General features: G+C 41.6%; 1 protein-coding gene across 1 annotated transcript; it reads right to left on the bottom strand.

The window, feature by feature from the left end:
* Positions 1-8,623: 8,623 nt before the first annotated feature.
* Positions 8,624-121,307, bottom strand: DNER (delta/notch like EGF repeat containing). The gene is made up of 13 exons (XM_028731156.2): positions 120,896-121,307; positions 60,686-60,982; positions 57,744-57,838; positions 54,317-54,483; positions 47,801-47,946; positions 41,349-41,502; positions 37,860-37,973; positions 28,947-29,171; positions 19,388-19,510; positions 17,517-17,630; positions 13,570-13,701; positions 10,815-11,061; positions 8,624-9,699 (listed from the first exon to the last, which is right to left on the bottom strand). The coding sequence occupies exons 1-13, from the start codon at positions 121,160-121,162 to the stop codon at positions 9,588-9,590; spliced, it is 2,193 nt and encodes a 730-aa protein (XP_028586989.2). The 5' UTR covers positions 121,163-121,307; the 3' UTR covers positions 8,624-9,587.
* Positions 121,308-125,483: the final 4,176 nt, after the last annotated feature.

Genomic DNA, 125,483 nt, shown 5'->3' with positions numbered 1-125,483 from the left:
TGTTTTATTTCTAGTCCATTGAGTGTAGTAAATTGAATGGGTGAAATTTCATTATGTCCCACAACTACTGGTGAAAAATGTAAGACATTTCAGTGTTGTGAGCCATCTTGAGCATAGCTTAGTATGGAAAGACAGCATGCAGATAAATGATGGTGATGATGAGTGTACTGTTTAAATTGGGTCAGAGTCCTTAAAATGGAAAAGTAGCTTTCTCATGCATGAAGAACACATTGCTAAGGACTTGTGAAACGGAAGCAGAGGTGCACCTCTCAAAACACCTAGAGACCCTCAGCCTTCTGTGTAGTTTGTACAGCACTTACATTAGGGCTGTGGAATATAACTCACAGAACCCTTGTGCTCTCTTATTTCCCATGATCATAGGCTGAGTTGCTACGGCAACCAGGTATCCCTCAGTGACCCATCTTTGTGCCAAAAGAGTTTATGTTTCAAGTATCCATTCAGCTGGAATCCTGTTTTATTCAGGAATGCCACAGGGCCTACTAATTTCTATCTTTCCCTGTGAAGTATCCTTCAGAAGCGTGAATTTGAAAGCTGACCAGAGATGCAAAATAAGCCAATTAAGGTTGTAGTCCTATTCACACTTAGGAACAAATGTCATAGAAGTTGATGCACGTACACACACACACAGAGAGAGAGAGAGAGAGAGAGAGAGAGAGAGAGAGAGAGCGCTGTGGCAGTGATTAAATAAACACACAAAATTTTGCATGTTTGATATTCTGTTTATCTTCATGCTTGTGAAGGATCCCAATCTGCATTTACAAAATGTCAAATGATCTCTGTCCTTTGCTGGTGTGGGGGAGGGGGAGAACCCAGGATTGTGTAAGTAAAGCAAATGAGTATTAACACAGTGCTGAGATAGAGACTCACTCTAGGGGCAATGTCCAGCATGTACCTGAGTCAACAGTAGATACAAAATCTGGGAACATGGAAATTATCAAACTATTTCCTTTCAAAGCATGAAAAATAGACAAGTGCATATTATTTGATTCTGTTTTAGTTTGTTATGTGATGCTTCTTTAATGCTACTACTGTATTCTGGAGGGGCTTTAGTGCAACAAAAGTGGGACAAAAGCAAACGTTTTGTGCTATAAACAAGTTATGGGATTTCAGCAGGATAGGCACTGATTGGAAATGAAGCGGTGTGACTTCTCCCAAACTTTTGCAGACACAAATAGTATTGAAAGTGGAATCGCGTATCACCATCCTTTGGCATCATGAACACAAATAATTGTGAATGTAGAATAAAAAGGGCAGCTGGAAGGGTCCTCAGAGTCAGTTGTATATAGAAGTTGTTTGCTTGATGCAAAATAATTTTGCGCTTAATCTTTGACACTTTAATAGTTTGCACCTTTTCTAATTTGCGGCAAGAAATTGCAAAGCCTTCAAAATGATGCACTATTTATGGGGGCTATTTCTAAGGAAACCTTTCCAAAATAAATGACGTGGAGTTCTCAGTGCAAGTAATTTAGCTGCAGCGAGCTGCTGGAAGACATTTTGATTGAAAGCTCAATCAACAACTAGCTCATCACAAAATTTAAATCCTGCACATGCCAAAAAGAAAAACAAACAAACAAAAGCCTTCAAAACATCAGGGGTGTGTCATCTCAGTGCATGCATTAAGTATTCTGTGTGTGAAAATTAAACAGATGCTTTTGAATGGTGAAGGCAAAGCTGATAAACAGCACAGTTATTGTCGCCTTTGAAAACATCTCATCCAAGCTTTATCTTTCTCTAATAATTCATTTATCTTGTTTGGTAGGAAAGCTAAGATGTGAAAGGCTAAGACATATTTGCTAACCACCACGATTTCAGTGCTCTAACAATTTAAATATAGAATACCGAACGAGAAGAAACCAGAAAGTCAGCCTACTGTAGCCTCAGAGTTGTGTCCCTAATTTGTAAGATGTTTTCAATTGTTTGTGCCAGATTTATTTCACGGCATGCAGCCCACAAGGTAGAGTAATCAGGACCTTGCATGTACATGCTTAAATCATTCCAGTTCTAAAAATATATCTGTGTGTGCGTGTGTGTAAATAAAGACAGCTGAAGACAAATAGCACTGGGGATACTACACCATCTGGGGGCAAGTCTTAAGAGGTTATGATTCTGCAACATGATTCGTGCTTGCTGCTGGCTGAATCCTGCAGATGACAGAAGGAAGGCAACAAAGTTGAAAAGCTGCCATGTGTTATAAATGTTGGTGGCATACAGATGGCTGTGTCAAAAGGCACACAGGCTTGGCTGCCTTAGTAATGCCTCCGATTCCTAAAGAGTACTTTGAGATATTCCACTTGGTACTAACCATTAGCCCCAACCTATGCATAACCAAGGGTTATAGTAGGATGGGCAAATCAGTGAGTTTCTGACCTGTCTCTCTTTCCATCCTGCATCTGTTTTGAATGTTTTAGCCACCATTCCGATTCATTTGCCCATTAATCTGTGTTGTTGGCATCTGTCTGTCTTGAGACAATGGAGTGTGCCTCTGGGGGTGAAGCCAAACCATGGCACTAGCAGCACCAAATGACCTTCCATGGTGTGCAAGCCAGGGCAGTGTGTATGAAGGTCCTGGGTTGTCCAGATGGAGAGATTCCCCTTTGGCCTCACTGATGTAGCACCAACTTGGCAGCAGGAGTTGCTGGAAGGAGGCATACAAGGCACATCCAATCACCTTAGGGACTCCACTCTGGATTTGTGTAGGGTTTACTCCTTAGCCTTATCTTCTCCTGAAAATATCCCACAAGGCAGCAGAGTTTTATGGCCAGAGTTTTCCTTCTCCTAAATGGGCTACCTTCCCAGGTTGATGAGCCCCGTCTGCCCCTTTAATTGCATATTGCAATAAGCTGCATCACAACATGTGGATCATGTCATTTTGGTTTAGAATTCACAGATATCAAATTACTCAGTTCAGGCACGTTCATTAAGCATGCTAAGCAAAGGAGAGTGAGTATGAACTACATCGTCCAGCTTCTAGTAATGTGCTGTTGTTGTTGTTTAGTCATTTAGTCGTGTCTGACTCTTCGTGACCCCATGGACCAGAGCACGCCAGGCACTCCTGTCTTCCACTGCCTCCCGCAGTTTGGTCAAATTCATGCTGGTAACCTCGAAAACACTATCCAACCATCTCATCCTCTGTCGTCCCCTTCTCCTTGTGCCCTCCATCTTTCCCAACATCAGGGTCTTTTCCAGGGAGTCTTCTCTTCTCATGAGGTGGCCAAAGTATTGGAGCCTCAGCTTCATGATCTGTCCTTCTAGTAATGTACTCAAGTTTAAAGTTTAAAATACAGCAGAAAAGTTGTCCAAATATAAACCCTTATTAAACCTCACAATAATTTCATAATTAAAGTTTAAAAACTGAGCCCGGAATAGCTGCAGAAATATTTCACTTAATGTAGACCAGTAACAGGGAAACCTATGATACTCCAGATGTTGTTGAGAGTACTACTTCCAGAATCCAAGACCAATGACTAGGCTGGCTGTGTTCGACATCTGGAAGGCCACAAATTCTTCATCCTTGACGTGGCCCATCTTGATTTTTGATGTTTGCTGAGGAGGCTTTGTTCTAGCCACTTTCAAGAAAGGGCAGAGCTTCTCAGTGGAATCACTGTTGCTGCAGCGCCGTCTTCCTAAAGAGGTCTTGCAGGTTTCCTTTACACAGTTTCAGAAATGCATTTTAACTGAACATTCCTCATGGCTGCTATGGATGTTCTCTGTTTCTTTCTCTCCACTATTTTCTTCAGAGTTGTCTTGTTCATTCTTTCCATTTGTATTGTTTTAATATGCATGTTTCATTTTTAGTACTTTTTTTTAATAGAAAGGCAACTTGTAGGTTGCATCAATTAACAGAACGGCTTGTCAATATGTTTTAAAAAGCATTAAGGACCACCTGTGAATGGCAGGCTGAAATGAGATTATCTTGAACAGCAGAGACAAGACGACACAATCATGACTCAGGCATTCCACAGAAAGAGAAGATCCAATCCCAGTAAGTAATAATTTATTTTCCAGCAAACTAATGGTTTCAATCACAGGTAGGCAGAAATATGAAATTTAATAGAAGCAATACTATAGGAGTAATTATTTATACTAAATTAACAATGTATGCGGCATGTTCATCAGCAGCAGATGCAGAAATTAACAGCACAGGTGAAAAGCTATTTTAGAAGGACACAACTGATTTAATTTCAGTTTCCTAACTTTGATCTTTCCAAACCTTCTCACATCACAGCTGGTGTACAGACAGGAATAGCCAAACTATATAAAGACGGTTTCAGTTATTGAGGAGGGTGGTTTATTGGGGTGTTGTTGTTGTTGTTGCTGTTTCCATTGCATATTTTATGTTTTTATCTTGTAATTTTATGTTGTGACCTGCCCTGAGATTTACAGACAAAGGGCGATATACAGATTTAATAAATAAAAGAATAAAAGAAGGGCACATTTCAGAAGGGTGCTTTGCATCTGATGCCTCTGAGTAAATGTACCTTCCTGGAGCAAGAACTTGGCAATCTTATTAATAGAAGTAGTACACTTGCTTCTTCCCATAATGGCACCTCTTTGCTTAGTTTCAGAGTGGCAATTAAGTTAACAAAACAACAACAACTCAGGCATTTTTATTGAAGTTAACTAATGGGTAGAATGGTGGTTTCCTCCCTCTATCTCTACTGTCTCCTTACAAGGTATCTTGTTCCTTAATTGAATATTGTGTATGTGTTTCTCTCTCTGTGTGTGTGTAATGCACACATACATCTATAATACCCCCACACACTTTGTGATGGGTTCAGGACTTGGCTCTGCAACCTGTTTATAATTCTAGGCTTCAGCCCTGGCAATGTAATAAAAACACCAACTAATAAATCCCTCAGTCAGTTACGAAGGTCCTAGGTCCTTACTTTTTTACTCTTGAATAAGTACAGTAAGCTCCCAGTCATTTTGGAAGAGGAGAAAAGATTTCAAGGGCAAACAGCTTGAGCCTGGCTATCTCTCTTGATTTAAGTGATTAATAAACACCATGTGAATTGCATATGGCAGCAGTATTAATGAATGGGGAAACGACTGAATAGAGAAGATGCAGGGCTGCCAATGATCTTCACCTAAGCTTTGTCTGTATCTTGAATGCTGAATTGCCTGCTGAACAGCTAGGTTTTAAATCATTTGGGGGAAATGTCATAATTCTATCAGCAGTCAGAACGAGCAGCTGTAATATCTGGTTTTTAAGTGACAGCCCTTTGTAAATATAGCAAGTGACAGCCCTGCAACAACCACCTTTATAAATATAGCAAGTTACTCACATATTTTGTTAAACTTAGGCAGTTCAGTTTGCAAATTTGGGGCAGAATTATCTAGAAATATAGCAAACTGATTTATTTCAACCCAGACCACTGGCCTCTCCAGCAGTTTTGTCTACCGACTGGCAGTGGCTCTCTTGAGTTTTGGACAGGGGCCTCTCCCAGCCCTTGCTGGTGTTGCCAGAGGGTGAACCTGAAAATTACTGTATGCAATACGTGTGTTCTACCAGTGAGATTCATATGAGGGCATAGGTCAGTTTAGGACATAACTATGGCTACGGAGAATTCTAAAACAAGGCAACCATTGTCACTGTGCAGCTCTCGCCCACAAAGTACTTGTGATATGGAGACTCTGAACCAGAAGCGACACATCTACAGATCAGCTGTGTGGTGCTGCAAACACAGCCTGTTCCCAGTCAGGCACCTTTTCCCATGGTGAAAGGGGGCTGGGAAGCCGGAAGGAAAATAAGAATGCCAGCTCCAGTGCTTGCGTATTTCCCTCCATTCTGGTGGCACGGCAGAATAGGGAGGCTGCAGATCCAAGGGTTCTCCCAATGTGCCCTCAGAATGCCCCCTTTTTGTTATTACTACACATTGGAGTATTGACAACAGATTGGAACTGGCAGAGATTTCTGCACCTGCTTGCGAGGGAACAGTTGCTGGTACAGATTGCCCCCAAAATGCTGTATCCAGAGAGCATTGTGGGTGGCACAAAACATCTGAGACGGCATGTTTTCAAAAGGAAGGAAAGAACCACTGTTCTGTTCACAGGAATCTCCTAACAAATATGGCAGTGGAATTTGCCATACCCACTTGAAAAATAAAGCAACTGAACACAAATGCCCTGGCTGAGATCATGCAAGATAGAAACCATTTATTGTTTTTAAAAATTGCACTGAAGGAGATGTAGGCTTACAGTAGTAGCGGGAAACTGGTGGCCCTCCAGATGTTACTGAACTACAACTCCCATCCATCATCCCTGGCTACTGACCATGCTTCCTGGGGCCTGATGGGAGTTCAGCAAAATCTGGAGGGTCCTGGAGGGTCAAAGGCTTCCCATACCTTAATCTGGGGAACAACAGTACAAAAGAGCAGAAGGGGAACGGTAAGTATTTTTACATCAACTTTTGCAGTGAAAATGGAACTTTATGAAAATTCAGTGCAGCACTAGATCACCTGTGTCTTCGCAATGAGGGGTGTGGGTGGGTGTCCTTTGATAACCCGAAGGCTATGCTTCACATATTTTGGAGGAACATATATGAAAAGAACAAGGAAGAAGAAAGGCAGAGAGTGGGATTTCAGGGCTTGTTTGTTCTGCTACAGAATTCACATGCTATTTGGCTGCTGTGATATCAAGCATCCTGTTCATGCTGTGAAAAGAAAAACACACAAAGCAGAAGCCACACGTTGCTTTCAGGCTCAGCAAACCAAGGGGATGAAATGGCATCGCTGTGAATGGCTTTGGGGCTCATCAAAAGGAAGTCTCAGAACATCTCTGTCCAAGGTCAGAAAGGAACAAGATGCTTTCCCACAGAATAATCACTGCTCTGTTTTTGAAGCAGAGTGGCTGCTCGGCTCAGCTTCTCAAACATGGAAATGCAACAGCAGGATTAACATAAGGATTCTTGGTATTCATAGCAGAATTAAAAGCTTGGAAGCTGGGGCTACCTGGAGTTACCCAGTCCCACCGCCACTCTTTCTGTCTCATTCACACACCGCTAGCATAATTTATAAGAGTAAAACAAAAAAACAGTTGGTCTCCATGGTAAAGGAAGATGTATGAAGATATTATGAAGAGCTTCTTCATATCTACAAGGATTCTAACCGATTCTAAGCTAGTTCTCATAGCTGCCTCAAGCAGGAGAGAGGGAAGAGGGCGAAGGGAATGAAGGTGTAGGGATGGAACTTTGGGCTTTGGCAGGAAAACACAAAGTGTGTTTCCCCCTATTAGTCTCAACCCTGCCCTCTGCTGACTGGAGGCATGCAAAGTTGCTTAAACCCAACATATTTCCCATCTCCCTTTCCAGAGGGAGGCTCATGCAGACTTTTTTTGTGCCACACTTTCCAGGGACAGGTCCATCCGCACTTTAAAGCTCCATGTCTGAGTCCGTTCTCCAGGAAAACTTGAATTTTACTGCCGAATCAGAGAAAATGGCTATCCGCAGACAACCCAATAGTTCTTGGCTCTGATTCAGAGGTATAACATGGGTTTTCGCAGGGAAAACCCTAGGACAAAAATAATAAAATAAGAATAAATGTTCAGATATGGAGCGTTAAAGAGCAGAGCTGTGCCGAGAAATATGGCACAAAAGGAAGTCTGGATGAGCCCCAAGTCTCTTGCACCAGGGAACAAGCCCAATGCTGCTTGTTTTTCCATATTAATTTCCTGTAAGCTTTATTTTTCACTTTAGGTGAAATATGGATTGGTTTTGTTTCAAAATCCTTCCTGAAAAGCAATGAACCTCCAGCCCCCTACATCATCCCTATCCATTGGCCATGCTGGCTGGGGCTGATGGGAGTTGGACTCCCATCACTATCCCTGGTGTGCATGATGCACTGAACTGTGGTGATAGTATTTTTTAAGTGTCACATATAGCTAGGCTCTGGAAGACAGAGTCAATGACTAGGTGAAAGCCATCACATGAACTTGATTCTGAACTCAGGTCCTCCTATTCCAACACTTTCACATTCTTTCAACCTCAGCAGACTGAAAGTGCACCGCAGAAAGTGCTGTTGCCTAGCATTCCCACGGTTCACCCTGAGAAGGTTTCATCTAATCAAGTGGCCATTGTTGATGCTGCTTGTTTTCCCCTTCAGAGAGCAGGAAAGTATAAATCTGAAGCAATAAAGGCAGTAGGAGGGTGGGAACAAGCCTTCAGCTACCCCCAAGGTCTTCCATGACAAACCTGAGCCCAACTACTTTTAATATATGAAGACGGCGAATGGTACATATATTGGTGCCCTTACAAAAAACTATGCCCACAGTTCAGCGCATCCTGTACAAGGAGGAAAGCTAGACACTATGGCAGAAAATGATAGTTGTCCATCTGTAATGAATGCCTTTGAGAAGATAGGATTTGTGTCATGTGGCTGCTGTCATACAATAAGCCACACCAACCGCATCAACACCATACAAATGCGTTCTTAGTGTCACATGTGAAAGCACTCCAAGGGTGTAAATAAAGCACTGCAGATTCTAGAAATGCCACAGCAGGTTTATATTATGGTCATGGCTCAGATTCAAGGGCACTCCTCCGAAAGTGGTTAAAAGAACTCCATCCTTTAACATCAGCTGAAGGCAAAACAAGATCAGCTGCACCTTGAATTGATCACATTTATTCAATATTCTTCAAAATAAGCAAGAATTTTGTAGCACATCAGCAATCAAATAGAGCCACAAAAACACGCACACGTATAAATAAGATACACTATGTGAAATGCACAATATTGAAACAAAAATAATACTGTACAGTAACAACATTTGAGAGACAAACAGTTCAAATTAGGGTTTGCTTACTCGCACTATAAAAAACTTGACTTTTTAAAGAAAAATATAGATCCAATATAAAGGCCTGATCCTGAACACTGTGAAATCAATGGAAATTATATTATCCGCTCACTTCAAAGGCAGCTGGATCAATCCTTTGTTTGCCTTAATAGGCACTTCAATTGATCGTTTTTACAAAGCTTACCTTGAATACTATTACAAAAAATGACAAACATCAACTCAAGAGAATGTTTCAGCAAAAGTTTCAGGAACATAATGCAGAAATAGGTTAGTTATCCATGCACAAAACAGGGAGAAAGCTAATTCATTCAGTTTAAGAATAATATTTTTTACTAGATTCCTTTTCACAAACACAAACATTTTAGACTTCATTTTTTTTCAGTAATGGATATATCAAGTTTTACATTTTTCCTAAGTCTACTGAGAATGCTGGCACTGTTATGTCATTGCTTAACATATTGCATTCTGTCTGTAAATAACCACAGAGGTTCATCATCTGAGTTTGGTAAAAGCACACACTATTGTTAAGATTAGAGTTTTCTAAAGCTGAAAGTACATTAAAAGGAAAACCATGAACTTCACAAATTCAGTTTTAAAATATTTTTCCCCAACTAAAAGCTGCAGAAAACTTGTTCTTAAATAATCTACAGAAAATTCTGGAGCCGCTAAACATTTTAAATTTCTTACACTTTCTTCGTCTTAAAAATATTTGAATTAATTCGGTAGCCCATCCTTTTGAAAAATAATCCAAAAAAGAAGAAAAGACCTGAAGTAGATTACAAATCTTTTGTTTTAATCAGTGTGACCAAGGGTTTGTCGTCAGGACTGTAGTCTTCATAAGCAATTGGAGTTGCATCATACATCGCAGGTCGAGATTTCTTTCCAAACCTAACCCCACCGCAAAAAAAGGAAAAGAAGGATTTAGTGGAATTGCAGATTGGTTGAACATTTACACTTGTAGCAGTAACCCACTGTCCCAAGAGAATATCAAAGAGACGTCAAGCTTCATTTGAAATATGTAGTCAAGTGCCAAGCATTCATGAAATAAGGACCTAAATCTAGTGAACTGGTAGAATGCAAACTTAGGCAATCAACAGAACCACCAGATGGTGACGTTTTTCCTAGATGGTAACACTTCTGGTCACAGGTAGGACTGGGAATTACTGAATGTCTGAATACCCTTCTTATAGTCCCTATGCATACAAAAAAAAGCACCACATTTTTTGCTCAATAAGACTCACTTTTTCCCTCCTAAAAAGTAAGGGGAAATGTGTGTGCATCTTATGGAGCGAATGCAGGCTGCGCAGCTAACCCAGAAGCCAGAACAGCAAGAGGGATTGCTGCTTTCACTGCGCAGTGATCCCTCTTGCTGTTCTGGCTTCTGAGATTAAAAATATTTTTTTTCTTGTTTTCCTCCTCCAAATACTAGGTGCATCTTGTGCGTCTTATAGAGCGAAAAATACGGTGCATTAAAGATGAGGTTTCAGCTTCGCCTGCTCCTTGGTAAGGCATTTTCCTATGGATAGGGGGGGGCAATCCTTCTTTGTGGGAGACCATTCTAATGCACAACTCTCCATCTGCAGTCTGATATGGTACAATCCAGGAACAGGTTTTGCTATTAGGCTACTGTTGACTATATAAACTAAGGTTACCAGACGTCCCCGTTTCCCAGGGACAGTCCCCGGATTTACAAATCAGTCCCCATACAAAATCCTTTGAAATTGAAAAGTGTCCCCGGATTATTTGAAAAAAATCTGGTAACCTTCCTATAAACTGGCAACATACAGCTAAGCTCCTATGTTCCTACATTGCAGAAAGGAAGGAAGGAAGGAAGGAAGGAAGGAAGGAAGGAAGGAAGGAAGGAAGGAAGGAAGGAAGGAAGGAAACTGGCACAGCGGAAGCAGTGCTGCATGCAATAAACACAGGTCAGATTGGAAATCAATGGCTTATTACATCTCTAGGTTACAACCAGGGCTGTATTTCCCCCTTTACTCCAAACCAACCTGGCATGCCTGATGGAGGCAATAGCACTGCTGAATTCACTGTCAATGCTCCTGCAATTGTAGAATTCCTCGTACGCTGGCCTGGATGAGCCTTGATATTCAATCCGGCTGATGCGACAAATCCCCACAATTAGGATGATCAGCATCAGGACAAACGCAACGCATAGGGCTCCAATTATTATGTAGAGAGAGTGCCGTGGCATGTTTGTCAGGCTCTCTGCCATGTGCCCAGACTTCCACTGTAAATCTAAAAGCAAGGAATATAATGGACATTGTTGATGAATTGTACAGTAAGTGGGTAATGGCACATTCACTCCCACCATATATATTTGTACTTTTAATGGAGTTGCATGAAGATTGAAGTTAGAAGGTGTGAAACTATTGCAAAACAGATCCTTTCAACCATTAATCCCACACTTGATTCCCACTGCCAATGGTTATTCCTGACAGAGCAGACACAGAAAGTTGCAGAGATATAGAAGCAAGGTGCCTGCCTCTTTTAACTCGCTGGTAGCAGAGGCAGAACGGGAAGCTGAAGGAAAGTTAGCTCCCCTTCTTGCTGGCCACAAAAGATTTCATTTTCAAAAGTTCCTTCTGCCTCTGCCTCCACGTGTTTCCTGTATTCTTTACTGATCAAGAAAGATGGCACTTTCTTCATTCTGCATTTCACATGCTCAAACGTTTCTATTTGCTGCCAATCTTGAGAGGTTCCTAGCTTATTTTCCTTCCACAGTTGGAAATTTCAGCCACCCCTCCAAGTTAAACCTTTTGTCTTCTATTCCAAAAGCTAATGAAGGTGTTTTGGGTGTTAAAACATGCTGACAACAGTTCTAGGTTTCCAAACAGATGTTAATTATATAGCAATCACTCCCCCCCCCCCATATAACTTTTTTCCTGACTCCCTTACGCATCCATTGAAAGTTAATATTCGCCTTTACAATGCTCTTCCATTGGCCTGCTATAGCTTTGTTTTATATCAAACCATGCGCTAAATTATTCCCAATGTTTCAATGTAACAACGTATATCTGGAATACCCAGGCCTCACTTGGGATACTCATGGATTCTTTCCTTGCCAAAGAAAAGTATCTATTTTCTTTTGCAATTATGCCACCACCACTTTGGCACTAACAAATTCTGAAATACAAATAAAACCCTGAAGAGCACGTTAATTTTTATAATACTTATTCTCCCAAGCAGTGAACTGGAAGCACTCTCCCATCTCTTGGTTTTGCATTTGTTTCTGTAAAGTAACATGACCAATCTTACATGAGTCTTGCAAGCCCAAATGTTTAACACTAGAATGGCATCTTATATTTTTAAACCAGTTCCCACCCTAAATTTTATCAACATTTGTTTAGTTTATGTGATTTGTTATTAGCTCATACTGTCCATTACATTAAGGTTACCAGATTTTTTTCAATGAATCTGGGGACACTTTTCAACTTCAATGGATTTTGTATGGGGACAGATTTGTAAATCCGGGGACTGTCCCCAGGAAACGGGGATGTCTGGTAACCTTACATTACATTAATCCATAAAGAGGTCCCATGCTATCCTTTGGTACCAGTCAATGGTTTCCTCTGTTTTTGGGTCCCTCAGGACGGTGAACACATTTCCTTAATCCAGGGATGAGGAACCTGTGCTAGACTACAACTCCCAACATCTCTGGCTAGGGCTGATGGAAGCTGGAGTTCACCAACATCTGGAGGGCCACAAGTTCCCCATTCCTGGCACAGATGTGGGTTTCTTCAAACAAGCATAAACTGAATTATATTTTGCTCAAATCTCACTTGTTCTTTCTGTGTGCCAGAACTAAGGTGACAGCTTGGTGCTAGGAGTGCTATATTCCACCATTGTTCATAACCTACACCTGCAGCCAAGCTCCTTTACAATTCTGGAATCAAAGTATCATTCTGAGATATTTGTTATCATACCACATAATCGACAGCAAGTAATAAAAGCATATGGTTCCAACAATCTAGGCCTTTCATAGAAAGCCATTAAATTACATATTATTAGAATATGTAGGCACTGCACGGAATGCATTTCTAAAGGATTACTGCATGTCTCAGGATATTAAATCCATCTGCCAGACAGCCTATTGTCTACCACCTAAAGAGGCTGTCACTCACACATGGATTGTTCCCTCAATTAAGTATGCATGCCTATTTTAGTCATTACTATTTTCTCCTTTCAGCAGACCTCATGCCTTTATTTTATTTAGATATTTAGCATCCTGTTTTTCAACTAAAAAAAATTAATATCCTCTTGATTGCTTCCAGTACATATTAAAATAATGGCTTGTATTCTAAGACTGTTAAGGCTGTAATCCTATATGCTCTTACGTGGGAGTAAATCCCACTGAATTTAATAGGACCCACTTTGAACAGACATGCACAGGATTATGGTGTTGAGGAAATTGATAGAATGGAAGTTTCCCATTCCTTTGTTTTTCTTTCAGTCACCTGTGAACCCTGAAGATCTTTTGGAGGGTTATAGGGCTTTCCAGAGTAATGTGGGATAGGTGTATGGGCTGCTTCAGGGAGGAGCAGATGTGGAGAATACTTTTGTTCTGTTAACTGCTTTAACTTACCTTAGGACCCAAGCCAATATAATTCAAAAATTGCAAAAACCTGCAAAGGCCATTTGACCAGAGACTATATTGGAAAAGAAAATAATTAACATGTCCTGTGGTGAACAGTGACCATCTTAGACTTGGTTAATTAATAAAACCAAATGGTAATAAATACTTACGTATTTCGCAATTTGCCCCAACCCATCCACGTGGACAATGGCAAGTATACCCATTGGGTTGGTCTATGCACATTCCACCATGATGACAGGGGTTACTCTCACAGTCATTTATATTAATGTCACACTCTTCACCTTAAAACAAGGAAGGAAATATAGTTATGTGTTGCAGATATGAAAGCAAAATGGAATGCCTTCATCCCTTTCGACTGCAGACACTCAATAATCAACATGTTAGTGTAACTTACTCTCAAAAGATTAATTTAAGCAGTCATATTATCTATGATGCAACAGATAATGGGCTCTTTGTAAGGAGAAAATTACATTTTTCTGCAAGGAGTTCTTAACTGCAACCACACTCACGGCATGCTACTTATTATTAAAACAATGGAATGAGGTCTCTTCAGGGTTGCACAGGAATGAACAGTATTTAAAAAGCAATCAAAACACAGACTGATGCAGGGCAGCAATCAAACTTCAGCAAGAAGTGGCTGGAATATACAATGGAATTAGATCATTGCAACCACATGAATCAAAGAAATGCCTTGCTTTGCTACTGGAACTCTGAACATGGAGTTGAAGATGCTCATGTTTTCTTAAGATTAGAAACACCTGGGACTTCAAAAATGCTCTTACACGTCTATAGAATAAAATCCTAGAGAATAATATCTAACAAGTAGGGCCACTTTAAAGCTGGTGATCCCTGGGTGAAGTATGAACTAGTAGTGGGTAAACCTTTTGTTTACTCTTGCTTTTATGAAAACACAATTTGATACTATAGACTTCTTAGTGATGAAAAACAGGGCTGTTGAAAAAGGAAAGTATCAGACTCATGGGGTGACTTAGGGAGAAGGGGTGAAGTGTGGGGCTTCTATCTGCAGAAACAATTTAAGCACCGAAGGGCTGGAGTAATTGGGAACTCACAATGGGGCATGGGATATTTGACCTTTACAGGATGTCCAGCTTGTCACTTGTAAGGAAAAGAAAAGGTTTTGCAAAAAGCAATGCAGAAGAGAGGTATTCCACACTGCTCTTTGGGTTTTGCATGTAATGTCTTCATTCATTTTTGGGTTTTGAATGTAATGCCCCAGCTGTCCTTGACAGCCTATCTTTATATACCACTCTTTGTGCAGCAGAATACATTTCTGGCCCCCAAACCACTTCTGGAGAATAAATTGGCTTGCAAGAATCCCAAAGCTGGCTATCCCTTCAAGGCATTCATACAACTATCAGAAAAAGCAAGGAGAGTGAAATGTCTTCACTTTACTGGTATAATAATAATAATAATAATTTATTATTTATACCCCGCCCATCTGGCTGAGTTTCCCCAGCCACTCTGGGCGGCTCCCAATCAAGTATTAAAAACAATACAGTGTTAAATATTAAAAACTTCCCTGAACAGGGCTGCTTTCAGGTGTCTTTTAAAGATAGGATAGCTACTTATTTCCTTCACATCTGAAGAGAAGGTGTTCCACAGGGTGGGTGCCACTACCGAGAAGGCCCTCTGTCTGGTTCCCTGTAACCTTACTCCTCGCAATGAGGGAAACCGGTACAGATTACATGACGCTAACCTGGTTTATTTAGCACCATTCAATTAGCATGCTGCCTTTTCAAATATTGTTTTCAAATGCCATATTGTTTCAGAAAGATATTGATTAAGTAATGGTTTAGCAGCTGTTTACCTTGCCAAGTTCTAATTAGCTACACATTTTACTTCTGAAAGTCGCAATATCAAATCACTTCTAACCAATATTAACAGCTCTTCTGTCAAAGCTAAATTCAACAGCACCCAAGTTAATTGGGGCATACTCTCTTGCTATACATTCGTGCTCACAAGATTATCTTAAACTGCTTGCCTACTAAATGGACCATTTTCAAAGCTCTCTTTTAACTCATGTTCACCTTCTCATTCCCTCTTGGATGAGTCTATCCCAAGTCTCTTTCAGCAAATTCTCCCCCACTAATGGCAGGAATGCCGTCCTGTAAAAGTAACAGAGGGGTCTGAGAAACCTGTTTCTTTTGCTTTGTTACTGAGATTGTGAAAAACACGCAAGGCCACTAATCTAATGTAAAATTTATGGATTAAGACAGGATTGCAAGAATAAATAGCTAAAAAGAGCTATTCCACTGTGGAAAATATTCTATTTTATCATGCTTTAGATACTTGTGAACAAATGAGAACATTTGCAGTATACATTAAGACTCCCTATTTTGTAGTAAGAGATCATGGAATGTGTTTTCTAGACATAGAGCACTTCTAATTCATTGTAGTGATAACAGAATCACAGTATGGCATTTATTCCAGATTGCAGTAGTGTTATACATTTTTCACCTTGAATGAAGGGGATACAGCCTGCAAGGGAGATATAATATATGAGAAACAAACTGTGTTAAGTGGTGCATTATATATGCGGCCTTAAAATTAGAATGAATACATGGCATTATCCTCCCCCATCCTCTTCCATATGATTCCTGTATCTGTTTCAAATCCTGCAGGTCTTGTTCTCAGCTTGCTACAGTGCAGAGCTGGAACTTGCTATCTTATCATACATTGGTCCTTATCTTTGTGTTTTTAAAGAGAGCGCATATTAAAAGGAAGCCTGAAGTCGAGAAAAAACAACAGCAACCTGTAAACTGTTTGAAATACGTAGTCTCTGTTAGGTTGTCACCAATCAGCATATACATTTCAGCAGTCGGTTTTCAGACACTACTTTCCGGGCTTGAGCTAAGGAAATAGTACAGCAGCTCTGTGAACTCAGGTCATGCTTTAGGGCACCTGATCTTAATATGTCTTTCTAGCTGGAAAGAGATTCACACACTGTGGAACAGCAATAGCCAGCACCTCAAGCTTCACAGGCTCCTCGTGATCAAGCTGTTGAGAGTCTGAAGAAGCCTCTCTTTTCACCAACATGGCCAGGGAGATATAAGAAACCCTCTCCTGTTGTTCAAGTTTCAAGATGTTGATTGTCATTTCTGCCTCCATGAAATGATTACTGGTCCCAGCAGCTTCCAGGGCAGGGCTTTTTCCCCAGATGGAACGCAGTTACAGCACCTTTCAGGTGGGCGGGCACCATTGCCATTATAAGAGAACGAGGGAGGTTTTCATGGTGAGTTCTGGCACCTCTTTTTCTAGAAAAATAGCACTGTTCCAGGGTATATTTCCATTACCAGAAGCACAGGTGAGCTACCAGCAGCCACGACAAACACCTCCTGAAGCTGCCACATTCTTCCATACTCCCCAGACGTCCTCCCTTCCTTGTTCATTTCCTCCATCCCCACCCCCAGTTTTTAAATGTTTTTATATGTGTTAAATGTTTTATATATTTTTAAATGTGTTTTTATATTCTGGTTTTACTCTGTCAACTGCCCTGAGACCTGCGGGTATATAAATTCAATAAATAAAAATAACCATTCTACTCCCCTCCCCCTTTCTATGTAATTTCAGAACAAACTGGAAGGGCAACTGTTTTATTTGCTAAAAATAAATTTACGCTTTCATTCTGGGTTAGTTTATTTCGATTTGTCTTTATTCAGGAGTTGTTAGTCCAGAACATTTGTCTGTGGCTCCACCCAACATTGGTTCTGGCTCTGCCTACCACCAGAACGCAGCCCCTGACAGCTCATCCCTGAAGAATGCAGCCCTCGATGGGGGGAAAGGGGACAGGCACGTAAGCCTGCAAGCCTAGGAAGAAAGACATGTATAAAGAGAGCCAGGTTCATTTTTATAGAATACCTTCTCTGCTTCTCCTGCTTTGTCAGAAAGGCAATGAATATCATTAGTGATAATTATTTATTTTTTTAAAAAAGTGGAGTAAAATATCTGGTATCTAAACTGGGCATCAGCAGAATAAGATGAAAAGCAGGTGCAAATGCATTCAAGTTGACATTTGTCTTCTTCTGTATAGTCTGATTAATAATTATGCATATTATGTAATTTCAAAGTAACTTGCCTGTAAATCCAGGTGCACAGATACACGTAGCATTTAGCCCTTCACTGTCACAAGTACCACCATTCTGGCAGCTGATGTTAACACAAGGATCTTTGTATAATTCACAGTGCCTTCCTGGGAATATTAAGTGATAAGAGATGATGTTAGAATTGTACATTGTTTAAGGGCTGGAGGATGTGGAAGCAGAATATAAAGAATACTAGCAGCCTCATACTCAGCGTTGCTTGGGAATTCTAAGGAAACAAAATGGCAGCCAAGTCCTATAATTTTAACCTGCTTATTAGAAGATGGGATATACAAAAAAAAAAAGGAAATTTCATTGGCGCCAAGTAATTAATTTGTATCCTGAATCACCACCCTGGGATCTTTGGATAAAGGCTGGCATCAAAATTGAATAAATAATAATAATCACCCATCCCCTACTGACAATTTTGAGCCATTTTGAAGGTGTGGTGATTAGTGCCCCTCATTTCTTCATGATTGATGATGCTCAATGCAAGTTAAAGAAAGCATTAGCTTTGTTTAACTTGAATTATCCATGAACTAAATCTAGATGGGACCACTGAACCTTTTTGTACCACCAAGGCCTGTTCACAGCCAGGTAGACCCTTCTCAGAGCTTAATAAAGGGTTAGCTAAAAGACAAGACAAATGGAGGTGGTCTGTACCTTGATCTAGCTAAAGCACTCAGCACCTAAACCTTGTGTTATAGGATACATGAACCTGGGACTGGCAGCCCACAGCAGAATGATATTTACTTTGATATCCCCATGAGCACAACCAACAGTTCTTTAATAAAAACATGTACAAGTACTGCAGGCATCTATTGGATACCCACTGTGACTTCATGGGTGACACACCCTCCCTCCTTAAAGTTGTTGTTCTTTTTTCGTGGGTAAATGCATACATATGTATATCCTCTTTTTATCGTGCTGCCCCAAATAACAATGTTAACCACTCCAACCATTTCTTTTTTTCAATACATATTTTAATAGCATACCCTGCTTCTTCTGCACCTTCGAATAACCAATTAACTCTTTCCATTTGGAGTAAAATTCTCTAGCTCTGACAATAATTCTTGTCGGACATCACGACTTCACTGACTTTTATTAATTGAGGTTGGGCGACTATAATTGGGAGAAAAAGCTTTTTTTTTTCTTCCCTGAAGCAAGATAGTTCTCTGTGTCCTACTCTGTGTCCTACTGCCATGATAGTGCAAGGGGGGAAACTGTAAATCCAAAGTAAGATTCAGCTGCACTTTTTAGAAATTCAGAAAAGTAGCATGTCACACTACAGATGAGCTTTATAATGTTGGTTCCAAAAGGCTTGCCTCAAAGATAATGAAACTTAAATGATGCAGATCACGTTTATTAGGCAGATTTACAGTAACCCCACCTATGTTAAAGCAAAGCATCTCTTACCCTCATATTCTTTTGGCTCGGGTGGTAGTTAGGCATTGGAATATGTTTGTGTATTGGAGGGCAGGGCGTGGCCATCGCCTACCGCTCCACTTTATGGGTAAAGGAATCCGGCGGTTGTGGATCCTGCCCGATGCCCTTGCTGGTGGCTAGGGCCATGGCACGACCCCTGGTGACATCAGGGGGAGCTTTCAGTTGTATTTGCATCAACAGGCTCCTCCCACTGGTGGTTAACCCTTGTTAGACTCACCCCTCCCTGAGGGGGTGGAGTCACGCTCTGTTGTTTTCTCCAATGCCTAAGCCAATACCTCTCACATGCTGTAATCAATAAAGTTGTGGCCTTTTTTTAGCCCATTAACCTAATATACTGTGTCCATGTGTCTTTTTTATCCCCAAGCGGGTGGAGGGTCCTTGAATCATAACCCCACCTATGTTAAAGCAAAGCATGTCTTACCTTCATATTCAGCAAGACATACACAGTCGTAGCTATTGACAAGGTCTCTGCAGGTAGCTCCATTCTGACAGGGGGCTGAAAGGCACTCATTATATTCCTCCTCACAATAGAGTCCGTGGTAACCTGAAAACATGTAACAAAGAAAACACAACATACCCTGAAAATGTGTCTCAGCATATGGCAAAAGCTTCACAATCGTGGATGGGACAGAGATGACTAGTAGCTGAAAATAACAATGTGAGGATGCACCTTTAAAGCTATTTTGCCACATAATGTACATGAAAGGATTTGGAGCTCAGTTTACGCTGGAATCAAGACCTCCTTATACATTTCATACGTTGAACAATCAGAAGGCAGCCAAATGACCTCATTAGAAATCTAAGCAAGCCAGGAGCACGATAGAAGTACTGAAGCGAATGGACTGTATTTTCAGAATTCATTTTTTGCACGGCTGTAGATCACATTTATTAGGTGGGTTTACTGGGCTAAAACGAGCAGAAATCTTGGTGATGTATAATGCCACTTTATATAATGAAACTAGATCTCGCTCCAGCACAACTCTGAAGTGTAACTCAAATAGCAAACTGCAGGATGTAGAGTAGCTGTCACTTGTCTGAAGTGGGTAAAGATATGGCAGTCTGAAGACAGAGAAGCATACTTGGTTGATTCAAGCTGGTAAAACAGGGACGGAACACCATTTCACATGTAAATGAACGCTAAGTGCTACCAATCTGCCCAGCAAAATTTTGGCACAGCTTACATTGTGCCCTTTTATTATTAAACAAAGCAACAGTTTCATAGAATACAGCATGGATTAAGCATTATCAGTTATTCTACTGTGTTCTACAGAGCTGCAGTCCGATGCATATGTAAATAAATGAGGAATTATGTATTCTTTACTTCTACTGCTATGCTTCTAGCAAACTTTTATTATACATGGAAGCCACTGAGTAATCACTACAGCTGCCCCACCTTCATTTAACTGCATCAGATTAGCATACAATATCCTTTTAAACCTTATTCGTTCAAATCAGAAGGTGCAGCGACTATGACTGGTGAATTGTAGCCATTATTTTCCTTATTAGAACACTAGGCATCCACTACTACTCTTATTAAACCAGGGAGACCTTTCACCTTCCATATATTTGCATCATTCAAAAACATCCTAAGCTTGTCCATCAGGTTCTAATTCACTAATTCAGGCAAACAGAAATCTTGGCTTGGATTCAAAGGTTGCACATTTTGGTGTGGACTTTTAGATAACAGGGAAGCCAAAATATAAAATAAAGGTAAAGGTAAAGGGACTCCTGACCATTAGGTCCAGTCGTGGCTGACTCTGGGGTTGCGGCGCTCATCTCGCTTTATTGGCCGAGGGAGCTGGTGTACAGCTTCCGGGTCATGTGGCCAGCATGACTAAGCCGCTTCTGGCGAACCAGAGCAGCGCATGGAAATGCCGCTTACCTTCCCGCTGGAGCGGTACCTATTTATCTACTTGCACTTTGACTTGCTTTCGAACTGCTAGGTTGGCAGGAGCAGGGACCGAGCAACGGGAGCTCACCCGGTTATGGGGATTTGAACTGCCGACCTTCTGATCGGCAAGCCCTAGGCTCTGTGGTTTAACCCACAGTGCCACCCGCGTCCCTAAAATATAAAATAACCAGCAGCAAATATATATGTGCTATTATTGTTTTTATTATTCTTCAGTAACAGTGGCTTGGATCCAAAGGTCCCTTAGTGCAAGTATCACCACATGCGCACAGCAAGGCTCGCTGATTACACACGCGCGCACACACACACACACACACACACACACACACATGTTTCTCATGTCTATGAAGATCAGGGGACCCTCCAGAGCTGCTTTTTGGGGAAATCCGGGGGGGTGGGGACTTCCCCATCAGCAGAAGTGTCTCCCACTGACACAGCAACATCGTTGGGTCCAAGCTGCTGTTAGTCACTAACCGTTAATTTATCTATTATAATCATCATTATGTATTTGCTTTATTTGTCATTGTTTTTTATTCCAGTCTTTGCCTGTTCAGAATAAAACCTATTTCCTTTCAACTTCAAACTGCTTGAAGTTGGAATTGATACTATTGAAAGAGCAGAACAGGCTTTTCTAGAAATTGTTTTCATTTTAATGTTATTTTTTTACTATCTTGTTCTCATTTCCTCTGAGGAAAATATAAATGGGGCGGCCCATTTATTTAATTAAAAAAATAAACAGCAGCACAGGCTTTTTCACTGTGTGAAAGCTCAAGTAAAACTTTGAATGGCAAACATGCTCTGTGAACGCTGTATATATTACTCATGAGAAAACCAAGTGAGTTTTTTTAGGGATCTGGTCAAATAATAAGCAAGACTTAGTCATACTCAAGAGCAAACCTATTGAAATTGGTCATTAATCATAACTAATTGACTCCCAGTGTGTTTACTCCAAGTATGACTGAGGCTGGATCCAGCCCTTTGTGCCATAGAAACAAAAGGCTTACTCATTTCACTAGAGACCTGAAATCAATTGGATTTCACATGATTTCATGTCCTCATAAGGGATAAACTGCCATTACTTTGTAGCCATTCTTTAATAAGACACAGTGGAGCAGGCACTAGAAAACTGCCATATGCAGGCTTAACCTGAATTCTTATATATAAAATAAAACAACAGCAAGAAAAAGCTATTGTAAATTATTTCATGTAACTCTCAATATATGCATACCTCTGAATTATATGTGACTGAAAAAGTCCTCCCCCCCTTTCCCCCAAACAGCCTTGGCTGTGAGGAAACACTCTGATTTACATGTTCAATTAATGACTTGTTTTACAAATGAGTATCAACCTGTTCTATAGGGCAACCAGTTGAAGACTGCAAGTCTGTGGTGAAAATACTATTTTTCTCCACTAGAGGGTGGCTTCCACCTACCACACTTCTTAAATTTCAAGAAGGGAGGACACTGCATTTTCATTCAGCTAGTTAGGAAAATGTCAATTCCACCTCTCCTGATGTCAGCCGAAAAAATTGCTATTTATAAGAATAAGATGAAGCCCTATAAAGGCAAAGGAGAGTCTTCCCCCATGTGCAGGTCACCTCTAAATTAACAAACAAAAAGTTTTTATTTTCTGTAACTTTCTTTTTTAAATGCAAGTTCGGAATAGGTTTTTAACACACAAATGAAATGATCAATTTCCTTCCCTGCATACCAGCCGCCAGGAAAACCAGTTATGCTATGAGCGAGGGTACGAGGGTCACTAACCCATTAACCAGAGGCCTTGGAAAAGGTGCGAAAGTGGTGATGGAGAATACAATGGTCCTGATCTAACAACCAGAGGCCTTGGAAAAAGTGAGAAAGTGATGCACCCTCAAGTTATGGACGTGATACTAGAAGAGAGGACTTATATACAGGGGTTGATGATTCTCACGTGATATGCCAGATTAATAAATAACCAGGTATAAAATGCACAAGGGACCCAGGTGGCGCTGTGGGTTAAACCACAGAGCCTAGGACTTGCTGATCAGAAGGTCGGCAGTTCGAATCCCCGTAACCGGGTGAGCTCCCGTTGCTCGGTCCCTGCTCCTGCCAACCTAGCAGTTTGAAAGCACGTCAAAGTGCAAGCAGTTAAATAGGTACTGCTCCGGCGGGAAGGTAAACGGCGTTTCCGTGCGCTGCTCTGGTTCTCCAGAAGCAGCTTAGTCATACTGGCCACATGACCCGGAAGCTGTACGCCAGCTCCCTCGGCCAATAAAGCGAGCCGAGCGCTGCAACCCCCAAGTCAGCCACGACTGGACCTAATGTAAAATGCACTTCCGGGTATAAAATGCAACTGTATTTGGGGGAGGGGGTTGCTAGTACAGAAACATTTGCAAGCAGGAAAGGATGGATCCAAAGAGCACTGTTTTTACTTTTAAACACATGTTAAGAAAGGGAACAGAAGTGCACCCACTGGCTGGGTCTTCACAGTGGAATATGTGAAACGGGTCCTGTGTGCAGTTGTATATAGTGTAACAGTCTGATCACAGAGGGGCTCTCACCACATGGAAGGACTTATGCACAAACAGCTGTACAGAGAAGCTTTTACACTGAATGAATTGGCTGAGCCAGTGAACCCATTTCCCATTTCACTCGGTTCAATGAACACACACACAAATGGAAAGGAAAACAGGGTTAATGTCTCCAAATATGGATCCCCTTCACCTTCATCTCATTCATCTCTTTCCGTGAATTATCGCAGTTTAGTGCTTTCAGGCAACACATTAATTCAGAAGCATGAGTGACCTGATCACTATTCGGAACGACCAACATTCTGCCTCCAACCAATGTTGAGCTAACCCCCTGTAAAAATTCATACATCAGCTTTTTTCATGCATCTCATCTTACGATCCCTGAAAGCCCTGCCAAAATATGAATCCCATTTTCAGACTTGCAAAATATATTTCATTTGTGAAAAGTGCTACATAGCTAAATATTACCAATTCCACCCCGTAATGAATACATAATAATTAGGTAAATATGCAGAAGTCAGCATGGCCTGCAAACCTGGCAAGTTTACCTGCATATTTGGTACCGTAGGTGTGGTGGCTTGAGGCACATCTCTCCATGTGAATAATTCCACAAGGCCATCTGCAAAATGCCGTGAGCATTTAACTATTTATGTAGAAGAGCTGCAGCTCAGTGGTACAGAATCTGCTTTTCATGTAGAAGGGTCCCAGAAACCCTGTTCCATGTTCAGGAACAAGAGGCTGGAGTCCTTTGTCTTTGTCACAAAAGGGTGACATCAAGCAGCGGAAACCATGTCACATGTTTTACGTTCAAAACCAGACTTTGGTTTAAAAGTAATGACTGTCCGGGAGTATAGCCTGCTGGACCAGGATTTTAGCTGCAGTACTGAGTCCCTGATTGCCAGCTCTCAAACACTGATGTCATCACTGGCAGAACAGAATCACATGTAAGACATGTTTCGGAAAGACTGCCTCTCATTGCCCCTGCCAACCTCTGAACATAATTTCAATAGAGCTTCTTAAAAGGATTGCAGACATCTTTGCAAATCAAGCACATGCTAAGTGTTTCTTAGCAAGTGCTTATCTGAGTATTTGAATATGCATAAGAGGGAAGCCTACAAGGGGGGGGGGGCGGGAACAATGCACAGGCCTCTTTGACAGTGGCATCTTTGCAGTAAAAAAGAGGAAATGACCTCGTGAATTTGCCTTTCTGCTTTTTCTCCTCTTTCTCCAAACAATGGAGCTTTTTGATGCTCAACACATCTCCCTCTTAAATCCTCTGCATGTGTAACTCAGAGCCCTGCATACTATTTCATATTATCAGTAGCTCCAAGGTACCTTTAGAGCACATGTGCCTTTTTCCTTTATGCATGAAGAACTGCTTGAAGATCAGAGTGTATCTCAAAGCATGAACAAAAAACCTCCGAAACCACAGTTGCATCAGGAAGCTCAGAAGCTGCTCTCTTGGCAGCCTTGATGCTGTATGTTGCACACTAAAAGAAACAAAAGCCATGCTGCCACCTTTCTTTCCCATTGCTTGCTGCCTAGAAAATACCAGTCTGACTGCTAGCCAGCAAGCAACTGAACACTACTGTATTTCCAACATGCTAAAATATCTTGCTGTGGATTTGCAGGAGGGATGGAGGGTTCTTTGATTACCAGAACTAAACAGAATTTATAGGTTTCTTTCTTCCCTGATTCATCCATGATAAACAGCACAGGCAATACATCTTAGCCAGCCGTCCCATGAAAAGCCCTTTCAAAGACACTACTTGGGAACACCATTAGCAAATAATTATTTTCTGTTATGGGGTGTGGAAGATTGGTAGAGCATCTGCTTTGCATGCAGGAGGACCCAGCATCAGTTCTCAGCATCTCCAGGTAGGACTGGGAGAGACACACCTGGAACCCAAGAGAGCTGCTGGCAGGCAGAGTAGAAAATACTGAGCAGGATGGACTAATGGTCTGACTCAATATGAGGCAGTTCCCAGTGTTCCTATGTGGGAACCTTTTTCAGCCTGAGAGCTGTATTTCCCCCATGGCCAAGTTTCTGAGAGCCACATGCAGGTGGTGATCAGGGCCACTCCAGTGTGGCCTGAATTTCTGAGAGAATGGGTGAGGCCTGTGTGAAACCACTGCTTTCCGGGGGCACCTGCAGCCACTGAGCCTGTCACTCTTTATTCCATCCATCAAATATTATCTTAATGAAAGTCACAGAAGGGCAAAACTGTGAAAAATGTGTTGAGAGTGTGGAAGGGGAGAGAACAATTAAGAGTCACACTGAAAGACCTACACTGGCTCCCAGTACGTTTCCGAGCACAATTCAAAGTGTGGGTGCTGACCTTTAAAACCCTAAACAGCCTCGGTCCAGTATACCTGAAGGCGCGTCTCCACCTCCCATCGTTCAGCCCGGACGCTGAGGTCCAGTGCCGAGGGCCTTCTGGTGGTTCCCTCGCTGCCAAAGCCAAATTACAGTAGTAGTAGTAGTTTGGATTTGATATCCCGCCTTTCGCTCCCTTTAAGGAGTCTCAAAGCGGCTAACATTCTCCTTTCCCTTCCTCCCCCACAACAAACACTCTGTGAGGTGAGTGGGGCTGAGAGACTTCAAAGAAGTGTGACTGGCCCAAGGTCACCCAGCAGCTGCATGTGGAGGAGCGGAGACGCGAACCCGGTTCCCCAGATTACAAGACTACCGCTCTTAACCACTACACCACACTGGCTCACAGGGAACCAGGCAGACGGCCTTCTTGGTAGTGGCACCCTCCCTGTGGAACACCCTCCCACCAAATGTCAAAGAGAACAACTACTACCAGACTTTTAGAAGACATCTGAAGGCAGCCCCGTTTAGGGTAGTTTTTAATGTTTAATAGGTTATTGTATTTTATGATAGGCGGGGTATAAATAAGTAGTAGTAGTAGTAGTTGTTGTTATAGCACCATTCCTGCTCAGAAAGCTCTCCCCCCCACCCCAATAATTAGCACTGGACCTTTTTTATGGGGAAGGGACACTTAGCATGGGCATAAGAAGCAAAGTGACTAGAAACAAACAAAAGGAGCACAAATACAAACTCAGAAATATTCTGCAGCTAGGAGGAAATATATATGTTGCAAGAGATATTATTCAAATTGCTACTATGCACGCCCCTGGAAAACTTATACACCAACGCGCATTTCAAATAAATTAAAGCCGCAATTTGATAACTGGCTGCCCTTTTAAGCTGAAACTCTACACTCTTGACTTGATACTGAGTTTAAAAGTCACACCGAATTTGGTCAGTTCCAACTCTGCTCCTTAAGTCTGCACTATGATCGGCATCGACACAAATGCACTCATCATTTGTTCTGCTTTTCATCACTTTACTCCAACGGTCCTCAGTGACCTGAGAGCAAGAGCACCACAGATCCTAAAAGGCGAAAGAGAGCAAGGGAAGCATTTGATCGGCAGCAGTACCACAAAGATCACATAATCAAGTTCTTCCATCCCTGCTAAAGCCTGAAAGGGAAAAGTAGGATGCTGGTTTAGAAAATAGCCCTTTACACTATGTAGAACTGCTGTGAGAGCTCCAACCTTTACTATTTTGTCACTGCAGCTTTTTTTAGCTGAATACAGAACAGAAAAAGCCGTATATAGTACACAGACAATGAATCAGCATGTTTCCACCACCTTTACCCTATATTGTTGTGAGTGCGGGAAGTTAGTCTGCATTGATGCATGAATTCCTTCTAATTCCTGGGCTCCTGGGTATAGCAAGAGCTAAAATCTAATGAAGGGTTCCATTGTTGCACTAGTCAGGCAAGTTTCTTTGGGAGTTAAAGGTCCTAAGGACCATCTAAAAAAAGAATACAGTATAGGTAGAGACTATTTTACGTGCGTCAGATATGTGCGTGACTACACATTGCGCCAAATCTAGAAGTGACCCAAAAATGACACCGGAGGGGGGGGCAAGGGAGTGGCAGAATGGTTTTTTGCAGGGCTTTTCAATGGTGTTTCAAATACACACAATCTCACTTAAACGCATGGTGCCTTGGAACATAACCACCGCATAAACAGGGAGTTGCCTGTATAACAAAAGAGGCTGCTCTTTGTCCTCGGAGCAAATGGGTGGGCCTTTTCCCCTCCTCACCTGGCTGATACTTGGAAGGACAATAGCCAAGACGGTGGTGTGTAAGCAGGGCTAAAAGTAGGCAGCAGCCAGAGAGACAGAATTATGCTTGATTTTTGCTATACAGTGGTACCTCGGGTTAAGTACTTAATTCATTCTGGAGGTCTGTTCTTAACCTGAAACTGTTCTTAACCTGAAGCACCACTTTAGCTAATGGGGCCTCCTGCTGCCCCTGCACCGCCACTGCACGATTTCTGTTCTCATCCTGAAGCAAAGTTCTTAATCTGAAGCACTATTTCTGGGTTAGCGGAGTCTGTAACCTGAAGCGTATGTAACCTGAGGTACCACTGTATTCCAAGGCTGTGACTATGACAAAAGCAAGACCTGGGGGGGGGGGGTTGTTAATGCTGTGAGACCATCCATATTAGGCTCAGGCTGTAAATATGTGTAAATAAACCACATATCATAAAGGCATCACCATCTCTGCTGTCTCACATTCCAAAGAAACAGAAACCTGGCTAAGTGTCTGGAATCTCGCACTGCGCAGAGACTGGGGTAGTGTGCAACAATATGTTCTTTACAATGCACAGCCTCTCATGTCAAAATGGTTGTAAAACCTACTATTTCATGGGTACTGTGCAACATAAAAGGTAAAGGTACTCCTGCCCATACGGGCCAGTCTTGACAGACTCTGGGGTTGTGCGCCCATCTCACTCAAGAGGCCGGGGGCCAGCACTGTCCGGAGACACTTCCGGGTCACGTGGCCAGCGTGACAAAGCTGCATCTGGCGAGCCAGAGCCGCACACGGAAACACCGTTTACCTTCCCGCCAGTAAGCGGTCCCTATTTATCTACTTGCACTTAGGGGTGCTTTCAAACTGCTAGGTTGGCAGGCGCTGGGACCGAGCAACGGGAGCGCACCCCACCGCGGGGATTCGAACCCCCGACCTTTCGATCGGCAAGCCCTAGGCGCTGAGGCTTTTTCCCACAGCGCCACCCGCGTCCCATAACTACACATTGCAACATAGTCATATTATAAAGCATGTTTTTTTCAATTTTCTGCAAATACAAATAACATACAGCTGTAATCACCTCATCCAGCTATTTTCCCTCCTGTGATGAGTAAAACCTGCATCTGTAAAAGTAAGGTGTTTTGGTGTGTGTTTTCAAATCACATTGCTACTTAATTTAGTGTTATCACTTTAAAATTGGTATCCTGGAACAGTATTGTTAAAATGTCAGATCAGATACCAGACAAGCTATACAGAAAACAATTTGCATGTTCATTCTGTGTGGGGTTTTTTAAAAATTCAATATAGAATGCATCAATACCTATCATTATAGCACACTGAAACTAATGCATTGCCGGCATGCATATACTAAAGAGGAAAAAGGAAGCAATTTCCACCTACATGTTTCTCGATGCCAAGAGCATCTGACGGAATGCAGGAGGGCCATACAAACCTGGGATACAGAGACATTTGTAACTTGTTCCGACACTGCGGCAGATGCCATGGGCACAAGGATTGAGAGCGCAGAAGTCAATCAGCTGGGCACAGGTAGGTCCTGTAAATCCTGGGCTACAACTGCAAGAATAGGAAAGCCGGTCTGTGTAACAGGTCCCATTGTTCTTGCAAGGAAATGAAGCACAGGCATCTACTTTTTCCTCACAAGATGTTCCCAGGTACCCTAAAACAAAACAAGTGGAACTTATTTGCATGCACGCATTTCATTTACCAAACCTTTGTCAAAGCATGGAGCCTTAAGACCATTTAAAAACAGATTTTTGGGGGGGCTAGAGTTATCCTAACACATGCTTAGATACAGATACAAGGACTGCCTCTCCCCATATAAACTGACTTGGACCCTGAAATCATCATCTGAGGTTCTTCTTCGTGTGCCTCCTCCACAAGAGGTCCAGAGAGCAGCAACATAAGAACGGGCCTTTTCTGTGGTGGCTCCCCGTTTGAGGAATGCTCTCCCAAAGGAAGGCCTGCCTGGTGCCTTCACTGAATAGGCAAAAGTGTTTCTCTATTACCATGACTTGGGCTGATTAACATTCTATGGTCTTTTAAATGTGTTTGTGGAAGGGGAATTATTGGTTTGTTTTTGTTTTATTATGTATTTTATGTTCTCATTTTGTATTTTTACACCCTATGATCTTCAGATAAAGGGTGGTATACAAATGTAATAAATAATAATAATATCCACACAACCTAAATGTAAATGGAGGGTCACAGCTAACACTCTCTCCTCTCAGCTAAGGACACCAAATACATTCATAAGGATGCGTGTTCATGGAATTTTCCACAGTATGCCCTTCATCTGAAATATTTATTAAAATATGCTTGCATTACGCCCATGATAAAACCTTCAAGCTATTCTACCGCTGATCTTTGTTTCAGATAAGTTTCTTTATTCTCCCCACAATGATGTATCTGCTACTAAATATGGCCTCCTCCCCTAAGTGCTCCTGAACTTCATGGTAGAATTCAGCTATTCTTTCTCGAATTATCCATTCACTCTTCCCTCTGATGTATTAACACAGTGATTCCCATATGCTTTCAGTTCGCTGTGGAACATCAAGAAAAAAATTGTGTTTCTTTTCTTATGCTCTTTGATGCTGGCCGCCATCTTTGCAACCAATGTTCATTCTAAGCCTTATTGAACTATAAATAAATGCACTGATTAGGTATTTACAGAAATACCTATTTTGTTGGCAATGTTGCCACAAAAAGCTCCCACAGGTGGATTTAAAACCAGTATTAAAAACCAGTCTGTATCTGTATTGGATTAGAAACTTATATGCTTTTATTGTTGATGTTTGGTGGAACGTGAACCATTAATTAATTAACAGTAGATTTCCAGACAAGTCAAGCCAATGGAAAAATAAATGCTCGGGTGGAAGAACCTCACAGTATAAACATGAAAAACTGCAGGAAAAAAACACATTTAAGCACTGCATTTATTAGCAGTTTTTGATATTTACACTTCCTTCACCAACAAAATGGAAGGAGGGAGAGAGGAAGCCTTCAGGATATGAATATTATTGGTAATAAGAAGTGTGATGAAAGCTTGAAGCTCACTAAGGTTTAATGAGACTGCAAATCTACCACTGGCAAGGAACAAACAGGAAATGGCAAAATAACAACAAATATAAATATCATTGTTCAAGAAATATGAAGATTTTTTTTTTTTTTTTTTTTTTTTTTTTTTGCTGACATGACATTTGAATTAAAGTTGCAATATGTGGAGAAATCAGTAAAATAACTGAATAAGGTGATACCCTAATCCAGCTGCAGTGCAGCAGGAGACTGTTACTAAAGTGAATCCAGGAAATGTTTTACAGATTAGAGAGCACCATAATGAGTACAGATTCATTATCAAGAAGGGGCTTAATTATTTGGCTTGGTAATGCTCAATAGCAGTTAATAGCCTTAGGAGGGAATCATTCACCGTACTGCATTTTTAGAGAGGGTGCAGCATTGCTTTGTTAAGTGTCTGGTGATCACACTGGATATTTAATCCTAGAAACATATAGCCACACATGATAAATGAAGCTAGCATCTAGGATTAATGATTATAAAATATTCAGATATGAAACACACAGTTGGGTACATCAAGCAAGCAAACAAGACAAATGGTTTTTATTTTTCCTTTACAAAAGTCAAATGGAAACACAAAATTCACATCACAGGAAAGAAGTAATCAAAACCGGAACAAAAATTTGCAAGAACTGGGTCTAAAAGCAACAAAGAGTAGACTTATACACCCCAGATGAAGTCAATATATTATCTTTTTTTTAAATTTCATTTGCATGCCACTCTTCCTTCATGAGGTTATCCTATTTAATGCAGTGAACCTCATGGTAAAACAGGAATTTGTCTCCAGGTTCCATGGGCCCCAAACCAATCAATTACAAGATAGAATATAAAGGAATAATAATAATTAAAAAAACAACAACAGAGGAGTTTCAACAGTAGTAAATGATCAGCTAATACAAATGTGTTCTGCAAATACTGTATATTCACAAGTTGTTTCAGGGAGCGTATAAGAATGTTGCATTTTCTAATTCTGATATGCAGCAGGTTATGCCTGCAGTACATTAGGAACAGATGGATAACTGAGTTAGAAGGGGGATATTAATGGCTGATGGCTGCAGGGGCAGACTGACAATTTGCTGAGCTACGAGCAAGCTGCCTGTTCCCTTTAAGCAGTGAGAAGACACTGGATGCATACTGGTGGAAAGCGTTACCCAACATGGTGTTGAATTTTTATTTCTGAATCACAGAGGACTGGCAATCAAACCGAACTAGTCTTTTTCTGACCAATTTCTAATATATGGACTCCATAGATAATATTCACTGGATCATATTTTTGCAAGCTCTTGTAACTAGCCCAAACTATAGCATGAAAGGCTTTATGGAAATAATTTCACCTGATTCCCATAGTGAATGCAAAACTCAAAACATTAAGAAAGTTTGCTTGTCTAAATCTAAATCCTGATTCACTCTGGACTTTGGTAATATGGCACCAAGAGTGAGGACAAAATTTGGTGCCCCACCAATTATTCCTTATTTTCACAATAATTCTTTTTGGTACAGTTGCTTTTTTTATGGGTCTTCTCAGCAGCTACTCATATAAATACAGATTATGATGATTTTGCACTCCCTTGTTTTGACGTCCTCTGCGGAGGAACTGCCTGCACCACCCTAAATCTCTAAATCTGGCACTGCTGGCCTTCTTGAGTACTGTGCTCATTGTTGAACTTTTTCTTTAATAACATTCAATGTTCTGAGTGCAACTGAAACTTCAGAGCTGCCCATATGTGCCTAGAGTTTAAATCAAGTCATGTTCGTCAACCTGAGAAGGTAGCTCATATTGAAGATGGAAAACCATGGATCCTAGTTCATCATGGCTAGTTATCACTTACAGCCTTTTTCTCCATGAGCTTGTCTAAATTAGTTATTATTTTTAAAAGGTTTTATTACAATGAAGCCGGAGATAAATCTTATGCTATAAAATAATAATAATAATATTTTAAACCCATTCAAGTGGCGGCCACATAACAAAACGGTAATCTAAAATTAAGGGGCTGTAGTAAATGTTGCAGCAACAAAGTAGACATTCTTTCAAGCACACAGAGACATAGAATAACCTTGAAGATAACTGAGGGAATCCCATACTGTAAAGGCTCAAAACCAATGGAATCCACTCAGGAGGTTCCTGCATTCTAGCATTCTGAGAGAGAGAGAGAGCACTATTAATTTGCCCATAAATCATCTCAACCACTTTCATAAGGGTTTCTGTCATTAACCTGAGATTTTAACTAATCAAACATGGCAGGTGGAAAACTATTTTAAAAAATGAAGTTCACATTCAAATCTAAGCCTTGCTCGGCTTGGAGGTCAAATATGGAACGGCAGAAATTCAAAGTGAAATGAATGCACCTAGTCTCCTTAATATATTATACAACTGAAACATGATGCTTAACAGGAATTACAGAAGTATTTAAGCATGAGTTGCTAAATCTGAAACTTATCTTTACCAATTCTTTTTTATCATTCTCTCTCCAATGCTCTCCAATGCCTTCTCTATGTTAATTGCTTGAGAATCTTGCCTTCCTCATTTCCTGCAGCTCAAGAGTTTGGCACCTTGCCCACAGATCTGATCTTTATGATGCAAATGGGTCATGCACTAAAACTTCTTTATTAGCTCCTTTTATCATCTGTTCTCACCACATATTTCATGCTTCTATTACGTGCTGCACCTCCCCAAGCAGGGGGGCAGCTCTGGTTTATTTTAGATGAGATACGGAGAACCAGAATTTGAATTAAAGGATGGTGGGGAAAACAGACAAGTCCCCCTACATCCTATAATGGCTCCCACTATTTTTTTTAAGACATGGGAAGGCCGTGGCTGGGCTACAGTAGGGGTGGTGGAATCGGGAGGTGCCTTCAGTTGGAAGCAAATCCACTTACCTTGTATCAGGTTCCGAGAAAGCTATACATCTAGTTCTACCTAATTGCAGCTATACTTTCACATCTCTCTACTTCCCTCCTCCTAACTAAATTCAAGCAAGCAAGAAGAAGAAGAAGAAGAAGAAGAAGAAGAAGAAGAAGAAGAAGAAGAAGAAGAAGAAGGCGGCAAAGAAGAAGAAGCAGGAGCAGCCTGGTTGTTCATCATTAATTCCCTGTCAAACACATGTCCCAGACCCCACATCTGCAAACAAATTGCCCAGCACTAACTGAGCACCACTAATCTTATTTTGTCAAGTCCTCAACTGCCAATCATGCAAATTATAGTAAGAGACTTATTTATAGGAATCAAGTCACAGCACCTCCTTCCTCTTTTTCCCTTTCTCCCAAAGTTATTCATTTCCATCATTACTTCATTTTATTTTACAGTAACTGTACATTGCTTCTCCCAAACTCCAGGGCTTTTGAGTGTATTCTAGCCCATGGTCTATGTTTTCCCAGGGAGCCGAAAATTAGCATTTCAGAGTGCACAATCTCTTCTCAGCATGTAGCTACAATTAAGCACAATGAAGGAAAGCAAGATTTTCCCCAGAGAAGGACTCCTTTTCCCTGAAAATTTCAGGGCAGTCTAAAAATAGCCATATGTGCAACTTAACACACCTGCTTTTCCAAGCTGCTATCTCTCAGACAAATGCAATGTGTCTGTATTTTAATCTCACTTCCCACCCCAAGCCTCAAAATAAAGGCAATGGAGTGGGTGATGGCACGCAAGAGAAAGCTAATTCTCACGAGAGGTGAAAAGGGGAGAAACTAAATTGATGTGATTTTTTCCCCCAGTGTGAACGATTGAATGCATTGTTTTCTTTGCCAAATTATTATCTTCTAGCAGTTATCAGCACTAGACCACTATGCTTAGGCTATTTTGCAGTATAAGGTCAATTAGGCAACATATTTAGAGTAGCTAACAGGAGACCTGTGGCACCATTCTATTGTACAGGTAATTGCCATAACACAAAAAAATGCTCTGTCCCAGACCTCTGCAAGAAAATTTTGTTGCAAGTCAATAATGACTGGCAGCTGTTACAATGTTCGCTTGGAAACATGTCTTTAAACATGTCTGCAGATCCATGTAAAAGGAATAAACACATCAGGAACATGAACAACCGGTGTTCTCCAGGTGTTGCCGTATTCAAAACTCTCATCGGCCCCAGCTACTAAGGCATTGGTCAGGGATGATGGGAGTTGTAGTCCAGCAGCTTCTGGAAAGCACATTTTCTGCTTCTGACCTGGGGGGAATTGTTTCCCACCGCAACCCTGGAGTACAGTCTTGGTTTGGGTTTGGCTAGCCAAATGCCTGTGGAAAGCCCACAAGCAGAACATAACTGTAGAAGCCATTTTCTTATCTGGCATCGTCAGCAAACTTGGCCACCTCACTGCTCGCTCCAGGTCAAGTTAAAAACCACTGGCCTCAATACACCATGGGTAATAATTTAGTTAAGACAACAGAGTGCTCACAGGAAGAGGAGGAGAGACATAGGGAGAGGAAACAGGATGCCAGCGAAGCTTGTAGAGAAGGAGGCCCTATGGAAGGCAAGAATGAATTCAGGAAAGAAAAAGAAATTCTATGGAACTCTGGTATTCTAAGACAACTATGGGTTTTAGTGTTAAAAGCTTAGAAAAGAGTGGGGAGGTCCTCAAAAGGTGACTGCAAAAATATTGCTTAACAAGAGAGGGTCATCTTGACTTACAGAAACAAGTACCTAAGATCTCAGGTTTCTCAAAGTCAGTAGTAATGTGATACAGTGATGCTTGACTGACGTTTGATATTAATGATCTCCTGAGATCCTACACTACCTGAATAATGAGGTGAAGATACAACCTTGCTTGTGCTAATAGAGGGTTTCCACCAAGAAACTTAAACTTTGATTTGCTCTGTGCAGCTAGGTATCTTTTAGCTCACAGTCATTCAAACAACAAGGGAAATGGTTTGAGCCAAGGTGCTAGAAGCTTCTGGAATTCTTTTGTCAGTGGTTTTGCTGACCTGCAAGCGCTGTGCTGTTCACCAGCTGCCCTCTCAGCATTACCAAGCCCCAGAGCTAACTGAGGTCTGGATGACATGGTCTATAAAAAATATATGCCACAATAAGTCAAGAAGGGATGCTCGTATTAGTGAATTTCTTGAGTAGAACTGGAGGGGGTGGGGAACACAGCCCACCTTGAATGAGGTCAAAAATTGTATATCCAATTTTCTTTTGTAATAACACAAGCATATATTTTGTTAAAATAAATTTGGAGCGAATAGCTTTAGGAAGCCAATTCAGGTTTGGCTAAGTGCCAATATCCGATTGTCTCACCAAGTGCTGTTACTATTTATATACTCACTGGGGGAAGCAGAGGAGGCCCAAAAATAATTCAAAATGCCAGATATAAACTGCTGACCTTGTGTCAGTTTATAGGTCTCTGCCTAGCTCTTAAGTGGGTCACCCATTTTACTCCAACGAGAGATAAGAGTCCAGTGTTAAACTATTAAAGAACACTTTAATTGTTAGGCCGGGATATGGTATAAAAAGAGAAAAGAAGTCTTGATCCACAATACAGCCCAGGTATACAAGAAATAATGTTGTGCTTTGATAAAAGGAACAGACTGGAAACAGCAATGTCTTTAGCCCTGGGTGAAATTCTGAATCAACATTTTAGCACCGATGACTAATATGAAGGCTTTATTATTGAAAGCTTCCATAAAAGCTGAGAGCAAATCAACTTACACAACAGGCATTTCCAGGCAGAAACAAGCTACAAAAAAATTATGCTTCCTGCCATCACACAATGTTCCCATTTGACACATCTCTGGCATGAATTTAGGAAGATGAAATCTGCTGGGTGATCCTAGGGCCCTGCTTTGCTAGACAGCTGCTACATAAAGGCTAACGTTGACAAAGCTTACATCACAATCCCCTGCACTTGTAATGGCACAGTCAACTCCACAATTGTTGTATAAAAACAGAAGCCAATACAGCAACACTGATAGACGCACCTACATATGTAGCAACCCCACCGCCATCTATGAACCATGAGGTTACTCACTTCATGGCAACAATCCCACACTACTCAACAGAGACCGTAGGCTGTCCATGTATCCAGTGCAAGTGTGTGCATGCACATCACACCAACCAGGCAGGGCAAAATAGCACACCATGTCAGGGAAGATCTGTGTTGTCTGGAGATACTACTAATGGTGTGTAGCGGCTGGCTGTAGAGTTAGTCAGGATCCTATTAACCTGGCTATTTCTTGATCCCAGGACACATATGCTTCATGAGTCTGCTGCATTTATTTATTTCTGTAGCACACTGCATCATATTCAGTTGGATACATGGCTATAATTGTAAATATTGCTGAAGGTAATCAAACTGCAATTTTCAATGGCAAATTAATTGAAGTATGGTGGCACCTGCCCTTTGAAATTCACTCCCATGACAATATTCAACAGTCACCATCCCTGCTGTTTTTCAGTGTATATAGAAGACCTTTCTCTTTCAATAAAACTTTTACGTGGAGAACTTTATCCTAGTCTGAATCAGTAGAGGAGCTATTACATATGTGTGTGTGTGTGGAATTGTTTTTACTTGCTTTTACATTTACCTTGTTTTATGGCTGCCACTGTTCTATAACTGAGAAAGTTGAGATCTTTACCAGTCTGCATCTGTATTCTAAGAAGTTTTTATTGTTTTATCACTTGTTTGCTGCCCTGGGCTTGTTTGGGAGGAAAGGTTGTATATAAATTTAACGAAAAAATAAACAATTGTGTAGTTCATCATTATAACCCATCCTGGGACCTTATGATAAAAGGTTGATAATAAATCTAACAGACTAAAAAAAATGCATGAGTGAATAATAAATAAATAAGCAGGCAAGCAAGCAAGCATGTGTGCAAGGCACACACATATTACACCAACCAGGCAGACCAAAATAGCACCTTTCCAGGGAAGACCATCCCAGAGGAGATCAGTGTTCTCTGGCGGTGGTCTTCTATATTACTCATTGGCTGCGGAGTTATTCACAGTCTTATTATCCTGCCTATTTGCTGATCCTAGGAACCACATACTTCATGAGCCTGCTTGCATTCCCCATCTTTTCCTAACACACTGCCTCAAATTCAGTTGAGTATCATTGAAAAATACTGTATTTACTGATGATAATAAATTGCAACTTGCTGGATAAGATATGCCGTGAAATTCATTAAGCATAAGATTTTAAATTCTAGACAAGGAGAGACAAAGTGCAACCTGAAGTGCTGCTTCAGGTTTTCCCTAATTACTCTAAGGAGTCAGTAAACCGGACTATAGAGACATAAATACCCCAACACAAGCCTTCTTAAAGATGGCAACATTTATTGCTTACCTTCCGGACACTGGCAGCTGAATCCGCCAACATTAGAAATGCAGGTACCTCCATTTTGACATGGCTGTTGACTGCAGTAGTCAATTTCTGACTGACACAGGACTCCAGTATATCCTTCAGCATGATGGAATGGTTTGTTTTGAATCACAGAGACAAGGAGAAATTGGAAGCAGTTTATTGTTAGGTCTGAACGCAAGCAGAATGCTGCAGATGGTCTTAGCTAGGGACAGAAAATTTCATCCTGTCTGCATTTTTAAACAAGCCAACCTGATTTATACCTCACACACTAATAATTGGACTGGACTGTAATTATCCTTCAGATTTTGCACCTATCCTAATTTTGTGATACAAAATGCGGGGGTGGGGGGGACATGCATTTGGGAAAACGTTTCGAAATGTGCACACTGAGGTAAAATTCATATTTTTTATATACAGTGGTGTGTCGCAAGACGAAATTAATTCGTTCCGCGAGTTTTGTTTTGCGATTTTTTTCGCCTTGCGAAGCACGGTGTCGGGAAAGTTTTGGAAAAGCTTCAAAAACCTCAAAAAGCTTTAAAAACCTCAAACAGCTTTAAAAACCTCAAAAAAGGCTACCACACCGCGTTCTATGAGTTGCTCCTCGAAGTCATGTCGCAACTGTATTAACGGTGTTAAGAAAAAGGAAACAAACTTGCAAGACGTTTCCGTCTTGCAAAGCAAGCCCATAGGGAAAATCGTCTTGCGAAGCAGCTCAAAAAACAAAAAACCCTTTCGTCTAGCGAGTTTTTTGTCTTGCGAGGCATTCGTCTTGCGAGGTACCACTGTATAGTGATAAAATAAGTACAGTGGTACCTCAGGTTACATACGCTTCAGGTTACAGACTCCGCTAACCCAGAAATAGTGCTTCAGGTTAAGAATTTTGTTTCAGGATGAGAACAGAAATCGGGCTCCGGCGGAACGGCTGCAGCAGGAGGCCCCATTAGCTAAAGTGGTGCTTCAGGTTAAGAACAGTTTTAGGTTAAGTACGGACCTGCGGAACGAATTAAATACTTAATCTGAGGTACCACTGTATTTAAATTCAGAGAGAGATAAACACACGGGGGGGTTTAACTTATGTGTGAATGGACTGGCAATCGCTTGTCTTAACTATGGATTAGGGAACCAATCCAACTTCAAACCATGGTTTACAACCCTAGATTGGCTTTTGGTAAGGCTGTCAGTACCTATTAGCCATGGTGGCTATGCTCATTAATACCAGTTAATGGAAAGAGTGTTCATGTGCTCAGGAGGGAAGAGTGTTTATATGCTCACTCTTTTCCCACAGCCATCTGGTTGACCATGGTGAGAATAGGATGCTAGCCTAGGTGGGCCACTTATCTAATCCTGCAGGGTCATCTTTTGTCCTTATGGTGGAGGAAGTTTGGGCATGGAAAAACTTGCCTCTCGTGTTCCAGCCTCCCCAATTTCTATATCGAGTCTAACATAGGAGAATTATGCTACTATGACTTCCAGATACTTTCAAACTAAAGTCTGGATTTGTTTACAATAGCTTCTGAAGCAAAAACGAAAAACCCACTTGAAATGACTGAGGAGGCGTTCCATTTTTATTTTTCTCTCAGATATTGTTATGGTCAAGCTATATTCATGTCTACTGAATGAACAGATTTCACTCACTTATGAACTTAACTATACAGTTCATTCAAGGAACTCTACTTCAAGTTCAATTACAGACTAATTTATCTCCTCAAATGTACTTTGCAGTTAATAGAATTTAAAGCATTACTTAACTATATTTACATATCTTTCTTGTTAAGGCTATGCTTGGGTGCATTTGCATATTTATATTAAATGTAACAGATTAAGACATACGTGCATCGAGAGTTAATTTCCTCCAACCACCAGTGTTTAACTCAGGTTCAAAATGTTAATATAAACTATTTGTCTGTATTTATAAAGTGGAGGTGGGGGATTGAAATGCAGTACAGAAATATCAAGCCTACAGGACATGAAATATCTGCCATTTATGCAAAAGGTAGCTCTGCACTTCCAACATTTAATGATGGTTAAATTGTGGTCCCTTCACTCAACAAGGCTAAGGGAAGTTTCTGATAAGAGGAGATAATATTAGAGTGCCGTTCATTTATGCTGTTGCAGTGGATTAGAGACAGGCTGGTCTTGGGCAAGGGAAGATCTTTACCACAGCTATGTATCGAACAGGTCACCTCTTCTTCTGTCTAACCAGTCCTGCATGACTTCACTACCCATGCCTGCTGATTTCTACTGTGGCTTTGCTGCAGATGTAATACAGTTCTAAGCCCAGGTAAGTAATTTCCCCAGGAAATTACTTCCTTGTATATGAAAGAGGTTCAGGAGCCTGATATAGATTAGGAGCATAGAGCATGGGAAGAGGTTACCTTCTCACTGTAATCTTTGTAAAACCAAAAAAAAACCCTCCCCCCAAAATGCCAAGTAGTAGCAGAAGAAAATGCTCTCATTGGAACCAATAAAAGCATTTCTTTTCCTTTTGAAATTTGGCATTTTGATTGGTGATATTATCATTTGCAACCATGTGGGTGGACAGGATTAAACCTCACCCCACCCCAGACACACACGCCACAATCCTGATTAGGGGAACCCTGATTAGGGGATCTTACTTTTAAGTTAAAAAGCCATACGGAGTGCATGTTTAAGGCAACATGTAGTTGACTCTCATTCTCAAAAAATACAGGCCTTTGTTTTGAAAAGCAAAGCTTAAAGACACTATGCCAGTGGTTTTCAACCAGTGTACCATGGTCAGGGGTGTCACGGGCAACACTGGCCTCTGTCCCTCTTTCTTTCCCCACCTCCTCTGATGCCCTCTCACGTCTCTGCCTCCCAAAAGCTTGCACAGCTGTTAATTGCAGCAGCCCTGGCCATAGGGAATCAGGCAGAGGGCCTTCTTGGTAGTGGCACCCGCCCTGTGGAACACCCTCCCACCAGATGTCAAAGAGAAAAACAGCTACCAGACTTTTAGAAGACATCTGAAGGCAGCCCTGTTTAGGGAAGCTTTTAATGTTTAATAGGTTATTGTATTTTAATATTCTCTTGGAAGCCGGCCAGAGTGGCTGGGGAAACCCAGCCAGATGGGCAGGGTATAAATAATAAATTATTATTATTATTATTATTATTATTATTATTATTATTATTATTAGTTCCACAGACGAATAGTACCTCTGGAAGGCACCTCTCTTCGGGGCAGGTGAGCAGCTCAGAGATCAGGGACAGCAGCAGCAGCTGCCCAGAGGACTCCCAAGGAGAGGGGTCTAAGGGAACACTCCACAAGGGAGTGTGTTCAAAAAAGGTGAGAGGCGGCCAGCTCTGCAGGCAAGGAGTGACATAACTGGGCTTTTGAGCCACACAGGGGTGCCACAGAAAGAATGTGGTTGGTTAAGGGAGCTGTGGACTCAAAAAGGTTGAAAAACCTCTGCACTATGCAAAAGGACACAATTCCAAACACAGTGTTAAACATACCAGTAGGGCAAGTACAGGTGAAATTGCTTCCATCATGCTTTTCTGTGATGTCCACACAGGTTCCATTGTTCTGACACGGATTGCTTTGACACGCATCAAATTCTTCACAGAGACCACCCAAATACTGACTTTCACAGTCACAGAAAAAAGTTTCCTAGAACAAACAGATTATAAAACGAACTTTATAAAAATGAAACCTCAAAGCTTCTTTTGAAACCAAGATCTTGATCAAGGTTACAGAGAATGATCAATTAAGAAAACTTAAAAGATCTACGGGGGGGGGGGGGAATAACACATGAAAGGTACTTATGCAATAAAAACTGCTACGGAACTTAAGATTTCTGTCAACTAAGCCTAACGCAAGCTTTATCATAGACTAAACTTTTTTTTTAAGGATCATCTTTAGTTTTGTTTTTCATAAGCACAAAGAGTGGAGAGAATTCAAAGTGAAACATAGGATTGACACATTTTTAAAAAATCAAATCTAATTATTTAGCCAGAATTTCACATTCATGCAGCTGATGATTCCTCGATACAACATCACTGAGTACAGTGGAGATTATTTCCAAGAAACTGCACAAATATTTCCTATGCAAACTCTCTTTGTACATTACAAGATGTAGTGCAAAGCATAAGCAAAAAAAGAATAACACATCAGCTCTTGGCTACGAGATGCCCTATGAGATGTGGAAGAAATACAAAAGAGGCAGAGCAAAAATAATCTTGTACAAATACTCTTCTGGTAAGTGGCGTATTTTGAACCTGTATGTTAGATATTCAGCATTTATTCTTTGGTACCTTGGTGATAATTTCCACTACTATTAGAAATGCGGGGGGGGGGGGGGAGCTTACACAACAGCTATTTTGTTGTCCTAGAAACTGCAGCGCTTTTTATGCAACTGTTACACAAATCTCCACAGTACATTTGCCTTTATCAAGCATTTATATAAACCAAAAGCTAAATATAAGGTGTTTGTTATGTCCAGCCTTGCTTGCAAAAACTCACATCGCAGGAGTGTCCTATATTTAGCAAATATAGATTATTTCTCATGAGAAGCACCTGCCTTTCCAAAGCAGTTTCTTGGTCCTGTCTGAAACTATCATACACATTTGTCAAAAAAATAGTTCAAATTAAACTATTTTAATTTTCCTGTTCTAGTCACGTTTTCCCAATGCTTAATTCTCATCCTTTCCACCTGTCTTTCTGACTGCTGAATTAGAAGGATTGTCCTTCTGTTGCGCTACCTCACAGAAAACATTGAGGTGGTCATTATGCAAATCAAGGAGCCATTTCTCCTTCAGTCTTTAAACTATTCTTGATGGGAAATGCTAGGTAATGGAAAAAGTTTCCTGAGAAGACATAACATGTATTAAAATATGTGCCTATTTAAAGGGGGGAACTCAGCAGCCCAATCCACTCATCACATCAAACCATAGTTTGAAACAAACCATAGTTTGGTGGGAATGTGCTAGAGCACAATGCACAATAGTTCCTCCAACACTTCTCCCCTGCTCCTGCTGTGCCACAGAAAAAACATGCCAAGGCAAAGTAGGACTGATGGGAGCTGAAGTCCAATAATACCTGGAGGGCATCATATTGGCTATGCTACCTATAATTTCTTCAGATTTTTGCTAACAAGCAACCAACTAAACAGAGAAAACCCATGGCCTTATTGACTTAGGCTGTAAATCCTAAACCCAATGATGTGGAATAAGTCCCGCTGAGCTGAGTCAGACTTATTTTTGAGTAGACATGATAATATAGCATTGCTGCTATATTATTATTATTATTATTATTATTATTATTATTATTATTATTATTATTATTTGCTTCTTATGCAACATCTCAAAGAGGCTTCCTATTTTACTGTACCAATATAGCATATGAACCCGTTCCAATTAAAGCTAAGGATTATGTAAAATATAAATTAGAGAACTCCAAAGAAGGTAAGAAACAAAACTAGCTTGACAATTCAACATGTACGAAAAGGGCGGTGCTCCTGTCAAAAGATGATGCATTGTAAGAATTTACAAAGAAATGGAAAGAACAATTTATTCTTAAGAAAATATTGACAATGAAGCATGTCTCAACACTTCCAGAGAAATATTTCAGACAGGTAATAGCACTGGGACTTAGACAACTTATTATGCAGAGATGATTAGGTACCATTAGTAGTTATTAGCTAAGCAGCTGTCATCTTCCTCCCATCACAGAGTTAACATTTATGGTGACATATACTCATTTATTTGAAGAGCAAAGAATTAAGAAAACTACCGATTGTCATAATCCTTTGTAAAAGCCAACCTGAACAGCTGCTTACAAATAACTGAATATTTATAAAGCTATTTACTTACTACTTTCATGTTTCCTTTAGCAGGCATGATGTGAATGTTCAAAAAGGGGAGGCTCAACAATATGAGCTTCCCTCAAATTTAGCAGGCCCAAATTCAAGGGAAAGGAAGTCTTCCCCACTCTTGAGTAGGCCTACTTCAAAGTGGGGCTCACAACCCACCTCCACTAGAAACTGGAATTTTAGAGTTGCCTCTCCAGTTTCATGGAATCAGTTACCAGAAAAAATTAGGCAGACACCTAGTATATTGATATTTAGGTAACTACTGAAGTCAATTTTTGTTTAAGGTTTTCTCTGAAGTGTGAGCCAATCATTTCATGGAATATTAATTGCACATTTGCAAATATGGTTTAAATTGTTTTTAAGAGTCTGCATCTTTTGTAATTTAACTCTTATTATCTTAATGTACATTATGTTGATAGCTTCCGGCAGTAAAGTGGTTTATCAATCTGTAAAATAAATAAATAAAATAATGCTGCATATATTCATCTCCTTCAGCCTTGCATGGCCATCCAGGCAACACATTGCAAACTGTAAACCACAAAGGTAACATTACTAAATGTATATATAACGACACTGATGCACCTGAGGAGCAGATAACAAAAGCATTGCATTGCATTTTTCGTACCGTGGAAGGAGTGATCAACGATAATAGATTGGTGACTGAGAGGAAGATAATGGAGTAGCTAGGTGAATGATGTATTTGTGTGTATTGGCAGATGTGTGTTAGATGTGGGACTAGATTGGAATGAGTGGTATTGGAGGAGGAGGAGCTACTACACGATTTGTATAGATCCACAACAGAATTTGAGTGTGGGCATGGTGTTAGTGCGGTGAGTGTAGTATATTGTGAGTCAATATATGACTAGGAAAGAGGATGGCTGAAGGAGGAAGGGATCATTGACTCTTGAGATGTTTTCACAATGTTTTGTGTTTTTGTTTAGGGGGGATTTGATTGTTTTATATTGCGTTGCATTGCATTGTGGTTTTTCAGTTTTGATCGCTATTTTGGAAGCCACTTAGAGACTTAGTATTAAATGATAAATAAGTTTAGGAAATAAACAAAACTGTATACGGATAGGTGTGGATTTAATTTTTTTCCCTTTTTAACATTTTACAATGTTTTATCACAGGCAGTCCAGCAATTCTTTTATTGACCATTCCAGCATTACAGAATACCACAGTTGTTTATGGAATGGTAAGCAGAGCTTAGAGGTGGTCTGTTACTGTGCATTCAGATACCTTTGAACCAAATATAAAGATCATGATCCCAAAAATGATCTTTGTTCTGGCAGCGGAAGCACCAGCCACTGCCACCAATGCTTGTTTATGGCAAAATTCCTTTTGGATTTTCATTTTTAGGAACATGCTTAGCATTTGAGAAGGGGTTGTGAATAAAATCAGAGAAAGAAGGAACCCAACGCTACGGATGATTCACATTAAGCATACTGTTTGGGCAGCCAACTGCTGTAATACGTAGGCATTTCTGGACATCTCTCACCCCAGGTGGAAAAAAAACAGTGGCAAAAGATCTCACACCTAATTAAGCCTACACTTCCCACGAGCCAACTGATTAAATTGCACTGTTTGCGTCAAGTTTTATTGGCTTAAAGTTCTGCCCTGCAACTAGCAGACCAAAAAATACAATAATAAAATAAAAGAGAACAACAACTACCAGACTTTTAGAAGACATCTGAAGGCAGCCCTGTTTAGGGAAGCTTTTAATGTTTGATGTATCACAGTATTTTAATATTCTTTTGGAAGCCGCCCAGAGTGGCTGGGGAAACCCAGCCAGATGGGCGGGGTATAAATAATAAATTATTATTATTATTATTATTATTATTATTATTATTATTATTATTATTATTATAAAATTGTGGGGGGAATTGCTAAGGAAAAGGAAACAATAGCCTGGGCAAAACCTACATTCAATCTAAGCTCTATGTGAACTTACGATTAGGTGGCCAACCTAGCAGTACTTTGATGGCACTTATAAAACTGATCATCTTAAACAAGCCTCTTTATATGCTAGCTCAAAAAGTACTTTAAAGGAGACTGGAGACTGGTTACATCTTGATGGCAGAAAGAACGACATGACATTTCCAAGTACCAATATTGTGAGCTCTTTGCTAATAGCAGTTTTGTTGAGCTATTGTTCCTCTAGGGCTTTGTAACTAGTTGTCAAGTGTAAGACCCAGGAGAAACACAACCCAGGCAAAAGTGAGGTTTCAATAGCATGAATTTGAGCATGAATATTTGCAAGAGTGGGGTCTATGCAAGTCATAGGAACAACTATGAAGAGACCTTGTGGTCCCATCTCTTTTACTCTTCTATAGCCTGATGGAATATTCAGCTGCTTGCAGGAGCTGCCTGACTTAGTTTTCAACAGAATTAACTCGTTGCTGTTCGGAATCACAGTGCAATCCTATGCATGCTTACTCATAAGCAAGTCTTACTGAATTCAGCGTGTCCTCAGGCAAGCCGACACGGAAGTGCAGCTTCAATCTCTTTGGCATCTAAGAATAAGACCCATTTTAAGTTTCCAAATCCAAAGTGACAGATGTCCTTGTAAATCCCATATGAGGAATGTGTTGCTAGGTTTTCCCCCTCTACCCAAATACTTGGGGATTTCATAGATTCGTAGTTTCGGTAACTAATAAATGTTGACACTGAAGGCTAAACCACCTCTGAATATCTAACAATTTCAATCCTCGTGGCAAGGTCACTGCAAAGACCTCAGATGTCTGCAATCTCCTGCTGTGCCAGGAATCCTAGCTGAACTATTCTATGTGACAGGAGCACTAATAACAGCACCTTTCCCCCTTCCAGTGAGCTAAGGAAGGCTGATAGCACATAACATTTATCTGACTTGATTAAGCCTAAGATCCCAAGTATAATGCTTTGAACTGTGCAAAGTCTGGGAGCAGAACCAGGCCTGACACAATACAACATAATAATAGGAAGCATACATAACACGCAAAACTATCTGGAAAACACAGAGCATATTCAAGTGTCTTCCAAAAACTGAAAAAGTAATAAAACATCTTGTGATGAGTACAGCAACACGATTGCCTCTATACTGATTTTCTAACAATTCATTCACCACCACCTTGTAAAAATAGCTTCCTAGAATGAAATGCTATAGTTGTTTCCACATTACTGAGGTTATGCTATCCACAATTAACATAACCATTAGCAATATTAAGGGCAGACTTTGTGGTGGAAGGCCTTGAAGGTGTCCAACAACTTGCAGAGCTGCTGCAACATCCTTCAGTTTCTGTTCTTGTCTGGGTAGGGAAGGCTTTAATTGCTGGCTTCTTCTCATTCTTTTCTTTTTAAAATTAACAGAACTCTTGCCAAAAAATAAAATGAAGAAGAAAATATTCATAGGCGATCCAAATGCAGAACTGGGAGATGCAATATTAGAGGACCCCCAATCCTGCAATAAACCAGCTTCACAAACAGGAACAGAAGCCTGGGAATTAAATGGAACTAATATACCTGAAACCAGTGCCCCATAGCAGGCACCCAGAGCCTCTGAGGAACCATCCCAACTACACAGGTCCACCCAATTACCTGGTCCTTTTTGCCAAAGATGATGAGTAGTTCCCAAGAAATCACAGTGAATGGAAGCTGTGATGGATCCTAAGCCCAGAGCACTGCTCCTCTAATAGGTCACTTCTCACCAAGGGTAAAAGGGAGTTCACTTCAGACACTGGAGCCTAGATAATTATATAAATGGCTCGGTTTCGTCCTGGCTGAGGTCAGAACTATCCATAAACTTGCCAACAGGTATCCTGTATTCTGCTACTAGTTTTCTCCCAATAGCTGTTCTCTCCAGCTGCCCTTTAGCAGTTCATCCACCAGCTAGTTGCCGCTTCCTGTGGCCTTTGTTGTTGTTTAGTCATTTAGTCGTGTTGCCTAGTACCTGCCCAATGTGGGTCATCCATCAGTCCCCATGAGCCTCTCATGGACAAGGTGGGATACTGATCCATCTTCCTTCCTTCCTTCCTTCCTTCCTTCCTTCCTTCCTTCCTTCCTTCCTCAGCCCTCTCCAGCTTCTGTCCCACTCCATGCAGCAGGCATAATGATGCCTCTTACCTCAGAAGCTCTTGTGATACATTTTCCTTTCCCTGAACACGGAAGGTCATCTGACGGGCTTTCTCCTGCCAAGCATGTGCTGACTTTTACTATCACAGTCAAGCGTAAAGCCACAATGCATTTGGCGACGGAATCATTCACAAAACCTAAGGAAAAGAGACCAAATACATTATTATTAAAATACTGTGATTTATTTTTATTTATTTTTTAAAATAATAATAACTTGCCAAATCATTGTCATGTGACTAGACCAGGAAGACCAGACATGGGGGAGACATGTGTTTAAGATGCCGTGTAGGTACAGGGGAAATGTTAATTCCCTGCACCATGACACAAGCAGGGGCCTCCAATGGCTGCTTTTACCGGGCTTTGAGATGGTACCTCGTAGAGCTCAGTGCATGCATGTTACACCCTGGAGAGCTACTGCCACACAGTGTAGACAATACTAGATGAACTAATAGTCTGACTCAGTATAAAGCAGTTTTCTATCTTTCTACGATCCCTGTTGATTAGGTCCAAGCTCTCTTATACCAGCAAATGCGAAATGTGTGCTTAGAAGTTACACTAGTAGAAAGCTGAGGTGGTGAATGCCAGGGAATATGACACACACACACACCCCTCAAGAAAGAGGGTCGCTGATAAACAAGAGGGATGTTTGGTGGAACCCTAGAAGTTTACAGAAGTATAAATATTCCTCATATACACACAGTAACAGGCCAATGAAGACCAAGCACACTTGGTCTTGGGGGGGTTGGGGTGGGAAGGGGGGGGACTGTGGATTGCCCTGTGTGAGGTGAATGGCTCCTCGAACAGAAATCAAGATGAGTTAGAAGCGAGAATACACACATTTTGCAATGTGTTACACTGCGACTTGGAACAGCACATCAGTTGTGCTGCGACAGTACAACTCTTAAAAGCCCACGATGGCATGATGTCAGTAGCCATGCTGAGAAAAACAATCATGCTGCTTATACTGAATATGTTTTCTTTGCTCTCTCCTCTTTCTGTGTACATTTAAAGAAAACCAAGTGCGGAATTTGCAACTCTGTTGCTCATGCTGTTTTTCCTCACCTGAAGCTATAACCTATTTGCAACATGACTCTTGGCAGTGCTGAATACCGCCGAAATGCATATGAGATTAAGTTTTCTCTCAGACTTAACAGCCAGTGCTCTAAGGAAACAAATGTTCCATTTTTATGCAAATCACCACAACTACGGAAAAGTGTGAGACAGAAAAATATATAAGATGGATTTTTCCCCCCTCCTGAGGCATTTGAATGAGGGGAGGGGGGAACCCTAGCTTCCCTTCTAAATTTAATCCTAATGTTGCTTTTGTCCCAAAAAAATAACATTTGTAAGGTAAAACAAAAAAAATTCCTTCCAGTAGCACCTTAAAAGACCAACTAAGTTAGTTCTTGGTATGAGCTTTCGTGTGCATGCACACTTCTTCAGATACACATTCAGAAGTGTGCATGCACACGAAAAGTGCACACTTCAGAAGTGTGCATGCACACGAAAGCTCATACCAAGAACTAACTTAGTTGGTCTTTAAGGTGCTACTGGAAGGAATTTTTTTTGTTTTGACTATGGCAGACCAACACGGCTACCTATCTGTATTTGTAAGGTAAGTAGAACTAATCCTGAACCCCCCGTTATTCTTGAACTTTTCTAATGGGAAATGCACTTCCATTTTTAATGAGTTAGACCATATTTTCTCAGATGTTTCAACTTCTTGGGAAATTCTGCTCCGTAACTGGAATATTGTATTTGCTGTGGTGCCTGTAATGCATAAGTAGCACAATATATAGCCATATCCTAGGACAAGGAGAAGGATAAATGAGCAGGCAGGCTTCCGAGTGCACCATGGCTGCTTAAATTTATGATTTGGTGTCAGGGTATGGGTACTGAATTCTAAGAAATCTGGGAGGGACCTGCCCTTCTAGATAAGATGGCTGAAAGTTCCCTCTCCCCCATCCCCTCTCAGTTTTTAAATGGGGGGTGGGGAAGCTTTGCCACCACTTCAAGAGGTAGCTTGGCTGTCCTCAGCAACCCAGCAGCATTTAATTTTTAATTTAGAACACAATGCCCAAAGGGAACATCACAAGTCATGATACAGATTCACTCCCATGGCGTGTGTGTGTGTGTGTGTGTGTGTGTGTGTGTGTGTGTGTGTGTGTGTAGTGGGAATAGAAGGCTGCCCACAATGGCAATTCATTTAACTGAAAAAAGAAGCTAATACATCTTACTTTCCATGACATGCTTACTTCTGCGCCTGACTCACTTAATAAAGCAACTATTTGCTTTATTAACTTTGCAGTTAATGCCCCGTTGAATTCAACAAATAAATGCCATTCGCACACTTTCTCTTTTTTATCTGCCTCTATCATTTATCCTAAGACCGTTTACTGCAAAACTAGCCTAGAGCGCATTGCCAGGGGGAATGTTCATGAGTTATTAGTATGAGATTCTTTGCATTACTAAGGACCTTAAATGTGACCTACAAAATAATTCTCATTGCTAAAACTCTATACATAGGCCCTGATCCAACTGTATGTGCTGGCTGCACACTTGCAGTCCATGGGACTTTTGAGAGTCCCATGGACTGCAAGAAGATCAAACCTCTCCATTCTGAAGGAAATCAGCCCTGAGTGCTCACTGGAAGGACAGATCATGAAGCTGAGGCTCCAAGACTTTGGCCACCTCATGAGAAGAGAAGACTCCCTGGAAAAGACCCTGATGTTGGGAAAGATTGAGGGCACAAGGAGAAGGGGACGACAGAGGATGAGATGGTTGGACAGTGTTCTCGAAGCTACGAACATGAATTTGATCAAACTGCGGGAGGCAGTGGAAGACAGGAGTGCCTGGCGTACTCTGGTCCATGGGGTCACGAAGAGTCGGACACGACTAAACGACTACAAGCACACTTGTGATTGAGTCTATCGGATTTTGAGGAGGAGGGATGGGGAAGGAAATATAGCCACCCTCCCTTAGACAGAACCAGAGTGGAAGAGATTTTACAACTTGATAGTCCCAAGCTATATTGGGAACTCCCATACCTCATCTAATATTTTATATATCATGTTTGCTGCTACTACAAAAATAATAAAAAATTAGCAGCAGTTTCTGCCTGTGTGAGTGATAATGAAGATTTGGAACTATATGTCATCAGTACATTTTTACCAACTTTGTCTGGTTTGCCAGCTACAGTCATTTCTGGACAGGGATAACTTGACCTCTGTTGTCCATGCATTGGTAGCTTCAAGGCTGGATTACTGCAATGCACTCTATGTGGGACCTATGTTCGGACATTCCAGCTAATGCAGAATAGAGTGGCTAGACTGCTGATGGATTCACACAGTTGGCAACATGTGACACTATTGTTAAAACATTTGCACTGTCTACCCATCTACTACTAAGTCAAAGTCAAGGTCCTTGTATTGATTCACAAAGCCCTGAGCAACTTAGGTCCAGGGTATCTTCAGTGTCTCCCAAGCCTTTATATCCTAGCTTGATCACTGAGGTCATCTGCAGGAGCACCATTGCTCGTCCCACAAGTTGGCATGGCTCATTTACTAACAACAAGAAACTGGGCCTTTCTTTCACCAGCCTGGTCTGCAAATTGAGATAATGATGATGATGATCTGGCTGGGCAGCTTCTATCAGAACACTAAAAACAGAATAAAACTTCAAACATTAAAAACTTCCCTAAACAGGGCTGCCTTTAGAGGTCTTCTGAAAGTCAGATGTTTCCTTGACATCTGTTGAGAGGGCGTTCCACAGGGTATGCGCCACTACCGAGAAGGCCCTCTGACTGGTTCTCTGTAACCTCACTTCTCGCAGTGAGGGAACCACCAGAAGGCCCTCGGAGGTGGACCTCAGTGTTAGGAAGCCATCTTCTATTTTAACCTTTAAGCACCTGTTGAAAGCTTTCCTATGCCGCAAAGCTTATGATGGCAATTAAGAACATATCCTTTTATAATATAATCTCTGATTTTAAACATATGTTTTTTATTGTATGGTTTTATGTATGGTTATTGTGTACTGCTTTAATGTTTTTATGAATAGAGGTATGTAAATATTTGTTATAAATAGTAAATAACCAGACCCAGCCTGTCTTGCTTTCAGCAAGTCAAGCTATTGGTCCATTTCTGAAGTATCATCTCAGTGGCTTGCCAGAATTTCAGACAGGGTTTTTTTCCACCCATACCTTGAAATTCCAAAAACCTCATATAAGACCTTCAGCATGCAAGAATGCACTCTTCCATTGAGTTGTGGCTGCTCCCAAACCCTTGTTAAGCACAATTCCTATTTCTCTTATAGAGCTATTCACATATAGCTCTGCAGACGCATAGTTTGTCCAGTGCAAAACTGTTTGCAATCTTCCATCTAGCTAGGGATATGTGCACCGATCACCACCAGATTGTGACAACGTATTACTATGACTTACTGAACTGAAACAAGCTACCTCATCTGAAGATGTGTGTAGCCAGATACATATCTTTAAAACTTGAAGCACTGCATAGTCATAACTATGGTTTTTGACAGCCTAATCTTCTGATAAGGGGTTATTCAGGTGTTGTTCAAAATATACTTCATTCTGACAAAAAGTTCCAAGATCAAGCAACGGGTGTCAGTTTTGCATAGGGAGGAAAGAAAGCAAAAAAAGCTGTAATTAAGTTGTGACAGTGTGCAGATGCCACCAGGTTGTTCATGAGTACCGCTGAGGAAGAACTTATTTGAAATGTGTTGGGCTCAATCTTAAAACTAATAATAACCTTGTTCACGTTTGTGGTCTCCTTCCTTCTTTTCCTAAGTTCACAGGTAGCCTAGCTGGGTTATGTGCACATGTTCACGCTGCATGACCAGATCAGAAGATGCTTGCTGGTAATTTCTAGATGTAGTACATTATTTCCTACACAGATACTATTTGTGCACTGAATCACTTGATTGGCTAATTACCATCTTGGCGCAGACGCCTGTTGGATTTCTTGCAGTGGTGTTTGAGCATCTTTAAGCAATTGCTAATTTAGTTAATTAGATACCAAGAGGCACTACTAAAGCAAATAATTTACTTCCTTGAATGGTTTGTGTTTGGCACACGAGAATTATTTGGAAGAACTTGCAAAAGAGTTATCAGACTGAAAAGGTTAAATTTTGCAGCAATAGATTAGAAAGTAGATGATGTAGGCCAATGATCAAAGAAAAAACTGCATTAATCTCTTGCATCTTCCTCATTTCAATGAGGGAAAAGATTAAAAGTAGCTAATAAAATCTGTTCCTACACAATCAACTAATTACTGTTAGAATCTTGCAAAATGCTTTTCAAAACTCATTTGTGCTAAGGAAAAATATATGTTTTTTCATTCATTGCCATCTTTATGTGCGTTTTTTGGAAGAGGGCAGAGATATGAGGTGGGGAATCCAATCCAAAACTGTAGAGCAATTGCATTCTTATATGGTCAGAGGGTTGTGTTCCTGAATAAGGTTATGCTATTCCTGGACATTAAAAGATACCATGAGCTCCTATGCTGAAAGGTTGCTCTAGTTCTCTGCCGTATGAGAGGTTCTGCAGCCGCCTTCTTCCCCCTTTGCTGATGTGTGCATAACTCCATACTGCATACTGCAGCATTCAAAGGAGGATAAAGGAACAGAGAGGGAGCCACAATAGGCTGAGATTAAGGTATAGTATGAACCCATAACCTGAACTCATTTTCGACAACACAGACTACCAGAGCAACCATGACCTTCATAGCTAATACTACAGGTATGCTGACTTTTGATAGTCAGACAAAATAGCTACAGTTTCCTCTTAGGAGTTCACTTATCTGTTGGAGTAAAAGGTACACAGGCACTGCAAATTAGGTACACAGGTTCCAAGCTTTGGAACAAACTTCAAATTCCAAAGGTAGCACCCCCCCAGGCCAAGAGTCAGAAGAAGACCACCCTCATAACCTGCAGTAGAGCTGGACAAACCAATGTGTTTCTGGCCCGTGTCACTTTCACAAATAAAAACTGATATGGGAGAGAAAGGATTTAAGAAAGAAAACATGGTTTTTTTAAAAAGCACCTTAAACTGGCATAAACATAAATAACTTGGATTTGTAACTTCAGATGATGCACCTTGTCTGTAAGGAACGCTCAAGGAATTCAGCCTACAGCCATTTGATGACAGCTAGTGCTGGTTTTGTTTTGTTTTTTAATTGCTTTAGTGTATACAGTGGTACAGTGGAGGTCTGTTCTTAACCAGAAACTGTTCTTAACCTGAAGCACCAGTTTAGCTAATGGGGCCTCCTGCTGCTGCCTCGCTGCCGGAGTACAATTTCTGTTCTCATCCTGAAGCAAAGTTCTTAATCTGAAGCACTATTTCTGGGTTAGCGGAGTCTGTAACCTGAAGCGTAAGTAGCCTGAAGCGTATGTAACCTGAGGTACCACTGTACTTATTTTAATTTGTATTGAAATCCATCCTGAGCAGATCAGAAGGTGGGATATGAAATCTACAGTGTTATCAAAACTCACCAATGAAATAGTTGTTTCCTAACACAAGCATTTCCTCTGTCAGGACGAGTCCGCCCATTGCTTGCAGAAGAGTGACACTTGTGGCATCTATAAGCGAGCACTGCTTGAATCTTTCTGTTGTGACCTTCCATAACAAGATAAGGGAAGCTGTGGCATCTTGTCTTATGCTAAAGAGAGGAGAAGAAGAGTCAAAACACTAAACAAAACACATGGATTTTTTTTTTTTAAAGGTCTGAGCTTATAGTATATCACTCAATAATATAAAAAGGCAATAATGATCCAGAATCAAAAGATGGCTAACTTGATGCAACAAGTATTTGTAACGTATTTCCCCAAGCATTTGACTCCTGAAAGAGGTCAGGATGAAAACCAAAGGAAACATTAACAGAGCAATCGACCTACTTGGAGGCAGGAGAAAGATCTACAGAGGAGTCGCTGCTGCCTCCAAATCTTTGCTTGCTGATAGGGTGGTGAACCACCCAGTTTATTCCTTTGTTTATGTTTCTTCCTGTTCCAGCCAATGGAAGGGAATTAACTAGACCAGCTATAACCTTAGGCCCATTTGTGTGGGCATTGGACTATTTAAAAAGTCCACCCCAGGAAGGTTTCTTTCAACAGAGAGAGTGAGTGAGTGGTTAGAGTGCTGGACTAGCTAGGAAAGCAGGGTTCATATCCCCACTCAGCCAGGAAGCTCATTGGGCAATTTTGGGCCCATCACTGTCTCTCACCCTAACCTACCACACAGGGTTCTTGGATGTTGGAAGCGGTTGGATGCTTTAAGCTGCCCTGAGCTCCTCTGAAGAAGACTGAGAAATAAGTGTAATAAACAAATGAATGAATGAGTGAGGTCCTACTGGTAAATAGAGGTAAAGGAGCTGAATGAAGAAACAGCATAAGGAGCTAAAGCAAAGGCTGACAGAAGAGGGAGACAATGGGAGATAATCTGAGAATTAGTACCAAACTACATGTTCCATCGTTCACACTTCAACTGGATCAGGGTCCAGCTGCAAAGTGCCCCCGGGCAGCTTCTACTTTCCCCAAAAGGTGCTATCTGCAGTAAACCAAACCTCTAGGGGCAGATTACACAGGAAGGGCCACAGCTCAATGGTACAGCATCAGTTCTGCATGCAGAAGCTCCAAGGTCCAGTTCCCAGAATCTCCAGGTAAGGGCTGGGAGAGAATCCTGTCTGAAACCCTGGAGAACCACTGCCAGTCAATGTAGACAGTCTCACACTGTACTGTGTATAGTAAAATGTGGATAATCAACATGCAACTCAACTGTTGCTGGACCACATTCCAGTTTAAGGCCTTGCGGCTGTTTATTTCTTCAAAATAGTTGAAGTGCGCTCTTTAAAAGCGGCATGGATGATGTAACATGTATTCTGGCCTTCAGAATCTTCAGGGGAAAGAGGCAGCAAAGGCCTGGACGATGAAGGAAAAGGCCGGGAGGCAGGTTTCAACCAATGCGGCAGCTAACATATTGAGTCCTGAAAGTGCAACAGGGCTTCACCTTCCTCCCTATCCCACCCTACCTCCAAATTGGATCGAGGAAGTCAAAAGAAGCCCTGGAACAGCACTCAGGAGGAAGCAGCAAGGCTTGCACCAACAGAGAGATCTCCTTAGCGCTACAATGAATTCCACGCGCCAAGTAGAAAGAAGGGGAGAATCTGGGAGAAGTCACATCAGGCTAAGTACAGAAGGACCGTATGCTATTTTTAGGAAATTAATGAATAAGTTAAGGAAGCTTTGGAAGTATGAGGACTGTAGGCAAGAGAGCCGGAGAGGAAGGAAGGAGGGCTAAATTTGACAAATGTTTCCTTTTAAGTCCCTAGTTGTCAATTAATAATTAATTAATTACTTTCTGAGGAGCACAGAAAAATTAATGGCCCATCTTTTCCGGAGTAGCAATAGTATGCCACAGTAATATCCACAGTCACTCAATCACAGCAGATTAAGAACACAGCTTTAATTAAAATCATACTGTTTTGGCTTGAATGCAAATATTTAGAGTTTATGGGGTTTTTTTATAAAAAGCAATCGCTCTTCATCTGCATTGTTGTTAGGTTTCCTGAAGGTCAAATTTCTCACTTGTGAAAAGAATGTTATGGCTTTTCATCATTCTTCCCTCTCCAAACTGATCGTTCTTTCATCACCCATCGGCCTTTTTACACCAAGTGGGCTTTGTAGACATTCTTGATCAAATCATTCCCCTCAGTTTCAATGGGTCTCTGTCTCTTTCACTTCACCTTCCTCCTCTACTTTTTCCACAACAATGAGTGCATCAATGAGTATTTTGGAAGGTTCTGTTGCAAACACAGTTAGAATTAAGAGGTGGGACAAGTACTCAAGAAGCAGAAGCTATAAAAGGTGAAATCCACCACATCAAATTGGCAGGACTTAATTCAAGTAGGATCCAGCCACTTCAAGCAAATTCTAACAGTGCACCTTGCCTCCATCACCTTTTCCCCCTTCCCAAACCAAACAAAACAAACAAAAACCCCTTACATTGGGAAAGGGGGGGACAGATGGCAGAGTTCTTCATGCACAGTGTCCTTTACTGATGGGTATTCATGGGACTTGATGCCCTCTTCTTTTCCCTCTTTTGGTTGACTACAAATCCCATAACCTCTAGCTAGAAATGAGGCCTTCTGTAACCTGTTCATCTCCTTTCCTCTTAAAGAAGTGGAACATGTAATTTGCAGATGAGAAGGGGCCCCTCAAAGACATCCATTCATTCACTGTGTTTAACTCCCACTTTTTTTTCCTAAGGAGATCGTGGTTCTCCTCCTCCTCCTCCTCCTCCTCCTCCTCCTTGTTTAATCCTCAAAATAAACCCTGTGAGGTAGGTTAGGCTGAGAGGCAGTGACTAGCTCAAGGTCATCCAGTAAGCTTCATGGCCAAGTGGCAATTTGAACCCTGGTCTCACACGTTCTGGTCCAACGGTCTAACCACTACACCACACTGGCACTTTTCTGTCTGGAAGAGAGCCATCTGCTTTCTGTTACCACCATCCTCTTCCCTGGAAGTGAGAATCTTCTGACTTCAGCAAGAGGGAGGATAGCAGGGACAAGGGAGTATCAACAATTATTTTTAGTATTTAATTTTAGCAATTTAGTCTGGGGGGGAGCAAGGAGTCTTCTATTATCAGTTACATCAGAGATACCACGAAGCATGCTCCCTAAATTTCTATGAATTTTCTTGTTACCTCCAACATATCCTTATCTTGCAGTACTGATAGCAGTAGAACACTTGCTCATCCCCCCCACCTCAAAAATAAAGCAGGGTATTCAAGTGTTCTGATCAAACAATTTTAAAAAACCCTGCTTGTTACCACTCCTGGATAAAACACCTGAGATTAATGAGTTCGACAATGAAAATTGCTTTAAGCATATCTGTATAATAAGTCTAAGGTGTAGCAATTTCTTACTTTATAGATGTATTCTGTGGAACTTCAAAAGAGATTAGGCGTCCCCCGCCAGAATTATTGGAGCTAGCATTGCCACAAGCCACATCAGGGATTATCTGGAAGGGGGGGAAAGAGTATTTATCAGGACTTTTCACATGCCCAATGCTATTTAAACAGTAAAAATAATACACAGAAAAACTGAAATTGGTATTCACCAACATAAACAAATCACACAAAGTCTTACAGTTTAAGAGAGTGATGGAGAACCTCCACCCCATGGGCCTAATTAGGTTTGCCAACCTTCCCAATTTGGCCAGCATGGCCATTAGGCCAGCCAATGCCCACCAGTCACTCACCTGATACCATGTGACTACAGACATGGGACAGATAAACCTGCAGCTGCAAAGGAACAAGTAGAAACCTTTCTGTGCATTCCCAGTTGTCCCTTGGCAATGCAGTGCACATTCATTAACAAATGAATGGAAGATACGGCTGAAAAGGAACAATCAGGAGCATGGTCTACCCCAACTTTTCCCTTTCAGATGTGACTTGCCTTTGATGCAGTTCAAAATTGTTGCCAAATGCCAATCATGTCAGCCCGTGTCTGACATATGCTCTCACAGGATTGACCTCGCCCAATTGTAAATGTGGCCTGCGGAGGACTGGTCACTTCTACATCTGCCCTGCTAACTGAAAGTGGCTCTCCACCTCTGGTCTAAGGGCCAAGATAGATGTGATGGAAACTGAGTGAATATAATTCCTCTCTCTCTCTCTCTCTCTCTCTCTCTCTCTCTCTCTCTGTCTCTCTGTCTCTCTCTGTGTCTCTCTCTCTCTCTCTCTCTCTCTGTGTGTGTGTGTGTGTGTGTCTAGATAGATATGGGAGAGCAGCAGGTTTTAATTACCTACAGGAAACTACTATTTTCACCTGAAATATTACCTTAAAAAAAAAGAATGTCTGAAGTTCTGTGCTTTAACAGATTGCCTTTAAACTTTAACTTTGCCTTTATAAGGTATCAGTCAGTCCTTTAGAAAAGCATAAATGGATTTTCACATTGTAATACGCTAGATACCAAAGAGATTGCAGCACAGCCCTTTTAACAGCAGGTAATAGAAGCTCATGGGATTTCAGGAACTGTAGCAGGAACAGCTGATAGCATCTCTCAGCTATGCTTACTATCGCATAGAGTTTCAACAAATCACAGATAGCAATGCTCTGCCACCTGATCCCAGCAACAAAGAAGCCTGTTATCATTTTCCCAGCGACAGAAAGCTTTCTACCAGGGGGGGAAATGGAGCCAAGAGAACCTGCCAACGAAATAAATCCATGACCTATGAGTGCATCTCATTGCAAGGCAGGTTTTCAGGCAAAAGTCTGTTCCTCCGAACAGCACTGTATTTAGGGCATGCGGATGGTTCCCCCGCACAAGATCCATAATTGAGAAGATCCATTTGGGGACACAAAATTTTGACCTCGCACAGGGTGTCATGGACTGGTTGGATACAGAGGATGGCATGAGGAACCAACTGGGGAATCCCTAAGGAAAGAAGGCTCAGAGCCAGGGGACTGGTGGTGGGATGATGATAATGAGTGGTCAGAGGGAGAGAAGGGAGAAGGGAGAAGGGATAGCTCAGCTGGTTAGAGCACAGTGTGAATAACACCAAGGTTGTAGGTTCGATCCCCGTATGGGACAGCTGCATATTCCTGCATTGCAGGGAATTGGACTTGATCATCCTCAGGATCCCTTCCAACTCTACAATCTATGATTCTATGACTGGAAGGAGGTGTCGGGAATCTGAAGAGGTAACTGGGCTTAGTGAGTGGGTGGAAGGAATGTTTGTGGCAGAGAGAAGCCCAGAATCAGGGGCAGAAGCTGAAGCAGGAGAAGAGGGAGCCCAAGAGGCATGGGTGTCTCCCTCTCCTGCTGCAATGAGCTCCCCTCCCCCTGTCTCCCAGAACCAGGAGAGGCATAAAGAGGGCAGGGGAGAAGTTAGCTTCACACAGGAACCGTCTCAGAATGCTTGGGGGAAACCCTGGAGAGGAGGGGACCCTGTGGGGAGGCAAGGACCTTCAGTCTCAGCAACTGCTTCATGTCGGGCAAGACCTGCCAGAGATGCTGTGCTCATTAGGTCCGACACTACTGTGCAGAACCCATCCTTGCTAATAAAGAGCTAACGCCAACTTGCTTAGTGTGATTTACTGCTGGCTCACTCCTGTCTTGGGCACCATATTATGAAAGATTACCAAAGTCCCTGTCTACTCAAAAAACGATTTTACAAAACTAGCTGATCAATCAGATTGCAGGTGTAGTAGCAATATGGTACAGATTGTGGCGCCCAAAAACACATTTTCAAAAGTAGGAGGTGGCTTAGCTTTTGAAAAATGGGGGTGAGGGGACAGTACTTAGCTAATTGGGAGCCACTGCTCTATGCGGTATGGATAGGTTATACCAAGGGAGAGATTTAAGAATGGGGTAGGATAATTTCATTGGGCTTCCTTTAATTTGCTTTTTGAAAAACTTCTATACATACTGGACTCAAATCAGGTACAAGATCTTGGATATATATTGGACTTGAATCAGGTACAGGCCTTTACCATTACAATATGAATAACAATCAGAGCTGTGTGCATTTTCTGTAGGATGGCATTTTCTCTTTCCTTTGGTCCCAGTCACTCTCTTTGCACCCATGTGGCATTGTGAGCATTAAGTTGCTTGACTCCTAGCCCATCACTTGCTTAGCAAGACTCTGCACTTCATATAATGCAACAAAACATTCCAAGGAATTTATATATTCATAACTTAACAACCATTCGTTTGGTAGTGTCCTGGTCATTAAAATAAATTAATTAGAAGATGCTTTCTGTGCTACTTTCCAGACTCCTCACTCTTTCCATATGCAAAGTCATTTATAGGCAATTTCCCAAATGACTTGACATGTTTTTTTGTTGAAATAAAAGGTCTTACCTCTACTTCATTCCATTTTAGATCCACAACTTTCTGACCTTCCTTTGGCTCCCATGTAGGCAGCGTCACTGTTGCCTGCGACCGCGGCAAGACCATGTCAGGTTCAACAGTGGCCAATACTGGCCTGTTTTGGATTGGTGCCTCTGACTCTGTCCAGCCAGAGACGGGAGGACTGTAAAACGAGTGCTCACAGTTTGTACCTTCGTAGCCTTCATTACAAACACAGAGATATCCACCAGCGTTACTGCTGCAGTTGCCATGGTGACAGGGATTGCTGGCACATGGATCTGAAACAAACTGAAGAGAAACAATATAATGAATCAATTAATACCACAACATCAGCTTTGCATGTTCAACCACTAATGGTAGTTGACTAATACTCATTATGTAGCCTAAAGGACTTCAAAGGCTTTGCATTAGAGATTGCATATGGTTCTTTGTTCACACTTCAGTGAATCAGTTGCCATATTCTAGTGGGTGCCATAAGGCAAAGTAACAAACAAAGATTTGGCTAAGATAGGTAGGAAAGTCCTAAGAAAGGAATGCTGTGGAATCGTGTACTATTAGGAAGGTTTCAGTATCTAAAAATGTAGTGTGCTGGTTGTATGAACCAAAGGAAAAATCATCTAGGTATCCTTCCCTCTCGCTCTTGGCTGAGTTAACTGAGGGTCACAGCGATATTTCTGATATGACTCTACCCAGTCACTGATACTCTGCCCTCCACAGCCCCTAGTTACGGCCTTGCCTGGCGTGAAATTCAATAAATAAATAATGGCCTTGTGTTGCATTTCATTTTCAAAACTGGTGCTGATGAAACAATTGCTAAATTTCACATTTGTTTCTATGGAAAGAGCTGCTATGGTTTAAAAACCTATTTTAAAAAAAATAAAATAAAAGCTGTTTTTAGAGCTGAAAGGATAATAGACGTTGCTTGTACATTTAGCTGATTCATCTATGTTTTTACAGGTCATGAAGCCACTTGATCCCTCTTGTGGAATCAACACCAGTACACACTTCAAAAAAACCCTTCATCTATGTACTCCATTCTAAATAGTGTAGCAATTTCACTAGTAATGTTTAGAATATAGGGCACCATATCCCTAAGGAAGAGCTCTCAAAACACATTGGGACTAATTAACAAAGAAAGTGTTTTCAGTGCACCATTCTGCATCATCCCACCTATTTCTTTATTTTGGTACCTTCCCCCACTTTCTCCCATTGTGTAGGATCCACAAATATGTATCCTAATCTCTCTCTCTAAATCCATTCTCCATACTCACATCAAAGGTGAAAGCTTTCCCTTCTTTCAATCATTCTATCATCGCAAGGAATTTTTTGAAATAAATAAATGGAACTCTTGATGAATGAGCTTCAGTCAGCACAAGTATGTATTAGAAACCAAACAAAGTCTAATTCAACAGTTCAACATTGCAACTTTGCTTCTGTGTACATGAGATCTCTTTTAAGAGATCTAAAAGTTCAAATTTGCAATGTTCAAGCAGATGCCATTGTCTTTAATGTTCTGGAGACCATGTAATTACTATGCAGAAAACAAACAAACAAAAAATGTTAAAGGAGATCTAATCCAGATTTATGAAGATGGTTTGCTTCTGTCTTTTTATCATAATCCAGTAAGTACTTCAAGATGGTGTTGCTTTAGTTTTGTTAATAAAAAAAACCACAAAATCACAGTGAGCAGAAACAGGTTCGGTAATTTGCAGATAAATTCAGATTCAGGAAGTAGCAGCTTTCATCTCGTAAGCATGAAACTTTGTAAACTTCTATCATTAACATCCTTATGACGAGGCTTTTTGAACCAGGGCATTTCACAAGCCTTGATAAATAATATTTCAACAGAAATGCTAACATTAGGAAATATTATTCCTGGCTACGGAGCTTAAGAAAGAGGATAAGGAGAAAATAATTAAATTTTACAGAAAGAAAATGATCTGTTGGAATATGAAAAAAAAATGAATAATGTTATTTCTTCATGTAAGAGCTGCAGATCTTTACAGGGTACAATATGCTTAGGCAGTCCACCTAAAGCCTCCTCATAATAAGCTGTACTTCTCTCAAATATTACAGTTTCTGCCAATGCTGCGTAGTACAAGGCAGCCTCATTTCTGAGGATTTCTACCAGCTGCTATGCATCCCCTACCATCTCCATACTGCTTTTCCATCCTTCTTCCTTTGCATGTAGCACCCCAACGCTCCTCCAAAGTCACATGACCCAGCGTCCTGCTTTGACATGGCTGTGCATTAATCACATATTCCCCCGAGCAGTTTATTCTCAAGACAAATCAGTTATTAAGTAACAGCTGAATCATGCACAAGTCTCTATCCTACTTCCTGGATGGCTTCAAAAGAGGATTAGTCAAATTCACAGAGGATAAGACCACCAGTAGCTACTAGCCATGAGGGCTATGTTCTATCTCCATAGTCAGAGGCAGCAGGTCTCTGAATGCCTGTTATCACAAGCAGAGAGAGTATTGCTGCACTCAGGTCATGCTTAAAGGTAAAGGTAAAGGGACCCCTGACCATTAGGTCCAGTCATGACCGACTCTGGGAGTGCGGCGCTCATCTCGCTTTATTGGCCGAGGAAGCCGGTGTACAGCTTCCGGGTCATGTGGCCAGCATGACTAAGCCGCTTCTGGCAAACCAGAGCAGCGCACGGAAATGCCGTTTACCTTCCCGCTGGAGCGGTACCTATTTATCTACTTGCACTTGGACATAACATTATGTTTGAAGACTGGGAAAGGTTATGGAACACCGGAATAAAATTCACGGCATGTAGTGCCCTGAAAGAAAACATTATGAAAATGATATACCGGTGGTACATGACCCCAGTCAAGCTAGCTAAGATATATCACCTGTCTGATAATAAATGTTGGAAATGTAAGGAGGCAGAAGGGACATTTTTTCATCTCTGGTGGACCTGCCCAAAAGTGAAGGCCTTCTGGGAAATGATTTACAATGAATTGAAAAAGGTATTTAGGTATACCTTCCCTAAGAAACCAGAGGCCTTCCTGCTGGGCATGGTAGACCAGAAAGTGTCAAAGAAAGATAGAACGTTGTTTATGTATGCTAGCACAGCAGCAAGAATACTCATTGCAAAGAACTGGAAGACACAAGATTTACCCACGTTGGAGGAATGGCAGACGCAGTTGATGGACTACATGGAACTAGCTGAAATGACCGGCAGAATCCGAGATTTGGATGAAGAATCAGTTGAGGGGGATTGGAAAAAATTTAAAGACTATTTGCAAAAATATTATAAGTTGTATGAATCTTAAGATAGTGCATGTTATTGGAAATGTTATGCTTTAGTAAATAGGATTAAGCAAATGGTAAAATAAGTCATAAATGAGAAAAGAAGATAAGTGAACCAAACATATTATGTTTATTTTAAAGGTATTAAAATTGAGATACAACATATTGAATACGGAGACATAATAACTGAAAGTTGTAACAAGGTTTGAAATAAGGTAACAAATTGCTGATATTGTTATTACAAAGAACGCAGATTTGGAAGGTATGGGGAGGTCAAATGGGGATTTACGGAAAGTGGAATGTTTATATATCTATAACTTCATTAAGGTTTTTTCCTTTTCTTTTGTTCAAAAAATCAAAAAAATTGTTTCTTGTATTTGGTTCCTCCTGTACTATTTGGAATGTACAAAACTACGAAAAGAAACGCAATAAAAAATATTTTAAAAAAAATAAAAGAAAAAGAAAAATATTTATCTACTTGCACTTGACATGCTTTTGAACTGCTAGGTTGACAGGAGCAGGGACCTGCAACGGGAGCTCACCCCATCGAGGGGATTCGAACCGCCAACCTACTGATCGGCAAGCCCTAGGCTCTGTGGTTTAACCCACAGCGCCACCCGTGTCCAGCTTACAGCTTCTCAAAGGCGTCTGGTTGGCCTTTGGTCTAACCTAGCAGGGCTTTTCTTATGTTTTTGTCCCTCCAATGCATCACCTTTTGTCATGAGAAAGATAAAATATTCATGGCCTATATAAATACTTCCTGTCGTTTCACAAATTTAAGTAGACCAACTACTCGATAAATGCATTTCAAGCATCGCATGCACACACACGCGCGCGCACACACCTGCCCTTCTTGTCCTCATCTAACCCATGTGCTCTGAGGCACAGCCCTCTTTCTGCTTTCACCTCAAAATCTGATGCCCAGATGTGTATAACACATTGGGCACAGCGTTTACCAGCCACACAAGCCCCAAACACAGAATATATATCAACCTTTGCATGTGCCACCCATCAGCCAGCCATGATACCAGACTCTTGATATCCTTTCCCACTTCTCCACCATATGACAGACAAGGCAACTTTTTCTGTCCTTAAAGCCTGAGTCGGTGTGATTTTAGCTACTGAGCTTACTTGACTGCTCTTAGCCGTTCACATTCATTTTGATCGGGTATGTCCAGGTGGCTTGTGCCTTAAGGCCAGTGTCTGAGATCCCAGGGTGATTTGATGAGCATTGGAAGGAGACAGAAGGGTGAGAGGATGACATGCATCACAAGCTGTGGAAGTTTTTAATGTTTGATGTTTTACTATGTTTTTATATGTGCTGTAAGCCGCCCAGAGTGGCTGGGGAAACCCAACCAGATGGGCGGACTATAAATAATAAAATTATTATTATTATAATTTTATTTTATTATTATTATTATTATTATTATTATTATTATTATTATTATTATATTATTATTATTATTATTATTATTATTATTCACCACTCAGAGCAGCTTACAACTATTTAAAATTACAATACAATAAAAAATACATATATATAACACACAACAGAGAAAATCCACTTAAAAGCACCAGTGGCGGTGATCTCAGGTAAAAATGACCTTAGCAGGCAAAAGCCTATTGGAAAGAAAATGTTTTTACTAGCTGATAAAGCGCAACTGTGCCCTCTCTTTAGTTAAATGTCTGCTTAGAATCCTTCTAATTCATACCTCTTCGCTTACTTGAGGCGGGGGCATTGGTAAAATGAACATGTGCCAAGATTATTTATTCTTTATCTAGTCCAGACTTGTAATCCATTCACCTGGTCATGCGCAGCCTCCATGCAACCAAGCAGAGAAGCTACTGAGATGTATTCTGAGACTGACTTTTCTGGGTTTTCAGTTCCTTTAGGACACAGATATGCTACAAGTTACTGATGTGTAAGTAAGTATGGGGCAGGCTGCAGAGTTTACAAATATTTGGGCTACTAGTTTATTTGTAAGGCTGACTTTGTGCACAATGCCAGCAAACTAGCAAGTCGATTACAAAGCTCAGTTCATTTAGAAACTCAGCTTAGACTTTCATTTCAAAACATTTCAAAGTGGGCAATGTTGCACTAATATATGCAAAAGGCATGGTTTGTGAGACACTTTGAGCAAAATGTATTAGCAAATCATGTTCGTATAGTCCAGCTACGTAACAATCTCAGTTTTTTCAGAAGTACAAATAGATGCAGCATGTGCTCTGTTGTCTGTTTCTGTATTTATCCCTGGGTCATCTGACTGTCATCTTGCATGTTCTACTTAATAGATAAGGTGGTACAAGGCAGCAGCTGCAGAATCTAGCTGACAAAGCAAGAACTGGGATGGGGGAAGAATCACAAGACAAGTTTCACCCCAATTAATATGAGGTTTGCAGACAAATGCACACCAATGTGACCTTACACTGCACAAGAAGTTCTTTTTCCAAGGTGGACAGAATGCAAAAAAAAAAGAGTAAAGTACAATTACATTGCCTATAGCAATTTTCTCTAGCTATTCACACTGCGTTGGAGCCAGAGATGCTCTTCTAGTCATAAAATGATCCCTTTCCAGAATGGAAGGGACCTGAATTCAATGGAGTTTCCATGAACGAAAACTCCTTATCCATCACCAATAAGCAGGTCCAAAAGTCTTAAGTGAACTCACTCCCTTTCTATTTTTAATAAAATGAAAAAAGATGTAAATAGGTAATTATGCTGGTTCACACCTATAATGTGGTAAACCAATACTCTCAAGTTATTTTTCTTTGAGCTCCTGGCCTTCAGCTGATGAGTCAGAATCCAAAACTCCCAACCTAAAGTGAGTCACATCAGTGCTACTTCCATCACTTCTATGTGGGGTCTGGGGTTTGGCTAACCTCCCCACCCCCCACCCCCCAAAAAAAACCAGAACAAGAGAGAGTAACCAGCATTACTATTACATAAACCACACACACACCAACTATAAAGCCATTTCTACCTGTGAGTAATGGTGACCAGTGTAAATAAATTTTTAAAAAATCCTTCTGCCAAACCTTCCTATAAAAATGTATGGTCAGTCAGCCTTCTTAAAAGCTCTGCCATTCCTCTGGTCCATTCCACTCCCCTGCCTGCTTTAGCCAGCTAGTTCAATTTTGCCTCTCAGCAGGCAGGTAATCAGTGCAGCAATGGAAAAGAAGAGGTGCAATGCTACAAACTCCCTTGCTGCTGCAGTGCTATTAAATAGTCCATATCTCCTAACAAAGACGTAGGAATTCTCTACATTAACAAAGAACTAGGAATTCTATATATGTTAAAAAAAAAAAATCAACAATGCTCTAAACCAGTGATGGCCAAAATGCTCTAAACTACAATTCCCATCATCCCTGACCACTGGTCCTGTCAGCTAGGGATGATGAGAGTTGTAGTCCCAAAACAGCTGGAGGGCCACGTTTGGCCATCACTGCTCTAAACCATCTTGGCTGTGAATCCTGAGGGCTCTGATCCCTGGCTTGTAGGCTCTTCCACCTGGTCCAGGGCCCAGACTGACTGGAGCTAGAAAAAGCTGAGGCTGCTGAGGGTCTCCCCTTCTTGGGCAAGGTTCTTGAGTGGGTGGTTGCAAACCAGATTCAGCCACTCTTGGAGGAAGCTGATTTTCTAGATCTGTTTCAATCAGGGTTTAGGACCGGTTTTGGCACAGAAACGGCTTCGGTCACCTTGTATGATGACGCCTGTTGGAAGAGAGGTGGGAAATGTGCCCCTATTAATTCTCCTTGACCTCTCAGTGGCTTTCAATACCATCAACCATGGTGTCCTTCTGGAGCAGCATCCTGAGTTGGGGTGGGTAGCACCGCTTTGCAGTGGTTCCAGTCCTACTGATCCCGGTCCGACTGCACTGCCTGCCAATTACCATATTTTTCCATGTATAAGACTAGGTTTTTTCCCTAAAAAATAATGTCAAAAATTAGGGGGTGTCTTATATACGGATATATCTCCCCCATTTTCTTAAATCTGAGTCCTCAAAAGTAAGGCGCGTCTTATAGATGGAAAAATACAGTTGTTTCCAGCCCCAATTCAAAGTACTGGTTTTATAAAGCCTTAAATGGCTCAGGACTGACCCTGCAATCATTGGATGCCCGCCTTCATGTGCTTCCTTCGCAAGAGGTCCCATGAGTGGCAACATGAGAACAGGCCTTCTCTGCAGTGGCTCCATGTTTGTGGAAAGTTTTCCCCAGAAAGCCTGATGCCTTCATCATATATCTGTAGGCACCAAGCAAAAATGTTTCTCTTCAACCAGGCCTTTGGCTGATTATCATTTTCTATTTTTCTGTTGTGAACTGCCCTGGGATCTTCTGATGAAGGGTGATATACAAATTTGATGATGATGATGGTAATAAACCACCACTTTGGGATCAACATCACCCATCACCTCTCTCTTGTACAGGGATGTGCCTTCTAATGTGCACCGGGGTTTTGTTTTGCGTCATTGTGCACAACAGCGAAGCACACATCAGCGCACTCCACCCTGTTATACCCCTGCCCCACTCTCTGTTCCTACCCCACTCCCGAGTCATTTCTGTCTAACTGGTCCATTGGACATGCGTAAATCAGCTGTTGCCTGTATATCAAAGAGAGTAACTACCTCGGTCCATCTCCATCCATAAATAGAGGTTCATTTTCCAATAGACATATGTTGTATCTTGCAACCTGCCTATATTTCACTGCACACAAAAAAACCCCTTAGACTGCAATCCTATACATATTGATCTTCAGCTTGAACTTAGTGTGGCTGACTTCTGAGTACAATAGATTATACTTTAAGGAAAATACTGGCATTGTATTAAACCAAACATTATTTGGAGCAGCTACACATTATAGTTGACAACTGCAATTGCTGCATGAATGTCAGTGTAACATATATATTACAGCTGCCTTGAAACCCCCATGTGCGTGCAACTGAGCCTGCTAACCTAATCATGGTGCCTTTTACAATAAGCATAAAATCAGCTTCCTAGTACATAACTAAAGATTGTTAATAACTAAAATAACTAACTTAATCCAGTGTAAGATCAACATCCCATGAGATAATTTAAATCATCAATTTTAGCTGTATATGACAACTACTCTTGGCTCTTTCCAGGCTGTGCTTCCACTTCTACGAGTTTTGAATATTCCATGAAATAAAAATAAAAAAATCTGCCAGCAAATGTAATAGATGCGCATAAAGCATTTCCCTTACTCTAGTGAAGCAGCAAAAAGTGCCTCAAGAAATGTTCCATTTAACTGAGAACCAAAGCACAATGGCCTACATCTGAGGCACTAGCATACATAAATCCATTCATTAAAAAAACAACCAAAACAAATCTCAAGTTAAGCTGTGAACTATTTTCATCTAGTTTTTTCTTCATAGCTCATGAGCTTTCCCCCCCCCAAAAAAAAAAAAAATGGACCCACTTGAAGATTCTTACACTGATCAACACTGGTTTTTATGAAGGATATCATCTAAATTTACCCTGTATCGCAGAGATTTGCAAACACAATTGTTCAGAAATTGGGACATCCAAGATCAGATCAACAAAGGTGCTTATTCCAGAGGAAGCACTCAGTAGCTCACTGCCATGTTTCTTTGCTCAGTGATACATCAGTCCTTGGATCTGTATTTATTTAGCACCTAAATCACCTAAGCCAAATTACTACTACGACTACTGGATTCCTTACCCAGTCTTCACCATAAAGTCCCAGGATGGGTTACAACAATATAAAAATACATCTAGGCAGTTCTGCTAGCACAAAGGCTTCAGGCTGTGAATAATATTTATTTATTTATTTATACATACATACAGACATACATACATACATACATGGGACGCAGGTGGCGCTGTGGGTTAAACCACAGAGCCTAGGACTTGCTGATCAAAAGGTCGGAGGTTCGAATCCCAGCGATGGGGTGAGCTCCCGTTGCTCGGTCCCTGCTCCTGCCAACCTAGAAGTTCGAAAGCACGTCAAAGTGCAAGTACCGTATTTTTGCCCCATAGGACGCACCTAGTTTTTTTGGAGGGAAAATAAAGAAAAAATTATTTATTCCCCCCCCCCCAGGCGCGGGGCTGGCGCGGGGGAAGCCAGAGCTTCCCCCGACCCCAGCCCCGAGAACAGCCTGCTAACTGCAAGCCTAGGGAGCCTGGCGCAACTTCGCACCGGGCTCCCTAGGGCTGCGCAGAGCTGCGCAGAGCTCAGGACTGCAGGCAGCTCTGCGCAGCCCTCGGGAGCCCGGCGCAAGAGTTGATCCCGACACCAAACTCTTCTTCTTCTTCTTTTGATAGTGACTTAGAAAAATACAGCAGATGGCAGCAGGTATTAGGGAAAGACAAATCCTTATATCCAGTCCATGCCACTGTCATAAGTTTTCACCCATAATTTCATTCCATCCCATTTCTGCATTAATCTGCAATTTTTTATATAAAAAAAATCCTCTCAAAATATGTAAATATGTCATTTAAAATGTGCATTTTCTCTCAGCACTATTTAAATATGTATTTTCTCTCAAAATATTATTTAAATGCATTTGCGATGTGTTTAAATTGCAAGTAACTGTGTCATGAGAGTCAGGTAAGTTTAAAACCCAGTTAAAGTATCTGAACATTTAGTCCAAGAGGCACAGATCATGTCATTTCGTAGGGGAATTCACAAAGAGGAAATTTCCCAGGCATCCCTACTGAGTACATGGGGAGGTGGATGTTTATGCCTCTGAATCCTTAGATTGAGCATGGTATGCCTCACTGGATAGTTGTTTCCAAAACTGCACAGTCATCAATAAGGAAGACATGATTAAAGTTCACTAGATGTTTGTTTTCCTTCCAAAAACAGTTTGTATGCTTGGCTATTGTTGATTGCATTCACTTCATGTGCCATATTCACATCAGTAGAAGTCTCTAGACTAGTAGACAAAAAAGGGTGGATGAAATATTTAGAAACTGTAATTAAATCTCATGACACAAGGGCAATATGGATGGTTGACAAGGAGGTGGGAGAACAAGGGTTTATTGGCGTGACATCAGTTCTCAACACATGTCAAGCAAAATGCTCTGCTTCATTGAGGCTGCAATCTTATACCAATTACCTGGGAGCAAGCCGCACTGAACTCAACAGGGCTTTCTTCTGAATGGACGTGTATAGGATTGTTCTTAAATCTCACATCAGCAAGCTACAAAGTCAGAGCAACCAAGTCTTCACAGGTTTGAAGTAACCTTTGAAGCTAAAACTTACTTCTTTTTACTCAGAAGTGAGTCTACCACTTACTGGTGGAACTTGCTGCCAGAACAGATTTTGGGCTATGTGTGGGGTACATAGAAGGGATAAATTCCATTGCAAAGCAAATGTTGTTGCACTAAGAGGATGTACTTTCCTAGATTCCCCCCCCCCATTGTTTGTAAGTAAGAAAAAATATTTATGCAACTTACACATCAAAATCCTCAAGCACTTTTGTGCAAATATGAATGCAAAACAGTATCCAGAACCTACAGCCCTGTATGTTTCATAGCAGCATGTGGCAACAGTAAACACATAGGGACAAACCCTATGCGTTCAATTGTATCCTTTACAGTGGTACCTTGGTAGGCAAACGGCTTGGCTCCCGAACAAATCGGCTCCCAAACACCGCAAACTCGGAAGTGAGTGTTCTGGTTCGCGGGCGTTTTTCGGAAGCCGAAAATCCGACACAGCTTCCACAGCTTCCAATTGAGTGCAGGAAGCTCCTGCAGCCAATCGGAAGCCGTGCCTTGGTTTTTGAACTGTTTCGAGAGTTGAACGGACTAAATTTGAGAACCAAGGTACCACTGTATTTTAGGAAGGCTCTTCAATCCATTAATGCTGAACAAGATGGGCCAATGGTCTGACTCAGTATAAGGGAACTTTCTCTGTTTCTAGCCCCCTGCACCCCTCCAGATCTGCTTCAGAGAACTGGGACTCAGCTAGATTGGCAAAGAAATGGTGTTTTATATGTGTTGTATATGCGATATAACACTGTGACACCAGATGTAGCTGTGGAGACCCGTCTTTCCCTACTGGATTTCCCTGTATGAGTTTACAATGCGTTTAACTGAATTGCTTCTTTGATGTGTCTAGATCCATCCCTGGAGACCCTTTGGAACAGCATGGGAGACTGCAAGAAGAAGGAGGAGATTGCAGAATATCATCGCCCTCCCTCTTCCATTCACAAACATCTACACTGGAGCAAAGAGTCTCACATGAGTATATGGACCCACCTGAATACAATCCATTTGCATGATCCAACAAAATATGATATGCCTGATTCTTCAAGCAGAAAACCATTTCTCAGATGCAGATAATGGAATTAGAAAAGCATTTAAAAAGGTATATGTATCACCTTTTTTGTTGTACTGCAATTGAAGCATCATTTATAGCACAAGAGAGACCTACAGTAGTGTGGCAGATGAGCCTTAAACAGGAACTCCTGAGTCTATTTTTTAAAAATATGGTGCAGCTTACCCAATTGTTTTACAGCATTTAAAATTGGATTCCTGGTATATCTCCCTCGTTCATGTATACTGCATTTGTGCTACCCTGTAGAATAATACTTTTGAAAATTGCTAATCTTGCCAATTGGGTCATAAACAGTAATGAAAATGTTCATATACATATATACAACTTCTTTCTTAAGGATTTGTACATTTTTATGCTTAAGTTAAGAAATATATCAGAGACCTTCTATCCATAATTGGAAGACTTGTTTTAAAATTACCCCTCTATTATCTTAAATCATTTGACTTAGTAACACCTTGGCTGTGAAGAATTTCTTAATTTCACTTACTTAAATATATTTTATTTCCCTTCAAATGGCTGCTACACTGCCTTGACCGAATTATCATTTCCTTACCCTTCAAGTAATGCCACGACTTGCTTTTACCAATTCATCTGCCTTCATTACCTTAGACCTAAGCCTCTTCTATCATAGAAATTTCAGGGGGATTAGCAAAAGAATCCATGATATCAACAGTGCCATTCTAATCTCCACTATTTTGCTAAGAACAGCGTCACTGAATTAGTTTAAGGCTCATCTAGGGATGATGTGATTATCATCTACCCTTTTGCACAATCCTACACATGTCTGGTAATATCTGAACCTGAAGATCATATAAGAGGGACTGGTTATATATTTTCTTCTTATACTAGCCACCTTCACTATTGCAACTACCTGGGCTTCTGCCATCCTGGCTCAAACGTTACTGGAGACACGTATGATTCAGCAAAAGCAAACAGCAACCATCAATCTTATGACCTAATCAATGAGTCTAATGGACCATTCAAAACTTTCAAGAAAACACAGTATGCTACTATAACTATTTGCAAGTTTTTGCTTTTGTTTTAAACATTTTGCCCCTCCTTTCAGCACACCTGGGCCCTCACAAGTTGGCTTACATTTTAAGAAGGCTGACACGTGAACTGGAGCAATTCAGAAGAGACAGTCAAAGATGACAAAATATATGCTTGATAAACAGAGGAAAGGCTAAAGGAGTTACCACTAATAGAGAGTTATGACAGGTATACCTGAAGGAGTATCTCCACCCCCATCATTCAGCCCGGACACTGAGGTCCAGCAGCAAGGGCCTTCTGGTGGTTCCCTCACTGCGAGATGTGAGGTTACAGCGAACCTGGAAGAGAGCCTTCCCGGTAGTGGTGCCTGCCCTGTGGAATGCCCTCCCATCAGATGTCAAGGCAATAAGCAACTATCTTACTTTTAAAAGACATCTGAAGGCAGCACTGTTTAGGGACGTTTTTAATATTTAATGCTGTATTGGATTTTTAATATTTGGTTGGGAACTGCCCAGAGTGGCTGGGGAAACCCAGCCAGATGGGTGGGGTATAAATATTATTATTATTATTATTATTATTATTATTAGTGCCTGTGTTGTACCGTAGCCAGAACTGGCTGCTGCTGGACGTCACTTACTCTTAATGCCTTCTACTTCATATGGGTATGTCTGTGATGCAGCTCACATGAAAACTGACCAGTAGGAGTCCATGCCTCCTAAGTCAGCCCGGTTTGTTTGTAAAATGTTGGTATTTGGTCTTCTCATTATGCTGGATGAATGGCAGCAATTCATTTATATAAATTAAAGTATATATACAGGAACACACTGCGTAGGTGAGGGGTGGTCTGTGTTAAATCCATTCCTTACCCTTGGTGACCTCTATGTCTGGGTTGATGTTTGGTCAGAGCCCACATGTTGAGGTGGGGTTGTCCAAATGCATTTCTTGGTCATAAATACCTACCACTCCCTGGTAATATGCATGGTAATATCCTGCCAAGCAAGGCAGGGCTGGCCCAAAACTTTTTTGCTGCCTGGAGCAGTGCATCAAATGACACCACCACCAAGTCATTGTACATAGTACTTGAGACTGGATGGAGTTATTTTGGCACCTGAGAAACCTTGCCCTATCATTGGAAGTAAAAATAATTTGCTGCCCTTTTATATCATCAAAAACCAGCTGCCTGAGGCAGCCAGTTTACATTGCCCAATGGTAGAGCCAGCCATGCTATAAGGAACTGCTATGGACTCCATTAATACACTCATTTAAAATATATATATATTTTAAAACCTGATTTCATTTATGTTTTGAATTTTTTAGGCCTGCTTGTTTAGCTTCTGACTTTTTATTTAGTTTTAATGTGCATTTTATGTAAAGCACTTAGATGTTTTTACAGTTAAGCAATATACAAATTATTAAGAACTTTTTTCCTAAGGTAGACAAATTCACCCTGCACATTTTTGTATGAGACTCTCTTCTTTATAAGACATAATCCCAAACTACAGCACAAAGAGGTTGAACTTTTTCCCTCAGGGGTAGGGCAAGGTTCTTTATCAATCTGTGCCCCAATACAAAATCTCTGTTCATCATATACTTGTATTGGGGAAACCAGCAGCTTATGGGATGTTGGAGCAGCAATACATCCACTTGACTGCACACTCAGAAGTCCATTGTTCTCATGAAGAAACTGTGGGCAAATACCACCTGGGCTTGCATGCTTTCAGAAAGATTATTAATATTGTTTCTTTTTACTTCCCCCTCTCTGTTGTACCACTACCACATATATAGGGCTGTTTAAAAAGAATAAGACCAAATAACTCCAAAACACAGTCAGTAGTATAGCTCTACAGAAAGTGACCTTCATCATTCAAAAGCTTAGCCTTTTTACTCTAGCTTCACAAGGACAGAAAGATGGCAACCTATTTGGAGATGTCTAAACCATTATAACAATTTCTCCTCGTTCACATAAGACAGTACGTTTTGTAGAGTAAAGTGGCTCTCTTGGGCTCATCTGATTTCAAAAATAAATACAGACTGGACACCTTGGAACAATTTAGGGCTACGTGATAATGCAGCTCATGCTCGCAGAACTCAGCTATTTATAGATTCTATGGAAAAGTACATCCATGAGTACAGCATCAATATTTTATCCTGGTACTGACCGTCAAAAGTTGTTTGGGGTGATCAAAATCAAAGATGCTTTTTCAAAAACTGAAAAGGGCTGAATAGAAAGCAACACATTAAGTGCAACTTCTTTCATCTCTTAAAAGAAATCATGCTCTTAAAACAGAAATCTTGGTTTGTTTATTACATTCTTACCCCACCCTTCCTCCCAAAGGAGCGGAGAGCATTTCAAGCCTAGTAGTGGTATATCCTGTACACTGTGTTGCATAAGACTGCATAGCATATTTAAGATGCCACTGAATTGAACGTATAAGCAGCATGAAGTCTCTAGGTCAAGGCTGCTTGTGTTACATAATCCTGCCTTCAGAGGTCCAGAACCACTGTGTCCAGCTGCAGATATAGAGAATGTTTATCAATGCCATCAATGCAATTTATCTGGCAAGCCCTGACTACTGTAGTATGAGTCTTGAAAATTAGAATTTGAATACAAAGGTCACAGTGAAAATACAATGGGGCTTAGATGTGTATCATACATGGTACACACATTTTTAAAGGGCATTTAAGGTCACAACTCAGAACACACACTTTCCATTAATCTCACCAGAATTCTGAATAAATATGGTTGAGACTACACTGTTAGTCTTAAATTGAAAAGGAGAGAAACTGGTCTTATGTGGCAAGATTTTTCACATCCCAGGAGACTCGGAGACTCAAACTACTGAGCATACTATCCTTAACGTCACCCATCACTTTATAAGTGACTGATCTGATCCAAGTTTAAACATACCCTGTCAATTTATTTCAGTTGGCTGAGTTCCTCATTACTGTTTTAGCAGACCATGAGGTTGACAAACTAAGTGACACTGGGTGACATTAAAATTCTTTCTGCAACACTACAACTGCCATGGCTAATTCAAACATGCAAGTTGATGTGCAAAGCCTTCAGGTGATTAATGTGCATACCTGAGCCACAGAATTTTAAATCTTTTCGCTAGACTATTATGTACGGTGGCATCAGAGATTCAGCAGTGATTACTTTGGGTATGAAACAGGGGCCCAAAAAATTCTCAAAAACCTCACTAATTTTTGTGCTGGTTTGCTGTTCCCTGCTGCTTCAGCACCATTTTGTTGTGTTTCAAAGCAGCCTTCTTCCTCTGAACTATGCTGTCATGTATTAGTCCTTTAGATCTGGCTGAAGGCCAACAGCGTGAGAGCAATGCCCTCTGAAATAGTTCTGCTTGCCCTCAATGATGTCTTCATACAACCAAATCTGGTTGGCTACAGGATACTATTGCTATGAAGATAAGCCGTTTCAAAACAAACAAATTGTGTTGAAGCAGCATCCAAGTGGCTACTGCAATACCTTGTTCCAAGGAAATAGATGCTCAAAAGATGCTCAGGGGCAGGAGCATGTGTGGTATATTTTCGCTCTACAAAGATATTCCCAAACATTTTTATTGTATACAAGTTCACCAAAAGCAGGGGAAATGTTCACAAAACGCACCTCCCATTTTAACACAATGCCATCCTGGGCCATAACAGCACCACCTGCACTGCTCACAGAACTGGCACTTTGGCTGCAGGGATTGTTGTGGCAGTAGCATCTGCTCCTGTAGCCCAAGCCACTGCCTTGCATGCTGCTCTTCATAACAGCATCTTAGTTTACACACCATTTTAAAGTATTGGAGTCTGAACCACACAGGCCCACTGACATCACCCAAACTTTGCCTGCTGCTGTGCTCCCAAGCTCCTGCCAGCACCAGAGGGGAGTTGTTTGTGTGAGTGAGAGAAAGCGTGTGAGGGGATGGGGCTTGTGCACTTTTGTGGGTTCCTGTTTCCAGAGCCCAAGAAGCGAAGCTGGGGAAGGCAGAGCAAGGACTGGGAAAAACACCGAGTGGAAGTTTAGGAGCACATGAGCGCGTTTGTAGACATGAAGGAGAACTATAACCATCCCTAGCTTAAAAGGTAAAGGTACCCCTGACCATTAGGTCCAGTCACGGACGACTCTGGGGTTGCAGTGCTCATCTCGTTCTATAGGCTGAGGGAGCCAGAGTTTGTCTGCAGACAGCTTCTGGGTCATGTGGTCAGCATGACTAAGCCGCTTCTGGAGAACCGGAGCAGCACACGGAAATGCCGTTTACCTTCCCACCGGAGCAGTACCTATTTATCTACTTGCACTTGACGTGCTTTCGAACTGCTAGGGTGATCGTGCCACTGTATGATTGGGAGCCAGTGTGGTGTAGTGGTTAAGAGCGGTGGACTCGTAATCTGGTGAACCGGGTTCGATTCCCTGCTCCTCCACCTGCAGCTGCTGGGTGACCTTGGGCTAGTCACACTTCTCTGAAGTCTCTCAGCCCCACTCACCTCACAGAGTGTTTGTTGTGGGGGAGGAAGGGAAAGGAGATTGTTAGCCGTTTTGAGACTCCTTCGGGTAGTGATAAAGCGGGATATCAAATCCAAACTCCTCCTCCTCCTCGAGCAATGGGAGCTCACCCCATCACGGGGATTCGAACCGCCGACCTTCTGATCGGCAAGCCCTAGGCTCTGTAGTTTAGACCACAGCGCCACCCTAGCTTAGTTGCGTCAATCACCGTCACCTCGCAGATTTGAGATGTTGCTGCCAAACTGGCCTTCTTCCATTTGGCACAAAGGGAAGAGGGGAGGGGAGCAAAAGAGCACGCCTGAGGCAGCTGTATCACCTCGCCTCATGGGCAGACCAGCTTTGACAGTCACGCTTCTGCCTAAACTTTCATGGTTTCTTTTTGCATATCCGCATCAAGATAAAAATGAGCTTATTGCTTCAGCAACTTTTAAAGAGCCTAAAATAGTAGCTCGATGATTAGTAATACTAAAGGATAAAATATAACATTTTCCCAGTATAAAACAAGAATGAAACACAAATTGAAACCAGCTTATCTAGCTCTAGAGGCATTATGTTTCTCTGATTTCTTTTTTGGGGAAAGAATGGTTGGTGATACTAAGATGCAGATGAGCTACAGCTGCACAATTAAGTGCAAGTAAGTATTTCGGTTGAAAAGGACAGAAACACATTTCTGTAAATAAATCTTATCTAAGTAGTGAATATTTCAAAGGCCAAATGAGCCCTTAATACCTTGTTGGACATTTCTGAAATATTAAAAGTAAGGTTACAGAAATCAAACAAAGCAAATTTTTAAAAAGACTATATAGAGCCAATTCCCAGTACAGTTGTACCTTGGAAGTCGAACAGCCTAGTTCTTAAATGTTTTGGCTCCCGAATGATTGAAACCTGGAAGTGACTGTTCCGGTTTTTGAACGTTCTTTTGGAAGCCAAACGTCTGACGGAGATTCCGGGGCTTCCAATTGGCTGCAGGAGCTTCCTACAGCCAATCAAAAGCCACACTTTGGTTTTTGAACATTTTGGAAGTTGAACGGACTTCCAGAACGGATTCTGTTCGACTTCCAAGGTACGACTGTAAATCCATAAAGATTATCACTGTGTTATGGAATCCGAAAGTCAGTTGATTTTGTTACATTTTTATCCATCCAGAGAAAATTATGTTTGACTACAAATAAATGTTTTAACTTGTGTAACCTACACAGACAGACAGACACATTGCATGTTCCCACATTAATACAGATCTTTATCAGAAGTTGCAGCTTCTCCATGCAAATTAAAGTTCACTCCCATTGACTTAGCAAAACAAGGTTTGCATATGTACTTCAAGCTTCTGATAGCTTTCCCACATTCTCAGTTGGAATGCATCTCAAACACCCAGTTATCACAGTTTCCCAACATGTCATTAGTCAGAACTCAGACTAGTGGGCTTATTTTGTTTTATTTGAAGATGTTTACATGACAATGTCAACAACTGGCAATATGAAGCGCAAATAAGGAAAATAAGTAAATGAAAATACATAATAACTATGATAACACCAAATGAAAACATTAATTAAATAACCAAGAAAAGGAGAAAGGCCTAAGGGTGACAGGCAATGTGAGGAATTAGGAGACTGAAAACAGGAATTTTCAAACTAGGTGCCTAATTTAAAATAAAAGATTAAAGCATGTTCCATATTGGTTTGACTAGAACAAGTGGCTTTGATAAGTTAATGTCTTTAACGTCCCTCGAAGGACAGCCAAATTTAAATAACAATTGGACACACAGCTGTGAGGCATTTGCGAGCTTTTTTGCGGAGAAGGTCCTGATGCTCCGCCATGACCTCCCCGCCAATTTCGATACAATAAAGGAACTGGAGGCCCCTCGACTGTCCTCGGGTCCAGTATTGGACCACTTTGACCGGATATCCCCAGCCGATGTGGACAGACTCCTCCGAGCTGGAAAGCCCACCACTTGTCCTCTCGACCCGTGCCCGTCCTGGCTGATTAGAGCGTGTCCAGACGAGGTGCGGGCCCCCCTGGGGGATATCATCAATTTGTCCCTTGGCACCGGGACATTCCCAGGGGAACTGAAGGAGGCAGTGGTGCGCCCGCTTTTAAAGAAAACATCATTAGATCCCTTAGATCTATCCAATTACCGCCCGGTTTCGAATCTTCCATTCCTGGGTAAGGTGATTGAGAGAGCGGTTGCGGAACAGCTTGGTAGGTTTCTGGATGAAACATCGGCTCTGGATCCATTCCAGTCCGGCTTCCGCGCTGGTCATGGGACCGAGACGGCTCTGGTCGCCTTAACAGATGATCTCCGTAGGCAGCTGGATCGAGGCGGGTCGGGGCTGCTGATTCTTCTAGACCTGTCAGCAGCCTTCGACATGGTCGATCACGAACTCCTGGACCACCGCCTTGCCGACGTGGGGATCCAGGGCACAGCCCTTCAATGGCTGCGCTCGTTTCTCTCTGGTCGGGGACAGAGGGTGGCGCTTGGGGGGGAATTGTCATCCCGCCACTCCTTGGTGTGTGGAGTGCCTCAGGGTGCGATTCTCTCCCCGATGCTTTTTAACATCTTTATGCGCCCCCTTGCCCAGCTTGTCCGGAGTTTTGGGCTGGGCTGCCATCAGTATGCTGATGACACCCAACTCTATCTGTTGATGGATGGCCATCCTGACTCGGCCCCAGACACACTGATCAGATGCTTGGAAGCTGTGGCTGGATGGTTACGTGGGAGCCGGTTGAAGTTAAATCCTTCGAAGACAGAGGTCCTCTGGCTGGGACGGGACGATATGAGATTGAGGGGGCAACTCCCTTCTCTTGCGGGGGTGCAATTAGTGCCAGCACCGTCCGTTAAGAGTTTGGGTGTAATCTTCGATACCTCCCTCTCCATGGAGGCGCAGATTGCAGCTATAACAAAGGCGGCATTTTTTCATCTCCGCCAAGCTAAGCAGTTGGCTCCTTACCTCTCTCGCCCTGACCTAGCCACTGTGATCCACGCGACGGTCACCTCCAGACTGGATTATTGTAACTCGCTCTACGTGGGGCTGCCCTTGAGACTGACCCAGAAACTCCAGCGGGTGCAGAATGCCGCAGCGAGACTCCTTACGGGGTCTTCGCTGCGAGATCACATTCATCCGGTGCTATACCAGCTGCACTGGCTCCCGGTGGAGTACAGGATCAGGTTTAAGGTGCTGGTTTTAACCTTTAAAGCCCTATACGGCCTAGGACCCTCGTACCTACGGGACCGCCTCTCCTGGTATGCCCCACAGAGGAACTTACGGTCTTCAAATAAAAACATCTTGAAGGTCCCAGGCCACAGAGAGGTTAGGCTGGCCTCAACTAGAGCCAGAGCTTTTTCGACTGCGGCTCCAACCTGGTGGAATGCCCTGTCGCAAGAGACAAGGGCCCTGCAGGACTTGACATCTTTTCGCAGGGCCTGTAAGACAGAGCTGTTCCACCAGGCCTTTGGTCAGGGCGCAGCCTGACTCCCTCCTTTGGCAATCTCTACAAAGCTTTAGTCTATGGTTGCCATCAATTTGTATTTTAATTAATTTTTAGAATGTATTTATAATGTTGTACTGTTTTAGTGTTGTTAGCCGCCCTGAGCCCGGCTTCGGCTGGGGAGGGCGGGATATAAATGAAATTTATTATTATTATTATTATTATTATTATTAAAAATAAAGTTTCCCATCCCCTCCTCCACACTACATTCACCTCCCACCTCCCCCACCCTGCCATGGACAAAACTCCTTCACCTGAGAATGCTGACTTCCCTCTTTAGAGTTGTGTGTGCTTAACAGTGTAATCCTATAGCACGAGGTAAGCCTCACTGAGCTCAATGGGACTTACTTCCAGCTTAAGTGTTTATAGAACTGTAGGCCTAATTCACCCAGAGGAAATATACTGCTACAGGTAACAACTTGAGGCTTAACACAAAATGACCAACTCAGCATACTACTGTTTTTGTTTTTCTTTCATCAGCACCAAATAAAGAAGATGCAAATTTACAAACAAAACAGAGACATAAAATATTAAGAAATAATATTGTATATGATATGCATATCTTAAGTCTGTGGCTGGGTGTGCTTTGTTATAGCTTGTGGAACGCTGTATTCTTCAGGCATCTCTGATGTGATATACCTGCTCCATGAGCCGGATTCTGTTAGGGAGGAGTGTCAATCTCTTCTCTCCTTTGGACATCTCCGCCCGCTCTCTGTTGCTTTTCATGCAACTTGTCCCTGGAAAGAGTACACCCGGGACTTCTGCCAAGATGTGCTGAACCATATTATTTCTTGTTTTACTTAAACTTGGACAGGTTTTTCTTTCTTTATTTGGAGAGGATCCCTATGACAATATTTCTATCCTGGCAACCCTTTTACTGTGCTCAAGAGATTCAAAGCCAGGCTCTCAATTCAGCTGCACATTCTTCAAGGTCATAAATGCAATTTTCTGCCACAATGATCGACTCCAGTTTATAAGGTTAACCAAGTCCATTTCTACATTAATGTCATAGACATAAGCCACACATTGGCAACCCACAAAACTTATCTGGTGAACAATTCAGTCTTTTTTTTTTATTATTCCCAGCAAAAATATGTCAGAAGACTGATAGAAGATGGAACTGCTGAATCAAAATGCGTGAAAATATTCAACAAATGGCAGTGTATCTAAATAAAATCAGGGTAGAGACTTCATGTGCAACAACAGATTGGATAATGCATTTATTGTGTTTTTGTTGCAAGCACAATTCTCTTTTTCTCACTTAGTAAAACATATTTCTGTGCGCTGTGTGCATGTTGTGTATTGCCACCATTAAAAACCCAACCACCATTTACCAAGGAATGTTGAAATTCCCATCTACCAATCACCTTATGTGATTATCGTCACCGGGAAATATTTTACCAACCATTCAGACTCCCAGTGATGAGCTGTGACAACTGCTAATTTCAAGGTCACATACTCTAACCTCATTCAGTGTCTGCGACTATTAAAAGTAGGCCCAGCCAATGGTAGCTCATGACAAAATTGATTAGGCAACCTTTTTGGGCCCATCAGTACATTTGGAAATCTGATACACCATAATGGGCACTACCCACTCTTCATTTCTACCACCCGTGCTTCCTACTCCAGCAATTAGGATTTTTTAAAAAAACATTCTATTGTAGCCAATGTGTGTTTTTTCCAAGCCTAACTGTAGCCAGAGAACAGCAATTCCAGGATTTGCAACTGGGGAGGCAACAGGTAACTTTTTCATCCCCTAGCTATGAACCCTTAGGCTTTTTTTTAAAAAAAAAAAGCCTTATGTTGCAACCAATTCTTTTCAAGCAGAGTTTTCGGCAGTGGGGGGCACAGCTTGGAATGAATAAGCTAACGCAGCCATTTGCAGATCCGATCCCCATTCTGCCCCTCTCCCCTTGTAATAAGGCTTGGGGGAAAGTATTTATTGCAGCAAATATGAGATGGAGGGGCAAGCCTCATTGTGGCAGAGGGGAGTATTTTTTATGGCAGAGGGTATGCAGCTGGAAAGAGAGTGTTAAGCCTTCCCACCTCAGCTGTGATCCATCCATGCAATGAAACTCAAACGAAACCTTCTATTGGCTACAGTAGGGTTTCCCCCCCCCCCAAAACCTAATTGCAATGGAACAAGGGGAGGAGGCTGCTGTTTTGGGCATCACAGAAGGCCCTGGCAGGCACATGTGGACTCAGAGGCACCAGCTTGATGATGCCTAAATTAACAAGTCTTTAAGATGTTTTAAGTCTCATTGCTTTTTCTTTTTGCTTAAACAGATTAAACATGGATCCTCTTTTAGAATATGACACTCCGTTTAGTTATGGTGAAGCTTTATTGACACTATGGAATGTATTCAACAAAGTCCCAGTGAGTCAACCCACTGAAATTAATAAACCTAAGTTAATTGTGCCCACTGATTTCAATGGGTGTACTCTGTGTAAGAACAGCATTTACTACCACTCTATGTCTTCAGGCACATGTTCCATTGAGTGGTAGTGATTCATCCTTATTACACAATCCTGCTCTAGAACTGGCTTCAGCAGCTCTAACAAACTTTGAAAAGTGGCTTCAGAGAACTTCCATCACACTTTTATTTGGGGGAGGGAAGAGAAACAGAACAGCACAGTGTAAAAGGCGGAAACAGATGCTGAAGATCGAAGGCAAATCTTACATCACCAAACATTCCTTCTTCACTTCCTTACTGCTGTTGTTTTCCTTTTGTATCAATGAAAGAGTATGGTCACATCTGCGGATTCAGTGACACTCCTGGGGCCATCATTTCATTACCACACACTCATAATCACATGGAGTAAGGCTTCTGAGCCATAAATGATATGAGAGATCACACCCCTATAGCATGAAACAGAAAACAAACAAACAATAAAAGATGATGAGTGATGCTCCCCAAGGAAGCAAGAGACCGTGTGGCGTAGCTCTTCCAAAGAATTTATGGACTGATCAGGAAATCTATGAAAAACAGCAAGGGCTTGACAATGATGGGTTCAGGCACAGCTATCAGCTTGGCCTCTGTATTGCTTCTAGTACTGCCCTTTTCCCTTCCTCTAGTGAAATATCGGATTAAACAGAACATTCTGTAAAGTCAATATTAACCCAGAGGGAAAGCCAGCCATCATATTGCATACACAGCTATAGTGATCATTTTCAGGAGGGCAAAAGCCTCGGCTGAAAGAAAGCAGGATTAGAAGAGAAGGCAGGGTTGGAAGAATAACATGCATTTTTTAAAAAGACGTAGGAAGAAAAAGAATTCAAACAAAATGGAATGCTATCTATACAATTAAAAAAAATTGTCAGGGAAAACTAACAAAAAGTCTTCATGAAGGTTGTATACTATCTTCTATACATTGGTGAAAGTCCAATCCCTGACTCTTGTGGCCTAATGGTCTACTGCAGAAGTTGCCATAGTGGTACCCAGAGGTACCAGTGTGTCCAGCATTATTATGCCTATGAAATGTCCCCATAAAAATCCACAACGCATGAGTGACTGTTTCCTCTTTCAGCTCAATTCCTGTTTGCACTGGTTCAGTACCCCCCTGAAACATGTACATATCTCACTGGCTTGGCTAACCAACTTCCAAAGAAGAGAGACTTGGCTTGTTGGTGTAAAGCAGAGTTCCGTGCCCAGCGGAAGGATGAGGAGTACGTACTACATACTCTATATTGCTTTATTTACAGTTCAAAGCAGATATATTACAGAAAGACATCTTGCCTCTGCAGGAGCAGAAAATGCATCCTCTCTCCTCGACAGCTTGGAGAGAATCACACAGTGAAAAACAGGAAACCAGTGTACGTCACATCCAGTCTCCCTTTCCCGTGAGAAACTCCAACAGTACAGACTGTGGAATGTAAACACCTGTCTCGTGACAAGCCCTTTCGCTGCACAGTGAAGGAAAGCAGAAACCAACATCCTCCCCCTTTCTGTGAACATCACTGGGCAGCGTGTTCGTACAATATCAGTACAAACCCAACTTCTGCACATAGGTACAGTGTTGATCCCTTGATACAATCTTGGACAATACATCAGCAGGAATTTCATTACCTGGCATATAGGACACCGTTACGAGTCCCTTCTGAATACATTCCCTAGCATGCTGCAACTTTAATTGCAAGTGCTTCGTGCTTTGCTTACAACCTTCAGACTTCAGCAAAGCCAAACATGCTTTGTTGTCCTGGTAAACCTGGATTGGACATTTGACAGGAATTTTCATATCTTTGCACAATTGTATCAACCATTCACAATCCTTAAGTGAATAAGACAGTGCATTCAGTTCAGCTTCACAAGTACTTAAGCTAATTGTTGTTTGCTTCTTGCATGACCAATCAAACAGACCCTGATTGTACATGTAGCAAACTCCAGACGTACTTTTCCTGTCTGTTGTGTCACTTCCAAAACTTGCATCTGCAAATATCTCAAGACCACCAGACTTCTGATTGTTAAATCTCAGTCTGTAATGCATAGTGCCTTTCAAATATCGCGCTATGCGTTTCAGAGCTTTCCAATCCTTGACACTAGGATTGTTGACTTGTCTGCTTAGCAAATTACAGCTAACAGCAATGTCTGGTCTTGAACATCTAGCAATGAAGTTTAGCTTGCCTAGCACACTTCTGTACAGTGTAGTGTCAGAAAATGCTTCTTCAGTGTCATCTACCTGATAACCTGTTGTCATCGGTGTGTCTACAGGGTTAGCATCCATCAGGTTTAGTTTGTTTAACACATCAGCAATTTTCCGTGACTGGTGTACTAGAATGTTACCATCTTGATCTCTCTCTATTTCCAGAGATAGGTAGTTGTTTACCTCACCAAGATCTTTCATGTCAAAGTGCTCTTTCAGTTGAGCTAGGGCGTTATTGTACATTGCGACATCTTTCCAAAAGAATAATAAATCATCAACATAAAACAAACAGTACAGTTTCTTTTGCCCCTCCTCTTTGACAAATACACATGGATCAGCTTTCCCTTGCTGAAAACCTAGAGAAAACAATACTTCAGTGAGTTTTGTGTGCCAACACCGTGCACTTTGTTTGAGACCATAAAGGGATTTCTTCAGAGCACAAACAAATCCCTGTTTTACCTGTACGCCATCAGGTGGAAGCATATAAAGTGATTCTTTTAGAGATCCGTACAGAAAAGCTGTATTAATATCATGGTGACTAATGTGTAGGTTTTGCTCTGCAGCTAGCTTGAGCATAAGCCTAATGCTTTCATACCTCACTGTGGGTGAGTAGGTCTCGTGATAGTCTTCACCTGGTACCTGTGCAAAACCTCTGGCTACCAATCTGGCTTTGTGTCTGACTATTTTGCCATTTTGATCAGTCTTCGCTTTGAAGACCCATTTGCTTCCAAGCAGTTTCATTCCTGGAACTACTGGAACAAGCTCCCATGTTTTGTTCCTTTCCAAGGAATCAAGCTCAGCCTTCATGGCATTTAACCATGGCTCAGCTTCCTTTGAATCCAAACCCTGGATTTCTTGGAAACTTGAAGGTTCAAATACCTTCTTGGAGCTTTTAACAGCTGTTACTGCTATCGTAGCAAACTCATCAGCAAATCTCTTTGGAGGTTTGCCTTTTGTGGCTCTCTGTGACCTACGAATTAGCCTTAAGTCTTCAACACTCTCCTCTTCCTTCTTAGGAGAAAAGCGACCTATTGTGAACAGTGGTTCCTCCAATTCTTCTCGATCAGAGCATTCAGAGGGTCGCATAGAGGCTTTCGCACTCTTGAAATCCTCTGAATCACCCGATTCAGTTTCAGATTCAGACTCAGAACCTTCATCAGTGGGTGTGGGTTGTTGTGGCTGCTTTTGACTATCCTCAGTCTCATCACCGTCATCAGGATAACATTGGAAAATTCCCACATTCTCCCCCCACTTTGCATTGTACTCAACACTTCTCGTGAGCTTAATTGTCTTAGAGTCAGTCATCATTATTCTGTAAGACCCTTTCTGATAACCTAGAAAGATACCATGCAATCCACGCTTGTCTAACTTGGAGTTTTGTGGTGAGTGAACCCACATGTCAGAACCAAAAATTTTCATGTGTTTGATGTATGGCTTCTTGCCAAACATCTTCTCATAGGGGGTACAACCAATCGCTGAAGATAACCTGCGATTGTAACTGTAAACAAAACACGAGAGAGATTCGGCCCAATAACTCTCTGGAAGATTGGCATCATGCAGCAAGGTTTTTAATCCTTGAAGCAATGTCTGATTTGCCCGTTCCGCAAGTCCATTCTGCCATGGCGAGCGAGGACTAGACAAATCGTGTTGAATTCCTTTCTCAGTCAGAAAAGCTTCAAACTGCTGAGAAGTGAATTCTCCCCCGCGATCACTGAAAAGAGTCTTTATCTTCTTACCATGCACATTTTCCAACCAAGCACAGAATTCCTTGAACCTAGGAAAAGCCTCTGATTTCTGCTTGAGATTGTACACAAAAATATACCTCGAAAATGCGTCAATGAGAACCATGAAGTACCTATTTCCACCCAAAGAGGGCGCTAGTGGTCCAACCAAATCAGCATGAACAATTTGGTATGGTTCCGTAGCTTGCCTACTAGACACCTTACCTTTCGCAGCCATTTTCACCTTGTTTGCTGTGCACGCTTTGCACTTCATGTGGTACTTGCAGGGTTTAATAGTCATACCTTCAACCAAGGCAGGCATTTTAGATACTGCCTCAAAATGCAAATGACCAAATTTTCGATGAAAATCATGAATACATTCTGCATGCAAACTTTTGTTAGAACCTGCAATGCAACAAGTGTTAACCTGCACAACATCATCATAATACAAAACAAACAAACGATCAACATATTCAGCATGCAATACATAGTCATTTTTCTTTGTGATGATGCACTTCTTGTTCTTAAAGGACACGTCAATGTTCCGCTCATTCAGCTGTCCAACGCTGAGAAGATTATGTTTGGAATCTGGCACGTAAAGGACATTCTGTATCGATAAGTCCAAACTCTGAAGAACAACAGTTCCGTAGCCTTTACTAGGAATAGTGTGGTCATCCGCCTGGTGAATCGCACCTTCCTGCGGTGTAAAAGACACAAACAGTCTTTTATCGTTGCACATGTGGTGGGTCGCCGCCGAATCAACAACGAAGAAAGATCTAGACGTCTTCTGGACCTCTGCAACCTTTGGAGTGAAGCGTGAAACCATAGCCTTGTGCTGCGTTGTCCTAGACACCGGACCTTTGCCTTTGCCTCGGCCTTTTCCGCGCGATGAGCTTTCGCTGCGCTGCTCTGTCTTGGCCTTGGGATATCTGCATTCCCTCTTCATGTGGCCTAGACGTCCGCATGAGTAGCATTTCACTGCCTTCAAAGCTTTGGCGCCATCTGGTGGTTCCACTGCACTATGGGATGATGTCTGTGAAGACTCCCCCTTGCCCATGCAGCTAGCACCCCGGCGATCTGCTTCATTTAAAACCACGGCAGTAACAAAGTCCACTGTCAGCTGAGCTGTTGGCTGCACAGCAATCTGGGTTGCAACAGACTCCCAACCTGAACCCAAAGATTGTAGTATCATGAAAGAATACACAGCCTCTGGAAAGTTGAGTCCTCTCTGTTGCAGCTCATGTCTCAGATTTTGCATCTCCATCAGATGTAAACGCACATCTCCACCTTCAGCAAGAGCCATATTATGCAGCTTGTTAAAGTAAAACATAGTAGATCCAGCTTCTGTCCTTAAGTGAGCCTCTCTCAAAGCGCCCCAAATTTCTCTGGCTGAGGTCTTATCACGCAATAGACAGAGCTCTTCTGGGGATACTATCAATGTAAATGTTCCCCGTGCTTTGGAATCCTTAGCTTTCCATGCATCTGTAACTGGAGCTGGGGGGGTTTCTGTAATCACCTCAAACAAACCCTCTTTCCGCAGAATTGCCTCTGCATACAAAACCCAGTCCGCATAATTTTTCTTGTTGAGCTTAGGAATCCCACAAGCATCCTGAAGGGCCATCATGACTCTGGCATTAGCCTTCAGCGTCATATATGCTGCTTTAAATCTTGCTGCGTCACTGCTGCAGCTGCCTTCATTCCAAAGGCGCTTTTAAAAGTTACTTTCGATTTCCCCAGCATAGTAACTTGTGCCTGGGAGCCTTTTGCGTATTCCCGGCAAAACGGCTTTAAAAGTTCAAAGTCCAGCCATAAAGCCATTAACTGGAAGCTGGCAGGCTGCCCGGAGCAGTAGTACATACCTCATCAATCACTTTTACGCGCAGAGCAGATTCCGATCCGATCCGTCCCTCTGCATTCCGATCCTTTGCCGGCACTCCGATTCGACTTCTGGAGCCCATAACCACGTGTTGGTGTAAAGCAGAGTTCCGTGCCCAGCGGAAGGATGAGGAGTACGTACTACATACTCTATATTGCTTTATTTACAGTTCAAAGCAGATATATTACAGAAAGACATCTTGCCTCTGCAGGAGCAGAAAATGCATCCTCTCTCCTCGACAGCTTGGAGAGAATCACACAGTGAAAAACAGGAAACCAGTGTACGTCACATCCAGTCTCCCTTTCCCGTGAGAAACTCCAACAGTACAGACTGTGGAATGTAAACACCTGTCTCGTGACAAGCCCTTTCGCTGCACAGTGAAGGAAAGCAGAAACCAACATGGCTATCACTCCCTTGCCAGAGGCTCTTGTCATACTCTCCCACTAAGCCCCACTGGGTGGGGGTCAAAGAAGTGGTTGGCCACTGTGAGAACAGAATGCTGGGTTGGTTGGGTCAATGGCCTAATCTAGCAGAGGCTTTTTATATGGGTGCACACAACCCGGATATTTGTTGGATGTCAAACTCAGCCAAGAGCATAAGGTCAAACAGATTCCTCACTGGACTTGCAGACAACTTCATTGTCCAGAAAGTGGGAGAAGCAACAAGAGGAACAGCCATTTTAGATCTGGTCCTAACCAATGTTGAGGACCTGGTTAGTGGGGTAGAAGTGGAAGGATCATTAGGCGCGAGTGATCATGCTCTTCTGAAGTTTACTATACAGCGGAAAGGAGCAGCCAGGCATACTAGGACTCAATTTCTTGACTTTAAGAAAGCCGACTTCATAAAACTTAGGGAAGTGCTGGGTGAGATCCCATGGACAGTAATACTAAAAGGAAAGGGAGTTCATGATGGCTGGGAGTTTGTTAAGAGGGAGATAGTAAAAGCACAACTTCAGGCAATACCAATGAGACGGAAACATGGAAGGTGCCTAAAGAAGCCAGGGTGGCTATCTAAAGAACTTTTAACTGAGTTAAGATTAAAAAAGGATGTGTACAAAAAATGGAAAAGGGGGGAAACCACCAAAGAGGAATTCAAACAAATAGCCAGCACGTGTAGACACAAAGTCAGAAAAGCTAAAGCACAGAATGAACTCAGGCTTGCTAGAGAGGTTAAAAGCAACAAAAAAGGCTTTTATGGGTATGTTCGTAGCAAAAGGAAGAACAAAGAAACAGTGGGGTCACTCAGAGGAGAAGATGGTGAAATGCAAACAGGGGACACAGAAAGGGCTGAACTCCTCAATGCCTTCTTTGCCTCAGTCTTCTCCGATAAAGAAAGCAATGCCCGACCTGAAGAATTTGGAGCAAATGATTCAGCAGAGGAAACACAGCCCAGAATAACTAAGGAGATAGTACAAGAATACTTGGCTAGTCTAGATGTATTCAAGTCTCCAGGGCCAGATGAACTGCATCCAAGAGTATTAAAAGAACTGGCAGATGTGATCTCAGAACCACTGGCAGTCATCTTTGAGAATTCCTGGAGAACAGGCGAAGTCCCGGCAGACTGGAGGAGGGCAAATGTTGTCCCTATTTTCAAAAAGGGGGAAAGAGAGGACCCAAATAATTACCGCCCAGTCAGTCTGACATCAATACCAGGGAAGATTCTGGAGCAGATCATTAAGCAAACAGTCTGTGAGCACCTAGAAAGGAATGCTGTGATCACCAATAGTCAGCATGGATTTCTGAAAAATAAGTCATGTCAGACTAACCTGATCTCGTTTTTTGACAGAATTACAACCCTGGTAGATGAAGGGAACGCAGTGGATGTAGCCTACCTTGATTTCAGCAAGGCATTTGACAAGGTGCCCCATGATATTCTTGTAAAGAAGCTGGTAAAATGCGGACTTGACTATGCTACCACTCAGTGGATTTGTAACTGGCTGACTGACCGAACCCAAAGGGTGCTCATCAATGGTTCCTATTCATCCTGGAGAAGAGTAACTAGTGGGGTGCCACAGGGTTCTGTCTTGGGCCCGGTCTTATTCAACATCTTTATCAACGACTTGGATGATGGACTCAAGGGCATCCTGATCAAATTTGCAGATGACACCAAACTGGGAGGGGTGGCTAACACCCCAGAGGACAGGATCACACTTCAAAACGACCTTGACAGATTAGAGAACTGGGCCAAAACAAACAAGATGAATTTTAACAGGGAGAAATGTAAAGTATTGCACTTGGGCAAAAAAAATGAGAGGCACAAATACAAGATGGGTGACACCTGGCTTGAGAGCAGTACATGTGAAAAGGATCTAGGAGTCTTGGTGGACCACAAACTTGACATGAGCCAACAGTGTGACGCGGCAGCTAAAAAAGCCAATGCAATTCTGGGCTGCATCAATAGGAGTATAGCATCTAGATCAAGGGAAGTAATAGTGCCACTGTATTCTGCTCTGGTCAGACCTCACCTGGAGTACTGTGTCCAGTTCTGGGCACCACAGTTCAAGAAGGACACTGACAAACTGGAACGTGTCCAGAGGAGGGCAACCAAAATGGTCAAAGGCCTGGAAATGATGCCTTATGAGGAACGGCTAAGGGAGCTGGGCATGTTTAGCCTGGAGAAGAGGAGGTTAAGGGGTGATATGATAGCCATGTTCAAATATATAAAAGGATGTCATATAGAGGAGGGAGAAAGGTTGTTTTCTGCTGCTCCAGAGAAGCGGACACGGAGCAATGGATCCAAACTACAAGAAAGAAGATTCCACCTAAACATTAGGAAGAACTTCCTGACAGTAAGAGCTGTTCAACAGTGGAATTTGCTGCCAAGGAGTGTGGTGGAGTCTCCTTCTTTGGAGGTCTTTAAGCAGAGGCTTGACAGCCATATGTCAGGAGTGCTCTGATGGTGTTTCCTGCTTGGCAGGGGGTTGGACTCGATGGCCCTTGTGGTCTCTTCCAACTCTATGATTCTATGATTCTATGATTCTAACTTATCTTTCCATATACTGTAGCTCATAAGAAAATCTGATGGCACATCTGGACCATCGGCAGATATTCACTGCATTGTTAAAAAGGCCATAAACCTTATTAATAAGCAACTGAGCATTGAGAGTGTAGCTGCTTACAATCCAGCCCAAACCTATCAGAAGTTATAGATGCTACAACTTTGGTAGAAATAATCCGGAGAAAACAGCCACAGATAGACTGAATAACAGTTGAGTGAGTTATTGAAGGATGAAGCGTTAGCATTATCCAGTCTGTCAGGGTCGGAGATTAAAACTTCTGCATATGGATATAAATCCATTCTGTATTCACCAAATCAGTTCCCTACAGGGTGTTCCTATACTGACCAGTATTTGCATATTTGGTAGAATCAGTTTTAGAAACTCCCTGGAAATAGCCAGCAGCATTCCTTTTCATTTACTTAATGTGAACAGCTGATTCCTGGAACCAAATCTCATGTACTGAAGGTGCTGTGTGTTTTTCCTGTGTGTGAAAAGGCAGCACTCCTGCAGAACAGAAACAAGTGACCTGATGTCATTTCATCCGAGAAAGTATTGTACCAAGTACTGCCAACTGGACATCAAATGTAAGCATATGTTGCCATTTCCATCCTGCAGACAAAAAATATTCAGTGTGTTTTGCAAAATGTCATCCAGGGTAACTTGGGTCTGATTTTTGTTCTTTAGGTTGTAGTGACCTGTGTAGAAATGACACATTCATTATCAGAATTCTGTAGCACCCAGAAGGTGTAGTTAATTGATAAACAGAAACTATAGCTGCATCAGGCACCCTGAAGTTTGAAAGCTGAACAGAAATGTGTTCCTGTGTGCAAAGGCAAGAAGAATGAGGTGTCCTTTCTAAGGGCTTTGAAAAGAGTGTTTGAGAATGTGAAACCCTACTATACAGGCATGAAGTAGATTGGTAAGTTTTAAAATTGGCTTCTATTTCCCTACCTTCTGCTACCACCCATATAAAATATCTGAATCACTTAAATCTCTCAGACAGCTCTCAGTATGGGGGGGGGACCCTACTTTGCTTTGATAGCATGCTAGGAAGTACCGTATTTTTCGCTCTATAACACGCACCTGACCATAACACGCACATCGTTTTTAGAGGAGGAAAACAAGGAAAAAAATTCTGAATGAAACAGTGGATGTATCATTTTTGTGCTTCATGCTGTGGCCACAGACATGTGATCTGATGGTGAATTTGGGGTAGCTCAATGCAAAGATCCTGAGGATCCATGTGGATCCATGCTTTTTAACCACATTTTTGCACCATTGCAGCCCCAGGCAACAGTGGGTGTGTGATTTTTGGGGGGTAGGCTGCTATGTGATCTGATGGTGAATTTGGGGTGGCCCAATGCAAAGATCCTGAGGATCCATGTGGATCCATGCTTTTTAACCACGTTTTTGCACCATTGCAGCCCCAGGCAACAGTGGGTGTGTGATTTTTGGGGGGCAGGCTGCTATGTGATCTGATGGTGAATTTGGGGTGGCCCAATGCAAAGATCCTGAGGATCCATGTGGATCCATGCTTTTTAACCACATTTTTGCACCATTGCAGCCCCAGGCAACAGTGGGTGTGTGATTTTTGGGGGGCAGGCTGCTATGTGATCTGATGGTGAATTTGGGGTGGCCCAATGCAAAGATCCTGAGGATCCATGTGGATCCATGCTTTGTAACTACATTTTAAGTGGGGAGTGAAGGAAAAACACAGAAGGGACAAGAGAGTGGTGTGCAGAGAAGCAGCTGGCTAAGAAAGCAGGAGAGGGATTTAACGGGAGGAAGGAAAAAAAAGGCAAAAGTTTCCACAAACCGAAGCCAGCTTTCTCTCTCCTCCTGCATGTTTTCTGGCTGCCTGCGAGGAGCACGGAGAGGAATTAAAAGGAAAGACCTCTGCTTTCCCCTCTGCTTGCCTGGAGGGGAGGGGATTTGCCTGCTCTTTGTTCCGTTTGAGCAAACACAGCAACGAAACAGAGAAGGGTGGGCAGTAAGACCCTGAGGCAGAATGCAGGAAAGCAACCACTTCCTCTTTTCAGGTTTCCCTTCTCCGACACAACGCGCTTTGATTTTTGCTGATTTTTGTTCCTGCGCTCCCCTAATCGGCTCCAGGGACCCCCCCCCCCCACATTCGCTCCATAACACGCACAGACATTTCCCCTTCCTTTTTAGGAGAAAAAATCTGCGTGTAATAGAGAGAAAAATACGGTATGTGAATACAAAAATGGCATGACCCAATCAATGGCAAAGACATCAACCTCTAGCTAAGACATCAACTTCTAAGAGATTGCCGTCATATCCCTGGCCCTGAAATTAACAGTTTTGTGGTATTCCTCTCCTTTGCTATCCCACTATGAATCCGCACATGTGCATGCGTAGCAGCAAATGTATTCTAACAGTGCAGAAGTTCTTTCCAGATAGCTTATAATTTTAGACGCAGTAAAACAAAATTGTGTATTGTATGCCATTTGTTCACTGACTCATATACTTCAAGGTCACCTGCCCCAAACTAAGATTCCATTTACAGCTATGAGACTCCATTTACAGCTATCAGACTAAGTTCAATCACAATCATAGGATTTATTTCTCCTCAACAAGAGAAACGTTTCACAGCAACATTTCACAGCAAAACAGCTTACGTATGTCAATAACCCTATTCACTATTCAGAGTTCAAGCTTTGGACATAATATTTCCAGAAGCCCATATCACTTACCCACAAACACTACCCTCTCTATTCTTATACCACCTTGAGGAGCTTGCAACCCCCATTAACTCCTACCCAAAACCTACTGAACTCTCAGTGGAGCTCATTTTGAAGACTGCCAGAAACTGAAATTAGTACAAACCTTATTTCCATACATTTCTATTCAGCCTTCCTTCTGTCATTGAACCCAAGGCAGTGTGTATGTTGTTTGCTGGCTAAATGCAGCTGCTGATATAAGTAAGTGGGGTCAGATCTTGGGATCATCTCACATCTATACATGAAGAGCTGCCTTTGCTTCTCCTGAATACACTTCAGAGAATGCTTACTTTAAAGGTCTGCATGACTTGGATACATAAAGGAACAACTTGTTCTACATAAATCTGTCCCTCTCATAGATATATGTTGCGTGCATGCCATACAAAGCACATTTAAAGTGGCTATGTGAGGAATAAACTACCATTCCCAGGATTCCTAGGGTGAGTGTTTAAAGTATACGGTGTGTACACAGTTAAAAGGCTGTAAAAGACATCTGAAGGCAGCCCTGGTTAGGGAAGTTTTTAATGTGTGACATTTTAATGTATTTTTAATCTTTGTTGGAAGCCACCCGGAGTGGCTGGGGAAACCCAGCCAGATGGGGGGGTACAAATAAATTATTATTATTATTATTATTATTATTATTATTATTATTATTGTTATTATTATTATTTAAAATCCAAGGAGTCACAAGACAAAGTAAAACTAAATAGTTAATAAGAACAAACCCATTTGTTTTGGATTAAGTTACCATCCAAACAATACCCTCAGATTGTTTTAAAATTTAACAATATGTTTGTGTGTATGTGTGTGTGTGCGCTCCCCACCACAGACATTTCTGTCATTTAAAATCATTTCTTAAGCAGTAGGAGTTCACAAAAAGGCTCTCCTTTATTTAACAAACTTCATCTATTTCATTCTTCAATAAATCACTGCTCAGTAAGAACCAAATATCCATCTATAAAGCCTGCATTCCTCCTTGGTAGTCAAGACACATTTTTCATTACTTTTTTGGTCAACTGGCAGTGAATTTCAAGCTATTTGTGTGTCTGGCTTCTACAGAATGGATCTGAGATTCTGAACAGTAATTATTAGTACAGGTAAACTTGTATTTATTTTCCCTTGTTTATTTAAGGCCTATCAGTTAAGGAGGCTCCTGCCTCAAATCTGCACCATGCCAAATAGCACAGATCGTAAGATTCCATTTTAAAATCACAGGCACTCATTCTCGCTTTGAGTTGTGTGTAGAACAATATAGCATTTTAAAAAAGAGTTCCGCACAGAAAGAAAATCTTTTCTCTTTCTCTGATTCTCAAGACACTGGGAGACTGGGTCATTAAACTGAACTGTTTGCTGGCATATTCCAAGTAAATAAATAAATTTGTATAACAAATAATTACCGGTAATGTAAAGATATTTATAACTGCTAGCATGTCCATAGCATGATACAGGGAGGGAAAACTGAAACTGACAAGGCACGCGGCTGGATTGTAACAGTTTTAGATTGATGGGCTCTCACACTCACGCACTGTCATTTAAAAATCTGTCTAGGTGTTCATTCCCATGCATGATAAGAGAAACCACACTTTCCCATTTTTTTAGCTACAGGCATCTCCCCCCCCCCCCCCCATTTACATGTGTTTGGTTTTCATCATCCATAATATTGCCTATAAATGCTATCAAGCATATTCTGCACAACTTTAACTCAAGATTTCATCTATTGTGTAGTGAAGAATATTTACTTGAAGGACTGCCTTGCTCCTTAAATGCCCACTCAAACACTTTGATCTATGGAACTTGCATACTTACAAGTACAAAATGATGTTTGCTCCACATCTGTGAGGAGCCGAACTTTCAGTGAGACAGCACCTGTGGTTTGGAACTCCCTGCTCACTAACATTATCAGGCAGACACCATTGCTGTACTGTCTCAGGTACCTGCTAAACACCTATTTGTTTCAACAAGCCTGCTAAGACATATAACCTAGTTATATATACTTGTCTTTCAATCTTGCTGATTTCATTTGTATATTATTGATTTTAGTTGTATATTTTTATATACATCGCTTTAGGAATTTTTGATTGGGGCTTTAAAATTATTCTAAATAAAAATGAAATTCCATAACTGGGCTATGGCATAAAACAGCATTGCTGCCTCTCTTTTGTCCATTTTCCAATATATTATTTAGGTATTTATCCTTGGTTTTTAAGACTCTCATACAACTAAAAAATAAAATAAAATAGCCAAACATGTATGGCTATATGGGGTATTGAGAGGTGCGGGAGACAACATCTGATATTTTGGAAGTCTTTTGCAAAGCTCTTCAAGGCACGAAGGTCCAATTACTAGTAGGTACTGATATGACCTATAAATATTTAATTTACACTGTTAGCACAACCTAAAATAGTGCCATGAGAAATAATTCCATTTCTGCCAGCAATGTACAATGCTGCTTTAAATTTAGAGAAATGTGGTTGTTCAGGAAGAGTCGTTCTGCAGTTATGAGGAAAATCAGAAAACGATTCTGGCGGACTACAGTGGAGGAAAGAAAAAAGTTTCACATATTCATCTATATGTGATGAACGAGAAATATTGTAGTTTCTCAAGCATAGGCAAAAGTAGTCAGGGTTTGTCCCACCTCCATGAGCCACTTATATTCAAGCTACTCATTATAAAAACACTGCAATTTTAGGAAATGGTGCCCTGAGTTCGCACATTTTTTTCTTCCCTCCCCAATCCTTTTGTGTCATGTCTTTTAGAATGTAAACCTACTGGAGGCAGTTGTCTTCTTTGTAAAACCCACAGAGTGTTAAGTAAGCTTTGGGTGGTGACAACAATTATCAGCACTGTGCTTACGAGATAAGCAGAAAATCCAGCTCAGTATCTTGAGATGACTCCCCTAGTTATTATATCTGCTGAAAAAATGGATTCTAATTACAGTGCTCTTAAACCGTACAAGCACAGGTAGTGTTAACAAGACTATCTGTGAGTGTTTCAGCAACATCCTCCTATGTAGAATGTTGTCAGCAGCAACAGTACCATCAATTGCTGTTGATAATACCTTACTATAAATATGCTTTTAAGGAGTGAAAGCTAATTTAACATATTATCACACCACTCATAACTCAAAATGAGAATGTACTCTCCATAAGACACTCCAACACAGTATTGTTCAACGTAAAATGAATTTAGGAGAGCTTCACACTCTTGCTTCTTAGTTTCTGCTATCACTTTTGCAAGAAGGTTATTCATTTAAACCAATGTCTTTCACTCAGTTATATCTACATAAATTAATGTGATAGCCTTAATCCTGTTTCTGGAAATGCTTTTATGGAAGCTTTGGAATATAGCAAAGAACTCAGTCCTTAGGGGAAACAGGGGAAACTGACCAGAGAAAGGAAAAATACTTTCAGGAAAGCAGAAGATGTTGCACTAGATATGAGTTGTATGCCTGGCAATCAGAGATGCATTCTAGGTTTATCAATACTGAGGTGTGGAAAATGCTATTAGCTGAGCAGTAGATGGTACATGATGACTTACATCTGAAAGGGTCCAGAATGCCTGTCCAATCCAAGCTTAACTCAGTCATTTAAATTTCCATCCCAGGTCAGAAGCCATATTTTGTGGATGAAGCCAACCTTGTATTTAATAAACTATTTCTGTACAGTGGTACCTCGGGTTAAGTACTTAATTTGTTCCGGAGGTCCGTTCTTAACCTGAAACTGTTCTTAACCTGAAGCACCACTTTAGTTAATGGAGCCTCCTGCTGCCGGAGCACAATTTCTGTTCTTATCCTGAAGCAAAGTTCTTAACCCGAGGTACTATTTCTGGGTTAGAGGAGTCTGTAACCTGAAGCGTCTGTAACCTGAGGTACCACTGTATATGGCAGTAGGCACTGGCCAAATGTCCTATCACCCTTCAAGCAAAATCAGGTTAACAACCCACTACGCTTAACACACTTGGCAATGGCTGAAAACCACACAGAGAAATCAAGTTTAGCTTCACGGCTATGCAGTACTTTAAAACCAGGTTCTTCTTGGTTCCATCCTGACACTTTAACCACTATACTACACTGGCTCACACGACCTTATACTACTTTATACCAGCATATTGTATTAGCTTTGTGTGATTTGGTCTTAAATATATTGCTAAAACAGAATTCCACGTCATACCGAACTACTTTGCAATCAGGTTTACATTTGCTTTTTTAAAAATAAAAATAAAAAAATGACCCAGCTAGTGTTGGCAAAAGCTGCTGTAAAGTCACCGCTAAAACATCCCGGTTTCAGTTGCCTTTTATTAAAGCCACCCCATTTTAAATTTTACTTCTATAACCTCAGGAAAAGCATCTGGCTGCAGAAATAATCAAATCATTTTGCAGCAGAGGATACAAGCTCCTCCAGACTTCTTACCAGCTATTTAAATATTTTGTCTTTTGTTGCATTCCCTTTCCATTCTACCCAGAACACCTGAGGTTCTTGCAGCTATTCACATTGTTTATTCAGCTAATTAACTTACAGAACTCTCTCGTCATCGCTTTCCCAGTGCACAGTCTATCAAGCCGCCTAAAATATTCTTTAGTAAACATGACACAATTTCTGGAACATCTATTCAGATCTACTGCTGAACCCGCAGTCGGTATCGTTATATTGTGAAAGAAGCAACAACAGCAACACAGAGAAGTTAAAAGGCAGCATAAGGACTCCAAGCTTTCTAGTTCTGAAAAAGCTTTTAGTCCTGCCAAGTGATGCCATACAAAACTAATCTAGGGTTGCCATACGTCCGGAATTTCCCAGACGTATCCAGTATACTGCAACCGCAAGTTGTGTCCGGGTGGAAATGGGTGAGATGTCCAGGACAATCCAGATGTATGGTAGCCCATGTTGGCAGTGTGATACAATCCCCTATGGAACCCTTATGAAATGCCAAACTTCACATACCTCTGGTTGCGAACAGGATGCGTTCCGGAGCCCCATTCACAACATGAGCAGAATGCAACCCGTGTCTGCACGTGTGCAGGTTGCAATTCGCCGCTTGTGTGCACGGAGAAGAGTTTGGATTTGATATCCCGCTTTATCACTACCCAAAGGAGTCTCAAAGCAGCTAACATTCTCCTTTCCCTTCCTCCCCCACAACAAACACTCTGTGAGGCGAGTGAGGCTGAGAGACTTCACAGAGGTGTGACTAGCCCAAGGTCACCCAGCAGCTGCATGTGGAGGAGCGGAGACGCGAACCGGGTTCACCAGATTACGAGACTACCGCTCTTAACCACTACACCACGCTGGCTCTTGACGTCATTTTGAGCGTCTGCGCATGCGCGAGCGGTGAAACCCGGAAGTAACCCTTTCTGGTACTTCCAGGTCACCCGGGACGCAACCTGAAAACGCTCAGCCTGAAGCAAACACAGCACGAGGTATGACTGTACATTATAAACCATTTGCAAAGTGCTGTACAATCTGCTTCTCTTAGATCAGCTCCCAGTATCTAATTACATGGCGAGCAGTCCATGTGTGAAATAGATTTTATGGGCAAAATGCCATCCTGTATGTGCCTGTAGACATTTGGTCCCTTTGGTTTCACAGCACACCATTGCCAGTATAAAATATATACCAAGATGCTATAAACTCTGAAGCAGTTAATTAACCTATTAAAATGCGCCACTGAAGGAGACTGTGTGGTTGAACTGTCTTCAGCAACTGAAACATAGGACGCTGTCTCATCCTACATCAGACCAGCAGTCCATCAAGCTCAGCACTGCCTTTGCTGATGGGCAGCAGCCTTCCAAGGTTCAGACAGGGAACTGTTCCTGGTTCTACCTGGAGATTTCTTTACATGCAAAGCAGATGCTCTACCTCTGAGCTATGGCCTTGGGTAACTTAGTGATCTGGCATGTGTTATTACCACCTGGGCAGACATTTCTGAGGAAGTCAACCACTCTTGTCTGTCAAGTTTCTCAGTCCAGCAGCAGGATAACTCTAAATGATATGGGAGAGAAGATAGGAAACTGTCTTACACAAAGTCAGAACATAGGTCCTTCCAGAGCTGTATTGTGAATAAAGTTTTGTTTATCTGCTGCCATTTTCTGCCTTTCAACATTCATTGTAATTTACAAAGTTGCTTTTTGTCTTACCGTTGTATCTTCGATTCATGTATAATTACATGCTGAGTAAAAAAAAAAAGGATGTTTTTAATTGTCTTTCACTTCCTGTATTTTGTCAGTGCTGAGGAGTCGGGAATTATTCCTTAACATTCACTAAAATTGGTAACCATCAAAATGTGTCTGGTAATATTTTTATCTCTCTGAAGATTCTCCTGTCCCCATGGGACAGTAGCTGTAGCATGAAGGAGGGGAGGGGAAGGTTTAAGAACTCAGCCTCTCTGTTGCTTAGCAACCAGTGATGTCTTAGAATAAAATGAAAGGGGAAAGTACTTGCCTGGTATTCAAGCACAGCTCAAATCCTAGTGTTTTGCATTGTTCAGAGTTTTCGGTACAATTTACACTGAAGATGGTCATGTCAGAATGAACTGCAGTAACAAAGGCTACAGCTGCTGAAATTTCATCTCCTACAAACTATCAAAAGGAATGAATGCAAATCTAGTGAAGGGAAAATTAAGACTTTCATACATTTCATACAATCTATATACAACTATTAAATGTAAGGTGATGTGTCCTATATTGCATCCAGTCACCTTAGGATCACCATCACTTGCCTTTTCTCTGAATACTAATAAGTCAGTTTGAAAACCAGCAATTAATTAATAGGCTCTGTTCAGAGACATCAAGGTTCTTGTGCGTGCCAAAAAAGAGGAAAATCAAGAAAAGGAGGGAGGTTGTTGCCCTTCATTCAAAACTGACTAATGCCTTTTGCAGCATTTTAGCTAGATGCCAGATCTTGAAAGCCTCCTGTGTAAAAAAGAAAAATCAATTAAACACGGGAATTCAATAGGAATTCCTAGCAATGAAGGGGCCCGTGGTAAATTAATCATTCTTCTTTGGGATCCAGCTGCAATGCAAGCTGTATGGCTGCTGTGTGTTGAATGAAGATAGTGCATAAACGGTGGTGATTGTGTAAGATAGCATGAAGAATGCGTACAAATTTACTGTATAAGACCGGAATTTCGAATGTCACTCGGTCATATGCATCATCTCTGACTGGAGACAATACATACTGATCAAGCAACGCACCCAAACCATTGTATGTATCACATTTGCCAACTTCACTTGGAGGCAATGTATACTGATTCATCAATATACACTGTCAGTTTGCAAGCTTTCAGTGTCTTAATGTAGATGTGCACAAATGCTTTCTCTGCTCAATTCACATTAACTTCAGCGTATTTGCAAAACCTGGAGACTGTCACCTCTAGTTAACTGCACCCAACTACTTTAATTATACTGTTTGTGTCACAGACAATTGTGGGGGCTTTTAAACCTATTTACTTGACTTCCTCATTGTTTCCTGCTCTACAAATGCCAAAGGAGATCTACTTAAATAAAAGCAATACTGTTCTCATTCAACTTGTTAGTTCAAGTAAAAATCTTAACCATATATAGCTTGCAGAGCCAGTGTCCTGATCAACAACCATAGCCTAGCACTAAATAACAATGCACAACAAATAATGCCAGCACTTCAAAGTATTTTATGGTGAGAAACATTTCAAAACTTCATTTTTAAGTGTTCTGCTTTTAGAAAATCTATAACAGAAGCAGTTTTCAGACAACAATGAATACGCCTAAGAGGAGACAAATCCTAGTCCTTAACACGTTCACTGCAACTTCTGAACAAAGCCTGATTATGGGATGGTGCAAGATGGAGCCAGTGGATACAACTCCAAAAGTTATGAACATGTGGAGGCCTGAAGCAGGGCCAGTAGATGGATCCCCACACCCAAGAATAGGTTGTTTGAACAAGGAATGTTCAGAGCAAGGAATGTTGCTACATGAACCAGGCAAATAAGTTTTTGTTAACTGGAAGAGTGTGCCTTGTCTTCCATGCCATCACATGATGACTAACGTATTTGTAGTTACACAGATAAGTAAAAACGTTCATGATCTTGTTCCAATGGTGTGGCTGGGTTATAGAGGCAGAACAGGGATCCTGTGTGTGCTGCACACTGCCCACCCCATTACCCCATTACCCAACAGCCTCTTTGCCTGGGCTGTTCCTTAATGTGGGGCTGGAGGACGCCCAAAACAATTTTAATGGGAGACTTAAACACACTGAATCTGGTCTCGGTGACAACCATGGGACTGCCTCAGTACATCACTGGCCTGATACATAGCTGTTGCAGGGCACACAATTGATCTGGTTTTTGAATGGAGTGTTGTGGCAATGGTTCCATAGTTCCGTAACAATGGTTGATCATTTTCCGGTAAGATTTTAACTGGGTGGTATTTCTCTTTGTAGGAGTGTGGGGGCTATCGCAATAGTCTGCCCTGATGGATTTCTGAATGATCTGTGCTATTTTACAGATGGTATAGCTGCTATAGCGGCCCTGGTCTCCCTACAGCATGAGACTCTTAATCGCAGGCTTGTGGGTTAGAGCCCCACATTGGGCAAAACATTCCGGCATTGCTGGGGGTTTGACTAGATGGTCCCTGTAGTCCCTTCCAATTCTACAATACTATGGTTCTATGAAAAGGACATAAATAGGATTGTTCCTAAGTTCTCTCTCCATTGATATAGAGACTAGAATTCACATTGGTTTCCCAGTGAGCTTCAGGCAATAAAAGAAGTTGGGTGATGACTGGAGCACAAATGGTGCAAAACTCTCAGTGAAGCTGGCTGAAGCAGGTTGGTGCACATGATTATGAATACTATGTGCCAGTAATAGCCACGTAGAAATCCTACTTCACCACCATTGCACCGTGAAGGCTCTAACTGTAGAGGAAGTTAGGAAAACTCTTTTCAAAATCCTGACAACACTGACATGAAACGCTGTACCTACTGAAATTCCCTGTTCTGCATTTATTGAAGGCACAGGTCTCTTAACATTGAAAGTTTGGCCATTGTTGGTCTGTAACCACTATAAAAAATATCATTCCCTACTTAAAAAAACAAAAAGAAAAAAGAAATCAAAGAAGCTTTCAGCCATGAAGCTAGCTAACACTAGTAATTTCCCCAAAGAAACATATAAAGACAACAATGCAAGGTATCTATTATTCATTTGTCAAGTGCAATAGAAAAAAATGTAAAGAGGGAATAGTACAGAGAAACCCAATTGTTTTCATTACACTTTATTGCCACATTGATCCATCTGAGACAAGGAAAGAAATATTCTGTTTTCAAAATTACATATACTGCAGGAAAGGATGATAGCGTATTTGTGGAAGGATTAACAGTGCTGCCCAATTCTTAAGGGGCAACTTGCTTATTAAAATTCATGAACAGCCAAATAATAGTTTCCCTCTCCAATGCAACAACCATCTTCATTGCATATTTTATTTACAAATTAGAGACCACATATACAAAGCTTAGTTTGAGATGCAATAAATTATTAAAAGCGAGCAAACAACAAGCTGAACTGTGTAGGACAGCAGTATGGAAAGAGTAGAATTTGCATATATGGAGCACATTCAAGGGTGCTTTGTACCCCACCGATAGTTATATGGGCAACGCTGGCTGACCAAGCAAGACACCACAGCTCTTCCAAAACATGTGCTTGCTTTTGCTGCTGCTAGCAGAAAACTCCTCCCTCCCTCCAGCCTTTTCCCAGCTGAATGGAGCCTGGTCTAAAGGGTGGAGCTTAGTCGTATTATTGGCAGTCGGCAGTCTCCCCATTGAAAGCCTCATCAAATCCCATGGTTTTCCAACAGTCTACATGGTGATCACACAGAGTTCTACTGCTCTGCCTCCCTCTGTCAAAACCCACATATCTTAAATGCCATCCTTATATTTTCCTCTATCAATAGCTCATGTGGGGGGCTGTAAATTAAGCCTCAGGTAGATGACCATCTTTAAAAGATGTGTCCATTCCAGTGACTACATAACTAGCATCATCCAATTTTCAGGCAACATAACTCCAAGTGGACTTTTGAAGAGTCTGCTTTACAAAACTGTTTCTCGCCCCCTCTCCCCTTATATGCACATCTCTTTAGAAAAATAATCGCATAAAATGTCCAACTTACTCTGCAGATCTATTTACTATTGATACTGAATCCCATTTGCTGAACAGAATGATGGGCATAGGTTTACAATGACCTGTACCCATATTAGCACTGAGAAGTGAACTCATCACAAAGCACAAATTGGATTCTATTTCTCCCTGAGAACCAGTTGCAATCTCATTTACAGAGCTCTAAACATTTACAGTACTAATCCCTGCTAATCCTTCTCAGGGACCTTCAATGTCACTGATCATCGTCCTAGGGGTCAATAAGTATTTTTCAGTAAGACCTGCTCCCCAACTGGCTACTGACTTTTGATATTTTTTTCCCCATTTCCTGTAGTGTACAGAATGTCACTCTGCAGGAGTCAGTACTAGGAGCAACAGATGGAGGATACGGTACGTGGAGATTAGGACATCAAGATGACTCAAGTGGATGAATGTATGCCATGTTTATCATAATGAGGGATTCAGAAATCCAGGGCATACATATCCTAGTTGGCCTGTTTGTCATTTCTCCTGATATTGCTTTGCAGGAGTTGGGTGGGAAATATCTGCACATGCATTTACTATGTTTTCATAAGATTACCATTCAGGTAAAGTTCCCAACTGGTATATACAATATTTTTGCAATAAGCTTTTTTAATATTATGGGGGGGGGGGTGTTCACTTTTGAACTCAATGCCTTGTGTCGCAATTTCCTTTTTGGGGAAGATTCTACTTCTGCTACATTGGGGAATGTGCAAAAATTCCTTCTCGCCCACCAGAAATGTTTTTCAGACCTCTGGGTTGATTACAATTTGCCTGCTCCTGACCCAAAGGGGCATATGTGCCTATAGCAGCCTAGGAGCCAGAATAAATAAAGAAGTATTTCCCATCATAATGCGGCAGAAATTGAAGAAATATCTCATACACATCTTACTGAAAGCACAAGCACTCTCTTTGGGTAAGAAGTCAACAATACTAGGGTTGTCCAAGAGGCTTCATATTGCTAGGACCACATTTGAAATTACAATCCAAAAACAAGAACTATAACATCTTGATATACTGGAACACACAAGCTCCAACTACTTCAAAACACTTCCTTCTTCCCAAGTAGAACATTACTTCTTGCAAATTAAACTTCCTCTTCTTTAAGCAGTTTAAGTCCCCTCTTCCTTCTATACTCCTCATACACACTTCTCAAAAGTACGAGCCACTGTTTCAGCTGCTGGTGGGATTCCTCCTCTTTCAAACCTTTCTAAATGCTTACAGTTTTAGTACTAAGCTCTGCACTCTTCTTCAAACCCACGCTGGAGTGTACATAACTATTCTCTGTTAGAAGTGGCTCCCTCCTTCACAGTACAGAACCCCAGCACTATTTCAGCACCATAGACAGCTCCCTACATTCCTTTAAACTCTGCTCTGTGTTCCACTTGCAACCTGGTGCCTACCCTTAGAAAACTCTTATTCCTCCAGTCCAAAAGAGGGAGGGCGGTGTGGCATCTGTAATCTGGGCCTAAGGGAACTTGGCCTCTGTGTTTCTTAAAGAAAAACAAATAAGGATGCTTTCTCATAAAAACTACTATAAGAAGTGATTGGCTTATGGTTTGAACATGTGCTTAATTCATTTTTGTAATGAAAATATTATTTAATAAGAATCAGATGTGTATAAGATACTTGTGCATGCATGCATGCATGCTTAAATTACTAATTAAAATTTTAAGCATGGATAATAATAATGTTTCTCCAAAAGCTTAGCATTTAATACTAATTAAAGAACAAACCCGTCCGCAACCTTACACTCTTGAAAAGGAAAGGGGAGACATAAAAGGAAATGGGTGGAAGGAGAAATGACAGAAGAGAGATAAGAAGGTGGTACATTTTCAAATGTCATTTAGTTTTCAAGGAAGAGGTGCAGATGTTTCAGGAAGCAGTGAGTTCCAGAGAATAGCAGTAACATGACAAAAGGACAGACACATGAAATTAAAAGTATAACCTGAGCTTCAGCCGAGTTTATTTTTACTAACCTTTCAGCTTTAAACATCTTGACAGATGGATTTATAGGCTAGACAAAGAAGTTACGCTATTATTAATTCATTGCATTTCAGGTCCACTTAATCTCATCTACCATTATGGACTAGTCAGTCTACCATTATTTGCTGCATTCTTACAGCAAACTGCATAATTTGCATCCCCTCTATAGGTTACTCTTATGATCTTGCATATTTCTCTGTACTCCTCACAACCCACCTTTGGTCCACCTCTTTCCCTACATTTTTTTATATATAGAAAGGACTTCATTTAAAGCGATTAGGCAGTATAATACTGACTCATATAAATACAAATTTATCATTTCAAATATACACTACATTTACAATTGTTGCTTCAAAGCAAAGACAGGTTTACTGAGCTGTCAGAACAATGCTTAAATCTTTCTGTTGCACTTTAAAATTAAACTGAAGTATGCAGAAATTAGTCCTTCCATTGTAGGAAGGACCATTTGTTGGTCATTTCACTTCCTCTTCTGACATCTTCCTGTGAAACTTTCAATTGTATAGCTTTTCTGATTTCTCTCCTGTTTCACATTGCAGAAGCTTATTTTCCACTCCTGAGTATAGGATACCCTCCAGAACAGGGTTCAATCCAACATGAATCAATCCATATATATATGGAATAATGCCCCCTATTTCAGCTCTATTCTCTTTGTTCCCCCTGCCCACAAAAACAACCATTCTTTAACCTTCTTTGTCTAGATAAATCTGTTATGCCTGGCAAATTCTATCTAATCATTAAGATACAGTCTATTTACCTTAGTACAAAAAAAGCATTATATTTTCTATACCGTTAATTATTGCTTTCTCACGTTTACCATATCTGCTTCATAGATATGTAACTACCATGCAACCCTTGTAGAATTTATTAAGCAATGGTGACCGTTACAAAATCAAATAGGAAAAAACCTCAAGAGCCCTTAGTGACTCTTGTCCAGCTAATGAATGGCCACAAATTCATTCTTTTGATATCATTTATGAGTATAATTGTTAGGGGGCAGCACGTATAAAGAGGTGCTGCTCTTATCTGAATATTTTTTTCTCAATCCAAGTTAATTTAATGGTAAGCTTTCTAATAAGAATACAGGTTTTTGAACCTCAGGGGTATATGTAAAAATACTGATTAATTATATTCTTCCATCCTTGTCACAGACTAATTGTGAGTGGCCGCCTTCCGTGATTGTGGCAGGTTAACTGGCAATCCTTTTATATCACTTCAAACACTTTGCTTAAAAATGGAGAGGTGTCTACATTTAATCTGTATCTGAGCCAAGTGTAAAGTGATGCATCTCAGGGCCCATGTAGTCTTAATGGGAGGTGACTGACCAGGAACAAGACCTTGGGGCTTCAGTAGATAGCTCAGTGAATCTATTGACCCGGTGTGCAGCTGCTGTGAAAAAGGCCAATTCCCTGCAAGGGATCATTTGGAAAGAAATTGAAAATAAAACTGCCGATACCATAGTTATACAAATCCATGATCAAGGGGATGGAGGTTGCGGCGTTTGAGACTCTTCAGTTGGAGAAAAGGCGAGGAAGAGAGGACATGATGTAAGCTTATAGAATTCTGCATGGCATTGAGAAAGGAGCTAAAGACACATTTTCTCTCTCTCTCATCATACTAGAACAGCATGGATATCCAATGAAGCTGAATGCTCAAAGATTCAGGACGGATTTTTCGAAGTCCTTCTTAACACAGCTCATAGTTAATCTGTGGAACAAGAGGCAGTGATGGCCACCAATCTGGATGTCTTTAAAAGAGGATTAGACACATTCATGGGAGAACAAAGCTATCAATGGCTACTAGCTATGATGGCTATGCTTTGACTCTGCCAATGGATGCAGCAATGTTTCTGAATACCAGCTGCTGGAAACCACAGGTGGGTTGAGTGCTCTTGTGCTCAGGTGCTGCTTGTGGCTTTCCCACAGGCATCTGCTTAGGCATTGTGGGAAAAGGAGGCTGGGGCAAGTTGGGCCTTTGATTCAACAGGCTCTTCTTATGTTATTCCCAGCACAACTCAGTTTTGACTGGCAGGGCTGTAATAGGTTTGGAGCATTACATCCAAAAGACATTGCTTCTCACCCAAGCCATGTTTTGATCTCTAAAGCCAACTGAAAGTTTGTCCTAATCCATACCATGTGGGTGCATCCACTCAAATAAACTCAATACCTGAGGAAGAAGCGCTGCTGCTAGGGGAGGTAATCCTGATGGCTGTACCTCATTGCTGAAATTTCCTTCTCTTCACTACCTTCTCTTCACTACCTCTTCAAGCCCAATAATCCTTTGGGAGCAAAATAAAATCACTCTGCTTTGACTTTTGGTACCCATGGTTCGGTTCAAAGTGTTTTTGGGAAATTGTAACAGTTTTTGTGCTTAAAATAATGTGTTTTTATAACCTATTTTTTTAACTCTTTGTTTTAAGTCTTGCAAGCTAGGTGGGGTAGGAATCTAAGAAAGTACATATTTGGGGCACAGCTTTCCATTAGCTATTAACACACCTTGACAAAGGATGGAAATGGGAGGGAATGATATCGACAGTGCTATCAGATGGTGATTTTATTTAAACAAAGAAGTTGTTACATTTGTCCCCTCTAAATGGTGCATTTAAAATTTAATCAGGCACAGGGGGGGAAATTCCATCTTTCAATGACAGAAAAGGTCTTCCTGAACAGAGACAACTATAAATAATGAGTAAGATAACAAATCTGAACAAAAATTGAATGAGTTTGAAGCAAATGCCACTGCTACAATTCACAGAAATTCAATATTATCCAGAGATGAAAGGCAATACTAAAATATAACCATAGTTCCACAAGACTGAAAAGTGTCTACTTCACCATCCTGATGCCTTCCAGATGTTTTGGACTATAACTCCCATCATCCCCAATTATTAGTCATAATGGCTGTGGTCCAAAACAACTGGAGGGCACCAGATTGGGGAAAGCTGCACTAAAATATCTAAAGAACAATGCTGACAGTTCCTACATACCTACCTGGGAGTAAGCCACATTGTGAACTTAATGGCACTGAGTAGATGCAACTGCAGAGCAGGTAAAACTTTTGTCACCATCTTACTGCTCTGCTTTTGCTGCTGCTCCCCGCTGAAGGGCGAAGAGAGATGTCAGAGCATTCCTGGAGGACCGTAGAACCACCATCCACCACTGATTTGCAGCGGCCGGTCTTGACACCATACCTTTGGGTCAGGTGGTCAATGTGAATGGTCTGAGTGCTAGGGAGAGGCACTGCATTTTTGTTTATCTGCTAGTTAGTGAGTGGGAGAATTGTTGTATTTGTTTTTATTGCTAACGTTTTTCTTATTACTGTTTATGGAACTGGTGTGCTCTTTTTGTTTTCCCGAGACATTGTATGGAATATTAACATATTAGATGATTTCTTCGTCCTGGCTTCCCCCCTCCCCCATGATACAATGTATCTGCATATCTTTTTCTCTGATATAAGTTGCATGCACACCTTTAGGTGACAAGCAACTAATAAGTTTAATAAACAGTATGTAAACTAATAAATAGAATTAAGGGAGCTGAGTTTATGCCGGGCACGCCTGATATAATGAGCTCCCAAGAGGGAAAAACCAAAGTGAAGGTTACTTTAAAATTGTATTACATTTCTTTCACAACAGTTACAGTGTTTCTTCTTAAATCTAAGTTGGGCTGGAACTGGTAAATGTACTGTATCAGAATCACATTTTAAACCTAATTGTTAAGCTTGGCACCACTAGACAATGAGTGCTTTGGAAGCGTGTGATCAATGTACTGCTACAGTGTGACAAACCCAGTAGCCTTTCATCAAAATTGCAATCTGGCAGATCACAATCACAAATCATTATGATGGCACACGTGTCTAGCATTTCAGAGTACTTTATTTGAAGCATGTCTCCTATCCATGTGTTACACAACACTTTGGATACACTAATAATTGGGGGGGGGGGAAACTATGTAAAGCAACTTTAATGTGCCTTTTCCAAGCAAAAGATCAAAGTTTTAGACCTGTGTGCCTGAAGTTTTTAAGATCAATTATTTTAGCTCAATTGTTTTACAAAATTCAAATCTAGGTTGATGCCATTTAAGCCCACTAGAAGTTGTGTAATCTAATCTAAATCATGTCCTCCCTAAAGAGGGCACATATTGCGGTGAGACCTGAAGACTGACCTCCTGGTTGTGGGTGGGTATATTGGACAGCCACAACACCCAATTGGTAGGTCCCTCGTCGCTGGGTTAAATCTGGCTGACCTATGCTGGTGCCCTGGGTCAGCGCTACCTGCAAGGGTTCAGGGAGCTAGTCGAACCAGAGCCTATGCAACCACTCACTTTTCTGTAATCAATAAAGTTGTGGCATAAATTCCGGCAAAAAACAAAACTAAAATTTGAGTCAAATGTGTGTTTATTTAGGGGGGAGGTCTCTGGGTCTGAACACACAAATTCCTTAGATAATTTTTCTCTGTACTGGCATGTGTTTTGAATGCTATTCTGCATTTTGAAGCTGGTCTCCACTCCATTTTCACACAGGCCTGGCTACAGTTCAGTTTGGACCCTACTGGCTGGCTGGTAGTTCTGCTTGATTCACATGAAAGCCACTGAATAAAAGCCATGAGGTTTAAGTTTATGTTATTTTGGAAACATGCTAAGAGGAAGGCATGCTTGACAAACCCTCACCGTGGTCAACTCCCACCCAGAAACCTATGTCCCCACTGTGGAAGGACATGTGGATCCAGAATTGGCCTCCAGTCACTTAAGGACTCATTGTTAAAACTGTGTTCATGGAAGACAATCTTACTCGGCTATGAGTTATCGCCATTGAAGAAGAAGAAGAAGAAGAAGAAGAAGAAGAAGAAGAAGAAGAAGAAGAAGAATTATTTTGGCTTTTCACCACTAAGTTTAGGTCTCAGTAATGCAACAGACCAATGAGGAAATACCTGCTGGATACTGAACAACAAAAGAGGTCCCATTTCAGCTCGAATAAATCTATGGTCTTTCAGCAGAGGAAGATAAAGTGAGAGTTGGGCCATCAAAGTTCAGGAATGTAGTCAAATTTCTTAAGCCATGAGATTCTTTTCAGTCATACATAAGGGCTAAGATATGCAAAGTGGGTATTCTGACTCTTCCACTGGCAGCAGCTGTTTGTACTGCATTGCAAATTATTTTAAAAGCTGGCGCCATGGAGTTAAATGAGCAGCCCCCTAGATTACAACCCGTCTGTCAGTACAGGAAATTAAATCCTTCCTATTCTCAACTGGTAGGAGTGTGATGTGTCCAACAATATATAGAAAAGCATGAGCAATCCAGAAATACTCTCTCTCTCTCTCATATAAGATTAAATTATTAGGGGTTTTGAACATTAGTCTGCAGAAGTTTCTACATGAATAGCCCAAGAGTGTAAATATTTGAATACAATCTGACCTTGAAGTACAAATAGAAATGAAGCCCATTATCATCCAAAAATTAAATTAGGGTTTATAATGAAAACAGTACTCCACTATCAGAAATCATCTCTAGATGCAATACCGAACCATAGAAGGGGGAAAGTATGTGATGATTTATACAGTACTACTACTTCTTTTTTTAAAAAAACAACCACCAAGAGCTATTTTTTAATTTTTAAAAAACTAAACATTTTACATAAAATACTCTGCTCAAAGTGTGAAGGTGACAGAAATTAGGAAGGTGTAACAAAGGGTACAGAAATAGAGGAGGAGATAAGAGGGAAACATTGAGGAAAAAAGAGTTGTGTCTTCAGTGTTCATTTAAACCAGGCATGTCTAAAGGTTGTTTCGGGGGCCAAATCTGGCCCCTGTTGGCAGTTTACTTTCTGGGGTAAAATCCTACAAAACCTCAACAACTTTGGTCGGCCCTCTCGGCCCTTCACTTCATCAAATCTGGCCCTCTTTGAAAAAAGTTTGGACACCACTGATTTTAAACGAACACTTGAAAAACCTTTTCAGTCCGAAGGCTGCATTCCCTTTCGGCTGATGTTCAAAGGGCCACATACCAGTGATGGGAGGACCAGATACAAAACATGGGTGTAACCAAAAGCGAAAGTGGGTGCAGCAATGTGAAAGAGGTCAGAGGTTTCTTTTTAAACAAATTAATTTTATCAAGGTTTATAGAGAAAAATACAAAACTTAATATCGTTTCCCATTTTTAACCAAACCGAGAGAGAGAGAGAGAGAGAGAGAGAGAGAGTAGAAAAGAAGTTAAAAGAGAAAGATAGAAAAAATATTCAGAAAGTAAAGAACTTCCTTTTCTTCATCGGTCTGCTATATAAAAACAATATTCACTTCATCCAATCCAACACCCAACAAAGCCACTTTATTATCTTTAATCCTCAAATCCAGATACCTTTATTTCATTTTCTTCTTCACACAGAAAAATCTATGAGAGGTTTCCAGTCTTTAACAAATGTTAACAATGACTTTTCTCTGATTAAACATGTTAATTTTGCCATCTCCACCAAGTCTGTTAGTTTCTATATATATACACACACACGAATTTCCATCCAAGCAAGCAAGAGGAATTATCCCAGTTCAGGAACACATTCCAGCCAAGCAAAAGCAAGGCATGGAGCATAGGCAGTGAGAAGCTGTGGCCGGTGGAGGGGCACATCCCAAGGGGCAGCATAGAGAGGCCTGTGTTCAGCCCCTGGGAATGAAGTCTCCCAAATATAAAGCCATCCATGTGGCAGAAGGCAGAGTATTGCATATGAATGGAACACACAGAGAGGAGGGAGGATGACTGTAAACAGAACATGTTCCTATGAGTTGGTGAGTTAAAGGATACTGACAGAAAAGGTGGAACAAGGATTTGATAATAGGTTTGGTTGGCACGCATATTTATGGTATGACAAAACAAAAGTGCATAAAGGATTTGGAAACCACATATTCCGAAGATCTCTATATGAAATATAGTGGTTGTAACCTTTGGAAGCTATGAGTGTACAAAAGATAAATATGAGTAAAAATTGGGCCACATATGAAAAGTTAGTAAAAGAAGAGGGAAATAATTGGAAAATTAAACCTTATGAAGAGGTAAAAGAATATGTAAATGATTGGTTGCACTACTGCCAAATTCATGAAATGGTTAAAGAAGATTTAAAGAAAAATGGATTTGGTTACACTAAGTCAAAATTTGAAATGGAAATATTAAATAACAAATTTAAAACATTGTGAAAAATGTATAAATTGCTGTTAGAATGGCATCTGAAAGATGAAGAGGCTAAGTCGGTTATGATACATTGAGCCAAAGACTCTGGTTATAATATACAGCTAAAAGACTGGGAGAAATTATGGAAAGAAGGAACAAAATTTACTGCATGTAATGAAAATGATGTATAGATGGTATACTACAGCAGTAAAATTAGCTAAAATGTATAAAATAAGTAATAAATATTGGAAATGTAAGGAAAAGGAAGGCACTTTTGATCATCTGTGGTGGGAATGTAAGAAAGTGAAAGGCTTCTGGGAAATGATTTATAATGAGATGAAAAAGATGTTGAAATATACATTTATAAAAAATAAAAAAAGAAACCAGAAGCATTTTTACTTGGTATTGTAGGCACTGACATTAAAAGACAATATAAAAACTGTTTTTAAATGTGACAACTGCAGCAAGAGTATTATTGGCACAGAAATGGAAGCAGAAAAAACTACCAACAAAAGAGGAATGGCAGATGAAATTGATGGACTACGCAGGATAAGATGACAGGGAGAATTCGAAACCAGCGGGACTAGAAATTCTTGAAAGATTGGAGTAAATATATGAGTTATTTGAAAGACAATTGTAACCAATTGACTACGCTTGTAGGACTACGAGATGTTTTGTAAGGAGAACTATATGAAATATTGCAGAAAAGATTCATGAGAATGGATTTTAAGTTATGGATTATTAAAAGTAATAGTTAAGATAACAAATGTAAGATTAAGAGATGAGGTTTGAAAATCATTAGACGCGGTTGGTGGAAATCTCAGGCCAAAATGTTGTATAAGATGAGATGAGATGTTTGGAAAATATATGTAAAAACTAATAAAAATGTATATTAAAAAAAAAGAAAATGTGGAACATAGAATAAAAAGAAAGTATTGATGGTCAAGAAGGGGAAGGGCCATAGCTCAGTGGTAGACCATCTACATTGTATGCAGAAGGTCCCAGCTTCAGTCTCCAGCATCTCCAGATAGTCCCCTTCTGAAACCCTGGGAAGCCACTGCTATTCAGGATAGACAATGCTGAGCTAGATGGACTTATGTTCCTATGAGGAAATGCGAGCACTTGAAAGCAGGAGTCAGAAAGGATCAAAACCCGAAAGCAGAAGAACACATGATGGGTGGCAATGAGAATAAAACAAGCCTGAATTAAATATACAGTGCATTAAGTACATTGGGAGACCTCAAGCATCGTCCAAGCAGACTTCCACAATGGGACTTCCCATTCTTCTCATGAATGCTTCTCCCAGGTGCACAGGGGCCTGTGTGGGAGGGAAGGAAAGAAGATCCATACTGCCAACAGAAATGCATTCCATGGGAAGGCAACCACAGCTGAATACTTAGCACGTTACTGACAACATGAGAGATAACCAATGTTTCAGTTCTAACAGGAGAAAGAATTTGAATTTGAACCTGGAGTGCTGTGTTTTGGTTGTAATCTTGGCAAATGGTTGGCAAAGTAAAACTTTTTTTAAAAAAGTACATCTGTAGTATATGAGTCTTATTCACAAACAGCGCAAGGCAGAACACACATTCCACTACAAAGAAATGGCATACCATCTGTCAGTTGGACATGGCACATAGAAGTTAATGAAACAAGAAACAGGGGCTGCCACATTTTGCGGCGGGGCATAAGAATGGTAATACATGGTAGTACTCAAATCTATTAACTTGAAATATTATTGCCAAGATACAGTGGCATGGAGTAAGTGGTTGGAGGACTGCAGCCTTAAAGACAAGTGCTGGTGACACAGAAAGCCGTTCCAGGAATTCATTATTTCTGAAACAGAACAGGAGGCAAGTTCCTCAGTGTCTGTACCAATGCCAAGCCACAGAAGGCAGAGAGGGTTTAAGCATTCAGCAAAACAAAGCTGAAGATGTCAATTAATTGCACAGCCTATTTCTATGCATAAAATCAAAACACAACTGATAAATCAGCTACATGAAAATGAATCTGAAAGTTTCAGTGATGGGTTTGAAACGAACCGCAACAGAATGATTATTTTTTTAATCATATTATTTCAAGAAATCAGAAATAGGAAAAAGCAACTCATTTTAATTTGGCCATGGTCACCCAACTCAACACATTAAGACTGCTGTCCTATACACCATGAGTTGGAAAGGCTGGTCTCAGGAAGGCTTCCATGCGCAGCTGCCTGGCTGCTGTATATAATAATTGCTTTTTTGGGTCATTTAGGGCCAATTCAAGCACAACCTTTTCCCTCCAGGTTACAGCCTTTACACTAAGGCTGCTCATCTCAACTGCACAGCAGCAGTTTTTTAAAAGCATTCCTCCTGAGGGAAATATGTGTAAATAATTGCACTGGAGTTTAAACTTATACAGTGGTACCTCAGTTTAAGAACAGTCTGGTTTAAAAACAATTTGGCTTACAAACTCCGCAAAACCGGAAGAAGTGTCCCGGTTTGAGAACTTTACCTCAGTTTAAGAACGGTACACTGTAATCCAAGTCTGGGTTTACCGGCAATATTCAAAGAAGACCAGTTCAATTTACAATACAAGGAACTTACTACTTTTCTTTCAGTGGCAGAATGACTCCCAACATGGCACACAGAATTGGAAAGGACTTGAACATCTACAAATCACATGATGGAGACGGACTGTATGGACAATTGCTATATCAGAAAAACTGACAAAAAGTGTGCACACCTTGGAACAGCACACATGATGCGGATGACTTTGTTGAAACATTCATTCCAGCAACTGGCTTCCACAGAGTTCACAAACACGGTTATGGCAAGACATGATAAATTTATCATCTGTCCCAGAAAGGAGTGGGGAGGTGCAAAGAAGAACTTTGTGTTGTGATTATAATTTGTTGAAAACCAATAAAAATCTTTATTAAAAATGTATATATACTGAATGCATTGTTCTTGTTTCTCCTTCCAACAGTGCTGTAAAATGCATCCAAAATTCTTAAAGTTAATACACTGTGGCTATTTTAACAATCCTACTGCAGAGTGTTTAGCTTTAGCTACCAAATTTTTAGATGAAATTGCCTCTTACTCTGGACCCCAGTTCCCAAAAAGTAAACTGCAATCAGATACAATTCTTGTGATACTATTACAGATATTGGGGTGGGACGAGAGAGATGTGCATTTAAGCATTTATCTGTCCTAGAGATGCCATCTAACTATTGCAATGTGGTTGTAATTCCTATATTGGAGTTTCCATCTTCTTCTAAATAAAAATTTGTCATTATTTCTGCTGTCCCACCAATATCTTCAAAAGTAAACTATCCTGATGACTGAATCATGGATTTACATCTTACTTGTTATGGACAAACTTAGCCTGAGCAAACAAAAGCTGTCTGATATGTTTCTACACACACACACACACACACACACACACACCATAACAACTTATTGGACCCTATACAGCCAAAGTTAAAAGCATTTAAGAGAGATTGACAGGCAAAAGCATTACTTATGCTGTTGAAATAGGTGAGCATCTGAATACCATGTTCCATCTGCATGGTGATGTTTAGCCAAGCGCTGCTGACCAGGCTACATGCATCTTTGGAAGCAAGTGGGGAAATGCATCCATACCTACGGCCACCAACTGACTAGCTGCTGCAATCCATTGATTAGGGTCTCTGGTTTCAATGGGAAGATTCCAATATATGTTTATGCTTAACTCAGATTCATAAGCACTCGTGACTTTATTAACCTGGAAATCCTTTCTGGCCCCTTACAGACATTCCTGAAAGCAATGCCTCTTTCTCCAGGCCAGGAAGAGCCCACCCACAAGGCAAAGCGAGGTAACTGCCTCAGGTGGCAGGATCCACCGGGGCAACAGATCAGGCCTCCAAGAAATGAATCACCCACAGCTACCGCCTCCACAATGGGGCAAGGACTACAGCACAATCCTTGGAGGCCAGATCTGCTTCCCCATGGCAGCTCCACAATACTGCCTCTACAGTGGCCTCTTGGCTAATAGGAGACGCTGCTTGTCTCCAGGGAGAGACCATCAGCAGTACCTTCTATTCACCAAGAGGCTGCTGTGCAATGAAACCTCTAGAGAGCTCTTGGTGAATAGCAGGCACTGCTGGTCTTTTCCCAACACTAGAGGATGCCCTCTGGAGTCTCTTGGGCTCTGCACCCACCTGGCATGATTCAGGGCAGGCCCCTTTCCCCGCAGTGATGGACTTTGATCCCCACTTCAACTGTCAGGTAAGGTTGCTTTGATTCCCACCCCATTCTCATCCCTTCTTCCCAGTTCACCTCCAGTGCCGAAATGTTTTGGGCCAGCCGTGCTCCAGGCCTTTGCAAATCAGCATTAGGCTGTTCTGACATTTAGAAGAACAATTTATCTGTGTCACACATATTACAGTATATAGCCATCAGCAGGCAGCACCAACCACACTGGTCTCAATATTTCTACTAGCACACAAGACACACTGTGAACAGTCAAACTCTTGTTAATGAGACTGCTAAGTTAGATTTTAAAAAAACAATATTCCAGTTAATTCACTTAAATCTAATTGATTTGACACAATGTGGTGGACTCGCATGGCTGAAAGGAGGCAAGAGATGCTCTCTAAAACAAAACGCATAACTTTCTTTCAGTCTCTCTCAAGAATTATTCCCTAATAAGTTCAATAAGCAATATCTGCGTTGCAGGGGGTTGTTTGTTTTAAATCTCCAACGCTTTCGTCCTCCCTGCATCCACGGATGCTACAGCTTTGGTGCTGGTGTGTTTCTTTTAACAATATAAATAAATAAATAAAGGAGAACGAGTCTCATGGCACCTGACTCAGGATAATCCTTCATGTATCAGATGAAGTTGAAGGTAGTTCACACAGAAGCATGTAACATAATAAATTAGTTGGTTTTTATGGTGTCACAAGACACTCTTGATCTTTTTACTGCAACAGCTACCCCTCTGGAAAAAGAAAAGAAAAGAAAGGTCACAGACCCTTCTACCGTTCATCCTAAAATGAAAAAGAAAAAAATGCAGAAAAATCTGCCCTCTCCATAATAGTCCAAGCATGTTTTAAACAGAGCTCAGTGAGTCTTTCCAAGTAAGAATGAACAGGACTGAAGCTTCCACCGATTGTATCCAATGAAACCAAACCAAACTGACATTTTCTTTTCTTTTCTCCCCCCATGGAAGGGATGCAAGTACACTATTTTTAAGTCAGCGTAGTAATAATCTTTTCCCCCCACCAAAGTGGAAAAGATTAAAAGCTGTATATTAAAAATAAAAAATAAAAACCAGAGCAAATGGGGATTATTAGTAAATCCTTTCAAAGCAGTTTTCAGCCTTCATTGTATTCTTCATAAATAAGAAAATGATTTTTTAAAAAACACAGCTGCTCAAGTTATATTTTACCAACCCATTACGTAGTCAAACCACAAAATGACTTGAAGTCTAAGAACAAACCCTGATCTTGACAATAGTGGCAAAAAAAACCCACTAGTATATTAAGCACAGGGGCAGGATCTGTAAATAAAAGTACCGAAATTGTTCTCCAAAAGAAGGGGGGGCGGGCGAGAGAAAGCAACACTAAAATATTCAGATTTAACCTTGAGCACAGCAGAAACATCGCTCTGGTTTAAGTCAACCAACAGTTAGCAGAATGCTTGAAAGGTTCACCCAAGGAGACCTACGATTGTGACAACCACAAAAACCCATCCATCAATGAAGGGGAAAACCAAGTTCAGCTTTAGCGAGCCTAATAACCTACACGCGAAAGCCATGGGGGGCGCACCTCCTCAAGGTGCCCATCATGCCCTTCGTCGTGAGCCTTCGAGCATTTTGCCCTCGTTCCCGGCGCCGCCACCCGCATCCGCAGTGACGAAGAGGCGCACGGAGCCCCAGCCGTCTGGTCTGCCCGTGTGCGCGCAGACAAGATGCCCGAGGACCCCTCTCGCTACTAGAGAGGGCTGGGGAGAAACGGCCCGGGGCATCGAAGCAGTTGTTTAAACGCCAAACCGACATGGAAATTGGGAGGTCAGGGAGGAGATCTGCATGGAGGGGCTTAATAAGGCAACCAGACGTGACTGCGCGAATCAGATGGGAGAGGGAGAGAGGGAGATCTCTCCTCCAGCGAGTGCCAAGAGGGGAAATTGCACAGAGATAAGAGGGGAGGAGGAGGGGATCCGGCGAATCCACAAGCAGATGGAAACCCAGGGAAACGGGTGGGAGAAGGGAGGGCGAGAGACGAGACGGGCGGAAAGAGCAGGCAAGATCGCGAGGGGGATAAGGAGACATGGCAGCCGGAGGCTCGCCAGGCAGGGCGCTTCCAAAGGGCTCGGACGGGCGGCCAGCAAGGCACGTCTCGGCGCCGGGCTTACCTGGCAGTCGCTGCCGGTGACCCCCGGCGGGCAGGCGCAGCTATAGGCAGGCTGAGGCGAGAGGAAAAGCAGCGGCAGGCGGTGAGGCACGGCGGGCAGCTTGGCCAGCGCCGAGGAGCAGGTGCCGTTGTTCCGGCAGGGCTGGCTGAGGCAGGGGTCGGCGGGGCTGTCGAGGGGCGCGGCGGCGGCGGCGGTCGGCCCGGCGAGACAGGCGCGGCGCTGGGCCAGGCTGAGGAGCAGCAGGAGGAGCGGGGCGGCGCGGAGCATGGTGGCGGCTCCCGGGGGGCTCCCGGGGCGAAGGCGAGAAGAGAGCCCGGCTCTCGGTTCTCCCGCTCCCGGCGAGAAGAAGTCGAGGCGCAGGAGACGCCTCAGCTGCTGCCCGGCTCTGGCAACGCGCGGGCGGAGACTGGGGAGGGAGTGGCCGGCATGGAGAAGCGGCGGCGCCGGCAGCCGGAAGAGGGCGCTCCCGCCGAGCGTCGCGCCGCCAAGAGCGCACTGGCGCTAAGAGGGGCGCAGGGCGGGGACGCGCGCGCGCGCCCACGGGCAAGCTGGGTCCTTGGTGGGAGAGTTCACCTCCTGGGCGCCATTAGGCCACTGAGGGGTAATAGGACGACAAGGGCCAGCTGGGCAGGATTCAAATCCTCAGCCTGCTTGTTGGGTGACCTTGGAGCCAGAGTCCACCTCACAGGGTGGTTGTGACGATGGGGTAGGGCGGGAACGGGGGAAACGCATGTAAGCTGTTTTGAGCTCAGTGGAGGGAGAGCAGAATAATGAACAACAACAACAACTCCTCTCCATGAGTACGAGAGTGTGATTTGCAAGGCAGGCTCCATTCCTTCTGGCTGTCCTTGGCTGCGGTGCCTCTTTCGTCGAAAGTGCGAGGAGCTCTGTGGGCCTCGTGGGCTTGAGGTTGGCGCACGAAGGAACTTGCTAGTTCGCCTAGAGAAGAGGCAGGAAAGGGGGCGCCCGGAGGCTTCTTCCTGAGGACATCCGGCGCCTGATTCTGAGTTGCAGCCCATCCTAAAGCTGCCGTGAAACACGCAAACACACACGCGTGGACGTTTCCCTGTCCCTTAACAGCAGCGGGCTTTATGCCTCACGGAATATGGTGTCCTTGTCCCCAGTGAATTTGAAAAGGTGTGACTGGTTCTCATTCTCAATCAGTCAGGGTTTAAGAAAGAAAACGTACCACACTTCAGTTCTCAGACTGTGGATCGTCCTGTAGCTAAAAAGTCGACACCATACGTCCATACCCCTTTGAAAGGAAAGTTGTTGCGGGGTTTGGGGAACCTCAGTGATTTGCAGAAGTACATAATAATCTCCCTCTGGGGGAGTGGAGATGGACCCCCAAACAGATTGCAGAAGATTAGTTATGCTCAGTGAACAGAATGCTGACTGTTGTGGGGGATGAAAGGGGTAATGAAGTTAATTCGAGGCACGATTATTGCTGGTTGAAAACTGGAGTATCTTGAAAACGAGTGTGGCCGGCTGGAACCCCGATGCGAATGCATTCTGCACGCCATTGTTTTGACCCACTTGTTATCTGCGTAATCGCCAGCTGCCAACACTATGTCTCCTTGTCACTCTCGAAACAAGTCAAAATAAAATGAAGCTGGACATCAGTTGAGTTGCACCAGTAGGGTAGCCAAACATAGGCAACGCATTGTTTCCTCTCCCCTCCCACCCAAGGAAAACATCCATCTTTGAATAGAGAAGGAATTGGGTAGTGATAGCAGTTTGCATCCCACCCTCTTCAGGAAGTGGCTTCAGAAGTGGGCGCAATGGCAACTCCATTTCTGGGGCCATACATTTCTGCTGCCTCACAGGTAGAGGTGGTGGGTTATCCTGTGATTGGTGGGGCAGTGCCCCATTAGCCCTACTGAGCCAGCAAAAGCACAAATGCACACATGTATCATTTTGCACTAAACCTGGTGCAAGAACAAACCTACATAAGCTAGCATGTACCCAGAACTGCTGCTTTGCTTGTGGAAACAACATCTGCAGTGGTGATGGGGAGGGGAACTTAGGCAGGAGGAGAGTTGGCGACCTCCCCAGCCAGCATTCATTCTGCCACTGTGAAAGGAGGGCTGGCGCTGTTTCTCCAGATCAAATATTGGCCTCTGCTCAGCAGGATGGAGAAACTGGCAGTAAGTGGGTGATGGAAATAGATGGCGAGCACTGGAGTAGTTGACATATGGTAGGTGGCATGGAAGAGAGGTCAGCCCTCTGCAAAATGTAATGAGCATTTAAGTATTTATAGGGAGGAGCTGTAGCTCAATGGTAGAGCACCTGCCTGGCAACGCAGAAGGCCCCAGATTTAATCTGTAGCCTAAATAATTAGGTAGCAGGTGCTGGTCAAGACCTCTGCCTGAAATTCTGGTGAACCACTACTGGTTAGACAATACTGAGTGCAGTGATCTAAGGCAGCTTCATATTGCCAGCTCTTATATAAAATAGCAACTTCCCAGTATTGTGTGTGACGGCAACTGAAAGTGTTGCCTGAATTAAGCCAAACTGATTGCTCAGATTGAATTTGTTACTAGACTAATCACAGTCTAGTCTAATCAAGTTGATGTGAAGGGCAATGCATTTTTCCATTACAGTACTTCTCAAAGTCTTCCAGTCCTTGTATGCCGAGTTTTCACTTGGTGCCACACTGACTCCCTCTACTGGCCTTACAGTTCATATTATTATTAGTAATAATAGTAGTAGTAGTAGTATTTATTTTGTTCTTTGCCTGCCCTTCACCAGAAGGTCCCAGGGCAGCTTACAGAGTATAAAAAGCAATGCAATTAAACACTTAACAAGTATCCTGCCCATAATTCCAAAATAATAATTCCATACAAAATATTACAGGGAGGCAGAAAAATCAAGTTACTCAATTTTCAACTTTGTATTCACATGCCCATGAACCCCAAGCCTCTTCCTCTGTGCTATTGAGTACCATCACCATTTCTGGCAATGTTATGTCAATATGTACAGACACACAGGCTCCCAAAGACACAGTCTCCCTACTGGACATGAAGTCTTAAATGTAGAACGCTGAGGGTGAAATTCTATATGAAGGTAGCCTCAAAATAGAACAATTAAAACAGCAGAGGTTTTGTTTTGTTTTACTACTACTATTTAGGTACAACTTCTGATTTCCAAAAGGGCTTCCCATTTCTCTTAACAGCATTCACCATCAGAACAGTGTTGCTTTCTTTTTTCATCTAGAGAAGGAAAGGAGAAGGAGAGGGAGAGGGGGAGAGGCTTGCCAAAACCACATTATCACTCCATGGCAAAAGTGAAATCTGAATCCAGGTCCAGACTTCCCTAATCCAGGTCCTCTGTCCACTAAACCACGTTTGATGGGAAGGAGAATTGTTCTCTCCTGTCTTCCCAGGCTCTCGAAGACACATTTGTTTATGCCAAGCGGAACCCCAAGCAACGACAAACACCCAATTGTGCTTTCACACACATACTTCTAATAAATATATTAATTTGTGGGTATGAATAAATATGAGCAATAGAATAAATATTGCAATAAATATTGGGATATACTGGTAGATCTCTGAGTGATTTGCAGTAGAATTTGCCTCCCAACCCTTTGACAACAGTAGCTACAAAAAAAGGGATGAATTCCTCCCCCTTCTAAATTTGTCTGTTTATTCATTCATTGATTAAATGTACCGGTATATGTCACCCTTCTTCCCAAAGGAGCCCAGGGCTGCATGAAATTAATAAAATTTAGGAGGAAAATCAGGACTGGATTTGTGTGCGACAGGACTATGAATTCATTTCTGATGCTGAAAACAAATTCCTGGGCTGTGCATATGCTCAGAGGCACCCTATTCTTTAACTCTTAGAGCAGGTCCCTGCTCACATGCTAGCCACTATTTTGCAGCTCACTCTGCTTTTAGATTTCTGGTTCTAGTAACGTAAAAATAAAAATTAAGTCGATCCGTCCAGCCTTCCTCTGCAGCAGTGTCAGGCAGACTTCAGGCTTGCCTGATCTACTTTATTTTTTAGTGGGAGATAAATGAACTCAACAAAACCCTCAGGGGAACAAATCCTCTATTTGTCATGAATTGCTATTGCACAGCCCTCAGCAGGCCAGTGTGATGCATTACAGACTAAGAGTCCACAACTATGCCTTCACAACTATTACAGAGTTACTGGTTTAAAAAGGCATAGTGAGAACAGGACACCAGTCAACTCAAACTTTTCTATATAGAGACTATTGAGTGTCCTTGAAAGCTATATGGCAGCAGTAACCTTGAAACATGGAACCGCATCTCACTGCAAGGAAAGTGTGTATTGAATTTCTGCCTGCATTGTTTATCAAGAAGTAAATATGATCTGAACATACCTCCAATCTGTAATATTACAGGGGAGCATACATGTGTCATTTCAAGACGTGAAGGAACACTTCACAGAGAGCCCATGTGATGTAGTGGTTAAAGTGTTGGACGTAGGACCTGGGTTCAAAACACTCCCTGGGTGATCTTGGACTATTGATCCACGTAACAAACATCACAGGGTCATTGTGAAGATAAATTGGGGAGAAGAACCCTGTATGACACATGATCTCTTAGTAGAAAAAATG

The sequence above is a fragment of the Podarcis muralis genome, chromosome 6 (genome assembly GCF_964188315.1).
Source record: "Podarcis muralis chromosome 6, rPodMur119.hap1.1, whole genome shotgun sequence".
Lineage (NCBI taxonomy): Eukaryota > Metazoa > Chordata > Lepidosauria > Squamata > Lacertidae > Podarcis > Podarcis muralis.
The sequence above is the reverse complement of the archived record's forward strand: the minus strand, read 5'-3'. Positions and strand labels throughout refer to the sequence as shown.

Coding starts and splice junctions, on each gene's coding strand:
- DNER (XM_028731156.2), bottom strand. CDS start 121,162: ATGCTCCGCGCCGCCCCGCTCCTCCTGCTGCTCCTCAGCCTGGCCCAG. Junction 47,947..54,316: donor AGGAAACAACTATTTCATTG/GTGAGTTTTGAT, acceptor TCTTTTCCTTAG/GTTTTGTGAATGATTCCGTC. Junction 41,503..47,800: donor GTATCACAAGAGCTTCTGAG/GTAAGAGGCATC, acceptor TGTTTGTTCTAG/GAAACTTTTTTCTGTGACTG.